The sequence below is a fragment of the Zootoca vivipara genome, chromosome 3 (genome assembly GCF_965207765.1).
Source record: "Zootoca vivipara chromosome 3, rZooViv2.hap1.1, whole genome shotgun sequence".
Lineage (NCBI taxonomy): Eukaryota > Metazoa > Chordata > Lepidosauria > Squamata > Lacertidae > Zootoca > Zootoca vivipara.
The window spans coordinates 9512915-9634810 of record NC_142586.1 but is presented as its reverse complement, the minus strand read 5'-3'; the positions used below and the strand labels follow the sequence as shown (position 1 = coordinate 9634810).

The 121896-nt window shown below is 44.0% G+C and overlaps 2 protein-coding genes, 2 non-coding genes and 1 pseudogene across 4 annotated transcripts; all 5 read right to left on the bottom strand.

Annotated features, from left to right (window-relative positions):
- Window positions 1-2394: 2394 nt before the first annotated feature.
- Window positions 2395-30809, bottom strand: ETF1 (eukaryotic translation termination factor 1). Its single transcript, XM_035110163.3, has 11 exons — window positions 30646-30809; window positions 30272-30399; window positions 13795-13970; window positions 13572-13711; window positions 11015-11153; window positions 10214-10404; window positions 9254-9383; window positions 7562-7717; window positions 7065-7129; window positions 6787-6934; window positions 2395-4255 (listed from the first exon to the last, which is right to left on the bottom strand). Exons 2-11 carry the CDS (start codon window positions 30355-30357, stop codon window positions 4173-4175), a joined length of 1314 nt encoding a protein of 437 aa, XP_034966054.1. The 5' UTR covers window positions 30358-30399; window positions 30646-30809; the 3' UTR covers window positions 2395-4172.
- Window positions 30810-36719: 5910 nt separating this feature from the next.
- HSPA9 (heat shock protein family A (Hsp70) member 9) lies at window positions 36720-53607 on the bottom strand. Its single transcript, XM_035110164.3, has 17 exons — window positions 53454-53607; window positions 51971-52029; window positions 50075-50162; window positions 49700-49881; window positions 49217-49341; window positions 48302-48375; window positions 47487-47593; window positions 46765-46927; window positions 44797-44889; window positions 43956-44165; window positions 42622-42849; window positions 41848-41952; window positions 40613-40730; window positions 39832-39926; window positions 39436-39528; window positions 37588-37728; window positions 36720-37086 (listed from the first exon to the last, which is right to left on the bottom strand). The coding sequence occupies exons 1-17, from the start codon at window positions 53514-53516 to the stop codon at window positions 37009-37011; spliced, it is 2022 nt and encodes a 673-aa protein (XP_034966055.3). The 5' UTR covers window positions 53517-53607; the 3' UTR covers window positions 36720-37008.
- LOC118083285 (small nucleolar RNA SNORD63) lies at window positions 38207-38272 on the bottom strand. The gene has a single exon (XR_004692361.3). It is a non-coding gene; the product is annotated as a small nucleolar RNA SNORD63 (small nucleolar RNA).
- Window positions 40271-40336, bottom strand: LOC118083286 (small nucleolar RNA SNORD63). The gene has a single exon (XR_004692362.3). It is a non-coding gene; the product is annotated as a small nucleolar RNA SNORD63 (small nucleolar RNA).
- A 63237-nt stretch (window positions 53608-116844) lies between the features above and the next one.
- Window positions 116845-117619, bottom strand: LOC148686157 (transmembrane protein 80-like; annotated as a pseudogene).
- Between the last annotated feature and the right edge of the window lie 4277 nt (window positions 117620-121896).

Sequence of the window (121896 nt, the reverse complement as noted above, 5' to 3'; positions counted from 1 at the left end):
TGCAAAATAAACAGGTTGTTATCAGCAATGATTTTTAAAATATATATATAGATCAGCTTTGAAAGGCCAAAGATTTGGCTCCCTTCCCATTCCCCCTGAAATTTCTATTCTGTGAAATTCAAAAGCTTGCATGCTCTTCCAATCAGCCTAAACCAGGGGTGCCCAAACTTTTTTTCAAAAAGGGCCAGATTTGATGAAGTGAACATGCGTGAGTTGTTGAGCTTTTTTAGGATTGAAGTTCTTGAGCTTTTTTAAGGATTCAAGCCCAAAGCTGTTGAGCTTTTTCTTTTATTTTTAGGATTGAATTTGCTGAGCTTTTTAAAAGGATTTTAACCTGGGTCATATACTGCCACGGGGAGCAGTATATACCAGGTCATATACTGCCACGGGGAGCGGATTAAATCGACCGGCGGGCTGGGTTAGACCCCGAAACGGACTTTGGACATGCCTGGCCTAAACTAAGGTGATGACAAAGGCAGAAGGAAAGAGAGCAACCTTATTTCAGTTACATGAATGGAGGACACCAGTTGCAGGATAACATGGTGGAGGTGTTCAGTCTTTCAGAAATGACTTGTTAAAAAGTGCCCCTGCGGCAAGAAGCTGCTCATCATGATGGCTATACCTCAGATCTGGTTGGTTTTCTGTTCAGGGAAAGAGAGGTGTTTTCTGCCAACATCCCCTTCTAGCTCAGATCATTCCAGAATCCCTCTCAAATCAGTTTGGGGAGAGGAAAGGTGCTGCAGAGCAATGGGGGACACGGGTAAACTAAAACCCAAACCAAAACTTTTGTTATCCTGTACTATGTGGCTTGGGTTTCCCTCATCTACTTGTGCCACCTAGTGGTTTTGTGACGTTTGAGCTTGCACATCGTTTCGGAGATCAGGGTTGGCTTCTGACTTTGCAAAGTCGTAGTCATAGAATTGTAAGACTCTGAGGATCATCTAGTCCAACCCCCTTGCAATGCAGGAATATACAGCTGTCCGGGGACCAACCCTGCAACTTTGGCATTATCAGCACCATGCTCTAACCAACTGAGCTATCCAGGGACTTGATTCCAACTGGCCTTGGGTCTTCCTCTGCCAGTAAACAGCTCTGCAAAGCTCAAGGAGGGCTCTTCTATACCAGGGGTAGCTACTCTGTGGCTCATTGGCACCCCAACATGCATGGTCAATGGCAAGGAGCAGTGGGAGTTGGCTAGCAATATCTAAAGATCAGCCATCCCTGTTCTATATTGAGACTTCTTTGCTGGGTTCTTGGCAGAGTTCATTCTATTTTAGGCCAAGACACACAAGATCCTGCGGGACTTGGGACTACTTATATCAGGGGTCAGCAAACTTTTTCAGCAGGGGGCTGGTCCACTGTCCCTCAGACCTTGTGTGTGGGTTGCGGACGGACTATATATATATTTTTGGGGGGGAGGGAAATGAACGAATTCCTATGCCCCACAAATAACCCAGAGATGCATTTTAAATAAAAGCACACATTCTACTCATGTTAAAAAACACTGATTCCCGGACTGTCCGCGGGCCAGATTTAAAAGGCGATTGGGCCGAATCCGGCCCCCAGGCCTTAGTTTGCCTACCTATGGCTTATATGATCAGTCAGGGTCCCCTAGCAATTACTGCTTGTCAAGTGTGTCTGGTAGGGACCTTACAGCCATAGAAAAATGTCAAGCCGGATTGTGTTTGTGTCTCAAGCTAAATTATGTCTTTTAATTCTCATGCTGCTGGACGAATACTGCGGCAATTCTGTACCAAACTGCTATCAAGCAGGGCATCCGAGAGGAATGTGTCAACATGACCTAGAGAACAGAATGGTATTGATTAAAAGAGCTTGTGCAAATCATTGCTGTGACAGCTACAGACACATCTGAGACCAATGAAAAAAGGAGTCGTTGTGTGCCAGCCAGTTGCTACAAAATCTTGCAAGTTGCTTATGGCACCTTAAAGGCTAACAAATGTATAGCTTTTCTGGGTCAGAGCCCATTTTGGCATCGATGTATTCTGAGGCAGTAGTTTGGTTTGGAAGACTAACCAGCCAATATATGTTTAAAATCCAGCTGGTAGTGGTGTCCACTTAGGTAGCAACAATATGTTGGTGTGTTAAAGCAGTGTTTCCCAAACTTGGGCCTACGGCAGTTTTGGGACTACAACTCCCATCATCCCTAGCTAGAAGGACCAGTGGTCGATGATGGGAATTGTCCAAAAAAACCAGCTTGAGACCCAAGTTTGGGAAACACTGTGCCAAAGGCACCACTGACCTATTACCAGATACGCTGGTGCAATTGTTTAGTATCAGGCACTAGCCCACCGTTAGAAAATCTTACTGTTTGGTTCATAGTAACTCAATATTGCAATCCTTCCCAGAGTCAAATAAAATCAGAAATCCAGGGTATATTCTTAAATATGGTTTAATACTCTTCTCCATTTCTGTACATCACAACACCAAGATATCACTGCTTGGGAGCTCTCTGAAGAGGCTATGTAGTATGCAAAAGGCTAGGATTCTCACCCTTTTAATGTGTTTGTGTAAGTGTAATACATATCGGTATATATTGATATACACATCAATATATAATGCAATATATATCACCAGATATAACACATTGATTAAAGAGATACAAAAATTTGGCATCATTTCCAAACTTAAATAGTAAAAATAAAACTACAAAAAAAGGAGCTGCATACCCTAAATGTGAAACAAGCAGTATATTCAAAAATGTAAATTTACACCCAATTTTTCTGCTCTTGTCATGTCACAGCAGACCCATTTACAATGGCAAAATCAAAGTGTACTGCTTCTGGAAGAGACTTCACCCTACGTAAACACTTCTTGTGGACAATCACACACACTGCCTGCTTGCGGAGTTATAAAAAGATACAAATTCTATTGCTCACATTGACAGAAAGTCATTTTGGACCTCTTTTTAAGTATACACTGTGAGGAGGTTTACGTTAAGACAAACCCTCCCTCCAGTTCAAGTGAGACAGGATTATCGGAACGATATGCAAAGTTTGCCAGCTGGGGAGTTTTACCAATACATGAATGACAAGAGGAAAATGTGAACACAGCTAGGCACTAAAATATCAGAGTATCCTTTAGAAAACCAGACAGTCCCAGGGGGATTCGGGAAAGTGAGCTAACTGCCTTGCGTGAGCAATCCCACAGTGTTTAAAGTGAACCTTTGGCGCCAAGCTTCTATAATGAGAGAGAACTTGCTAATTTCTACAGATGCTTCACAGCCCCCAGTGCCAAGGGTGACATCAGTCACATTTTGCTAGCTACTTGCATTTAAAGCAGTTTGTGAAATTTTGATGTTAACTCACACCAAGGCAGCTTATGCAGTCCCAAAGCAGAACTTAAAAAACACCTCCCAAACCCTAGTAAAGAATAGAACCAAGCATAAGAAGCATTAGCTTGCTTGTGGAAACTGTTTATTGACTGACAAGAGGGAAGAGTGAAGGCCACAAGACTCATAATCCCAATCAAGCCTGCCGAGACCCTGGCATTTCGATTGCCACAAATGAAACATACTTCTTGATTGTTACAAGCAGTGCTTTTGCAGTCTAAGTTTAAAAGGGGTGGAGCTCCCAGACTGTCTGAATTTACAAATCGCACCTTTAAAGCTGGCATGCCATAAGGGTTCAATTCCTGTTACTTCCACCACTGTAGACCAAGAGCAACGGGTGCACCTCCTAAGGTTCTTCTTCCGCAGTCTAAACCAAGAACGCCATGTAAATGGGTCATCTCACTGCAAAACGCAGCGACTTAATTGCCTCCAATCAATTTAAGAAACAAACCAGTATAATCCATTAATTTTTCAAACGAAGGTTTTACAGCAGTTAATGTAGCATGAAGGTTAAAAAAATCATTTTCATAAAATACAAGAGCAACCAATTTCACCATTAAGTAAAAGTAAAAACTGGGATTTTTTTTTTTAAATTAGTCCAAAATGGCATTATAGAAACTTAGTAGATTGCTGCTGTACTGACACCATGACAAATCAGTAGGGTTTGCTTCTTTCTTCTTCTTTTAAACCCGGTGTTCTGGATAAAGTTCTGGAAAAACTCCAATTCTAAGGCAGGGATCTGTTTTGTATTCCATCGCAAGCTTTCTCCTTGGGTTGGATGCTGGAGGGGTGAGGCACGTTTTGCCAGACCCAGGTCGACTACCTAGTAGTCATCAAGGTCAAAAAATTCATCGTCTCCTCCTTGGTATTCCATTCCCTGGAAGTCCACTCGGTACCGCAAGATACCTTTGGAAATAAACGTTAGAAGGAAGATGTTACAAGCACTTTGTACCCCGGAGTCGAAAGAAGACTACACGTTTCCTTCCCACCTCTATTGATTCCATTTCTGGGAAAGACTGTGTTATAAGAATTTTGAGGTCACATATATATATATATATATATATATATACACACACACACTTGTTCATAAAAACATGTACATGAATGTACAGAAACATGTCTGAAGCAGCACAGGAAGACAGGCCTGACTGACACCATTTTGACTCTCTCTCTCTGACCAGGTGTTCCTCTGCAAGGAAGAAGGGGGGTGGGGGGAACCTTCTCATTGTCTCAGGAATTAAAGTGATAATCCCTGGCATCCTGATACCTGGGTGCCAGACAAAAGGGTGTGATTAACTTGGCTGGGAAACCGGGAAATGTAAATCTCTCTCTTTTTTGTTGATTAGGTTTTGGGGGCAGGGGGCAGGGTCCAGACTGCTCAGATTACTGCCACCAGACCTCCCCTTTCATGATGTACCTATGATGAATCTAGGGAGGGGGGTCTTGGGCTACACCCCTTCTGTGACATATGGATGATGCTTCTGGGGGGTGGGCTGAAACCAATTTCAAATTTCTTTTTAAGGGCAAGACACCTTTGTTTGGGGTTCCTTCCTTGTTCTCCTGCGTGAGAGGAAGGACCCTGTTGCAACAGCGAAATAAAGGCTTTGCTTCTCAAACTTCTCTGGTTGGCCTCTGTTATATTCTCCAACCGATTGAGAACCCAATAAGGGAATAAGGGCAGATTTTTGCCTATATCAACTGCAAGGTGGGAAGAGACCAGTGCATAAGCTGTCAGGAGAATTCTTCAAGTGAGGCATTTAACTGACAAGACAAATCTAAAGTCAGAGAAGGTGGTAAAGACTTATTCCAGCCTGAACAAGCAAGCACTCACAGGCTGACCCAACTGAAGTTGGGGTTCAATTCTGAGAAGTAAAAAGCTTGTTATCTGTAGTGAGAGAAGCCAACATTGAACAAGCCTATACTGTATGTGCAAACGAAGCAGCCCCCGTTTTTTCTTTTTTGTATAAGCTTTATTAATCTTTTTTCTTTTCTTTTTTCACATTTGAAATTTTTGATTCGTACATACCTGCAATGTAACTTAAAAAACCCGAAAAACAAACCCAGCCTTTAAATCTTGACCAGCAGCCAACAAGAGTGCTGGGAAATTACCACATTAAGTTATTCTCCACCAATTATAAAATATTGACAGAGATAATTAACAAGGAACCCAGAGTGGGGGGAGTCGGGGAAGTCCAAATTGTTATGATAATGATATGAAGTAAGAAGTTTTTTGTTGTTGTTGTTCAGTATTTTCCTTTTCCTTTTTTTATTTTCTTTTTCGGCCATTTTTAGGTCTTTTTTTTGGCTTCTTTTTGTCTTTTTGTTTTATCGCTCTACGTATGAATGTAATTTGATTATGATGTACTTTCAGACATGAAGTTAATGGAAAATGAATAAAAATTATTTCTAAAAAATAAAAATAAAATATTGACAGAATGTGTCCGTGTATGCACTATTGGGAACTCTCTCTCTGTAAGATGAGTTACTTGTAAACTGATTCCCTCTGTGCTTCCCCAAGGAAAACCATACCCCTTTCCTGGTTATGACTTATGTCCCAGGGATTTTCACTTAAATGGAAGCAAAGGGTCTTCCCCCAAATGCTGCAATTCCTCCAAGATTATTCCGAAAAGCTGGTTAACAGTCTTGGGATAGGACCATGGGAAGCATCCACTACAGAAGGTGGATGTAAAGATACAGCAGATCTGTATTGAATCTGAATTGGTTTTTATACATATGCAATCTCATTATTCTATTATCACTTTGAGATATCACAAAGCAGCAGCATGAACTACAACTGCCTCAAACATAGATTGATTCTTATATGCGGCCTAGGACCCTCATACCTATGGGACCGTCTCTCCTGGTATGCCCCGCGGAGGACCTTAAGGTCCATAAATAACAACACTGGAGGTCCCGAGCCTCCAGGTTAGATTGGTCTCAACTAGGGCCAGGGCCTTTTCAGCACTGGGCCCAACTTTGTGGAACGCTCTGTCACAAGAGACCAGGGCCCTGCGGGATTTGACATCTTTCTGCAGGGCCTGCAAGACGGAGTTGTTCTGCCTGGCCTTCAGCTCAGACTCACTATACCATACATGATTTGGTATATAAATTTTCCCTAGGTGTTTTTTTTTTTGCTGGCCCATGTAGAACTAGCATGGATAGTTGGCTCAGGTGAATATCTGATGTTTCCTCCATTTATGGTTTTGATTTATGGGCTACTACTAAAATGAGGCTGCATTTTTAAGCTGTATTTTAATTAACTTCCCTCCATTACGTTTTATTGTAATATATATTTGGTGTTAGCCCGGTCGGGGAATAATTATAATCATCATCATCATCATGTTTAACAGTTGTAAGAATTCACTAAAGTAATGTAGGATGCTGCAATTGTGGGTTACAAGAAACACACCACTCTGCCATTTCCCCTTTCCAATTACCTCCAATTCCTCCAAATCCTTTCACAAACTGGGATCCTTCCTGTGACTTATCTGTCACGATCTCCAGCGTGGCTCCAAACTTCTTGTAGTTGTTAGCAAACCACTCAAGCAGAGGCATGCTTTCTATCAGCTCGTGTTCCTGTCCAGTCTAAAGATGAAAATGGAAGAGAATCGCTAAGCAAGTCTATTTCCTGTACTTCAATCAATAGCTAATATGCCAACTGTCTTAGGTTGCTTTGTAGCTAACGTACGAAAAAGATGCCGTTTTGCATAAATACCTCTTTATCTGTGAAGTGAGATTTGTCTTTTTCTTGTTCTGGTGTCAGATAGAGAGTCTTTTCCTCTGTAGTGAGCGGGGAAAGAGAGAGAGAAAGCAGATTAAGAGGCATATTAGTAAAAATTCCCAAAGACAATCAGATTGCACACGCACCTGAGAAATGAAAAGCCAAATATTAAGCTCAGGGAACTAGAACATCAATTTTTGTGGAGAGGCATTTTTAGCCCAGTTACCATACTCAGAACATTATGGAGAAAAGGTGCAACTAGAATGCAAGCAGGGCCAAAAAATATTGGGGGATGTGTAAGAAAGCTACAGGCTAGAAGTCTGGACCACCGATCTTCTTTAAGGAGAGAATGTATATGTTCGCTGTGTCCATAAATGCCATCAGTGTGAGCACATCTAAGAGCCAAACTGCTTTACAGTGTGATTCACCCATATTAACATACAATTCCTATTCCCTTAGATCCCAATATTTGTGTAGGGAGAGCTACATACCTTCTGTGCCTTGGCAATGGAGAACATATCTCATTATATCCAGGTTCTCATAAACTATCAGGATCTCTACTGCTCCCATTTCTAAGGCTTTTAGAGTGTCTTCAACACCAAAACAGTATTTTCCTGTGTCCTGACTGATCTCATCAAAGTATCGGCCTACATTGAAAGAAAACAAGAGAGATGGAAATGAACATGTCATACATATTTTTAATCAGTGCAGTCTGGAACACAAGAGCAACTAAATTTCATGAAGATCACCGTGCTGCTGTGACATCAGGGAGACAATGTTGATTATGTTCAGAAAGGTGGAAGATAATTACTTTGGCAGTACATGGACAGTTGACTGACACTTTCATAGTTATCAGGTTATGTACCCTGTGACCTGGTTCAGATGTCACGCTAAACCATAGCTTAGTGTTTCTCCGAAAATAAGACACCGTCTTATATTTATTTTTCCTCAAAAAAAAAAAAACCAACCACGGTGGCTTATTTTCAGGGGATGTCTTATTTTTAATTACATGTCCAGCCTAGCCTCTTCCTTGGCGCCCTCCAGAACCGCGCCTATCACTATGTCTTATTTTCGGGGTATAGCTTATATTGCACAAATGCTTAGAAATCCTACTACAGCTTATTTTATGGGTATGTCTTATTTTCGGAGAAACAGGGTAGCATGACAAGAATGGGTCTCAGTAAGCATCAATCTCACTTGCTCCCTGCCCCTTTCAGCAATGCTACAAGGAGGAATTCAGAAGTGTTCCATTTTAACACACCTTGTCGGGTCGTTCAAACCTGAATGACTGTGGTGAGTCTTAACTGTGGTTTATTTGAAACATGCCAATTTCAAACAGTGGTTTATGAAGCTGGCTTGTTTAGATTAACAATAGTTATACGCTGAGGAATTGACACTAGACATCACTATCTGTCAATATAATTAGGACTATATATCATATAGATAAGGACTTGTCCCTCACTTCATTATTTAATGAGAACTAGGCATCAGATGTGTTATACATCAGAGGACTTGACAGCTGGCCTGAGGAGGAACCAACTAAGGGTCACGTAGTTGGCCCAGCCATGGAACTGCCCTGAGACCTCCGGGTATAGGGCAGTATATAAATTCAAACAAAAACAACAACAGACAATTAATTTTGATTCATCACTGGGAACAGAGGAAGGATGGACACTGTGCCAACTGCAACAGATAAGACAGGACCTGCTATGGTTGCAAGCCTCTATTTAAGCGCCTGACTTCAGAGGCTTGGCGAGCCTTTGCACTGAGTTCTTCCAGTGAATGGTCAGTGAACTGAGGGAAGGATCTGCTGCTTCTGGGGGGCTCCGCAGCAAATGACATGAACCACAAACCTCACCTTTGCAGTTATTTCTCCCAATATATTTTTGTTCTTGCATGTCTGGCTTGGTATCTTAAGTGCAACTGGTTAGTATGATATATAACTGCTAGACAACTTCTTTTGTTTATTAGGTGCTGTCTTGTAGTATTGTAATACTTGCTAATCAATAAACCACTTTCTTTTTTATCTAACAGTCTGCCAGCCTTCCATCCGCTGGGATCCTAAAGAACCTATTGCCTGCCACTTGCTCTACCCACTAGGCAATACACCCTTGCCAAAATTGTGCTTTACAAACATCTTGAGTGTCAGCTTATGATAACAGATTATAGTATTTTGTTCATACCTATTAGTTTCTTTTCTTGAATGAATTTCACATTGGATAGGACCTCAGTTGACAATTCAATTGCTTGATTGAATCCATTTTCACCACCATATGAGATGTCAACTAGCTTTAGTACTTTGGACTGCAATCGCTATAAATAAAAAGATGTGGTGTTAGAAGACACATTGCATCAGGCATGAGAAACCATTATGTCTGTTGAATGAAGGCAGCATTCGCTTGGGTGTGATATGTTGGGGGCCAGAAGCCAGCAGCTGTTGGGGTCAAAACCAGTAGCTGTGGTTTTCCCATTCTCTTTTTACTTCTAGCCCAATGGACTGCTGGGGGAGAGGCAAGAGCAGAAATTGAACTAATAGCTTGCAAAGGGCTTTTGAAATCAGGCCAATGCTTGAAAGTTGTTCACCAAAGTAAGTTAGACGCCTATAAAGTTTTACACTGTGGAGTTAACAGAACCTTTGGTTACAAATGAGGTTGCCTCATACTTTATCAATACTAAAATCAGGAGAATCTGGGTAACTAATATCAGGCTTTCACCTTGAAGGCAGTGAAATCCCACTCTCAAAAAAGGGGTAGCAAATAACTCTGTTATCATTTCAAGAGTAAATTTGCAAACCCCCTTGATTTTGCAAAGAATGCAAATACATGGGTAGCATTTGGTGAACACCCAGGTCTAGACAGAACTATCTGAATGATTCCAATGGTCACATGATAGAACATTAGCGCCTGCACATCTCTTTCAAGCTTCTTCTCAGAGTTATTTTACGTATTCACTGAATAAATCTCTATACTATTCTTTGTCAATAACCTCAGAGAAGTTTTCATATATAATTATAATTATCATCATTAAAACTGTAAAGCCCAATATCACATTAGAACCAGTATTAAAATCTGTATCAAGTCAACAGCAGAAAGCAGTCCCTCATTACAAATGGGCAATTCTCATCATCCAAAATCCCCATTTACCTGATCAAACATGTCTGACTGACTGAGTTCAGTTTTGAAGTCAGCTGACCCAGCTAAAACGAGACCAGCCACGTTCACCTTGTCGCCAGAAATGAACAGCTGTACAGCCGTTTCTGCTACTTTCCTTACATAGTTGTGCCGCTTCTCCATTCTCAAACGAGCAAAACGCAAGGCAGACTGACCTCCTCTTCCTTTGAGAGACAAGAGGTAAAAGCACAGCAATAATGAAAGTTGTTTTCATCCCCGCGTTTTCCCCCCCACCCCCATTTTTTTTAAGCCAATGTTTTAGAATTCTTTCATGTACTTTGAAGTGCTTGGACCACATGTTTGTCAAAGCATATAACCAAGTTCACACAAAATACATGTCTATATTAATGTTCACAGACACTTGTTTCAAGGCACATTATTATAAATTATGACTCAACTGCAATTACCACAACAGCATTATTGTGTGAGGACATCGTGGATAGTGCTCATCCCATGAAACCAAGCCTATTTAGTGATCATATTTGCTGCACAAAGCACTATTACTGGCTGTGTCAATTGACTGCTTTATTAGTGCAATGGCAGCTTTCTGCAAAATCACAAAGCCTTTAAGCAATGGGATGCTGGTCTGTATCTATCTGCAGTATTACTACATTCAAGTTACCCAAATAGCATAGAAAACAGTAATTTAGGTATCCCTCCTTCCAAATGACATGACAGAGCTCCCTACAAATGTTCCCAACCATCTCTTTCCTTGATAAGCCATGATTTGTCTTATCTACTATTAATAATTCTTGAGCTATTTTTACACATTACCATGCTTCTTTGGGAGATCGACTGTGAACTTGTGCAGCACCTCTCTGGTGTTTCCTTGAAGAGTTCCGAAGAGTGCACCACTACCATCTATTACAATAAAACCAAACTTGCTGTCGTCTGACAGTAGTGCTGTAAGGGCCTGAAAATCAACGCAGCAGATGCCAGTGTTATACTTACGATATTCAATAGTTATGGAAAGTCTGCATCAGTACAATCAATCGAGGAGGAGGAATGTTCTCCTGAAGGAATGCCTTTATCCCTTTTAGACTCTGAGAATCTATCTCAACTCGCTTCAAACTCATGTAAAAAACAGTTAATTATGTTCATCTAGGGCCTTTTTGAATTTGGTAATGTCACTGTTCACTGTGCAGCATCCATTTAAGCTTGCTAGAGAGAGAACTGTGAGCAAGTTATTTCTGATTATGATGATGTGCAAGCTAAGCAAAGGGAAATAATCAGAAGTCAGCTTCAGTAAGTAGCAAATGGGCAACCCAATAAAAACACTTCTACACAAAAAAGCATGCATTATTTTGTGGAAGGGAAAAGAAAAGCAAGCATCAAAAGAGAAAAAGCTCAAACTGGTGCTTGATGGAGAATGTATTAGTTATACACAATAAAAGTCTGAAGCTTGCATTTTGTGCCATCCCTGCAATTAATTGCTCACCTAAGGCAATCAGCAATTGTTTGAGTAAGTGAGCATCAAACAGGAACATCAAAGCTCAAGAACCATGACAGCAACAAACACAGGTGCAATATGACTGGGCTGGAATGGCCAGCCCAAGGTGGCCAGCTTAGCATTTCTGACTAGAAACAGTGTTAGGGGTGTGCAACAATTTAAGCTATTAAAAGCCTTTCACAACTCCATTGACTGGCACACTATATGAAAGAACTGGTCATTACAAATATGTTCTGAGATGCAGGTGGCTGTAACACTGGCAAAATCCTTCCAGAAATGTATATTAAAAAGGAACCATAAGCATAGTTACTGTTTTATTTAGATCAATACAGAAAAAGCAAGTTCAAGTCTTTCAATCCTTCAGCACAAGTCAAAATGCTTGTGCTGAAGGAATGATCAGAAAAATGTTGAATTTCTCCCAATATATACAGTGAGAGTGGGAACTGTTTTTGCATCTTCCCCACAACACTAATGCAGTGTTTCTCCCAGGAAAGTAGGAGCATAACCAGTGTTTGTAACTCCCATTGTTCTAGGCGCATTTTGCAACAGGGAATTTCATTAGCGAGGGTAGTTTCTGAGCTCCGGGCACAGTACTGAGCCTAAGATTTAAGATTAAAATTGCAGTGTGGAAGGAAAGGAGGACCCTTTTCTGCCTCCCCACTTCCACGTATTCTCTGAAGACTGGAGAAGAGACCCTCTCAAGAATATTAAGGGGGTGGGCAGGGGAAGGACATGTGAAAAATGAACATAATATTTTAGCTGCAGTTCATTCATTTTCCGCTTTGTATTATTTTTATACAAAAAGTGCACCTAGATATCCCATTGTTGCGCCCATAACCTAGGTTTAAGGTGCCATTTAGCTCCTAGCTTTCATTATCTCAGTTTTTAACACTGAGCATAACACAGTACACCAATATTAATTGATCTGGGCATCACTGACATGGCAAGCTCATGGTTACCTGGAAAAATTAGCCAATAAATCAGAATTGTTTCTGGGCTAAGAAATAACACAATAGCTATCACACATTTTATCTATAATTATGTGTTTGAAGTGGAAGGTAAGGCCTAGTAAATCACAGTGGTCAACTCCAGGTTTTTTTGGGGGGGGGGGCAGTCCACTGGAACAGTCCACTGAAATCACTCGTGTGGTCTGGCATTTTATGCTCCGTAAAAGTCTGCAATTTGCTCAGTTCACAATCACATTTACAACCTTCCAGACAAAAATGAACCTTTGGATCCCACCATTTGTGATGGCTATCAGCCTTTGTTTCTGGAAAGGTCTGTACGCTTGGTGTATAAGTAAACAACCTTGCTTAGTATCTTTGTATGTGGACAGAAACAGGAAATCATGTTTGAAGTAAAATACTTCAAAACCCACGCGGGTGGCGCTCTGGGTTAAACCACAGAGCCTAGGGCTTGCCGATCAGAAGGTCGGCGGTTTGAATCCCTGTGACGGGGTGAGCTCCCGTTGCTCGGTCCCAGCTCCTGCCAACCTAGCAGTTCGGAAGCACGTCAAAGTACAAGTAGATAAATAGGTACCGTTCCGGTGGGAAGGTAAACGGCATTTCCATGTGCTGCTCTGGTTTGCCAGAAGCGGCTTTGTCATGCTGGCCACATGACCTGGAAGCTGTGCGCCGACTCCCTCAGCCAATAATGTGAGATGAGCGCCGCAATCCCAGAGTCGGTCACGACTGGACCTAATGGTCAGGGGTCCCTTTACCTTTACACAAGTTTATGTTGAATTCAGAAATAAGTTGTTATGATTAACATCTAGTTAGCAACACATTATATACAATAACTATTCATGAGTGTACTGCAAACTGAGCAAAGTTATCATGAGCCAAATTTACTTTCTGGCTAGAAATGCAAAATGAAACTTACCTCTGTATGGAATTTATTATCACACAAATACAACGATGTATTTATTGGTTTGAAAGGTTCAAAATCAATGTTCACTTTCTTCTCCTTTCCTTCTTCTGTCACAATTGTTCCACAGTATACAACAAGACCATTTGGAGGTACTGTAAAAAGCACAGGGTGCAACCTTAGATGATGCCAAGGCAAGCACAAAGTTATTCATAAAGTAAGCAGAATAAATTTTTACCTTTGTTATAAAGTTTTAGCCGTTGCTGTACAGATGTAATGGCGCCGAGGACTGAAAGGCGATTCACGCGAGATTTAATGTTTGATGCTGTACCAAACTCATCCGCTAACATCTTTGCTACTCGTGAAATCTGGTCTTTGGGGGGAATGATCAATGATATCATGCTGGTGCCATTGCTAGGGAAGAAGGAAATGAAACTATGTTAACACAAGTTGTGTGACTTCAGGCCTGGAAGAAAACATGCCCAAAACTAATCTCAGAAGTTCAAGACTAATTCTCTTTCCATTATTTGCAACATCCTTTTGGAAATAAGGCCTTCCATGCAGGCCTCTTGCTTATAGTACCACAGGACTACTACGAGCCTATGTACACACCAAATTGGTAATGTTCTATACAGTGAATAGCAGCCATGCCTTCTGGGTCAAACTCACCTGATCTGCAGTCCCAGAATCAAGCTGTGGACTGAAGCTGGCTGCCCCTCAATTTAAAACAGGGGGAGTAAAAGGCTACCTCTTAGAGCAGGCTTCCTCAACCTCGGCCCTCTAGATGTTTTCGGCCTACAACTCCCATGATCCCTAGCTAGCAGGACCAGTGGTCAGGGATGATGGGAATTGTAGTCTCAAAACATCTGGAGGACCGAGGTTGAGGAAGCCTGTCTTAGAACATACTACCATAGTATAGCTGTTATAAAGACTCGATGACAAAGTTAGCTCCCACAACTTTATTTGTCGTTCTCGTCTTTGTCTAAAGGAATTTCCACCAGTTATTAAGGAGTTCCTAATATTTATGGTAAGAATATTTAAAGGTTTCATCACAAATTCTGAATGTTTATGAAGAGAAGCACATTTTTATTCTGATTTGTTTTGAGCCAAACAGAAATAGTCCCTATACCTTTAACGTTGCCTTATCTGAACTGAAAGGACCAACCCAGAAGGCAAAGGAAATTTTGAGGCTACTGCATCTTGAGAAACACCAAATCTTTCTTCAGGTATTTTCATCCCTGAAGTCTATATGCTTTATGAGGCATTAATGCCTTAACTTCCTAGCCGGTTCCTTCCAATGTAAGGGGCAAAAGAGAATGGGCAACTCAAATAGCCTTTGGAGGCTGCATACTTCTATTAGTGTTATTTTCTAAAAATTATTATCTCTTAGGTAGTAGCAAGCTTCCAAATGCACGCAGAGGGGAGTTTTATGTGTTTTAAGACATTTCTATACCTCCCTTCACTGGACCACATGTCACAGCAGTGAGCCATATCATTCACAATACAATAAAATGTAGTCCCAAGAGACAACAGATAAAACCACAAAACATGCCTGGGTATGGAATTTTTTAAAAAATGCTTTAGTAAATAAAAAAAGTCTTAACCTGACATCTAAAAGTCTGACAAAAGATTTGTACTGCAACTTATTCTGTTTGCTTTAAGTGCTAGGGCTAGCAAGATTGCTAGGAAAGCTGTACAATAAAGTCAAAATAAGATGTGTAATTCAAGCACCCCAAATATTAGATCAAATTGAATATACAGTATTTACTTCTCCTCACCCTGAATTTAGGACAAGAAGTCTGACTCATAACAAGTACCTTGTACTCAATGAGAGAGCAAGCCTACACAGGTAGGATAGAATGTCCTGGCATATGGGAGTTCTATAGTGACATATTTTTATGAGAAAGACTCATAACAGCAGCCAGGAATGCAAATCTAACAATGGGACAAGCCCACCACATGCTTCAGTAATTTTCATTTTTTTAGTTTACTGAATTGTTTAAACAAGCACAACCCCCAAAATCTCCACCTTTCTCCTTGTCAACTAACCCACACAGATATTGGGGAGAGAAAATTTCTAGTACATTAAAAATTTAACTATGCTTACAAAATGCAAGCTCTTAATATGTCAGTCACTAGCAGTAAGATAACACTCTTGTCTTTTCTGTCTTTGCTCTCCCAACCATCATAGCTACAATTAGGGTTCAAAACTAGCAGGGCACCAGGCACATTTTGCACCTAAAGATTCTCAATCTTAAAAGGTATCAGTGCCAATTTTTGTGCCTGGCTGACACTCAAGGAATACTGAAATGTATGTGCTTTGAAGCTTCACGGTATATGTTAAGGATAGACAATATGTTAAGGAGTATAACAATAAAGAGTAGAGTGTTTCGGAAACTGAAGTATGCTACCAATATTTTTTTATTGTAAACACCAAATTAAACATTTATTAACAATTTCTGTTAAAATTGTGATCTTAAAAATGTGTCACTTATGTGAATTGTGTATTAGTTCATGCTTATAAAAATAGTAAATAAAAAGTGTTGCTGCCCCCCACCCACCAAATGACTATACCTTCTGTTTAAGTGCCCACAACCCAGGTCCCATTGGGCACCTAGCTTTTTTATCCCATTTTCTAACATTGGCTATGATGGACAGAGGAAGTCGCCAGACCTACTCCTTTTGATTCAGATACAGTGGTACCTCTACTTACGAATTTAATGCGTTCTGAACGCACATTTGTAAGTCGAAAAAATTTGTAAGTCGAATCCTATAGGAATGCATTGGGAGAAAAAATTCGTAAGTAGAAGCAACCCTAACTAAAAATTCGTAAGTAGAAACATTCGTAAGTAGAGTTATTCGTAAGTAGAGGTACCACTGTATGTGGATTTTCACTGTAGTGCACTTTACAGCACCTATACCATGAGACTAGTACAATAAATGATTCAGCTGCGTCAGGTGATTTTTTTATTTTTTAAGGCAAGACCATTTATGACACTTTATCTATATAAATTTACATCTTATATAAAACTAGCTGGCCCGGCCACGCATTGCTGTGGGTCATCCCTGTGATTCCCCCCACCCTGTCCAGATCCATGACGTATCCCGCCCCTCCTCCCTCCAACCCCCTGGCTCATCCCTGTGTTTTGGTAGGATACCCTTCCCTCTGTTTCCCCCGGGGAGTGTTGTCTCCTCCCCCCTGTATCCCCACACACTGGCCCCTGCACACACATCGTGAACATTTTTATATATTTAGATTATTATTATTTTAAATAAGAACATGAGAAGCAGAATTTATTATCGTTTAATTGTATTTTTGGGGTTGCCATTTATTTTGGTGGATATTGTATGATTTGGGCGTTGTTGTGTGTTTGGGGGGGTTGTGTGTGTGTGTGTGTGTGTTTGTTATTTGGATTTTCTAATTTTGGAGTAGGTGACCCAGAGAACCCAGAGAACTACTTTAATAATCCTGACCGGGGGGGGGGAATCAAATAGCGAAGACCCACAGCCCCATAGCAACAAAAGGCAAGTTCCGAAGCGCCCGAGCTGTTCGGTTCCATAAAAAACCCAGGAGGTGGCAAGGGGAAGATAGGAGATTGTAAATCGGGGGGGGGGGGGAGAGATTGGCCACTGCAAATATCTGAGAACTTAAACTGGGGAAAGAAAGTGCATAGTTGTTGTTTTTAAACAGGGTGGATTTGATTTAAATCAAACTGATTTAAATCACGATTTAAATCACAATTTAAATCACTAGTCAGTAAGGCTTGATTTAAATCATAGTTTTCTACATAAAGACTAATTCTTGCTGGTATAACTTTAATATGCAAGTAGATGAAGATTTTTAGAATAGCAACTTTTCATATTAGTTTTTTATCCCCAGTTTAATAGGTTAATCATTCATATTTGGACAACTTTACTGTTGTACTTAGGAAGGAGAAAAATAATCATTACCTTAATAATAACAATTTAAATAGATTTATTCAACTGAAACAATAACATTACAGCATATGTTATTTGCTTAAACAAACATCCATGTTTGTTAACTAATTTGGCTAAACAAAAACAAAATATATATATTTTAAGAAACTTAGACTGTCAGCCCAGCCTACACATGAAAAACTTAAATACTGTCCACTCCAAACAATCAGAAACATATTGTTTCTATTCTATTCACTGAACTTCTTGAAACTTAGCACTGAAGGGGTTGTTTCTGTATTCATAGGTTTGTAGAACAATAGGATTAAGGTCTTTTTCTCAACTCTGTTCATGTTATAACATTTTTGCTGGGAAGAAGAGGCATGTGATCTCTGTTGAGTCAAATTCAGTTTTGAGAACTGCAAAAGTAAACCAAGCACCTGTGATAATATCTTGTAGGCAGAGAAACTGCCCAATAATCTTACAAAAACCTCTGAAAGAGCATGACATTGTGGATGGATTAATGGAATTTATTTACCCCAAAAATTAAACATATACAACCTTATTCTAATAATTAAAAAAACTAATCTTTATTTCATGATGGAATAACCTTTGGGTGGTAATATATTTTCCTCAAAAAGCATTTTATTTAAAAAAAATCCAATTTAAATCAAAAAAATCGATTTAAATCAAAAAAATCCGATTTAAATCAAAAAAATCCGATTTTTTTGATTTTTTTAAAAAAATCATTGATTTTTATCCACCCTGTTTTTAAAGATGCATAGGCTTGCAATCAGCCATAGTATAAAGCCTAGGTTAAAAGGGGCACGACTGCCCTTACTTAAAAATGGCCACCGGAGCCTCACATGTGACACAACACCCCGCTAAATTTTAAAGTAAAAACCCCTTGCCGTGCCCCAACATGTGTTGCTGTGGGTTATCCCCCCCTTGGGGCCTAGTGGGGCCTGGCAGGGGCCTACATAAAACAAAGGCCGTGCTGCGTCCTGTGATCCGGGCGCTCGCCCTCTCTCCCCCCCCCCGCGTCTAGTGGGGGCCTAGCAGCCTGGCAGCGGCTTAGAGGTCTGGTAATGACCGCCTTGGTGGTTTCAGTTGCTTGGTTGATGATGTCATTATTTGGCGCCGCCCTTCAGAGCTTTTGCTGGTGATGTCTAATTTGTGCGCCACCTTTTTTTGTGTTTAATCACTCTTTAAGATTTGAAAGCTGTGCTTTTTTGGAAAAAAAAATTAGGCCAGATCCCTCACTGATGGGCGATACGCTTTGTCCTAATTTGATGCAATTTGGTTCAGCGGTTACAGAGAAAGGCTGTGACCTCTGCGTGCGCAATGCCTACATTTTTATATATATAGAAGTTGTATGAAACCATCCACATATTGAACCTATTACTGCAGGGTGCTAAAATGTGTTTTGTAGTTCAGACAAGGTGCAGACAGTATGAAAACTACATGGCAGTCTTACTGCTATAGCAAATTAGATTAGAAACTCCATGAAAGCACTTTCAGTGACTTCAAGATACTAATTGTTAGAATAGCCATTTAAAAAGTTTGTACTGTACCATATTATTCTACAGTTGGGTCGAGTTTCTTGTAACTTTTCAAAAAATTCCAAATCTATCGGTATATACTTCAGTTGGGGGGGGGGGGACACACAACCTGTTATCTTATCTTAAATTTCCACTTAGATACAGTATCCCTTAGCAGCTACATCACATTACAGCCACTTCACACAAGCCAATTTCTACATCTAACTACTCAAGGATGCAATGAAAAATCACTTCAATGACAGAATAGTTTTTTCACTTCCTTATGTCATTTTTTGATGGGATGCGGGTGCTGTGGGTTAAACCCAGAGCCTAGGGCTCGCTGATCAGAAGGTCAGCGGTTTGAATCACAGTGACGGGGTGAGCTCCCGTTGCTCTGTCCCAGCTCCTGCCAACCTAGCAGTTCGAAAGCACGTCAAAGTGCAAGTAGATAAATAGGTACTGCTCCAGCGGGAAGGTAAACGGCGTTTCCGTGTGCTGCTCTGGTTCGCCAGAAGCGGCTTTGTCATGCTGGCCACATGACCTGGAAGCTGTACGCCGGCTCCCTCGGCCAATAATGCGAGATGAGCGCTGCAACCCCAGAGTCGGTCATGACTGGACCTAATGGTCAGGGGTACCTTTACCTTTACCTTATGTCATTTTAAAAAAGGATACCAATTGCCATCTCGTGGAATACACTGCTGCCATCTGCTGGTTAAATATCTTATCAGAACAAACTGTGATCAAGATCACTGATAACAGATCTGTGCTGTCTTAATCAAGTTTCAGATTAACTTTCAGCATTCCGTAGTTTCAGTGCTCTAGAAACGGATCCCTGAATACTGTCAATTATTCAGACAACTTGGAATCCTCAGTTGGCTTCAGTAATCAAACACTGTATGTTGATTAACTAGAACTCAGGCTATCTAACATGTACAATTACAACACAGGCTAATGGTAAAATATCTTTAGAAACTACCAAAAATAATGTTCAGCCTTTCTAGGATCAAAATTGTTAGCGCTCTCTCTCTCTCGTGTGTTACAAGTGAAAAACCAGGAGAAACATACATCAGTTAAGGAAGAGCCTCTCCAGAGAAATGTGCCCAGCATCATTCTTGTGGTCTTTTTTAGTCACTCAGCTCTTTTAAACAACATATGCTCAATGATCTGGGCGCCTCCATTTATAATTTGTGTTATATTGTGTATTTGTTTTATCTGTTCTACTTTCTCCACTAGAATTCATTTATGCTTTTTCAATACTGCATTTCTTTAAAAAAATCAAAAAATCATGAGCCAACAAGAGAACATTTGCTATTGGGCAGTCATACAATTGCAATTAGCACTGCTTATTATTTAATAATTAAATTATGAAACAAATGACTAAATAAGAGCTCATGAGGTCATTCTATGGATTGCCAAAAGGTGTCTTCAAAACACTTTATAGTACAAAACCACACTTCTTACTGTTCCACAACTGAGGGGTTCCCCACAACCACCCAAGGAGCTTCACAAATAGCAATTTAAACCTATGTCGGATTTTTTTGATTTAAATCGGATTTTTTTGATTTAAATCGATTTTTTTGATTTAAATTGGATTTTTTTAAATAAAATGCTTTTTGAGGAAAACATATTACCATCCAAAGGCTATTCCATCATGAAATAAAGATTAGTTTTTTTAATTATGTAGTATAAGGTTGTATATGTTTAATTTTTGGGGTAAACAAATTCCATTAATCCATTCACCTCTTCCAGAGGTTTTTGTAAGATTATTGGGCAGTTTCTCTGCCTACAAGATATTATCACAGGTGCTTGGTTTACTTTTGCAGTTCTCAAAACTGAATTTGACTCAACAGAGATCACATGCCTCTTCTTCACAGCAAAAATGTTATAACATGAACAGAGTTGAGAAAAAGACCTTAATCCTATTGTTCTACAAACCTATGAATACAGAAGCAACCCCTTCAGTGCTAAGTTTCAAGAAGTTCAGTGAATAGAGTAGAAACAATATTTTTCTCATTGTTTGGACAGTATTTAAGTTTTTCATGTGTAGGCTGGGCTGACAGTCTAAGTTTCTTAAAATATATATATTTTGTTTTTGTTTAGCCAAATTAGTTAACAAACATGGATGTTTGTTTAAGCAAATAACATTTGCTGAAATGTTATTGTTTCAGTTGAATAAATCTATTTAAATTGTTATTATTAAGGTAATGATTATTTTTCTCCTTCCTAAGTACAACAGTAAAGTTGTCCAAATATGAATGATTAACCTATTAAACTGGGGATAAAAAAACTAATATGAAAAGTTGTTATTCTAAAAATCTTCATCTACTTGCATAATAAAGTTATACCAGCAAGAATTAGTCTTTATGATTTAAATCAACTATGATTTAAATCAAGCCTTACTGACTAGTGATTTAAATCGTGATTTAAATCAGTTTGATTTAAATCAAATCCACCCTGCTTTGTTGGATACCCTCAGATATGATATAAACAGAAGGCACTGGCAAAATAATTCTGGGAAACATAGACCAAGGTAGAACATTTTATTTATAAAACTGCTCATGCACAAATGGAAATTACTAAAGACAAAAACACATGATCTGTCTCTGATATAACTTTCTCATTAAGCTCCCCACAAAAACGAGGCCTACTTTCCAACACCCCAAAATGTGCAAGTTAAGCACGCTAATACCAAAACATAAGTTTCTGTGTTTTCTAGCCAACCTATTGCTTGTGTAAAATAAAACGTTTTTTTAAAAGCACATTGAAGAATGGAGGTGAGTATATACTCACTTAGAGATATATAATTACAGGTGATTCATAAATATTTAAATAAATATGAAGGAATGGGTAGGCAATTGGTTGAGAAGGGTCACTTTGGAAGTTGCATTCCAAAAGAGTTGCTAACATCATTCCTGCCATCAGCACTAAACAGGAAAAAACATTAGGTAATGCAGCTCCTCTATGAAAGAGTAAGGAAGCAACTACATCAGCCAGTGAGACCAGACTCTCCGAAGGCAGACAAAAGAGCAGTCAGTATTTGTACTAAAAATAAGTGGCACTTCAAGTGAACAGAACACACGTCTTCTCCAAATGAGGCTTCGTGTGACATCACAGCCATGCTGGGGATGATACAAGTTGGGCACTAGGTTGGCCAAGGCTGTTATGGATAAACAGATTATCAACATGCCTCCCCATCTTACGTTTATGGCTTTCTCTTCTAAATATCTGAATTTCAACTTCCCGTCTCCAAACCTTATAAGAGTCCAAAGCTCTGATCTGCTAGGAGGCTATCAGCATGCACCTTAATGTGGTTCCTGTTCAGAGAAGCACAACCAGAATGGCACAACCATCCTGCAAGCTTCCAATCAAAGCAGTCACATGGGGGGGGGGGGAAGCCTACTGCTGGGCAACTCAAGAGTACAGTGGTATCTCTACTTATGAATAACTCTACTTACAGATGTTTCTACTTCCGAACGGAGCTCCGTCCGCCATCTTGGATGCGGTTTAGATAGGATTTTTCCTACTTACGATTTTTTAGATAGGGTTGCTTCGACTTACGGATTTTTTCTCCCAATGCATTCCTATGGGATTCAACTTACAAATTTTTTCGACTCACGAATGTGCGTTCGGAACGCATTAAATTCGTAAGTAGAGGTACCACTGTACAGGCAACAACCATTTTAGGCGCATCCAATATGCGGTGAAACTGGAAATGACCGAAAAATGTCACAAAAAGCAGCAGCACAGGGTGTTTGCAGGCTTTTACAATGGTGTTTCAAATAAACACAATTTCACTGAAATGCACAGTGCCTTGGAACATAACCCCAGAGTTGCGTGGACCAAAGAAAAGCTTTGAAAAAATGTAGGACACTTTTTCCCTCACCACTTAAAAGCCATGCTGGGTTGCATCCTTTAGTGAATTTGCAACATGTGGAGCTTCCTCAGCAAAGTTGTGGGCCCTCCATAAGTAATCTTAGTTAAAAACTCAGTACCCACTTCCGTATTCAATATATCTTCCAAACAGTTTTTGGAATCAATTCCATGTCAAGTGTCAATATGCTAATTTATTTCAACTATTTATAAATTATATGCCACTTAATTCCAACCATCTCAAATCAAGAAGAGTATATTAAACTTCCTAGATCTTGCTTCTCTAGGTGTGAGCATAGTTGATACAGCAATTTAATCTGCAAAAAAGATAGTACCTGGTGCTTCAAGTAGAATGCAGCTCCATTCAAAAGAATGTGTGTTTGTCTGGATTCAAGTTTATCTAGTCTCATCAGACATACTACTATTGCTTCTGGGTCACAGGAGAGTAATAGAGCTGGATGTCTTTAGTACATCAACGACACCACACTCCAAACCTCCAGAAAGTCCTTCTCAGTAGCTTTATATAGATACTGAACATAGGAGCCAATTTGAAACTGTGCAATTCCCCATAGGTTAACTCCCAAGTCCAACCACTATCCTCTGAAGACATCTTGGAAATAAAGAGTGCAACCTGGCAATCAGGCAGTTCCCAACAAGAGGCTATGCATTTTACTTTTGTTCTGGATATCGATATCTGTGTTCCATAAACTTTAAGACATTCCCTGTACTTCAGATATATGAATATGTGTGGAAAGACTATATATGATACCTCTATATGAATATGTGTGGAGTCAGGACTACAGTGGTACCTCGGTTTAAGTACACAATTGGTTCTTAAACCGAGGTACTTAACCTGAAGCGAACTTTCCCATTGAAAGTAATGGAAAGTGGATTAATCCGTTCCAGACAGTCCGCGGAGTACTTAAACTGAAGCGTACTTAACCTGAAGTATGAGTGTAATTGGTTCTGGAAGTCCGTACTTAACCTGAAGCGAACTTTCCCACTGAAAGTAATGGAAAGTGGATTAATCCGTTCCAGATGGGCCCACGGAGTAAACTGAAAGTACTCAAACCGAAGCGTACTTAAACCGAGGTATGACTGTACAGTGCTTTGTATGGCTTCCTATCCTTCTACATTTACCACAGTCCCACTCCAAATTCAGCAGGACAGCTAATAAAATTTCCATGTGATTTCTTCAAACTGTTCAATTAAAAAAATCCAGTATTTGTACTCCTGAAAAAGGCTATTGTTTATTGGACCACTTAATGGAACAGAGGATTGTATAAGATTTGAAACAATTGTACCATTAAATCCAAGCAGTAAATATTATTTGTTGTGGTTTTATAGCTCCTTTGGCAATATTCTCAATGATGAATGTAATGATTAAAGTAAGCAGGATGTAATATACTGCCTATCTAGCAGTAGTGTGCAGTAAAAGAAATTGAGTATAGGATTACTGTTTGATCTTAATTGTTGGGGCATGGACTTTGCTTGTCTTGCCAGGTTTGCTCCACACCACCCACCACACAGGAGAAACAAGTCAAGACCCCTGATTTAGCTTTATGACTGAATCAATTATTGTGGTTTATTTGGAGTGAAACAAACTACAATTTCTGGATTGAATGCAACACTAAACCGGGGATTACAGATTGTTTCTACCATACGACATGCGTATGCTGGCTGTTTGGCAGTAATAATAATTCATTCTACCACAGGCAAGAGGGGAGAAGCAAAGCAGGCAAGATTATGGTATGGTATACTATCAACAATGGTTTATTATTATTTATTTATTACTTATTATATCTCTATACCACCCTTCATCTGAAGATCACAGGGCAATTTACAATATAAAAACACAACATAGATACTAGAACAAGCAAAAATAATGACCTCCATAGTATTATTCTTTATTAAATCAATAATTCTGTCATGTGAACTGGGCCACTGTTGCATTTGGAACTGGAAATTGGTGGTCTGAAATAAGAATCTAGCCTATGAAAGTTTGTCAACTGACTTAATAAACAGTGTTTCCCCCTTCTGCCACTATTTTAAATTAAGGGTTAACTGATACTTTCCATCTAATATCACTCCACCTGGGCTTTAAAGTGGCTGGATTCAACAGAAAGCAGCAGCAAGCAAAATTAGGCATGTGATGCTTGGCAGCTACAAAACCATCATCCGTTTTCTTAGCAATAGGGGCCCTAAAGCCAAGGCTTGAGTAATATACCGATGAGCTCTACCTCAATTTTCTGGTTCCTAAAACCTGAGGCAATGATGAGTGTTTTAAAGTTTTCCATAAAGGGATTTATTTCATTTCAAAAAATGACACTGAGTAGTTTCAAAGATGCAATTTGCTTCCCCCCCCCCACCGGCCATGGGGAAGGCAGGAAACAGAGCTGTATCCAACTAAGTCAGAGCTAACTTAAATCCTGCAATTTCAATATCTCTACTCTGAGAATGCAAGGAATTATATACTGTATATATAATGTGTGTTGGTGTCTCACACATTATTTATTTGTAAATAGTGGAGAAAGGGCAGGAGGGGGTGAGGTAACTGAAACTCAGTACAAACATATTCAGATTCCAATTGAATTAGGATTATCAGATAGTTTTCCAATTTTTTTAACAAGCAGAAAATCTGCTACCACTGTCAATACTGTATAGAGACATACTTTCATTATGTCTATCATCACAGTAACTTATATGTTCTAATAAGTGTACCTAAAACTGTCATCCTGTACTGGTATATTAACAGTTAACAAACATGGGGTGCCTCCTAAGGATCACCAGTAGAGTACTGCTTGTAAAATTGGGACTGCCATTTCCTTCCTCTTGCAGCCCTGTGTGCTCCGCTTCCAGGTGATCCCAAGGGTTCAGGGACCCTCAGAAATGGAACAGGATGTGGTGTAGGGGGTCACACTTAGAGGAGAGTAGTGATGGTTGACTAAAATCAGGGACACCTACCTCCATGTATGAGCAGAACTGCCTTTTCTGATCACACAAGGAGCCGCTCACACAAGTATTTTATCTTCTGCAAAGCAGTACAATAGCCAATCACCTTCACATTCAAAACCCATTCTCTCTATTTTTTCTACACTTGCCTCCCCCCCCCCGGTACTTGTATTTTTGTCAGAATACAAAAATTTCAAAGAAAACCTGCAATGTTCTTCCGCAGAGCCAACAGCCTGAGCTGATAGAAGTCAAAATCATCAGCATAGTATGTTAATTAACCGATGCTGCACACAAAGCCCAGAGATGCTTTGGGCTGCGTGACTTCATAAAGCACAAGACTCTCCACTTGTCAAAAAAAGTTGTAAGTTTCCTATTTAATCTAAACCTCCACATTTTGGAATGCAGTAAACTGAGAGACCATTTTGCTCCTGCAGTAATCTGTACCCTAACACCAGTTGCTAGGCATTAGAAAATTGTAAAGTAAAGAGACATGAGAAAGACTTTTCCCACAAGACACAGCACATTCAAAAATGATCTTAATCCTAACATGCACTTAACTGGGTACAAGTTCAGCAAGTTCACCACAAACAATAAGCCCAGTTCCTCCAAGCAGGACTCACAGCAGCATGCAAAGGTTATGCAATTATCCTCAGCTATATATACACATCTTCTAAAAAGCCAGAGTTTGAAAAATTAACATTAGGATCTGTCTCGAGTCTTCTTCGGGTCATGGCCTTTTCTTTTTATAAACATACCAAGTGTAAAACAGTTTCTGAACTCTCGGCACAGTACTGTGCTTAAGATTTCAGATTAAAACTGCAGAGTGGAAGGAAAAGAGGACCTTTCTCTGCCTTCCAGCTACTCTCTGAAGACTGGAGAAGAGACCCTCTCAAAAATATTTTAGCTGCAGTTTGTTCACTTTCAGCTTTCTATTCTTGTTACAAAAAAAGTGTGCCTAGACATTCCGTTGTTGCGCCCATAACCTAGGTTTAAGGTGCCATTCAGCTCCTAGTTTTCATATCTCAGTTTCTAACACTGGTTATGATTTCTGATACTATTCTTTTTAATTTGGCCAAAAATTTGGGCAAGTTCATCTATACTTGAAGGTGAGGGCAGAGCTGTAAGGACTGTGTAACCTTTTGCTACATAATATTCAAAACTCAGAGCCTCAACCTCAAAAATTTTCTTCCAGCCTTTTCCCCAAATTAGCAGCGAAATCTAATCAGGCATGTTACTGGAATGTAATGTTTATTAAAATTTTGATACATGGCAACAAGGCCATATGGAGTATGCAATGCCACACACACACAAAAAAAACACATGGGATTCATAGACAGAATATCCTACATGTGGTGTTTTGGAAGCTGCTCCTACTTCAGATACAGTGGTACCTCGACTTACGAATTTAATCCGTTCCGAAGGCACCTTCGTAGGTCGAAAAATTTCTAAGTCAAAAAACGCCATTGGAAACGCAATTTCCCATAGGAATGCATTGGAAATGGAAAAATTTGTAAGTCGAAGCAACCCTATCTAAAAATTCGTAAGTCAAAAAATCCCTATCTAAAACCGGATGTCGAGACATTCATAAGCACGCAGCCATTACCCCCATTCGTAAGTCGAAAAATTCGGTTGTTGAGTCGTTTGTAAGTCGAGGTACCACTGTACACACAATCACTTTAAAAGTCCCAGTGCTGTGTGGCACATTCCACACAATGAAAGACACCATCCTGGATCGTTCCTTCTTGACTTTTCAGTTTTCACAGTTACCTTTTTATTTTGAAAAAACACAAGACATTCCTATTGCCCTTATTATTTGCTTGTGAGACTGTTAACACCATATTCCAGAAATGTCAACCTGAAGCCTCGGCAACCTAAAATTCAGTACAACAAGCATTAGCAACAATAAGCAGACCTTCTCATGTTGCTTTTTGACTGCTATCAAAGTTTACTATCTGGAAAGAGTATCCAATCAACTACCAACACAGAAATTCTCATTATCAACAATTAACCAGTGGGTGGGATCCAGGCAACCCAGTACACATTCACAGAGCACTTCAACCTTCGGAAAGGCTTTTTAGATGTCTGTCACCAGAAGGAGGGAGTTTCTTTGTGCAAGACACTGTGGCACTTTGTATCCTGATGTTGGCCACTACAATCTAAGAGAATTTCCACCTCACTTCCCAGGCTGCTACAAACACTTGGAGCTTGTAAACAATTTGCATTCCTTGTCTCCCTGACACATGTTCAATACAGACTTCTTTTCAGTGGCAGCACATTAAGTGCCAGCAGAAATCAGTAGCATGTCTCTCTGGCATGTGGATTCCAATTTCACATAATCCTCCAACATGGAAAATGTATGGTTGCCTATAAAATTAATGTTTGCACTCTCTGTATGAGGAATAATTGCTAATATACTGAAGAGCCAGTAATTTCTCATTAGACATAAGCAGTTGCCATTGAATCAGACTACTAGATCTGCTATACCACTGGGATTTAACTATAGACTCCAAACAAGGTACAATAAATCCATAATGAAGAGCTAAAGTGTCCAGCTCCTTTATTAAATATTCTACTTGTATTCGGAGCCATGAGGCTGGGCATACACAAAGTAAGGTAACAAGAAAAATGTTTCTGAGAATGCTATCAATGATATAAAGGCATAATCTGCACAAGTTTCCAACTAACTTCATTTAATTCTAAAATGAGAGCAAGAGTTTAATGAACAGAGCACTCATGTGTGGGTACCATGTGTCTTTTCCCAAAACCAGACTGTCTGTCATATTACATGCTTTCAGCTCAATACATAAAAACCTACAAGGGCAAAAAAAAATGGGGGCGGGGGATTGATTTAACTTCATTACAAAACACACAGCAAAGCGGCAAATGTAAAGTTCCCATGTGAATCTAGGAGGGTAATTGGTCTGGTCTATGCTTTTCTTTGGCAGCTGAAGAATCACAGGATCATACAATTATAGAGTTGAAAGGGATCTGAAGGCTCATCTAGTCCAACCCCCTGTAATTCAGGAATATGCAGGTGGTATGCATAGAATTTATAGCTAAGTAGTCTCCCTCCTGAAGGGCCAACCAATTCCGGCTGGCTTTTATAGTGAGCCACTATGTGTGATCCCCACTAAATTCACACCACTTCCAAGTCCTCTGGCACACAGATAATTCAGAAGGCAGGCATCACTCTCACTTCATGATAGGCTTGAGAGACAATCCAGTATCACCAAAGCACAGCACCTCCCCTCTATCAAGTCATCCATGTATGTAGGGAGGAAGAAATAGGCATACCCTGTTCTTCCCAACCAGTATAAAGTGAGACTCCCACTCTCTTCAGTGCATGGAGAACTTCAGAGCTCTGAAATAAAAGCAACTGCCACAAAGGCTACTATTACCTGGTGACCCCCTGATAATCTCATTTGCAGGCCTTCATAAAAATACTACAGTTCTTTATTAGGAAAAACTAAGCACAAAAAATAGTCATCCAAATTTGTACAATACAGTGAGAAGGGAAGGAAAACTGCATAAGGAAACATAGCTTTATAATCATGAGGCTGAATTTTTGGCCCAAAATCAATCTCTTTATAAACTAAGACGCTAGTGTGGGTTTTTTTAAAAGCCACTCCTCCTTCACAGGTGAGTGTGACTACCAAGCAAGCCATAGCATGTAATTCAGTGAAAGTGGAACAATGTAGCCAGAGACAACACAGGGCAGAGAACTGCACCTCACCTATAAACACCTCTCTACTAAGAATGGAAAAATTTAAAGAAACCCAGGATAGTGGAATGTCTCCACTCCAGATGATGAAATGCAGGGGATGGGGTGGGGTGTAGGGGTAAGATGACTCTTGATACCAAGAGACAAAGCTAAATACGGCCTTTGAAGCAGGGCCCAAGTCACGCGAACCCACATGCTTCACATTCTTTGTTTAGGGAGGAAAGGTTGGGAACTGGGCACTCAAAACATTCACCTTTCTCTTCTTAGGTGCCCAACCGGGACAAACCCACAACCCTTCCCCTTGCCTTCTATGCACCTGTAGCTCCATATGGATCTCGGCCTCTCAAAAACAGAGGCAACAGGAAGAAAGGCCTAACTCGTTGGGAGGGGGGCACCCATATGTCTGAACTGAATCGCTTTATAGCTGTCTGAAAAGGGGGGGGGGGGTTGAAGGTTTCCACACAGGTGACGACTGAATAGTTCTCCATACAGGAGCGAACCAACCCAGTTTTGAAAGGGGGGAGGGAGAGAATACTTCAACCTGGCTTTCTCCCTGAAATTTTAAGTTTTCTATACAGAGGTGATTATTATTATTTTTGGTGGGGGAGGGGAGGTGAAGCGACTCGTTCCATCCCCTCCCCCTTTATAATCCGAAACTGAAGGTTTCTTCCACCCCCACCCCCGGCGAGAGAGCCCAGGCCCTTCCCCGCCCTTACCCGCGCGCCGCCTCGAGGCTCTTGATGAGCTTCTTGATCTTCCAGATCTCCACGTTCCTGTCGGCAGCGCTGGGATCGTCCGCCATCTTCTCCCTCCTCCTCCTCCTCCTCCACCGCCCCCCCTGCGGCTGTTCAAGTCAACCGCCAAGGCCGCCGCCGCCACACGGAGAGAGAGAGAGAGAGAGAGGGAAAAAGAGACAGAAATGAGAACGGAGCCTCGGCTGAGGAAAAAGTAAAAGCCGTCCCTCCCAGCGCAGGCTAGGCTAGGCCCGCCCCGGTCTCTCGTCACCCCGGGAGTGCGGCCACCACAAGCCCAGCCAAGCGCTCCTCTGAGGCGAAAGAACGGGCGGGTGAGTGCGCGCGCGCGTTTTTACCTCAGGCCTCGCCGCCGCCTCCCTTCCCTTCCTTCTCCGGACGGCAGCAAAGGGCTCCTCGCGACGGCGCCTGTGACGTCGCTGACCGGCTTCTTCCTTCCTTTCCTTTCCGCCTCCCTCGCTCGCTCGCGCCCCCTCCCTCCTCTCCTCTCCTCCTCTCCTCCGCGCTGCATGTGTTGCAATCGCCTCACATGGGGCTCCTGACGTCAGTTCCGGTCCCCGCACGCACGCAGTGGAAGAGGGAAGGAGGGGGAGGGGGAGGGAACGGATGGAAACGCGCGTGCGCGAGGCGGAGGAGCGAGCTTTCCGCCACTTCTCCTCCTTTCATTGGTTGGCGTTTCCTGCCTAGCTTCCTCTCCGTTGGGTGGCTCCGCGGAGGCGCCCCCCTCCCGCTCCGTCACACCTTCCGCAGCGCACGGCATGCCGGGAGGCGTAGTTTGCTGCCACGGGAGAGGTCACGCAGGAAGGATGCGGGGCTCTCGCGTTGTCCGTGTCATTGACGTTTTTCGCGTCAGGGTGCGTTTCCTTTAAAGGAGACGCGCACGCCTTTTTGGCGGAACGTGTGTAGCCGCGTCCAAGAGTTCCGCAGGGCGGGGTGGACCGATAGCATTTGCTACGTCGACGTGTGGAAGAAGCTGGAATGAGGCGCTCCCCAAAGTTTCTGTTGCTAAACCAGGGAGCCCAATTAATATTACAGTAATTGCTTTCATTGATTAAGCAGTAGTATACTTAAGACTACCGTAGATCACATGGAATTCAAAGGAGCCATGGGTAGCGATGCATAGGGGGTCCTCTACCTTTGAAATTTTTCCTAGACGTGCAATACAGGAATCTTTTCCTCAATGTGGGACTCGAACCCATGACCTTGCGATTAAGAGTCTACCAGAGAGCTATCCAATTTGGGCTAGCTGGTCATGACCATGCTCCCCTCACTTTTAATGTGGTTCGGTCATAAAAGAACCACACTTTGTGAGATCCATTTCGAGATCCTGTTTCCAGTCATTTGCTTCTAGGAAACCTGCATGCAGGACAACACAGTAGTAGTAAACCCCATTGATTGTCTGCAGCGCCTGTACTGCCATAAGAATGACATCAGGCCAAGTCCCCATCTAGTACAGCCATGACTTCTTAGAAGCCCATAAACAGGGTAACATGGTCATCCCTTGACTTCATCTGCTACTCAGATGTGCAGTCTCTGTCCATGAAGGGTGAGTTTTCATTTGTTAAAATAAAATATTTTCATCCTACAGCCTTATATTTTTCAAGGCAGCTTATGTTACAATTTACAAATAATGCAGAAGGACATATCGGGGCACATTAAAGCAATTTACACACACACACAAAGACATCCCCAAACAACCTCGCCCAGCTGTTTCATGTAGATGGAATGGACTGTCCTGTGATCCTTGGATGAAGGGCAGTATAGAAATTTAGTAAGTAAATAATAAATTAAAGCATGTTGAACAAAATAAGAGCCTGGCGGTACTCCATAATGTGTCAATTGTGCCATGGAGCAGAGCAAATGTGGAGCATTAACTCCCATTTCCACTTTAGAAGCTTATCACACCATTTGGTATCCAAAGCTGCTAAGTCTGTTGTTACTTTAATTTTATTTGTCTCAAGAGAAGCAACAGTATTGCATTCCTTCTATTTTCTCCGCCTGTGTATGTCCTCTACTAGAATCAACAGTTGTGTTTCAGTCCCCAAACCAGGCTAAAAGCCAGACTGAAATGGGTACAGACAATCCGTGTAATCCCAGAATGCTTGGAGTTGAGCCAACATAGAAACTGGATAGACTATCTTGCTCCAAAGGCTAATTCATGTGCCATGAATCTATATAAGCCTTAAAAAAACAACCCATGAACAGTCCTGCTGGGTCGGACTAAAAAGGTAAAGGTAAAGGGACCCCTGACCATTAGGTCCAGTCGTGACCGACTCTGGGGTTACGCGCTCATCTCACATTATTGGCCGAGGGATCCGGCATATAGCTTCCAGGTCATGTGGCCAGCATGACAAAGCCGCTTCTGGCAAACCAGAGCAGCACATGGAAACGCCGTTTACCTTCCCGCTGTAGCGGTTCCTATTTATCTACTTGCATTTTGACGTGCTTTCGAACTGCTAGGTTGGCAGGAGCTGGGACCGAGCAACGGGAGCTCACCCCGTCACAGGGATTCGAACCGCTGACCTTCTGATCAGCAAGCCCTAGGCTCAGTGGTTTAACCACAGCGCCACCTGGGTCCCTAAAAAAAATGGTCAAATTAGTACAGCATTCTGTTTTGAATGCTGGTAAACTGGTATTTCCAAAAAAAGTCGACAAGTGGGGCATGAAAATAGCCTTCATTTTTTGGCCCCTGGTTAACCTATTAGAAAGTATATGTGGAAGTTCCATCTAGTTCTTATAAGTAGCAGGTGCAGAAAGTAACGGCTGCCAACTTCTATGCCTTGGAGAAAGTGGTATATAAATGCAATACAATAAATAAATTTAATACAGACACCATTAAACTGGGGACTAGACCAGGCCTCCCCAAACTGCAGCCCTACAGATGTTTTGGCCTACAACTCCCATGATCCCTAGCTAACAGGACCAGTGGTCAGGGAAGATGGGAATTGTAGTCCAAAACATCTGGAGGGCCGAAGTTTGGGGATGCCTGGACTAGACTAATTCATGGAAGACAAGTCTCAATGTCTAGCATTCCTTATGGCTGCATACTACGTAGTTGCAGTATCTGAGGCAATATGTGCCTCTAAGGACTAAGGAACGCTAGCAGAGAGTGCTATAGTGTTCATATCCTAACCTGTGGGCTTCCCAAGGGCATTTATTGCGAGAACAGGCTGCTGATCTAGCTGAGACTTTGGCCTCATCTTTCTTTCATCCACGAATTTGCCTAACCCACTACTTGATTCGTCATATTTCACCATTTAGAAAGGCATTCTAAACTGACTCGGGTCGCCTAGTGGGGTATTTTTCTCCGAGCTCATCCTACAGCTCTCCTGCAATATTTTCAAAGGCCAACACACAAATGCTGGTGACCGCATGGAAGTTCCCCAGAGAAGTCAAAACAAGCAAACAAAAATCCTTCCAGTAGCACCTTAGAGACCAACTAAGCTTGTCATTGGTATGAGCTTTCGTGTGCATGTACACTTCTTCAGTGGCAACTCCCAGAACCTGCATTGCTACTGATAAAAGCACTTAACTGATGTTTTAAAAAAGGTCACAAGAGCCCCATGGGAATATAGTGTGCACTACCTCTTACCTGGATGCCAAATCTCTACATTACTTTCCATTTGTCTTCAACCGTGTGAGAGTGCTGTTGTCCACCCCTGGTTCATACATAGCAAGTTTCTGCTTATGAACCAGCAAGTAGAGCGTTGGGAAGGGATGCAGGAAACTCCCAACTAGCTTCCAGCAACAAACACAACCTGGTTCCTCTTGGTCAAACCATCTCCCATCTTTGTTTTCCACTCAGAAATATTGTGAAGCTGAAATGGTGCTTTAAGCTCCTTGGAAGCAGTAGAGAAGTTGCCAACCACACTGCACTACGGTATTTAGTGGAACCAGTGGCTACACAAAATAGTAAGCGTTAATTGTAGAGTGGTACCTTGGTTTGCATACGTTTTGGATTGCAAACACATCAAACCTGGAAGTGCGTGTCCCGGTTTGCAACCTTTTTTTTGGGATCACAACCCATTTTTTTGGGAGGCCCCATTGGCGAAAGCGTGCCTTGGGTTACAACCTGTTTTGGTTTACAAACGGACCTCTGGAACCGATTATGGTTGTAAACCAAGGTTCCGCTGTAAGGCAAAATTGTCTTATGCATTTGCTTTTGCAACTGGAACCAGCATGACTTTTTGCCTTTAGCCTATTAAAATGCTTCCAGTGGTTTCTGCGCCATTTGAATTTTCTCCAGCCATTTCAGTCACCTGTTTTGCTTATTTCCAAAGCAGACAAAGCTGAGGCATGCTACTTATAAACCAGCAGAGGCAGGCATAGGATTGCCCCCACAGCAGCTTTAAATTCCAGTGACCTCAGTAAAGCATACATGGGATCAGGCTGAATAACTACAGGGCCACTGTAACCAGGTGCCACGAGTATTTGTAACTATACCTCCTTATGCTCGTCTTTTACTGTTGAGATGTAGCATTAGGATTGCAGTAAAAGGGAAAGTAGGAAGGTGCAACTGCTCAAAAGCCAGGGAAATTTATTTCTAAAGTGGGGCAATAAATCCCCTGCATCTAACAGCATCTTCTTTTGCCCCGTGCTATGTTTGATGAATGTTAGGGTATCACAGAATTAAAACTCTCTGCCTGCTAATCAAACGAGTTTGTTTCAGTTGCCCGCACCTATGTACATCAATGAATAAGACGACCCCTATTATTCTGAACAAAAAATTAAGTAAACCAATCCATCCATCCTTCAGTCAAAAAGATTTCCGGTTTTGTACTGCTTGAAAACTCTTCAATGAAGTTAAGGGAGGCAGATTCCATCGTCTTGGAAACAAACCAGAATCATACTGTTACCTCCTGCTGCCGCACTGCTGAGGTGGGGGCCTCTCTCTTTCACCCGCCTCAGCATCTCTTTCCCAGCCGCCCTAAGCAAGTGAGCGATCAGGTGACTGACAGACCGACCCCTTTGTCAACACCAAGTATATTGAGCTTTTTTTGGGGGGGGGGAGGAGATCGGATCACCAACAGTTGCTAAGCTTTTTGTGGGAGATGGGCAGTTCCAGCAGCTTCTTTGAGGCAGCCATGGGAAGATAATTACTGTGTTTTTCGCTCCATAAGACACACTTTTTCCCTCCCAAAAAGGAAGGGAAAAAGTCAGTGTGTCCTATGGAGCGAATGCAAGAGCCAGAGCCCTGCCAAAAGCCAGAGTCCACCCAGAGCCAGATTAAAGAAAGCAAAAAAAAAAATTTCTTCTTGTTTTCCTCCTCTAAAAACTAGGTGTGTCCTATGGTCAGGTGCTTCCTATGGAGCGAAAAATACGGTAGCTTGTTTTTTTAACCCCAGTGCAATGAATATAAGATGACCCCCAATTTCAGACTAAAAATTAAGCAAAATTGTCCTATACACAGAAAAATTACAGTAGTTGGCGAAGGCTTAATTGTGTATTGCAGTGTGGGAAGTTACTTCAAACTTGAAGGTGAGCTATGGATGGCCCTCATGGCCGAAATAAAGGTTCTCTTATGGTCAATACTTAACAACCCTTTAATCATCATTGCTTTATTTGGCTCAGTGAATACATTACAGTGGTACCTCTACTTACGAATAACTCTACTTACGAATGGAGCTCCGTCCGCCATCTTGGATGCGGTTTAGATAGGGTTGCTTCTACTTACAATTTTTTTCTCCCAATGAGTTCCTATGGGATTCGAATTACAAATTTTTTCGACTTACAAATGTGTGTTCTGAACGCATTAAATTCCTAAGTAGAGGTACCACTGTACTTGCAATTGTATGTAGGGTCAGATGCCCACAGCACACTTAATTCTATGAAATGCCAGTGCACACTAATACTGGTTAATGGCTTCTGGATTCCTCAGGAGCAAACCTATATTAAGTGATGCTCTCAAGAGAGAAGAAAAAAGGTACACGTGAATTTTACTCCTGTGAAGGGATGTTTCAAAACATCTGTTTAAAATCTCTAGTATGTCTGACATCTTATATCGGTAGTAGCAGGTAGCAAGACCAAGCTGGTGTGTGTGTGCGTGTGTGTGCTTGAAACAGAAGCAAGCTGCAATTTTTAAAAACACACAGGATTGATCAAATCAAGCAGTGCATGGAACTTCAGAGTAGCCTTATTTATATAGTAACAGCTACGTTAAAAACAACCCATTTCCTTTCAGACAAGGATACTACGCCAAGGTGCAGTTCTGTGTTTTCTCTGCCAAAGTAGGCAAGCCCTGCCTCTGCTTAACCCAGGCCCTATTGAAATCCCTTCACGCTAAAGCAGAAATCTGTTCCCAAAAGGAGGATCCATAATTAAGGGTGGAATATACACAGTTCAGGCACCCCATGGGCCTCATCGTGCCACCCTCAAGTTGCGAGACATGGTTTCTAAACCTTCAGAAATTACTGCTGTGCTTATTCCCCCCCCCCATTCAATAAGAGCTCCATGAATCCTCAGGATGCACTTGGAAATGTCACTGACCCCGGGGAGCTGTTCTGAAATAAATTTTTGATCAGGTGATAATTTCACTAGTAGGATGCCATCACTAAATTTATACATTCAGGAAATTATGTATAGTATACTGCAAAAACACAGTAAGACATATATCTGCCCACAGCTGCTCAGGAAGGTCCATTGGCTCCCAAGCTTCAGAACATTGTCCTCTTCCTGCTCCAGTCCATGCGAGACAAGAGGAATTATTGCTTTTCTTCCTTCTGATCCCCAGAGCTTGCAGAGCTTCCTGAACCCTCAGAACTCTCCCGCTCGGATGCCATCTGAAGAGGGGAAAAAAAGCAGTGTTAGCTCTACAGGGCACCGACTAATAGGGGAATGTAAGAACAGGGCTCCCTCTTACTTATTTCTTGCTGGCAAGTTGAACCACAAGGAAGAGTGTTGACTGGACCAAAAAAAATAAATACTTTTGCCAAGTGCTCAAATAAATTATGGAAATTTGACATCTCTATCTGCTACTCCAATCAACTGAGCTGAGGAGCCTGCAATCTTCTCCTTTAATCACCAGATCTCAAGATGCAAGCATTCAAAACTTGTGCCACATTTTTTTCTTCTAATCACCTCTCATTCCTAAGGTCAGCTATGAACAGTTAGTACTGGCAGTGTCCAGCAATGTCTCTCTTACGGTTTGACCGAGTGGCTTTGCTTACTTTCCCTTTACCCAGCTGCTCTTTTACTTGCTAAGACCAGGAGCACACATACAACTGGAAATTCCAAACCAGCTGCTCTTGCCCACCCTAATCTCCGGCACACGGCCCTCCTACCTTTTTATAGGCCATTTCAAAGAGTTTCAGGGATGCTTGCTGTAAGGTGGTTGCTGCCTGCCTGATGTTCTCGCCGGTTTCGCTGTCTTTACGAGCTAGCAGTTCTCGCATTTTTGCAATTTCTTCTCTCAGTTTGTTGCACTGTAAAGCAATTGCAGAGAAACACATGTCCATAACCCTTTCAGCATTTATCAAAGAGGATCATGACATCAATAAAGCCACATTGTTGTTGTTGTTGTTTAGTCGTGTCCGACTCTTCATGATCCCATGGACCATAGCACACCAGGCACTCCTGTCTTGCACTGCCTCCCGCAGTTTGGTCAAACTCATGTTCGTAGCTTCGAGAACACTGTTCAACCATCTCGTCCTCTGTCATCACATAGTCTACAGTAATTAAATGGTGCCATCAGCTCCCAGGGTGGAAGGTATTTTATTGATACCTTCAGCAAGGGAGAGGCCATGGAAACCAATCTGCCTGCCTTTACCCCAGGTAGTTAAAAAATAAAAATAAAGCACTTGCCTAATAAGTTTTTACTATCTGATGTAGTACTGTCATTTTTAAGAAGAGTGCTTATGTAACAGATCTCAAAGCCAGGAGAGACAAGCTTCTCAGTTGTGGTGTGCTCAGTTAGAAATCTTCCACATGTGTTTTCAGAATGATGTGTTGGTAATAGCATCACTGCACACACTTGATTGGTTCTGGCCATGAGCAAAGCTCAGAGATCTTATCAAAAGCTTCCAGAAAAAAAAATTAAGCTCAGTTGGGAACTGCAAACTAAACGAGGGCCACGTTTTATAGCTTGACAGTAGTTACATACTAGTTAGTCTCCTTTCTTCTCGATTTTTCCTTCCTTCCCATGCTTTCACAATAGTCCTTTACTGCGCCTGACTACCACAACAATTTCATCTGTTCAGATTCCACCCCCCTCCCGCCCCTTCAAAGAAGCAACTATCTAGCACACTCACTCTGTTGCTCCCGTCCTGTGCCTTTATCTTTTGCAGAAACATGAACAATTCCATTGGCATCAATGTCCCCACAAATGCCTCATAGGGGCAAGATCTATGAGGACAAGTTGCTGTGCTCACTATACCTGGCTTCCTGAGTTTGATCTAGTTTGCCTGAATAAAGAGTTTAAGTTCATGGATGCCATGTGATTTTTTTTGCCAATTCACTCCCAACAGCCTGAAATGTTGTTATGCAGGATTACAGCGTAAACCATGAATATTAATTCATAGCTGCCTCACCTTCACTGGAAGAGCAGCAGAAAAATTAGTATGTGGGAGAAGCAATCAGAGATTGTAATGTTTGCTTTGTGTAAGACCAACCACACAAAATCACCAAATTTTGTTACTCTAATGGAGGGATCATGAATTTAGCAACATCACTAGTTATTAAGAGAACAGAACGGCATTGGATTCTCATAATTGTTCCTTTCCCCAAAGTTGACTTGCCCCCTTCGTGGCTTTTCCAGCAACCTTTCTACCGTAACACAGGGGATACTATCCCAATATAACAAAGCTTACAAAATTTTCTCTTTTTAATTTCTTGGAAGAAGCCTGCATTTATTATCCCTGCCAAAGGCTTTCTGGAATTAAAATTAAAGATCATGAATTGTTTAAAAGCCTTTTCTCATTATCATAGGCTGCTTAGTTTCTCCGGTGATGAATTAGCACAACCAGGAAATTGCTGTATGAAGGATTATACAATTTAGAGAGCATTAATTTTGCACATTCTGACAAAAAGAGGAAACAAATTCAGTACGTGCCCAGGCAGCGTGTCAAATCCATACACAATTAATTTTAGACTGAGACAAAGGAAAACAATTCGTTTCAAGGCAGAACACCTACCTCATCAGCAGGTAGCTGATCTTTGAACTCTTCCATTTTGGATTCTGTATCATGGATTATTCCTTCTGCCATGTTTACAGCTTCAACACGTTCCTGAATAAAACAACAACTTTGGTAAAATACCCCATTTGTGCCCATAACACTCCCATATAAACGAGGATCATGAAACTAACACAGAATTAGGGATCTAAAGACATTTCACCTGACTGTAACTCTTTGGATGCTCATTCATACATTGCTCTGTAAGCAAAAAAAAATGTTCCAATTCTATCAACTCAAGGATTTTGAAAAGTGAGTGTAGCATCTATTTTAGCTTGAGGACCTAGACATGCGACTCAAAAGTTCTCCAAAGACACAACTGCATTGGGAATCAATATTTCATCACTGCCAAATTACCTTTCTTCGTCTGTCTTCTTCTGCGTATTTTTCTGCATTTTTCACCATATTCTCAATATCGTCTTTGCTAAGACCACCAGAAGACTGGATCACAACTACAGAAATATGAAAAGGTAGATTGTTTACAGAATGCTATCTGAAACCAAAACAACACATGCCTAGTAGGGATACAAAATAAACCCTTAGACCACAAAAATTATGTCTGCCTGACCTTCACTGTAACATTATGATGTCTAGCATTTACACCCATTTGTATAAAAATTGCCAAAATTGACTTTCTGCAATCTGTATCTTCAATTGGTTTGTTCTCTTGCTTTTTAAAGAGCTATAGGCCTCCTATATTGACATTTTTTACTATCTGATGTAGTACTGTCATTTTTAAGAAGAGTGCTTATGTAACAGATCTCAAAGCCAGGAGAGACAAGCTTCTCAGTTGTGGTGTGCTCAGTTAGAAATCTTCCACATGTGTTTTCAGAATGATGTGTTGGTAATAGCATCACTGCACACACTTGATTGGTTCTGGCCATGAGCAAAGCTCAGAGATCTTATCAAAAGCTTCCAGAAAAAAAATTAAGCTCAGTTGGGAACTGCAAACTAAATGAGGGCCACGTTTTATAGCTTGACAGTAGTTACATACTAGTTAGTCTCCTTTCTTCTAGATTTTTCCTTCCTTCCCATGCTTTCACAATAGTCCTTTACTGCGCCGGACTGCCACAACAATTCCATCTGTTCAGATTCCACCCCCCGCCCCTTCAAAGAAGCAACTATCTAGCACACTCACTCTGTTGCTCCCGTCCTGTGCCTTTATCTTTTGCAGAGACATGAACAATTCCATTGGCATCAATGTCAAAAGTGACCTCAATCTGGGGGACTCCCCGCGGAGCTGGTGGAATCCCAACCTAAAATCACAAGGTGCATTGTTGACAACCAAGAGGGTACAATTACTAATAAGCTTTGCGCCTCCTTATTATTTATGCAATAAATAGTAAGCATGATGCTGATTCTACTTGCTATTCAGTGAAGCAATCTAACACTTAAGTAGTACTGTACTATCTAATATTGATCCCTGATCAGATGTCAAACAGAGGAACAACTATTTGACTTTTAGAAGACATCTGAAGGCAGCCCTGTTCAGGGAAGTTTTTAATGGTTGATGTTTTATTGTGTTTTTAATATTTTGTTGGGAGCTGCCCAGAATGGCTGGGGCAACCCAGTCGGAGGGGTGGCTAATAAATAACAAGATGATAATTTCCACAACTCCTTGTAGTTGGCATCCATCTGACTTGGAAGACAATGCCAGAGTGCACCTTTGGTAGTAAAGTAAAAACACTGGAGCATTACAGCGCCTGCTGTGGCTGTAGAGACTAATATGGGGAAGACATATTTTATTTATTGCAGGTGGGGGGTAGATGAAGGCATCTGGTTTTCCTGAAAACCCACTTGCAGGTTAATGCTTATTTGAAGGATGATTTTCACTCAGAGAGCACATGCTTCACAGGCAAAAGGTTCAAGGTTCAATCTCTGGCATCTGTATGCAGGGTGGAAAGACGTCTAAGAGCTGCAGCCAGTGTAAACAGTACTTAGCTAGATGAACAAACACAGTTCCCTGTGTTCTTATGCTACTTTTCTATGCTATGACTACACACTTACACCCATTCATAGAAATGTAGGGAAATACCCAATGTCAATCAAACTCCAAGTACAGCCACTTATTTCAATGGGTCTACCCTGGCTATGACTTAGTACAGCAGTTCCTGTACAGAAAATCTGCACTTGACAATGGCAAAATTAACGCTACAGTTCGTTTTTTCCAAGTATTGTTAAAAGGAGGTGCTAATAACTTAGCTAGACTGAAAAAACAATGAATTCTTCTAACATGTTCTGGTTTTTTTGGGGGGGGGTTGCTGCAGGAAAGGTTTGTTTCTGTGCAGCAATGTCTTTCAACCCTGGCGCGCAGAATGAAATTACTTCCTATAATTTTCATACTATTACTATAGATGAAAGCATCCAACTTACCAAAGTAAACTGGCCAAGCAGCTTGTTGTCACCAGCCATTTCTCTCTCACCCTGGTGCACTTTGATCTCAACCTGAGTCTGACCATCAGCAGCTGTAGAGAACACCTGTCAAAATGAAACACATTTGTTATCAGCAGCATCATACAGCAGTTTTTTAGAACTAAAAATAGCAGCTATGGGAAAAGCCAAAAGAAGAGAAGGTAGCCAAACTAATAAGAGACAATGTAATTTCTTCCAAGTAGTACTACAACTATCACAACAAATGCTCCCAATGGATCTCCTACTCCCCCCACCCTTCCCAGCAACCTGTCTCCATAGCTATTGTTAGGTTCTCTGGGATAGCTCAGTTGGTAGAGCAGGAGACCTGTAATCTCAGGGTTGTGGGTTCGAGCCCCTCATTGGGCAAAAGGTTCCTGCATTTCAGGGGGTTGGACTAGATGGTCCCTACCAACTCTACAATTCTATGATTCTTACATAACTGGGCAGCATACAACAGTAACATCCTTAAGATTCATAGCCATTGCCATAGTGGAGGAACAGTCCTACACGGGCTGCAAATTACGAAAATCTTCAGTTTTTTCTATACTGTTTAAACCTTCGAGCACAAACAGCAAGAGAATGATGACCTCGCAACAGACCATGAGGAATACCAAGGAATGCTTATGGGGAAGGGACATAGCATAAACCATAGAAGGGTACAAAGAACACACAGTACCATTTCACATAAAGCAATACTCAGAACACCGTCTCCCATCCACACACACACTCTCCTACCTGGCTCTTCTTGGTTGGAATAGTCGTGTTCCTGTTGATGAGCTTAGTGAAAACTCCTCCTAGCGTCTCAATACCAAGGGAAAGAGGAGTCACATCCAGCAGCAGCACATCAGTAACATCACCAGCCAGCACACCTCCCTGGATGGCAGCGCCAATAGCAACAGCTTCATCGGGATTAACTGCTTTGCTAGGAGCGCGGCCAAACAAGTCCTGGACAGTCTGCTGTACCTGAACGGATACGTAAGACATGCATGCCTGTTAGTTTTTTGAGGGGGGACAGGGGGTTAGAAATGGCAAAAAATCCCACTGAATCTGCAGTTCAGTCCACAGTAGACACATTCCCAGTGTCTCTCTAATTCTAGTAACAACATGCAGCCCAGTCTGAATAAGGAAGAGAAGCTTTGAGATTTATATACATCATTGCACGTATCTGCAGAAAACCAACACTTACAAGAGACAAATACAGCCTTCTCATATACCAAGAGAAATAAAATCATAAAATGCTTGCCTTTTGGACCCACTGCATTCTTTTATATAATGATCAGTCCTATACAGTTATCCCCCTCTTCCTCCAGATGATGGACTTGCCCCAGCCTCCTGGCCACCCTCCCTAAGTTGGAGGGCTATCGTATCTTGTATGGAACCTACAAGAACAGAGCAGGCTCCCCACTGCACACAGTCGCCCTCCAACATGTGAAGGATGAACTGGGAATATGATAGGAGAGGCGGGCCGAGTGCGTTCATCCACACGCTATGTGATTAACATGGGACAGAACACAGACTTGGATAGGGTCAAGTGCTGTGCCTTCACACGACAGATATATGGCATTCATCCACAAACAAAAGGCACAGCAGCAAACCAACAGAATAATATGAAAACAGGAGGACAGAGGCTTGGAAGGAGGCCCCCCCCATGCAATGACACCACTGTTCTTCTCCTGACCCTCCAGTGCCTCAGTGCTAAGTGAGTGCTTTTTGGAGCCTTCAAAAAGCATGCATAAGCCTGGGCACACACTGCCTCATTTATAACTTAAGAGATACGCTGGTGAGCTGGGAAGGAAGCCCAAAAGCCAAGACCCCACCCCCCCAAAAAAAACTCCCCCTGCAAAACAGACTTTAAATTCAAGCTGCCAAGGTTTTTAGCCACGGTTAAACTTTAACAGGCAAAGTCACGAGTGGCATAGGGAGCAGAAAGTTAATTTCATGCCAACACCATCTGCTGAGTTGCTACTCACTCCAGTCACTCTGCTGTCTTAAGAGTTAAGCAAGGTCCAAAGGGCACAACTGATGATATGGGGGTCCAAGTATATTAAGTCACAGGAAATCTATTGTACCTTAGGCATCCTGGTCATGCCACCAACTAATATAACTTCACCAATGTCGCTCTTGCTGACTTCAGCGTCCTGCATGGCTTTCTGGCAAGGTGCTATTGTCCTTCTGATCAGATCGGCCACAATCCCCTCAAACTGAGAACGAGTCAGCTTCATATTCAAATGCTTTGGTCCTGAAGCATCCATTGTAAGATATGGCAAGTTAATGTCTGTCTGCAATGCAAAGAATGATCAGCCATCAGAGATAAATAAAAAGCAAACAGCACCCTTTCTGATCTGACTCGTTCCTCAAGTATGTAAAGGTAACCAAATTGCTGTTCGTATTTATTCCGTCCAGATGAAGAATCAAGGACTTCCTTCAAACAAAATTTTGTAACACACCAACTCAAAATGTACGGTAATTGTTTAGTTAAAACAAATCCTCCTTTGTTGTTACAGAGAAGATTTCTAGCCAAACAGCAATGCTTGACTGCAAAGCTTGAATAAAAAATGTACTTGTCACACAGTTAAAATCACTAGAATAAGCTACAGCTATAGGATATGGCACTTATCAATTATTCTGGCCAGAAACAAAAGCTATTTATTTTTTCTCCGTAATAACTAATTCCCCTAGAGCACTGAAAAAGGCAAACCCATCAGTCACCAACATTTGGGGCTTCTCCAGTCATTGTATTGTACATGATTAGTAGTTTACACATCTGGCTAGGCTCTAGGAATTTCCCCCCAAACACTTCCATTAGAGTATTATCACATTTATCCAGGACTGCAATACTTCCACTACTGGGAAATACTTCCCACCCCTTGGTAGTGCTTTCGCTTGGAGTGAAATAATTCATTTATTCACCTGGACTGAAGAAGAGAGTTCACACTTTGCTTTTTCTGCGGCTTCCCTCACCCTCTGTAGAGCCATGTTATCTTTAGTTAGATCAACACCTGTCTGGAGAAGAACAAACAACATGTTCATACGGTAGTATTTTACTGTGACGTAGCACAGCATTACAAACCCCATTCTCTTACATGTTCAATATTTAAAATGGCTCTTCAAAATCACATGTGCTTCATAGCACTGACAATACTAGTTGCACATGTAACAACATAAACAGAACAGTACAGTCGTACCTTTGAAGTCTAACGGAATACGTTCCAGAAGCCCATTCAATTTCCAAAACGTCCAGAAACCAAAGCATGGCTTCTGACTGGCTACAGGAAGCTCCTGCAGCCAATCAAAAGCCCCATTAGACATTTGGGTTCCTAAGAACGTTCGCAAACAGGAAAACTCACTTCCGGGTTTGCGGCATTCAGGAGCCAAAACGTCTGAGAATCAAGGCATTTGGGATCCAAGGTACGACTGTACTACCAACAACTTACTGTATATACTTGAGTATAAGCCTACTTTTTCAACACAAAAAATGTGCTGAAAAAGCCGCCCTCAGCTTATACTCGAGTGAGGCGGGTGGCGGCGGAGAAAGGCACAGGACTGGGGGTTCGGAGAAGCGCTGCGCTGCCACTCTCCGAACCCCCGCCCTATGCCTGCTCTGTGCGAGGTGGCAGGGAGGGAGAAGCATTGAGGAAGGGATCCTTCCTCGCCGCTTCTCCCCTACCCCACCGCCAACAGCTGGGAAAGGCATAGGGCGGTATTTATTTTTATTTTTGAAATTTACCAGTAGCTGTTGCATTTCCCACCCTCGGCTTATACTTGAGTCAATAAGTTTTCCCAGTTCTTTGAGGTAAAATTAGGTGCTTTGGCACCTAATTTTCATTGTGTTAATGGATCTTTAAACAGCGAGGCTGGGAATTCTCTTTCCTTCATTCTTTTTAATTAACATTAGAACTAATGTGTCTTTTCTTCACTCCAACTACTAATACTAGGCTAGCTACATCTTGGTACACAAATGCCCTCTCTGTTGCCAAGCGATCAGTTCTGCTTCTCAAGTACGTATCAGTCCTGCTCGAGCTACGTTTAAGGGAGAAAAGGTAAACCTTCCACTGCCACAAAATGCATGCCAAACAGTACTGGATGCTAACTAAATCTGGCAGTGCTGAATTGCCTATTAATGTCAACATTATGTAATCCACTCATTACAACATCCAGCAAGCACCCAAACCTTTTCCACATAGCACCATCAATTTACTTCAATGAATTTGGATTGGCTAAACACTAAACTTTATCTGACACGAGTAACAAAATGAGACTGGCAGTTAACCAAATTTTAGTTGCGTCTGTGAAGGAAGGCACTGCATTGAAACTGTGTGCTCTGGAAGAGGCTTTTTTTTCTACATCCACTCCAGCCTCAAACAGCTGTGCAAGGATGGAAAGTATAGCTGCCATCATATGGCATGAAGATCCATAGCTCATGACCATGCAGGCAACATGTGTCAGGGAGCCATAGCCAAACACAGCACTACAGCACACACAGACCTTGTGCCCCCCTCCCTGCAAGTATTCAGACACACATCTCCCCCAGCGTCATACTTTTTTGTGAGGGAAATGCAGCAAACATGCCCACCACTGCAAAATGTGTGCCGGCCTTCAGAGAGCTAAATTGTATTAAACACACAACCAAGTGCCTTCCCCCCTGCTTACGTTCAAGAGGTGAAGACATGTTTAAAAGAAAACTACAAGAGGATTTCAATAAGGCCAGTGGCAATGGAGCAGAGAGTGTACAGCTTTATTGTCCTGGAAACCAGTGCGACTCTTCTAATAAAGGTAGTCAGATCCATGTGGGCCTCCCTTTTTTAAGGTTCGACGAACACTCGAAAGAGCTCTCTGGTGGTTGCTCCATCTCCAGACCATGAAATACAAGCCACTTACCTCTCTTTTGAAGTCTTTCACAATATGCTGCAACAAGGCCTGGTCAAAATCTTCACCGCCCAAGAAAGTGTCACCATTGGTGGATTTGACCTCAAAGACTCCCTTCTGAATTTCCAAGACAGAAATATCGAATGTGCCACCACCCAAGTCGTAGACTGCAATACTAAAGGGGGCGGGGGGGGGGGGGCACACACACATGCATTAACACCTTCAGTCATGGAGGGATATCAGTTTCCTCTTTTTAATCAAAGACTAACATATTAAAGGAGTAGGATTGTTGCAAGTTGCTTCATTTAATTACTTGGAATCTTAAGATTTCAGAGGATGTCCAATTTTTGCAACATTATCTATTTAATTTTAATCCGACAAGCAACATGTTGAAACAGAAGTAGCTGCTTATGAAGGTAGGTATCAGGAATTGTTGGGTTTATTTCCTTCTTGGCATGAAGGTCACTGTACCCTGCATAGTTGCATGGAAGAGAGAATGCCACCAATTTCAGAGGTTGCCCTGCGTCTCTGCTTACAGGAATATAATATTTTGCTATACTGTACACAGAGGACTACATACGAAAGTATGCTCCAAAGTCTTTCAGTTCCATTGTTTGCCTAAAAACTGGAGGAAGCCACCCAGAAGCTGGCAATTCATTTATCTGACCTAAGAAACATGAAAGCAATGGAGCTCAAGTTTTCAGAAGACAGGAAGCAGGGTTTTATATACTTACACTTTGTCTTCAGACTTATCCAAGCCATAAGCTAGTGCTGCAGCTGTTGGCTCGTTTATCACCCTCAAAACGTTCAATCCCGCAATCTGCCCGGCATCTTTAGTAGCCTTGGAAGAAAATAATGGCATGTTAAAACATTGCTTGATTACAAAAAAGGCCAATGTTTCCTCTGCAAAACAGCTTTTGAGAGAACTCCTGTAACGCAACTATAATGGGCAAGTGCTATAATTCAGTGGCTAGAGCATCTCCTTTGCACACAGATTCCATATCCAGCCCCAAGCTTCACTAAGTAGGACTGAGACTGCCCCTTTTCTGAAATCCTAGAAGCTGCTGCCAGTCAGTGTACAATACTTAGCTAGATGGCCCAATGGTCTGATTCAGTATAAAGCAGCTTCCTAGGTTCTTAATGGAGTCACATGCATTTTGAACTTCAGGCATTAACATATCCATGGAGAAATATATACAGTCATACCTCGGGTTGCAAACGTGATCCCTGCGGGAGGCACGTTTGCAATCCTCAGCATTCGCAGCCTGAAGCACCACGTCTGTGCAAGCGCGTGACAAAATTCAGCACTTCTGCACATGACATCATTTTGTGCTCCTGCGCATGCACGAGTGCCAAAACCTGGAAGTAACCCGTTCTGGTACTTCTGGGTTTGGCGCGGTCTGCAACCTGAAAATATGCAACCCACAGCGTTCATAACCAGAGATATGACTGTATATGGAAAAGTATTCCATGTATACTACTGCAGCAGAAGACAAGACATTGGAAACAGCCACACAGATGAAGCAAATTCAGATTTCAGCAACCTTACCTGCCTCTGAGAATCATTGAAATAAGCAGGGACCGTGATGACAGCATTTTTTGCCGGATGCCCCAGGTAATTTTCTAGTAAGTAAAAAGCATCATGTAAAATAGGTTCATATATAGACATGTCAAAGCAGAGATTCCAATCTGGATGGCTTCCAGCTAGTGAAATGATTATTTCGACTATGAAAGATTGGGAGTGGGTTTGCTTTTTAAAATATTTGTATTTTGACCTTCCTCCAATGAGTTCAGGGTGGCATACAAAAAACAGTCCCATTTCCTCCTTACAACCACCCTCTGGATAGGTAACACAGAGCTTGTGACCGGGCTGAAGTCACTATCAACGCTCCTAATATTTGGATGAAATTTGAACCTGGGTCCCCTTTGGTTACAATCTGACACACTAGCAAATCACCTACACTAGTTCTGTTCAGTAAAGATAAAACATGGAATATTTTCCTGATCAAGAGGTTTTGGATGCTTGATGTTTTACTATGTTTTAGATATGCTGTAAGCCACCCAAAGTGGCTGGGGAAGACTATGCATGACTGCCAAGTACAGGTTTATGAAGTGCATACTATTCCCCCCCCCTTGTGTATACACTCATTGTCTTTCTCCTCTCTCCTTTATAATCCTTAATACACTTAATTCATTTGAACCCGGGTCTTGATAGGATTCTCTACCACCAAAGGGAGAGAGCTCCTTCCATGCTGCTCACAGTGCTTAAGTCACTGCTTCAAATTAACAGAAAGTAAGAGGGCAAAATGAGCTGGTGCTGGACCAGTGTACACTGTGGAAATTTAGCTGGGAAACCCCCTACAACCTGGTAAATAATCCATGGGTCATGGACACCTCGTTGGTGTGGGGATGCTGAGTCCCTCTACTTCCCACACTCCCAGCTCAGATGCTCTACTGCACGAACCTGCTGTCTCCTTCATCTTCATCAATATGAAGGCACCAATCTGGCTTGGGGAATACAGCTTTCCATTAGCTTCTAGCCAGGCATCACCATTAGAGGCACGGACAATTTTAAAGGGAACGTTTTTGCTGGAAGTAGAAGTATTTTTAAAAGGTTACAGAGCCTGTGTCAACAAATCAACCATGCATTATCACTATCACTCCACTGGCATTGTTCTTTAATGAAGCAACAAAGCAGGCAAAATGACAATTTTAAAAGAACAAATGTTGCATTTCTATAAAACCATCTCTAAACTATTATATGATAGAGACTCTCTAGTCCAAAGTCCAATCTTGGTCTGGAAAATTGGCCGGTGAAGGCCACTTTCTTTCCATTGTTTTATTCAGATAATCCACAACTACATTTGGAGCTTGCAAAGCTCCACACTTGCAAATATGTTTAGGTTTGCAGCACAGTTTGCTTTAATAGAAAAGAAAACTTTCTTACATATCCTTCTGCACTTCCGAATCATCATATCGCCGCCCAATTAGTCGTTTTGTTGCATAGAATGTATTGGGGGGATTCGTGACAGCCTGTCTTTTAGCTGGCATGCCAACCAATCTCTCACCATCGCTTGTAAAGGCTACAACAGAAGGGGTCGTCCTGGCACCTTCTGCGTTTTCCAGCACCTATGCAAGATAAAAGAATATCCAACAGTGACTGTAGTTGAAGCAACAGAAACTGGGTTTTTCTATTTTATTGTCAGGAAGGGTTGGTTTTTATTTAAGACTATAAGCTCCTTTGTGGAAGAGGTTCCTCAAAAAACGGGGTGTACATTTTAAAATAAACAATGAAGTGGATAAGCAATTATTTCTAACTCACTTTCGCTTGCTTCCCTTCCATGACTGCCACACAAGAGTTGGTCGTGCCGAGATCAATGCCAATGACAGCACCTTTGATTGCTTCAGATCTGAAAGATAAATTTAAATGTATTTTAAGCAAGAAAATGTCTGCCTTCCATCATGCCATAAAAGCAGCAAGCCTACTACTGTTCTTCCAACTGTGTCATAGTTAGAATAGTGAATGCATTATAAGCAGTACAACAAAAAGATCAAGGCCATACTTTATTTTGTCCCTAATCTATGCCAAGCATATTTAGCAAACACACAAGAGTAAATATGTTAACTACACTTTAACTGATTCCAGCTTTTCAAAGGCAAAGTTATGGTTTTGGCAATCGCTACTCAGAAAAACAGAGCTTTACAATGGGGGCCTCACACTAGATCCTATGACCCTTTCTACTACTGCTGTTTCACATAGCAGTATGGTGAGAGAGAACTGGAAAGGCAACTGTTCTCCCTCATCACTAGCCAGAGAAAATTCAGGATTGACCCAGGTTGCTTACAGCAGTGGCCTGCACCCTAACAGCACAAGGCTAGCACCTACTGTGAATTCTAGAGGGAAGATACACTCTTCAAAGATGTACATAGAAATTCTGACTTTAAACCTCTCTGGGACAATACTGCCTGAAGGGCTTTTAGAACCAAGGTAGATGAACCATAGAAGTTGGGTCTATCAATTGCCATTAACCTGACAGCTAAATGGAGCCTCAATGTTCAAATGCTGCATGGTGACACCTCTTTCTTTGTATAAATCCCTTCTTAAAGCCAACCTTTGCACTGAAGCTTTTGGCATAATCTCCTACTTTCCTTGCCCTGTAATAATTACACTATTTCCTGTTCATTTCTCCCTTGAAATTCCTTGGGGCTGGGATCCATCCTCCTGTGTTTTGTAGATGATGATATATGTAAGAAGGAATTACAGAAGACACTAGGATTTAAGTTGTTTTTCTAACCAGAATCCATACCCAAGTAAACCGCTAAATTTTCATGTCAGTATTAACAGATTTCAGAAAACTGATGATCTACACAAATTGAAATTCTCGGATTTTCATTTTTTCTTGAGAGCGAGACTGAATTTCCCAACAATTACTCTTTTTTAACCAAAAAGCAAATACCGTAGTATGAAGGTTAATACTTGTTTGGCATACGTGCCCCCAATGTATGAGCCAGTCTCACTAGAAATTTCCAGTTCTGTCATCCACCATTTCTTTTTAGTTATTGTCTTTCTTCCCTCTACTTCCAGGGGAAAGAGCTCTCAAGAAATGTTTGCACAATTCAAAGTGTTGGTGCTGACCTTTAAAGCCCTAAATGGCCTCGGTCCAGTATACCTGAAGGAGCGTCTCCATCCCCATCGTTCTGCCCAGACACTGAGGTCCAGCGCCGGGGGCCTTCTGGCAGTTCCCTCGCTACAAGAAGCCAAGTTACAAGGAAAACCAGGCAGAGGGCCTTCTCGGTAGTGGCACCCACCCTGTGGAATGCCCACCCACCAGAGGTCAAAGAGAACAACAATTACCAGACCTTTAGAAGGCATCTTAAGGCAGCCCTGTTTAGGGAAGCTTTTAAAGTTTGATGGATTTCTGTATTTTAATGTTTTGTTGGAAGCCGCCCAGAGTGGCTGGGGGAACCCGGCCAGATGGGCGGGGTATAAATAATAAATTATTATTATTATTTGGTTTTCACACCACCCATGGGTTCTTGATATGGCTATAGCTTTTCCAAAACCAAAAGGTTTGAATGCCTACCATCTGAGGAATGAATTGCCATCTTTGTGATGCTCCTTTTAATAGTTAAGTAAAAAAATTGCTTTTGCACTTTCAGTTCACATTGCCATTTCAACAAGACAAATAATGCTAGCTTGTTCAGCTATATTACTCACGCATATTGCCTGCTTGTTACAGATCTGAGGATATCTTGACTTAAGCCGTTCCAGAAAACCTATAAAACAAATGAAGCTAATGAGATGTATTCATAAACAGCTACTATATGTCAATGAAAATGAGCCACCTTCTGCCACCACTCTTAATGCTCTTAAAGCTCAAAAACATGTCTTCCTACGAGAAGACTGTACCAGTTAAAAGCTTGATGAAGGCTTCAGCTTGGCAAACCTCCTGACTTCTGTAGTTTTTATTGCCCTACCTGCTACAGCTAGTTTACATTCTGATCCTATGCATGTTAACTAAGAAGTCCCACTGAGCTAGATGGAACTTACTCCTAAACAAGCCCACACAGAAATTCAGTTTGAGCTATATCAAAGACCCCTGAGCAAGCTTCTTTTCCAGGGGCAATTCCTTACTAAAATGTAATCTCAAGCATACTGCTTTTCAGTTCCCAAGCACCTCCCACCTTACAAATTACTACTTCAATAGAAGCCAGTTTGATATAGGCAGGTCCCAATCATTCTAATCCATCAAGGCTAATTTTGCTGCTCCCCACGTTCTGAAATACTTGATTTTTAACATACCCTTCCAGATTCTTATCTAGTGGCACCCACCTTGTGGAACGCCCTCCCACCAGATGTCAAAGAGGGCAACAACTACCAGACTTTTAGAAGACATTTGATGGATTACTGTATTTTAGTATTTTGTTGGAAGCTGCCCAGAGTGGCTGGGGAAGCCCAGCCAGATGGGCGGGGTATAAATAAATTATTATTATTATTATTATTATTATTATTATTATTATTATTATTATTATTATCATCATCATTATTATTATCTACCATGCTAAATAATCGCTGTACCTACTAACTAAAGGGCAGTTGCAGCTCAGAATAGCTGTGCTATTCTCTTAAAAATAAAAAGTTCCAAAATCCAGCCTTGCGGCAATACTTTTTATAAGGCCAACCCAAAATAATCAGGAAACGGTGCATAACCATTACATAAATTATTCGGCACGTTACATAAATTATTTAATGGAGATTCTCCACGCCCCCACTCCCACCCGCTTTAACCACGTGCTCTCCTCACTGGATGCTTGAATCCTTAGGCCCTCGAGCCAGGCAAGGATCTGACACCCAGCGGCAAAAAAAAACCCCTCGTTTTCTTTACCCATCCCCCGAATCTCCCCTCACACGCAAAAAATTTAAAAAATCAGCAAACGCCGGTCAGATTTTACGAAGCACATTCACGCACGTGTCTGCACTGACACACGTGTCCTGTGCGACACACGTGAACCGTGGGAATGTCGTGGGAACTAGCCGGCTTTGAGGCACCGCGCTTCCGAGCTCCACCACCCCCCACCGCCTGAAGGGCACGGAACGGGAGTCCTTCTTTCCCGACGGGGGCTCCCGACGCCCTTGCCCTCCTCCCCTTTTCGCTCGTCCGTCCGTCGTGCCTTTCCCTTCTCCGCCCAGGGTGCCTCACCTGAGCAGTCCCTGCGGCGGCCCCTCCGCGGCGCAGAACCATCAAGCGGGAGGCTGTCAACATGGTGGCGGCGGCGGCGACACAGTCGGAGGAGGCCTCAGGATGAGCGGAGAGAGCTGCGCACGGCCGCTGCGGGTGCTTTCTGGAAGCCTCTGGCCCACGTGAGGGAGGCGAGGGGGCGTGGTCCAAGCGCGCGCGCGTCTCGCGGGGGGCCTCCGCCTTCCCGCGGACATCCTAGCAAAGCGCCGGGGGAGAAACGCCAGTGTCAGAAAAACACACACACACACACGTACCCCAGTACCGCTTTGAAACGCACCAGTTTCTTTCTGTAAGGATTTTTTTGTTTTTTGTTTTTAATTATCCCTCAAGAAACACATCAAGAAAAGTGGCCGAATCAGGCACTTTCTTCAGACAGCTTTGAATGGGCCTTGTGGTGCAGCAGCCGCGCACGCCTCAAGGTCAAAGATTGATTGACGCACGACGGGGGAAGGCGGGACCGGAAGCCGGCTTTTTCGCAGGCGCAGGCTCGTTGTTGCGAGCGGCGGGGTGGGGGTGGGGAGTTTGCTCAGGACTTTTAGGCGCGCGTGCGTAGTTCGCAAGCGCCTGACGAAACGAGCTGCAATGCTACGCGCGCGGCTGGACGCAGTGGGATGTACGTACTAAATGTGCAGTTAGGACTGGATTGCAAGAGTTCGCCTCTGTGAGGTCGAGAGCAGAGGAAGTGATGAAATTCTCCATAGAGTGGCCGTGGCTTTTTAAAATTTGTATCCCCCAAAAGTCCTTTCCAAACGTATATTTGACCAACCAGTGCCCCCCCCCAATATACTTGTATTTCACTATTAGTATACTTTTTCTTAATTGTATTTCAGTTCAACAATTACTTTGATAAAATACATATTTTGTTTCTTGCAAATGGCTTTAGATACCTATTGTTGTTTAGTCGTGTCTGACTCTTCGTGACCCCATGGACCAGAGCACGCCAGGCATTCCTGTCTTCAGATACCTATTAGGTCCATAAATTATCATATAGCATATATTCAACAAAACAGTGACAATTCGTTGTTGACAAAGGACAGTTGGGCATATTTGTTGTTGTTGTTTAGTCGTTTAGTCGTGTCCGACTCTTCGTGACCCCATGGACCATAGCACGCCAGGCACTCCTGTCTTGCACTGCCTCCCGCAATTTGGTCAAACTCATGTTCGTAGCTTCGAGAACACTGTCCAACCATCTCGTCCTCTGTCGTCCCCTTCTCCTAGTGCCCTCAATCTTTCCCAACATCAGGGTCTTTTCCAAGGATTCTTCTCTTCTCATGAGGTGGCCAAAGTATTGGAGCCTCAGCTTCACGATCTGTCCTTCCAGGGAGCACTCAGGGCTGATTTCCTTAAGAATGGATAGGTTTGATCTTCTTGCAGTCCATGGGACTCTCAAGAGTCTCCTCCAGCACCATAATTCAAAAGCATCAATTCTTCGGCGATCAGCCTTCTTTATGGTCCAGCTCTCACTTCCATACATCACTACTGGGAAAACCATAGCTTTAACTAGACGGACCTTTGTCGGCAAGGTGATGTCTCTGCTTTTTAAGATGCTGTCTAGGTTTGTCATTGCTTTTCTCCCAAGAAGCAGGCGTCTTTTAATTTCGTGACTGCTGTCACCATCTGCAGTGATCAAGGAGCCCAAGAAAGTAAAATCTCTCACTGCCTCCATTTCTTCCCCTTCTATTTGCCAGGAGGTGATGGGACCAGTGGCCATGGTCTTGGTTTTTTTGATGTTGAGCTTCAGACCATATTTTGCGCTCTCCTCTTTCACCCTCATTAAAAGGTTCTTTAATTCCTCCTCGCTTTCTGCCATCAAGGTTGTGTCATCTGCATATCTGAGGTTGTTGATATTTCTTCCGGCAATCTTAATTCCGGCTTGGGATTCATGTAGTCCAGCCTTTCGCATGATGAATTCTGCATATAAGTTAAATAAGCAGGGAGACAATATACAACCTGGTCGTACTCCTTTCCCAATTTTGAACCAATCAGTTGTTCCATATCCAGTTCTAACTGTAGCTTCTTGTCCCACATAGAGATTTCTCAGGAGACAGATGAGGTGATCAGGCACTCCCATTTCTTTAAGAACTTGCCATAGTTTGCTGTGGTCGACACAGTCAAAGGCTTTTGCATAGTCAATGAAGCAGAAGTAGACGTTTTTCTGGAACTCTCTAGCTTTCTCCATAATCCAGCGCATGTTTGCTATTTGGTCTCTGGTTCCTCTGCCCTTTCGAAATCCAGCTTGCACTTCTGGGAGTTCTCGGTCCACATACTGCCTAAGCCTGCCTTGTAGAATTTTAAGCATAACCTTGCTAGCGTGTGAAATGAGCGCAATTGTGCGGTAGTTGGAGCATTCTTTGGCACTGCCCTTCTTTGGAATTGGGATGTAGACTGATCTTCTCCAATCCTCTGGCCATTGCTGAGTTTTCCAACTTGCTGGCATATTGGGTGTAGCACCTTAACAGCATCATCTTTTAAAATTTTAAATAGTTCAGCTGGAATATCATCACTTCCACTGGCCTTGTTATTAGCAGTGCTTTCTAAGGCCCATTTGACTTCACTCTCCAAGATGTCTGGCTCAAGGTCAGCAACCACACTACCTGGGGTGTACGAGACCTCCATATCTTTCTGGTATAATTCCTCTGTGTATTCTTGCCACCTCTTCTTGATGTCTTCTGCTTCTGTTAGGTCCTTACCACTTTTGTCCTTGATTATGGTAATCTTTGTACGAAATGTTCCTCTCATATCTCCAATTTTCTTGAACAGATCTCTGGTTTTCCCCATTCTATTGTTTTCCTCTATTTCTTTGCATTGCTCATTTAAGAAGACCCTCTTGTCTCTCCTTGCTGTTTTTTGGAAATCTGCATTCAGTTTCCTGTATCTTTCCCTATCTCCCTTGCATTTTGCTTGCCTCCTCTCCTCCGCTATTTGTAAGGCCTCGTTGGACAGCCATTTTGCTTTCTTGCATTTCCTTTTCCTTGGGATGGTTTTCGTTGCTGCCTCCTGTATAATGTTACGAGCCTCCATCCATAGTTCTTCAGGCACTCTGTCCACCAAATCTAAATCCTTAAACCTGTTCCTCACTTCCACTGTGTATTCATAAGGGATTTGATTCAGATTGTATCTTACTGGCCCAGTGGTTTTTCCTACTTTCTTCAGTTTAAGCTGGAATTTTGCTATAAGAAGCTGATGATCTGAGTTACAGTCAGCTCCAGGTCTTGTTTTTGCTGACTGTATAGAGCTTCTCCATCTTTGGCTGCAGAGAATATAATCAATCTGATTTCGATGCTGCCCATTTGGTGATATCCATGTGTAGAGTCGTCTCTTGTGTTGTTGGAAGAGAGTGTTTGTGATGACCAGCTTGTTCTCTTGACAGAACTCTATTAGCCTTTGCCCTGCTTCATTTTGAACTCCCAGGCCAAACTTGCCAGTTGTTCCTTTTATCTCTTGATTCCCTACTTTAGCATTCCAATCCCCTGTAATGAGAAGAACATCCTTCTTTGGTGTCATTTCTAGAAGGTGTTGTAGGTCTTCATAGAATTGGTCAATTTCACTTTCTTCAGCACCGGTAGTTGGTGCATAAACTTGGATTACTGTGATGTTAAAAGGTCTGCCTTGGATTCGTATCGAGATCATTCTGTCATTTTTGAGATTGCATCCCATTACAGCTTTTGCCACTCTTTTGTTGACTATGAGGGCCACTCCATTTCTACTACGGGATTCTTGCCCACAGTAGTAGATATGATAGTCATCCGAACTGAATTCGCCCATTCCCTTCCATTTTAGTTCACTGATGCCCAGGATGTCGATATTTATTCTTGTCATCTCATTTTTGACCACATCCAGCTTACCTCCATTCATGGTTCTTACATTCCAGGTTCCTATGCAATATTTTTCTTTACAGCATCGGACTTTCCTTTCGCTTCCAGGCATATCCGCAACTGAGCGTCCTTTCGGCTTTGGCCCAGCCGCTTCATCAGCTCTGAATCTACTTGTACTTGTCCTCCGCTCTTCCTCAGTAGCATGTTGGACGCCTTCCGACCTGAGGGGCTCATCTTCCAGCGTCATAACTTTTATATGCCTGTTGTCTTTGTCCATGGAGTTTTCTTGGCAGGGTTACTGGAGTGGCTTGCCAGTTCCTTCTCCAGGTGGATCACGTTTAGTCAAAACTCTCCACTATGACCTGTCCATCTTGGGTGGCCCTGCATGGCATAGCTCATAGCTTCTCTGAGTTATTCAAACCCCTTCGCCACGACAAGGCATTGATCCATGAAGGGGGCATATAAAGGGCCCCATTACCTTCAATAGTTTAGGGCCTCATCAAACCTAAATCCGGCCCTGGACCAAACCCAATGGTATGATTGATGCAGGATGGCTGGCAAAACCCAAAATGGCAAAAATGTTACAACCAGTGTTAGAACCTGAGATACAAAAGCTAAGAGCTGAATGCCACCACAAACCTAGGTCATGGGTGCAACAATGGAATGTATAGGTGCACTTTTTATATATAACAAGAATACAAAACTGAAAGTGAATGAACTGCAGCTAAAATATGTTCATTTTTCACATGGTCTAGAGTCCTTCCCCTGCCCACCCCCCAAATATTCTTGAGAGGGTCTCTTCTCCAGTCTTCAGAGAGTAGCTGGAAGTGAGGAGGCAGAAAAAGGCCCTCCTTTCCTTTTACCATGCAGTTTTAAGTGAAACGCTCCTTCAGGTAGTTGAATCTCAAGCCGGGCAGGGCTTCTTACATCAGGATTAACACCTTAAATTGGACCCTGCTGCAGAAGCTTTAAGGCTGGTGTTTCATATGCATGGGCCACAGTCACAACATCACCTTTATACTAGCTGACATTATTATGTGGTTCCCTTGAGGAATTAATTTCTGTTTGTTTTAACTACAGTAATCCCGTCTTTTAGTTTACCGTGTTTTTCTTGCAGGGGATTTTCCTCTGCATTTTGTAAGTGGTATTAATTTTTAGATGACAAATCAGCGTATAAATAATGCATACATATCTTTTTCTCAAGTTATCTCATTCCCTGCCCTCCCCTTCCTTGGTAAATAATGAGCCTATGACGTTGCTTCCCTACATTGCATCAGTGATCTACTCTGATTGGCAGCTGCTCTCCGAGATCTTAAGTAGAAGGACCTTCCTAGCCTATTTTAACTAGAAACGTCAAGGACTAACTTCTGACCTTCTACGCACAAAGCATGTTCTCTGCCAAGGAGCAAAACAAATAAACCGGCCGACTTGTCACGTCACACATCCACTCAATTGAACTGAACTGTGCAAGGAGGAATTCATATACACTTTGTATGGCTGTCCTGGAGGAGTGGTACCCCCACCCCACTGAATGTCCATGGGTTCTGGGCTGGGGTACACTCAGACATGACACCAACTGAGGCCCAGACAGGTAATACGCAGCAAATCCAAATTCATTTAAGCTTTGGCCCTTGGTCCAGGCCCAGGTCTCCAATCGCACACTCTCTTCCCCTCAAAGCTGTTAGAGCAATAGCAACTCCTCAGCATGTTCTGGCTTGTCTCTCAGTGCCCAGGTCCTCTCCAAGAGCATCTGCCATAGGCACCAGAAGTTCAGTTCAGCACCGCTAAGCTTGGGCCAGCTTGTGGAGCCTATGCCCCCCCCCAATAGCCTCTTCACAGAGACGGGTGGTGAGGCAGGAGGCCAATGGAAGGTGCGGTCAAAACAAACCAATCCCATTTTTGTCTTTGTCTCCCTGCCTGCTGTGTTTACAAGGACCAAAATGAGATTAAGAAGGAGGAAACTGGGCTGGTTTGTGTAAAAGCAGGCGGATGATGGAGGCTGGCTGAGGGAGACTGAGGTTGGTGGGGCAGTGCCCCATTTGCCCAAATGGACTAGCCTCCACTGCCCACTTCTGAGAGCTATGGGCCTGGGGGTGAGGTATAGGTCTAGCAGTCCTCTTGCTGTTTCCTTTTTAGGATAGCCTAGGACCCCACCCAGTGGCCAAGTTCCTAAACTCTCCAAGTGTCCCTGTTTTCCAAGAACAGTTCTGGATTTACAGAAGCTGTCCTGGTTTCTGCTTTGATCCAGAATGTCCTGCTTTTCCTTAGGATGTCCCTATTTTCACTGGAGAAATGTTGGAGGCTATGGTAGGACGTCCCTCTTTTCATTGAAGGGTATGGACTTATGCAGTCCCTGAGCCAAGGAGATAAGTAACTGAAGGCCGCCCTGTATAGGGAAGTTTTTTGAAATATACTCGGAGTCAAGAGTGAATTTCATGCTCTTTATTCAGCTCATAGTCATCAAGGAGAAGAATGGCTCTTTTCCCAAAACCATCTGCTTATATATATTATTTACACAATGGGCCTTGCGTGATTGGCTACTTCAGGGCTACACCTGTGGGCCAATCAGGTTGTGGATTGACTTCTGCCTGCAGCCTGATTGGCTGCTCCTACAGGCCAATCAGGTTGCAGATTCACTTCTGCCAGCCGCCTGATTGGCTGCTCCTGCAGGCCAATCAGGTTGCGGATTCACTTCCACCTGGAGTTGGAAGTGAATCAGACTGCGGACCAATCAGACTGCTGATTCTGAATCCTATTGTTCTAGGATTCAGCTCAGTACATAACATTTTTTAAAAAATATATTTAATGTTTATGTTTTTATGCATGGTTTGCAACAGCACTGGCTTGCACCATTTTTAAAGATGGCGGCAGTTACTCTGCTCTGCAGACCTCCACACATGCTCAATAACTGTTTGTGAACAGGTTTCCTTATTCATGGGGTGTTGCTTGCTTCAGTTTCTTCCTCGCCTGTTAAGTCCCTCAGAAGAAAATGCTCTTTTAGGAGCCATTACTTGCATAAATACAATTAAATTAGGGATGGGGAACCAGGGATGATGGGGATCTGAGTCCCCAAAACACCTGCGTGACCACAGGCATACACCCCCCCTAAAAAAACCCCAATCCCTCAAAAGCAATTTGTGGTGCAGGAATCTGTCCTCCTGAGATGGATGCTTCTCACACATCCTGACATGAAAACTGAAATGCTCTTGCACCAGAGAGGGGCAGCAACGAGCTGTTCCACTTTTATTTCCTTCCTTTGCTTCAGACTGCTCTTGTGAATAATGAGCAGGGCAAGAAAGACAGCTCAATTCAAATATCTGACAAATGGCATGCATATATTTGGCAGACTGTAATTAAAGCAAAAGCATGCTCAAGGGGGAAGCGATCCCAAAGCTTTGTTTATAACAACTCCCCTTTGTTGTCACTCCACTTACAGAGTCAATGGTAGAAAAGAATGGATGTCAAATCTTTCAGAAAACGAGGCTTTAATTCTTGGCTCAGTCACACTAACAGCAAAGATTGCTATCAACAGAGCAGCAGGGGGAAATCCATTTCCATGCTCCTAAGAGGGGCTAAGACAAGAAGAAGAAGAAGATGAAGGCATGGTTCATCCTCCCCTTCTGCAAATAGCTGGACTCAGCCAAGGCTGAATTCCAAATACCAAGCTGTCCTTCTGATCATGGTGCTTAATATCTTGCATCCTAGGATACAATCTCGAAGAGTAGCCATGATAACCTTTGCTGCAAAAACTCTGGGTGCCCCCAGATCATTTTTGGGGACAGATTCAAGAGCACACTGGGAAATTTAGGTTTGTGCATTTAACATGGATTAAAGTCCTCTGCCAGCCTAGCACAACAAATCCACTTTAAACTAGAAGCAGACTTTTAAAGTTAGGAAGCAATGCTGAAATGCACTGAAAGGGTGGGGTGAATGCGTGTTTCTCACAAAGCCGTATGAACACCTTGCAAACAAATCAGGGCGAACGCAGGACAAATGCCCACTGTAGTTTATAACCTTCCCACAACCAAATAAGAATGAATGTTCAATAAAGACTGGATATAGTCTGACCTCTGTGTGAGCTTTGTGCAGGCAAATCAGGATGAATGCTCTATAAACAGGTTGCCCGGAGGAGCCCAATGTTGTCTTTTTGGGGTGCGGTGAACAGACCCTCCAAGTGGCCATATTTTCCAGGGACAGTCCCAGATTTACAGAAGCCACCCTGGTTTCTGATTTGATCCTGGAGTGTCCCACTTTTCCTTAGGATGTCCCAATTTTTCTTGGAGAAATGTTAGAGAGTATGGTTGGACATCCCAAGTTTTCATCGGAGGGCATGAGTCAATTAACTGAGCACTGGCCCCAAAGTACAGCCCAGCCTAGAGCAAGCACTTAATTTGTGCTTCTCCTTGTCCTCCGCTATGAATACCAACTGCACTGGACAGAACCAACAGCTCCCCCCTTTACATTTACCCATAGCTGCCAAGTACCCTGTTTTGCCCGGGAAACCCCCATTTTTACTTACCCTTTCCCGGTGGTTCCCCGTATCACTTCGTCTCCCGTTTTTCTCCGTTATTTTCTCCTGCCGGGGCCATTTTTTTCTTTCTGATTTGCCCTTCTATGGGCACCAAAAATGGCCACCGCCGGCTTCAGAAGTCGCATCTACGCATGTCTGGAAGTGCATAGACGCGACTTCCAGTGTCGGCGGTGGCCATTTTGGGTGCCCATAGATGGGCAGAGCGACACCGGAAGTTGCGTCGACGCACTTCCTGACATGCGTTGATGCGACTTTCGAAGCCGGTGGCGGCCATTTTTAGTGCCCATAGAAGGGCAAAACGACACCGGAAGTTATGTCGACGCAACTTCTGGTGTCACACGGCTGCTGGTCTCGGATTCTGCAGTCCGGGACTTGGAAGGTAAGCATTTACCTGAGGTGAGACTAAACTGTATGGGCATTTCTATGATCTAAACAAGACGTGAGGAACGGCACTGTGAATGGCAGATGGAAACCTTCCCCATAAGGAGAACTGGAAGACTCCAGGGAAAGGCTCATTGGGAGTCAAAGTCTCCTTGTGAGGAAGGCCTTCCTTGTGAGGAAACCACTTTTTGACAACAGATGGTGGAATTCAGCAGAGCCCCAATGTGGTTCCTGCAGCGCCAGCTCAAAAGCCTCAGTAAGAGAACAGAGCAGATGCTGGATGGTGTCTTTCTACCAGTATTATGTCTGAGCTGTCATGCCTGCATAGAATCAGGCCTTGGATTGAAGTTCCCCTGTGACCTATCTAGGTCAGGACAATATAGCGCTTCCATATCTTGGTTTGCGAGCATCAAAAGCAGGGCTTGCTTTTGATGGCGCTCCCCATTCAATGTGCAGATGCAATGAACTGGCTGTTGAATGAGCATGGGATAGCGTCCTCCAAGTGCCCTGGAGGGTTGTAGGCTGATTTAGAGGGTACATGGCAGGTCTGTGGTGCACACAACTCTGGTTTTTAACAGAGGAGAATGCCCGGGGGGCTCAGGTGAGACAGCTGGGACACTGTTGCTGCTTCCCTCCATCAGCTGCCACCTGAGGCAGTTACCTCATTCTGCCTAATGGTAGGGCTGGCCTTGACCAGGGACGTTATTCACGCTCCAAACTTCAGCACTTCATTGAGGAGATTGTTTAAACGTCCTCTTTAGCCCAGCCACATGTTCTATGACCTCTGATACCAATAGAGGGGAACCAAACCTAAGTGGGTAATGAGAAATTTAGACCGACACGGTTCTTATTGTTTTTCAGAAGTCACTTAGAATGCTGTCAGTTCAGAGAGCTTGCAAACAGGGACTGACTCTAGCGTCCTTCTATTTGTTGTGTTAACCTTGGCAGGTTCATTTGCTGTGTTAACCTTGGCAGTCTTTTCCCATTTGCCTGTTCTGTTCTTTTAGTTTTTCCGGTGTTTCATCCTGCCTTGCAGAAGGCAAAGCTTACAGGTGGCCAGAGATCCAGGAGGTTTGTTGCTTGAATCAGAATTAAGGGGGCAGGAAATCCATTATTATTATTATTATTATTATTATTATTATTATTATTATTATTATTACTACTACTACTACTACCCACCTTTCTTCCAAGGATCCCAAGGCAGCATGTGTACAGTGGTGCCTCACAAGATGAAAATAATTCGTTCCGCGGGTCGTGCTGTCTTACGAAAATTTTCGTCTTGCAGAAACAAACGGCAGATGGCAAAAAAGCGGGGGGGAAATTGTCTTGCGAGACGCAGCCATAGAAAGCTTTGTCTTGCAAGGCAACAAAGAATCTCTAGACGCTATTGCCTAGCGAGTTTTTCATTGCGCGAGGCATTCGTCTTGCGAGGTACCACTGTAGTTTTCTCTCTCTCTTATTCTCACAACAACCCTTTGAGGTAGGCTGAGAGACTGTGACCGGCGCAAGGTAACCCAGTGAGCTTCATTGCTGAGTGGGGATTCGAACCCTGGTTCTCCCAGGTCCAACACTAACAACTACAGCATACTTTCTTCCACATATGGAGTGGAAGAAATAGGTCATTTATCACAAAAAGTTAGTTGTATTTATCAGGGATAGTCAACACAGTGACCACCAGATTCTGTCAGAACAGTGTTTCCCAAATCTCTTTTTGGACTGCAATTCCCACCATCCCTGACTACTGGTCTTTCTAGCTAGGAAAGATAGGAGTTGTACTAGAGAGCCAAGTTTGGGAAAAACTGTTTAGAACACAACTCCCACCAACAATTATGGTGTGTGTGTGTGTGTGTGTGTGTGTGTGTGTACCCCCCCCCCAAATAAATCTCCACTTAATATTCAGGTGGTGTTGAATGCTAGCTTCTGGAGAGAGAAAACCTGATGTAGTTGCCAGTTTCATGAGCGCCATAAATCATTCATGCTAAAGTAGACTACAAACGCTTGGATCTCTAAGGCAGATCAATTTCAAGGTGCTTCCTTAACACACAAACATGATCCTTGATGATTGCTTATACAAATATGCATTTTCATTAAGAGTTCCCACATCTCTCTCTCCTCTCCTGAGCGACTCCTCTGACCCAGAGAAGTTATCTGTAACTAATGAATTCACTGCTCCCCACTTTCTAGGCTCCATCGGAAAAATACATTACCAAACACACATAAAGTCTGTAAATTTGTGATAAAACGAACCTTGTAATTCTCTGCTAATGTGATTTGGGTATCTCAATAAATCTTGAGGCAGGTGATGTGAAGGACTTTTTTTTTTTGGACATACTTTATATATCACTGACATTAATTAAAGGTTTCATGGCTCCAAGAGGATTTTGCTGCCTGCTTGAACGGCCATTGTTCTAAGGCAAGGGCAGCCAATGTGCCATTCAGATGTACCTGGACTGCAGCTCCCATCTGCACCAGCCAGGGTGGTCAGTAGTAAAGGATGATGGGAGCTGTAGTCCAACATTATCAGGAGGATAACGTGTTGTCTACCCTGTTGGTCATGACAGCACCCTGGTAGGCTGAACTGTGCACTATGTGTGGAGGGTGCAACAAATACGCATTCAGTTGGAGGTCTCTGAAGTTAGTTGGTTGGGTGGTGAAGGAAATCCATACTCCCTTTGTGCCTCTAGGGCAGGCATCCCCAAACTGCGGCCCTCCAGATGTTTTGGCCTACAACTCCCATGATCCCTAGCTAACAGGACCAGTGGTTGGGGAAGATGGGAATTGTAGGCCAAAACATCTGGAGGGCCGAAGTTTGGGGATGCCTGCTCTAGGGTCTGCTCTACAGCAAAGTATGGCCATGGACCATAGCTGATACTACTGGTAGCAAAAGACTTTTCTGTTGTTCACTCACTAATAATAATAATAATAAATTATTTATACCCCACCCACTCTGGGAGGATCCCAACAGAATATTAAAAACACAATAAAACATCAAACATTAAAAACTTTCCTAAACATGGTTGTCTTCAGATGTCTTCTAAAAGTCAGATAGCTGTTCATTTCCTTGACCTCTGGTGGGAGGGTGTTCCACAGGGTGGGTGCCACTACCAAGAAGGCCCTCTGCCTGGTTTCCTGTAACCTCACTTCTCGCAGTGAGGGAACCACCAGAAGGCCCTTGGCGCTGGACCTCAGTTTCTGGGCTGAACGATGGGGGTAGAGATGCTCCTTTAGGTCTACAGTCGTACCTTGGATCTTGCAAGTCGACCTTGCAAGTTGAACGTTTTGGCTCCCGAACACCGCAAACCCGGAAGTGAGTGTTCTGGTTTGCAAACGTTCTTTGGAAACCGAACGTCCGGCAGAGCTTCCGCGGCTTCCAGTTGGCTGCAGGAGCTTCCTGGAGCCAATCGGAAGCTGTGCTTTGGTTTTTGAACATTTTGGAAGTCGAACGGACGTCCGGAATGGATTCTGTTTGACTTCCAAGGTATGACTGTACTGGGTCGAGGTCGTTTATGGCTTTAAAGTTCAACACCAACACTTTGAATTGTGCTCGGAAACGTACTGGGAGGTCTTTCAGGACCGGTGTTATGTGGTCTCGGTGGCCACTCCCAGTCCCCAGTCTAGCTGCCGCATTCTGGATTAGTTGTAGTTTCCAGGTCACCTTCAAAGGAAGCCCCACATAGTATGCATTGCAGTAGTCCAAGCGGGAGATAAACAGAGCATGCACCACAAATGGCACTGGAGCTTCTAAGCTGCTCTAGGAATGTGGGAAGCTCTGTTTTGAGTGATCATAAAGTCATGGAGCTGGTACGCCCTTTCCTGGCCTGCAGATGTCTTTCCATGGTGTGGTAGAGTGGGTGCGCATCCTGCCCAACACCTGTAACTTGATACCTAAGTGTCCCATGCAGAACTGCTCATTCACACAAGCCTGATCACAAGCCTTCATCCTGATTTGCTTGAACAAACCTTACGCAGTGGACAGACTATGTCTGGTATTTATTGAACATGCGTTCTGATTTGTTTATGGGGCAGTTATACAGGAGTGATTTGCTTGCGGGGTGTTTGCATGTCTTCCTGTTAATCAGTTGTTCATCACCACACAACTATCAGTGTGTTTCCTCATCACTCTCCTACCTTCAAACAGCCAATTTCTTATCTAAAGTGGATTCGTTGTGCTAGGGCTCCAATCCACTTCAACTGTGCAAACCATAATTTACAGTATACACAAAACCCCTCCTGCAAAATAGTGACAGTTTGGAGGCACCATCTTATTTTTTTGCTGGGATGTGTGAAACTAATTTTCTAGGTTAAATTCGGTCTGGCTTTGAGGCCTGGTTTTGGGAAAGAAACTCTTGTTCAATTTATAGAATGACCTTCACACACACACACACACGAGTGTGACCCTGCTGATGCTATTGGACTGCTTAATGGTTTTCAGTAGGATTGTGCCGGCAAATATCCAGACCCCAAACTGAATTGTGCCAATTTGGGGCAAACAGGGGCAAACTCAGTTTAAGACTGGAGAAATGAGAAACTTGTCTGTCCCTACTAATGACTGGGGAGGGGCCTATAGCTGAGACCCTATCTAGGGCAGGAGGATCAAACTCAGTTCTTGGCCAACATGAGAGGCAGGGCTGGCATAAAAAATGGGTAGTACCTTGGACAGCAGCCAAGTCTCCAGAGACCTAGCAAGGCCCACTGGTTGCCTGACCTGCATTCCTCATGCCAGGTGGCTATCAGTCACAATTTAAATTTCCCACAATGCCAGAGCTCCTGATGTTGTGCTGCTCTTGGGCACTGTGGGGAATTTAGAAAGCTGGTCACCCGAGGAGCACCACAGAGGGGTAAGCCTCCTGGGGAGGGGCAGTGAGGCAGAAATAAGTTTTCCATCCAGGCTTCCTCAATCCTAAAGCTGGGCCTGACCATAGGTGCTACTCCAGGCACCCCCAAACTTTGGCCCTCCAGATGTTTTGGACTACAGTTCCCATCATCCCTGACCACTGGTCCTGTTAGCTAGGGATCATGGGAGCTGTAGGCCAAAACATCTGGAGGGCTGCAGTTTGGGGATGCCTGTGCTAATCTGTAAGGTTAAGGTAAAGGACCCCTGTATGGTTAAGTCCAGTCAAAGGTGACTATGAGGTTCTGGCACTCATCAAGCTTTCAAGCCAAGGGAGCCGGTGTTTGTCCGCAGACGGCTTTCCGGGTCATGTGGTCAGCATGACTAAACCTCTTCTAGCACAACAGAACACCGTGATGGAAACCGGAGTGCACAGAAATGCCGTTTCCCTTACCACCGCAGCAGTACATATTTATCTACTTGCACTGGTGTGCTTTCAAACTGCTAGGTTGGCAGGAGCTGGGACAGAGCAACAGGAGCTCACCCCGTCACGGGGATTCGAACCACCGACCTTCTGATTGGCAAGACCAAGAGGCTCAGTGGTTTAGACCACAGCGCCACCTGCGTCCCTAGTTGCATGGCAGTGCAAGTAGATAAATTGGTACCGCTGCGGCGGGAAGGTAAATGGCATTTCCTAGTTTCAGTCATGGTGTTCCGTTGCGTCAGAAGTGGTTTAGTCCTGCTGGCCACATGACCTGGAAAGCTGTCTGTGGACAATTGCCGGCTCCCTCGGCCTGAAAACGAGATGAGCGCTGTAACCCTAGCCTTTGCCTGGACTTAACTGTCCAGGGACCTTTACCTTTACCTTAATGTGTAAGATTTGAGCCATTGGGCTGATGGTGATGATTCTATTATTTATTGAGTTTATATACCACTCTATACCTGCAGTTCTCAGGGTGGTTCACAGGATAAAATCTGAAAATAAAACTACAAAATAAAAACAACAACCCCACCCACCCACCCACATTTTCAAAGGGCATAGGATGTCATTCAAATCAACCAAAGGCCTGGCTAGAGAGGAACATTTTTGCTTGGCGCCTAAAGGTGTACAACAGGCACCCCCAAACTGCAGGCCTCCAGATGTTTTGGCCTACAACTCCCATGATCCCTAGCTAAGAGGACCAGTGGTCAGGGATGATGGGAATTGTAGTCCAAAACATCTGGAGGGCTGAAGTTTGGGGGTGCCTGGTGTATAATAAAGGTGCCAGGCAAACCTCCCTGGAGAGAGCATTCCACAAACGGGGAGCCACTGCAGAAAAGACCGTTCTCCTGACCTTTTGTTAAAATGCACAGAAAACCTTCCTCCCCCCAATGCCTTCACCTCTGCAGCGCCAGGGCAATGAAAACACCCCGCAGGAATAATGAAAATGAATGAGATGCACAATCTAATGAAAGTTAAACACTTTTAATCATGTACAGTACTGAACCCTCCTGTTGGTCTCACACTCAGCATAATGAAAACTGCCTACCTTCCTGTGCATCTCTATCTACCTTCTGGTTCAAACAATTAGTCATGCATAAATACCTTTAAAAAGCATGTTTAGGGTGACAAGCAGTCATAGCTGCCAAGTTTTCCCTTTTCTCGCGAGGAAGCCTATTCAGCATAAGGGGAAATCCCTTTTAAAAAAGGAATAACTTGGCAGCTATGCAAGCAGTATTGATGACAAAGAAGCTTTGTTTAGTGTTATTACTATTATTTTAATTGGGAGAGGGGGAGGAGTACTTGAACCGCCAAGGAATATGTTCCAAGAGCAAACTGCGAAAATATGTACAGGCAATGGCCTCTGGATGCATAGCTGAGTATATTAGTGCCAGTAAAGGTAAAGGTAAAGGGGCCCCTGACCATCAGGTCCAGTCGTGTCCGACTCTGCGGTTGCGGCGCTCATCTCGCTCTATAGGCCGAGGGAGCCGGCGTTTGTCCGCAGACAGCTTCTGGGTCATGTGGCCAGCATGACAAAGCTGTTTCTGGCGAACCAGAGCAGCGCACGGAAACGCCGTTTACCTTCCCGTCGGAGCGGTCCCTATTTATCTACTTGCACTTTGGTGTGCTTTCGAACTGCTAGGTTGGCAGGAGCTGGGACCGAGCAACAGGAGCTCACCCCGTTGCAGGTATTCGAACCGCCGACCTTCTGATCAGCAAGCCCTAGACTCTGTGGTTTAACCCACAGCGCCACCTGGGTCCCTTATTAGTGCCAGTAGCATCATTCAGAAAACAGAAATAGCAATCGAAAAAAGCTGGGAATGTCCAATATTGAATAGCAAACGCTTGCAAGAAGCTGCTAGAAAATGTTTCTGACTCAGGATATTTTTGAATGGGCAAATACAAGGAAATCACACGTTGTGAATGGAAAATATGAAAGTAATTGAACAAATTATTCTACCTGAAGCTGAAAATGCCTGGATCATACTTAACAAATTCATAATGTTTCTCATCCTAAATGTGGGGGAAGCTCCAGATTTGCTCTTCCAGCTGATAAACTCTAAAGCAGCGCCACGAGGGGGAAAGAACCAGGCATTTCAGAAAAATAGGGTTAAAGTTGTTGACCCTTTGGGATGGAATACAAAGCTTTCATGGCATTTCTCTTAAGCTGCATAATAGACATGCACTCATGTTTCAGTTCAGAAGGAATGGCTTCAGTTCAAAGGTAAGCAGTGATAAAAGGAATCAATAAATCATTGTTTGCATTTCAGTGTTTCACTCAGCCGAAATAAAAATGGTTTCCCAGAAAACACATTTATTTTTGCAGGAAGGGGAGGAAACACTGGTGTAGAAGAAAAGAAACCAAGATAACGAGTAGTGGATCAGTCATTTTAGATCTTGGACATAATTGCCTTATGGGCCACCCCCCCCTTAAGAAAATAATGTGTTACATTACATAGACCATGGGGAGGCAAACTAAGGCCCGGGGGGCAGATTTGGCCCAATCACCTTCTAAATCCGGCCCACGAACAGTCCAGGAAGCAGCGTGTTTTTACATGAGTAGAATGTGTGCTTTTATTTAAAATGCATCTCTGGGTTATTTGTGGGGCATAGGAATTCATTCACATGTTCCCCCCCCCCAAAAAAAATATAGTCCGGTCCCCCACAAGATCTGAGGGACAGTGCTGAAAAAAAATTGCTGACCCCTGATGTAGACTGCCAGCTTTTTACTAGTGTTTATTGGATCAAGTGTTTACTGGAACTTCAGATTTGTGCATTTAAAGAGGAGTATAGTGCTCTGAGCTCTAGCATAACAAAACCACATTTTAATTGGTTCTTTTGGAGTTTGGAAAGTAACAGGCCATTGAAATGTGTGACGTGAGCATGTGGTAAATATCCTGCAAACCGATAGGATCTATGCTCACTGGTTTATAACCAGCCTGTAAGGAAACCAGAATGAATGCTTCATAATAAAAAAACCCAGGTCCAGTCTAACTCCTGTGTAAGCTTTGAGTAAGCAAATCAGGACAAATGCTGAATAACTGGGTCATCTGGAGGAGCTCTTATTTTAAAATAAGCCAGTTCTGTTAGGTTCCGGGCCCCTCTTCATTCTGCTGAGTGGAGCCTTGAGTATAACAGACGTAGCTTACGCCAAGTCAAACAATACAGCTTTAGGGGTAAGCAGCAAAATTGGAGCCAGAATGACCCAGGAAGAATTTGTGAGGCTGCTGGATCAAAACAAAGACGAAGCATATATTGTATATTCTTGCTCAGCACGGCCCTGATCTAGGCAGCCTGAAAATCAGGGCATACAATGCTTGGTTATTGTAGATGCTGTGCATTCCATTTATTCTCCTACAATGCTTAGTTCTGTAGGAACAAAGCAAGACAGCCTCTGGCTCAGATATGCAGCATGCTAACCTTAAATTGCAGGAATCCAGCTTTTATGTAAAATGATTATTTGAGAAGGATAATCTCATTCGGTTCATGTGATTTTGGAGCAACAGTCTTCTCAAGCAGGCACAAGGGAACTGACAGCACCAGCCTACTCATGTTTACTTAGGAGTAAGTTCCGCTGAGCTCAGTGGGACTTACTACTGCATTCATCGAAATGAGCTGTAACGTTAACTATTTAGGTGATATAATATATGAAGGCATAGGAAATATATCTCTCCCAGCCTTCAGCTGTCTCAAAACTTATATTTTTTAAAAAGCAGAAGACTTCTCTTCCTTCTTTCTTTAATTTCATATCACCAATAATTCATTTTGTTCTTCCTTTTGTCTGAGCTTATATTTGCCCATCTGTAACACTTTGATAAGGCTTTTAACAATCCTTCTGTTCTGGTTCCCTTCTCCCCTCTCTCACCGAAGCTCCCCATTTATTACTCTTATAAGAAGATTGGTTTCCACAAATGAACAATTTTTAAAGACATCTGAGTTGGTAACATCTGAAACTTTCAGACTACTCTAATCCGGGAAATAAAATAGACACCTGAAGTCACAGAAGTAATTTTAATGTGGCATTTAGGGCAGAAAGCTGGTGTTTCAGAGGCGGCAAGGAATGCTTAAGCAGTTGGAAGTTAAGAGGCTCACTGGGTTTTGAGAAACTGAAATAAACCATTCTGGAAAGCTGCCGATGAATCTATACTTTAGGGAAAGGTTCCTACCTGTCCTTTTGGAAGAACTTCAAGGTTGTACACACACACACACACACACACACACACACACCAACCAATGAAATCTACCTGGACATTCTACATACCAAGGCTGGATCTAGACACATCAGAGAAGTGTTTCAGTTAAATGCATTGTAAAAGATACCTATTTATCTACTGTACTTGCAATGGTGTGCTTTCAAACTGCTAGGTTGGCAGGAGCTGGGACAGAGCAACAGGCGCTCACCCCGCGTTGCGGGGATTCGAACTGCCGACCTTCTGATCAGCAAGCCCAAGAGGCTCAGTGGTTTAGACCACAGCGCCACCCGCGTCCCATGAAACACATTGTAAACTTTGTGTGAGAAATCGAGTTGGGAAAAACAGAACTCCACAGTGCCATCTGCCAGCACAGTGCTATAATGCAGATACAACGCATATAAAGCGCTTTGCTTTGCTAGTGTAGCTGAACCCCAAGTAAACAATGGCGTGGTCAGCTGCATTTTGCTCTTGCTTTTACGATACACTATAGATAGTTGAGTTACTCTGTTTTGGGGGTGCTGATGAGTGGAGGATTCTCTCTTGATGTATGCAAGGGTTGAGCTTAATGAACTTCAGATGGGGGGGGGGGGAGGAACCTGCTGGGCCCCTGTGTCGTGACAGATCAGACAATAGTAACATGGTACAGACCAAGCCTTCTGCAAGAGATCAGAGGCTCATCATGCCTACCAAGACATTGCTTATGAAAGGCCCATTTGGCCAAAGGTGCTACCGAGCTACAGCCTTTTCTACCGGAGCCTGGGAACTGTCATTCATAGCTTTAGTAACCTCAGGGCTAGGGGATGCCCTTGAGGTCAGTGTGGATGCTGCAGATGGTACAAAAAAGCCATGGACCACGTCATCTCAAGGGTGGGTCATAAAACTTGCATTGCACCAAGGGTTTTGAACTTGCTCTTTATTTCATTTCTGATGGCAAGGCCAGGGAGAGTTGGATGGATGGACTGTGAACATGGGAGGGAAGCTACAGAATTGTGTGTTGCTCCACACCAGGCCACAAATGCATAACTTTAAAGAGCTTCCCAGGAGCTTCCCTGCTGATTATGATCGGTAGGACAGTCTCAATGCAAGGACAGTCTCCTGCCACTTCAGAAGAGAGGATAGGCGTCTAATTTTGAAATCCAGCAAAAAGCAAGCATGTTCAAAGGAACATGTTCAATCCAGGGGAGGACAAGTCAATGGAAACTGGAACTGAGCAGGAAAAGGAAACAGTCCATAACCTCCAACATTCCTCCGATGAAAATAGGGACGTTCTATTCAATAGTAATAATTATAATAATTTTACTATTTATACCCTGCCCATCTGACTCAGTTGCCCCAGCCACTCTGGGCAGATTCCAACATTAAACATTAAAAAACCCTTCCCTATACAGGGCTGCCTCCAGGTGGTTCAGAGGTCACATAACTCCATACCCACCAACATTTCTCCAGTGAAAAAAGGGACACCCTACGATGCCCTCCAATATGTCTCTGATCAAAATAGGGACATCCCTAAGGAAAATTCCAGGATCATATCAGAACCTGGGATGGCTTCTGTAAATCTGGGACTGTCCCTGTAAAATAGGGACACCCGGCGGGTCTGACGGTCCCTTGGGCACTGTGAATTTTTGAGGGGATCTTTACTGAGACATTTCATGAGCACCATAGAACGTATGACGGTCTTGCCTCAGCAATGGACTGCTCCCCACAGGGATGTTGCTGGGGCCCTTGTCTCAGCTCTGAGACAAGCAACTGGCTTTCAGGGGCGTTTTCTGAACCTGAGGTATAAAGACAGAAAGTCAGACGAAGTGAAACGTTCTCAAGATCACCTTGGGAACCCTGCAGGGTGGGGGACGAATCCCCAGGGGAACTTCCACAACCTAAACGCTTGTGCTATGTACTTTGCTGAGCAAGCTTGGAGGTTAATCATGGGAGCAGATTACCAGGGCCGTCCCTAGGCCTGGGCCTGGTGGTGCAAGGCGCCAGGGCGCCTGGCCATAAGAGGCGCCGAACGCTGGTGTCTGCCTCCGCGCGCCTCTGCTGTTGAGCGGCTTCAGGCCGCTATCTGGAGGTGCGCGGGGAGCGCTGGCCTGGGGCCACCTGAACAGCTGAGAGGCACAGCGCGTCGGCCCCAGGCTCATGCTCCCCACGCGCCTCTGGAGCTTTGCACGGGGAGCGGGAGCCTGGGGCCGCCTCTTCCGCGCCGGTCAGTTTTTGAGCAGCTTCAGGCCGTTCTCCGGAGGCGCGCAGGGAACGCGAGCCTGGGACTGCCTCCTCCGCGCCTCTCAGCTCCCTGTGCGCCCCTCCTGCCCGCCTCACTCACGGGGGGCGCCGGAGGGATCTTGGCACCAGGGCGCCAGATATGGTTAAGACGCCCCTGCAGATTACAGATTTATAGGGTAAACCGTAACTTTGACAAACCTATAAAAGGGGAGGGGGAGCCAGAGAGCTGGATGGGAGTAATCAGCTAAGCCATCCCTGACAGGAACAAACAACCAGTGCTCCTTTGCATGGCTTCTTTAGAATCATTATGGAAATGAGCTGTAAGGAAGAGCCAGCGTTGTTAGTTCTCCTCCTCCTCCTCCTCCTCCTCCTCCTCCTCCTCCTCCTCCTCCTCCTCCTCCTCCTCCTCCACAACCTCCAACCCCCCACACTGAGATGTCATAGACGGAGGACCAGCCTTTAATGTTGCTACAGAAGACACTGACAAATGAGGTTTACAGCTTACCCTTTACAGATCATTTAAATGTTCTGATGCGGTGCCTTCAAAATAGGAACGCCGTACTTGAGATATTGCTGGGTTCGAAAGCCCGACTTCCAACCAGTAGATTAGGTTTGGGGGTTCCTTGTTTGCTCTTTAATCATTATCTGTTGATCTTGGGCCACTGAGAGCGTCTGCGGAGAATTTATTTCATTTTTCTCCAAATCAAACGCGATGCTTTTATTGTACTTTCATGCAAATGTGCATTTATTCTTTCTTTTCTTTCGAATTATGCCAAGTGACAAGCACTAGTCATGGCTGAATGGAGAATAAATCACACCCGTCTTTCTCCTCTGCTCACTTCTTCTCTCTCATTTCCTACACCTAGTTCTTGTCCCAGAAAGTGACTCACTAACTTTGGCTGCCTATCAGGGAGGTTGCTGAAGTCCCATAGGGTGGCAACTTTACGTATCATCAGAAATGAGTTGCATGTGCCGATTCATGTGCATCGAGGCAAATTGAGAAAGAATGAATCTGGTGTAATTTGAAACACAACACATCTTGCCCTGGTTAGGAAGACTACAACCAGGTGACTTCCCAGTCTGCTGCCAAGGTCCAACTATTGATAGGCATCTTCAAGGCCTCCCTTTGCCATGGCAGAAATAGATGTTGTTGTTGTTTAGTCGTTTGGTTGTGTTCGACTATTCGTGACCCCATGGACTAGAGCACACAAGGCACTCCTGTCTTCCACTGCCTCCTGCAGTTTGGTCAGACTCATGCTAGTAGTTTCGAGAACACTGGCCAACCATCTCATCCTCTGTCGTCCCCTTCTCCTTGTGTCCTCAATCTTTCCCAACACCAGGGTCTTTTCCAGGGAGTCTTCTCTTCTCATGAGGTGGCCAAAGTATTGGAGCCTCAGCTTCAGGATCTGTCCTTCCAGTGAGCACTCAGGGTTGATTTCCTTCAGAATGGATAGGTTTGATCTTCATGGGAGTCTCCTCCAGCAGCAGGAATAGATAGCTGCACACATATGAGATGGGAGAAACTTGGATTGACAGTAGTGCATGGGAAAAGGATTTAGGGGTCTTAGTGGATCACAAGCTTAAAATGAGTCAACAGTGCGATGCAACAGCAAAAAAGGCTAATGCTATTCTAGGTTGCATCAACAGAAGTCTACTGTCCAGGTCAAAGGCAGTATCACTCTATTCTGCCTGGGTCAGACCTGGTGTACTGCCTCCAGTTCTGGGCGCTATAATTTAAGGATATTGACAAGCTGGAACATGTGCAGAAGAGGGTGACCAAGATGATGAAGAGTCTGGAAACGAAGCCTGATGAGGAATGGTTAAAGGAACTGGGTATGTTTAGCCTGGAGAAGAGAAAACTGAGAGGAGATACAATAGCTATCTTGAAATATCTCATGGGTGTCACATGTTTTCTCCTACTCCAGAGGGTGGGATCTGAACCAATGGCTTCAAGTTACGAGAGAGCAAATTCTGACTAAACAATAGGAAGCACTTTCTGACTTACGTGCTGTTCAATGGTGGAACAGGCTTCCTTCATTGGAAGTGTTTAAGCAGAGGTTAGATGACCATCTGTCGTGGATGCTTTAGTTCAGGCATCCCCAAACTGTGGCTCTCCAGATGTTTTGGCCTACAACTCCCATGATCCCTAGCTAACAGGACCAGTGGTCAGGGATGATGGGAATTGCAGTCCAAAACATCTGGAGGGCCAAAGTTTGGGGATGCCTGCTTTAGTTGAAATTCCTGCATTGCAATCTTTTGTTTTTTATTTCTTTGCTCCATCTTTTAACGCGGCAGTGTTTTATTCTCTTGCTCTGATTTGTCTTGTCTTGATGTTACAGTTTTTGCTGCCTATTGGACTTGCAATTGAGATTATTATTATTATAATTGTGATTATTATTATTTTACTATGTCAAGGTTTTCCCTTGTGTGCTGTCTAGGCAACTATTGTTACAGGGCAGCTTATACACTGAACAATGGGTGTGTGGGTGTGTTATGCAGACTCATCTCAAATCCTTTGCTATATGTAACTGCATCTCTACAATTTATTTTCTATATTGAATATGCCCTGAGTATGGTTCTGTTATGGTTGACATGGCAATATGTTAGCATGTACATATATTTATGACAAATAATAAAAAGAAGGTGTGTGGGAGATAAACAATGTATATAAATAAACTTAGACAGTAAAAGATACGTTTCTTTAATCATGTCATGCTGGCCACATGACCTGGAAGCTATACGCCGGCTCCCTCGGCCAATAATGCGAGATGAGCACGCAACCCCAGAGTCGGTCACGACTGGACCTAATGGTCAGGGGTCCCTTTACCTTTACCTTTATAATACCACAGACGTGGGTGGCGCTGTGGTCTAAACCACAGAGCCTAGGGCTTGCCGATCAGAAGGTTGGCGATTTGAATCACTGCAACGGGGTGAGCTCCCATTGCTCGGTCCCTGTTCCTGCCAACCTAGCAGTTCAAAAGCACGTCAAAGTGCACATAGATAAACAGATGCTATGGTTCGCCAGAAGCGGCTTAGTCATGCTGGCCACATGACCCCCCAAAACTGTCTGCGGACCACCTCCGGCTCCCTTGGCCAGTAAAGCGAGATGAGCGCCGCAACCCCGGAGTTGTCCGCGACTGGACTTAACAGTCAGGGGTCCCTTTACCTTTACCAACTTGTGTTTGACACTCTCTCTCTCTCTCTCTCTCTCTCTCTCTGTTACATTGAACAAAGTTTATCCATTTCATCTTGTTGATTATCGTTTCTGAGTTATTTTTTGCCATTATAGTCAATTCCCAAACCTTCTCATACCATTCCTTGATATTAGGGATGCCCACCTGCCTCCCATATTTTGCATATATCATTCTAGCAGCTATTAGGATACCAGTTCTCTGTGCTCTCTCTTACCGACCCATTTAATAGTTAAGGAAGACAAAAACGGGATGCATCAATGTAGCATACCCAAAGAACCCACAGAAATATATTGTTACAAAGGTTGCACACCACCTTGATCTCGGCCGAGGGGCACGAATAGGCTTGTGAGAATGCTGCAGGCATCTGTGTTGGCTTTTGTCGACGATGTTATTTGCCTTGAAAGAAAAGTATATGCATTTTAAAGAAATCATGGAAATAGTGATAGAGATCAAGCTCCCCTCTATGGCTGCACCACTTTCTGATCATGTATGCTGCATGGAGCCAGAGACCTGTGTCAGTTATATTGATGCTAATAATAATAATAATAACAATAACAATAATAAGGAGGAGGAGGAGGAGGTTTGGGTTTATTTGTTGGCTGTTTCCTCTCCCAGCTGCATGGTTGCTGTTCAGGGATGCCTGGGGCCACACACATCCCTCTCCCCTCTTCTTCTTCTTCTTTTTTTTAAAAAAATATTTTTTATTAGAGTTTTCCAAATTAGAAAAAGAACAAAAATACATTACAAAAAAGAAATGATAAAACAAAAAGCAAGAAGAAAAAAAAATACAGAAAAAGAAAAACAGAACATTAAAAACAATTGATTCTTTGATTATTTACATTGTATATAAGGACCCCCTCGGGATCCCTTCCCCTGTGGTTCTTTATCACATTTATATTTTAGCAAATTCTAACCCATTTTAATCACCTTATATAATCTTATTTTAGTCCTTTCAATTAACATATTCATATTTTCCACAGTTTATTTACAACCTAATTCTAATCTTAATATATCACTTTGCATATTTTTTAAAATATAACTTAAAATCTTTCCACTCTTCTTCCATCGCTTCCTCTCCCCGGTTGCGGATTCTGCCGGTCATCTCAGCCCGTTCCATGAACTCCATCATCTTCATCTGCCAGTCGTCAATCGTTGGTAGTGTTGGTAGTTTCCAGTTCTTAGCAATTAAAATTCTTGCCGCCGTCGTAGCATACATAAGAAAAGACACATTTTTCTTAGGTATCTCATTTCCAATAATGCCCACTAGAAATGCTTCTGGTTTTTTTAACAAATGTGTTTTTCAACACTTTCTTGAGTTCATTATAAATCTTATTCCAGAAGTCACTTACTAGTGGACATGTCCACCAGATGTGGTAAAAGGAACCTTCTTCTTTCTTACATCTCCAGCATTAATAAAGAAAAGAGCAGCTTCACTGCCCAGAAGTGTCAGTCTGTTCCCCATCTGCTATGTGCAGAAGGGACGTTGTCACTAACAAGCCACCAGCAAGGATATTGCACAATGACTCAAATGATATCATAGCACACTTTTCAGGGACTGTTCAGGAAGGCCCTAAGAAATGAAGGAAGCAGAAGGAGTTTTAACTTTAAAAGGGACTGACAGCTTACGGACTTTTATCTTCCACTGAAAGTCAACATATTCCCCGGGGCTGCTTTAAAAGTGCCTGCCTTGTACAAGGTGCCTGCAGAGGGAAATTTATGCGTGCCAGCGATTAATTCCCCAACTTGCATCTCTAGTCCAAACCCAGTGGCCTGACAACCTCTCCTTTATTACAACGAGCACTTTATTGTTCAGGTTTTTGTAACGGCAAGGGACAAATGGTACGGAAGGCCTTGGGAACATTGTAGTGCGATATCAGCACAATTATCCATGTTCCCTCCAGGGGGACAACAGAATTTGGAAAGATGTTGACTAGCGATGGAAAAGTACCAGATGGTCTTTCTCAAGGAGAATGAAGAGGGGTTGCCACCAGGCTGTTAACACTTTACAAGGAGGGATGCATTCACCTGCTGGAAATTTAGGTTTGCTCAGCTGAAGTGGATTGAAGTGATCTGGTGCAACAAACCCACTTAAAGCAACAAGAACATCAGCCTTTTTGTGGTTGGGAAGTGATGGGGAGGCACGGTGTTATGTACTGAGCTGAATCATAGAACAATAGGATCCAGAATCAGCAGTCTGATAGGTCCGCAGGAGCCACCCAATCCAACTCCAGGTGGAAGTGAATCCGCAACCTGATTGGCCTGCAGGAGCAGCCAATCAGGCGGCCGGCAGAAGTGAATCGGCAAGCTGATTGGCCTGCAGGAGCAGCCAATCAGGCAGCTGGCAGAAGTCAATCCACAAACTGATTGGCCCACAGGTGTAGCCCTGAAGTAGCCAATCACGCAAAGCCCATTGTGTAAATAATGTATATAAGCAGATGGTTTGGGGGAAAGGGCATTCTTCTCTTCTTCTCCTTGATGACTACGAGCTGAATAAAGAGCATGAAATTCACTCTCGACTCCGAGTATATTTCACACACTAAAAATTGTGGGGAGAAATGGTTGATTGACAGGAAGACATAGCATAGAACCTTAATGCAAGCAAATCTGGAATCCTGGGATGGCAATGATAGGAGACAAAAGAAAATTATTGGCACCCTTCCTGCACACACACAAACACATATAGTACGGAAAGTAATAACTTCTTTGTGCAACATAAAAGTTAAGTCTGCATTTTTTTCATACACCACCGTAGAGCATTGACCACAGAGCAGAATGCTTGGAAAGTTAATTTATAAAAGGAACTAGTTCTAGTTCAGGTTAATCTTGTCCAAAAATGGAACTAGATCAAGTTCATTGTTTTATAAAACATGTGCTATCCAAGTTCATCCGAATGAACTGTTAACTTCACCGTCGGCATTCTGCCCCCCCCCCACTCAGAAAGTTACAAGTTGTGCTGAAGTATAGAGTTCAAAAGTATATCAGAGGCCGCATACATGCAATAACAGACAGAATGTCAACAGGTGAAGTTTTCCCCGTAATTGTATTTCCATTCTAGAAAATGCTTAAAGGTAAAGGGACCCCTGACCATTAAGTCCAGTCGTGACCGACTCTGGGGTTGTGCGCTCATCTCGCATTATTGGCCGAGGGAGCCGGCCTATAGCTTCCAGGTCATGTGGCCAGCATGACAAAGCCGCTTCTGGCAAACCAGAGCAGCACATGGAAACGCCGTTTACCTTCCCACTGTAGCGGTTCCTATTTATCTACTTGCATTTTGATGTGCTTTCGAACTGCTAGGTTGGCAGAAAATGCTTACCTTATTTAATTTTTGCCAACCACACAGCTTCTAAAGACACAATGAATAATTTGCTTTGTTTCTGCTCCTGTACTTCTCATTGCAAGCTGCTCCTGTTGGAAGAGAGTGAATTTCTTCAGCAGGGAAACATACAGGAAATGCCTCACTTTCCTTCCTTCTGAAGGAACAGTGACTAAGTGCATTTATCAAAAGCAGCACCTCTGTATCTGTGTCATAATAAGCCTTAGAATGGTGCTGCCACACTTTGTTTTCTAACTCGTTGCGAGAAGCCAAGTTGCAGGGAACCAGGCAGAGGGCCTTCTCGGTAGTGGCGCCCACCCTTTGGAACGCCCTCCCACCAGATGTCAAAGAGAAAAACAGCTACCAGATTTTTAGAAGACATCTGAAGGCAGCCCTGTTTAGGGAGGCTTTTAGGGACCGCCTCTCCTGGTATGCCCCGCGGAGAACCTTAAGGTCCACAAACAACAATATTCTGGAGATCCCGAGCCATAAGGTGGCTAGATTGGCCTCAACTATGGCCAGGGCCTTTTCAGTATCGGCCCCAACTTGGTGGAACGCTCTTTCACAGGAGACCAGGGCCCTGCAGGATTTGTCATCTTTCCGCAGGGCCTGCAAGACAGAGCTGTTCCGCCTGGCCCTTGGGTTGGATTCAGTCTGACCCCTGTGGTTTCCTCCCTCATGGTTTGGATTTATGGACTACTTAAAATGAGGCTGAATTTTAAATTTTAATATGGTATTTTAATCTGTATTTAATTAATTGTTTTCTTTTCTTTTATGTCTTATTGTAATTTTATTGGTGTTAGCCGCCCTGAGCCCGGTTTTGACTGGAGAGGGCGGGGTATAAATAAAAAATTATTATTATTATTATTATTATTATTATTATTATTATTAATGTTTAATTGATTATTTTATTTTTTTGTTGGAAGCTGCTCAGAGTGGCTGGGGAAACCTAGCCAGATGGGTGGGGTATAAATACTAAATTATTATTATTATTATAATTATTATTATAACTTTCTTTACAGATATCTGATGGATTTTTTTTAATATAGAAAAAAATGAGTGCAAGACATCCAGGCCTCCCTGTAGGGGTGGAGGAGGAAATGAATGTGAAGATTAATTCATTCAAAGTTCTACCCCAAAATGAACTTCATTTACCTTTAGTCCACCTGACAATTCTAGGAACGAAATAGTTCCGTGAACTTTGTTCAACTGAGCTAATTCATTCCAAGCACATTGTTTTGGTGGGAGCCAGGGTCTCTCCAACAAAAAGTCTATAGGATGCAGCTACTTACTTTTGAGTTTATTGACACCCCCACCCCACCCCAGTAGTGTTTGAATGTGTGTAGGTCACCTCAGAAATAACAGATTTCACATTTCGGCAATTCTGGAGATAACCTCTGTCTATCTCCCAACTTTGAGTTCTGATCCCCCTTCCTAGAGCAATACATCCAATCCTGTAGACTTAATAGCAAACACATCCTGCAGGTATGGATCTTTACATAGCCAAAACAGCACTACTCACACATAAGAAGGGGTTGAGGTATCCGCAGGCTCCAGAGACCCTCAAGATTTGTGGACACACAAAAATACTTGACAGTGGTGGTGGTGGGGCCCAGCCCCCAACAGCCTAAAGAAGATTGAGCATGCTCAGTGGGTGCAGAGTGACTCAAGGAGGAAATGGAAAACTTGTGGTGGGAGGTGAATGAAATAGAGTATCCTGCGAAAGGGCAAGGATGACTGCAGAGGAGCACTCCACAATGCAAAGTTTTGCTAGAGGTCCCATTTGCTTCTCTATTTGTTGTTGTTTAGTTGTTTAGTCGTGTCCGACTCTTCGTGACCCCATGGACCAGAGCACGCCAGACACTCCTGTCTTGCACTGCCTCCCGCAGTTTGGTCAAACTCATGTTCGTAGCTTCAAGAACACTGTCCAACCATCTCGTCCTCTGTCGTCCCCTTCTCCTAGTGCCCTCAATCTTTCCCAACATCAGGGTCTTTTCCAGGGAGTCTTCTCTTCTCCAGGGAGTCTTCTCTATATCCTCAGCCATTAGCTCCTGTTAAGGAAACGTTATTGAAATATACTCAGAGTCGAGAGTGAATTTCATGCTCTTTATTCAGCTCGTAATCATCAAGGAGAAGAAGATAAGAATGCCCTTTCCCCAAAACCATCTGCTTATATACATTATTTACACAATGGGCTTTGTGTGATTGGCTACTTCAGGGCTACACCTGTGGGCCAATCAGTTTGTGGATTGACTTCTGCCAGCAGCCTGATTGGCTGCTCCTGCAGGCCAATCTGGTTGCAGATTCACTTCTGCCAGCTGCCTGATTGGCTGCTCCTGCAGGCCAATCAAGTTGTGGATTCACTTCCACCTGGAGTTGGATTGGGTGGCTCCTGCGGACCAATCAGACTGCTGATTCTGGATCCTATTGTTCTATGATTCAGCTCAGTACATAACAGTTATCCAGCCATCCTGGACTATTGCAGTCTCCCTAGCAACAGGAAGAGTCTTTGAATTTCTAACAATGCCTCTTTCTTGCCTGGATGGTGATAAATGGTGTGTGTGTGTGTAGCAACCTTGAACTTTTGCACATGACCTACCAAATGAAGGTAGCAAGACAAATCAATTGCCGTTGCCCCTGGTACTACCCACCACTGCCATTTGGCCCCCAGTATGTTGCCTGCAATTAATGCGACCCTCTGGCTGAACAAGGTTCCCTCTACCTTTGCCACACACCTGTGGGAAAAGTGGCTCTGAATAATCCCATGGTGAAATGCAGGAAGGGGCTCCTATTCCTACAGGAAGTGAAGAATAAGTAGGAGGGCCTTTGAAGGATAGTTGGCAGTTGTCAAAGAGCGAGCCGGCAGTAAATCACACCTTTCCAAGTTGGAGTTAACTCTTCATTAGCAAAAACACACTCTCCACAGACTTGGCTGTGTGTCAGGCCCAATGAGCACACACTGTCAGGATGCTGTCAGCGGCTCCCAGCTGGTTGCCCAGGAAAGTATAAAGACAAGGAAAAGTGTCTTACCGTCCTTTTTTATTTAAATCTTCACAGAGAGAGGCTATAGAACCCAGCCTCTTGGATAATGACGTTGTCCCAAGTGAATCTCCACCCCTCGTCTCTCCCATGTCCTCATTTGTCTTTCTCGTCGTCTCCTCTACGGGTGCTGCTACATGCCCTCTGTCTTTGAGCTCTTTGTTCTCCTACTTTTAAGGCTCGCTGGGGTCTGCAAACAACAAGACTCTGAAGATCCCAGGCCCCAGGGAAATTAGACTGGCCTCGACCAGAGCCAGGGCCTTTTTGGCCGTGGCCCCAGCCTGGTGGAATGCTCTCCCACAAGAGACTAGGGCCATGCAGGATTTGACATCTTTCCACAGGGCCTGCAAGACTGAGCTGTTCTGCCAGGCCTTTGGCCAGGGGGCAGTCTGACCTATTTTCCTTTGTATAAGAACAAGCATGAAGGAGGCGTCCCAAGCCTGTTCACAGGTCCTTATATGGTCAGTGAAAACAGCTGGTCCTGGCAAGTATTGACCGCTCTCAATCTTAATAGATAACTGCCATTTGTCCAGATTTTAATTTGTCTGAATTAATTTTAAGATGTATTTTAATTAATTTATGCCTGTTTATATGTATACTGTGTTATTTGTATGGTGTTAGCCACTCTGAGCCTGGCTTTGGCTGGGGAGGGTGAGGTACAAATAAAATTTATTATTATTATTATTATTATTATTATTATTATTATTATTATTACTACTATTATTATTATGGAAGATGCAGGGCCTGGAATGCTTTCTAATGACAACGTGTCAGCTGGGCGTTGTCCTGGCCCTCCCATAATTTCCCAGCTTTCCCCCTCATCTGCCTCTGAGCTACTACCTCCATCAAACCCCTGTTGTACAAATCTATACTGTCTTCCTCCTCCCCCTCCCTGGAAGGGTCAGGATGGGGAAGCGGTCTCCACCATTCCTCCTCTGCCCAGTCCCTGACACAGACGCTCATCCCCAGTAGTTCATACCCCATGAATCAGTTGCCTCATAGATATTTAAGTCCCCTCCTCTCCAGGGCTTTCCCCAAGAAATCAGAGACTGAGCCTGCCTACATCCAACCTCTCCTCCTCCCTTTTCACCCTTCTTCTGGTTCTGGGAGACAAAGCGGAGGGGAGAACTTATCTCAGAGGCAGGAGGAGACACCTGTGACTTTTCACCAGCTTGACTCATCTCTCTCTTGGCCGCCTTCCCTCCTCCCATTCTCCTGCTTCAGCTTCTGCCTCCGATTCTGGACTTCTCTCTGCCACAGACTCTCCCAGCTCACTAAGCCCTGTTACCTCATCAGCTTCTGGCACCTCCCAGTCTTCTCCCTCTGTCTACTCATCGTTGTCCCACCACCATTCCCCAGGCTCTGAACCTTCTTCCCTTGGTGGTTCCCCAGCTGGTTCCTCCCACCCCTCCTCCGCTCCCAACCAGTCCATGACAGCAGTTGGGTATGGTTCGTTTTGTGCTAATTGCCTGGTATTTAAAAAAGAGTGCCTTGGTGATCCGCGTGTAAAGGGGATCTCCAATCTGGCAGAACTATAGCAGCTTTACAAGTCAGAGGAAAGCCTTCAAGGATAAATTAGCTGCCCTTGAAGACGGAGTTAAACAGCTGGAGCTGGTCGCATAAGAGACGGCAACCCCATCTGTTTCCAACAAATGATTTGACAAAAATGGCAAATGAATTAATTGAAACGTATCTGGAGGACCTAAGTGGGTTTTGCGGAGCAAGCAGTTTCCACCACGGACGCAGCTGAAAGGGCAGGGAAACCGAATCATTTCCTTGGAAATTATGAAGACCGTGATAACTATGTTTTATTAATTTCTACCTATAAAAGATTATACGCAATTATAGTTTTAAATTATATGGAAAATGGATACAACACACATTACAGTGCCCCATTATAATGTTTTAAAGCGGTATTTATTTCTTTATTGATACAGATGTTTCTATGCCGCTCAGTTGGGGTCTAAAATATATACATTCTCAAAGCAGTGCACATAAAATCAAAGATAAGCACATAAAAAGACAAAGATGCAGAGAACATAAAACTGGGTCCCGTAGCAGGGGAAACTTGTGTACACAGAAACCTTTTAAGCTGGCACCTAGAAACCAAACACAGATTATTTATTTATACATACATTTCTATACCACTAGAGCAAGAAGAAGAATCTTCTCAAAGCAGGGTACACAAGATGACAATAAACACAAAGGTTAAATAAATAGGGGGGGATTGTGAAAGATGTTGCTGTTGTTGTTTAGTCATTTAGTCATGTCCGACTCTTTGTGACCCCATGGACCATAGCACGCCAGGCACTCCTGTCTTGCACTGCCTCCCACAGTTTGGTCAAACTCATGTTCGTAGCTTCGAGAACACTGTCCAACCATCTCGTCCTCTGACGTCCCCTTCTCCTAGTGCCCTCAATCTTTCCCAACATCAGAATCTTTTCCAGGGAGTCTTCTCTTCTCATGAGGTGGCCAAAGTATTGGAGCCTCAGCTTCAGGATCTGTCCTTCCAGGGAGCACTCAGGGCTGATTTCCTTAAGAATGGATAGGTTTGATCTTCTTGCAGTCCATGGGACTCTCAAGAGTCTCCTCCAGCACCACAATTCAAAAGCATCAATTCTTCGGCGATCAGCCTTCTTTATGGTCCAGCTCTCACTTCCATACATCACTACTGGGAAAACCATAGCTTTAACTATACGGACCTTTGTCGGCAAGGTGATGTCTCTGCTTTTTAAGATGCTGTCTAGGTTTGTCATTGCTTTTCTCCCAAGAAGCAGGCGTCTTTTAATTTCGTGACTGCTGTCACCATCTGCAGTGATCAAGGAGCCCAAGAAAGTAAAATCTCTCACTGCCTCCATTTCTTCCCCTTCTATTTGCCAGGAGGTGATGGGACCAGTGGCCATGATCTTGGTTTTTTTGATGTTGAGCTTCAGACCATATTTTGCGCTCTCCTCTTTCACCCTCATTAAAAGGTTCTTTAATTCCTCCTCGCTTTCTGCCATCAAGGTTGTGTCATCTGCATATCTGAGGTTGTTGATATTTCTTCCGGCAATCTTAATTCCGGCTTGGGATTCATCTAGTCCAGCCTTTCGCATGATGAATTCTGCATATAAGTTAAATAAGCAGGGAGACAATATACAACCTTGTCGTATGCTTAGTCCTAATTCTTTCAGCACCATGGGGGGTGTCACCCAACCTTGTTGAAGATTCGTAGGAGCCGCAAGTCCAAGAGCCCCCCAGGAAGCACACAGAAGAGAACAACTTAGACCCTGGATCTTAGGGGTGGGACACTGAGGAGCTATCCCAGGGATACGGTTAGAATTAAAGACTGAGCCTAGGGATTTGTTTTCAGTACTAGAAGCGAACTGAGCTCACAGTCCTTTCGCACAGAAGCCCACTCCTAGTTAGTTTCCTTCATTTCAGCAGACTAACCAAAGAGGAAAACCAAACTTATTTTGACTCTGCTGTTTGGGAATCAGAGACCTTCGCCAATCTACTGCAAATCACCCAGCGATTTTCCAGTTGATCCCAATTTACTTTCTGCCTGATAGGGCGAATGGGAAGGGATTGACTTTGCGCTTCCTCTGAAGTTCAGCTCGTTTATGAGCTCCGGCGATGCTGTACTTAACAATCTAAACAAGAGGAACTTTTAATGGGCTTTCCTAGTAAAACAAATGCAATTTTCACCTCCAGGTCTATCATATTGTTAATTAAAGATAAATAACATGAAAAGAAAATTTGATTTCCCCCTGATTGACCAGCACCTCCCCACTCTCCCCGAATAATCTTGTCTGCAGAGCATAATTCCAGCAGCATCAAATGGAATGAGCCTAGTGTAGCTCGTAAAAGACCAACATTTCTCACAATGTATATACAACCAACCAACTTGCTTTATTCCCTAGTTTTACTTTATGGTCCAGGCTCTGGATAACGCAAGCAAGATCAATAAACTCTCACGCATTGGCCATGTCACTGTTTTATGATGTGAATAAATTCTCCTCCTTTCCCCCTTGTCTTTCCTGCTTTCCTCTGGTATAAATTTTGGCAAGCCTGGGTATACATGAGAGACATCTGCAGAACCTAACCTTTAGGAACAGCCCAGCAGAGGGAGCAGCGTCAACATGGAGCGTCTTTCGCAGACTTCGGTTTTTCTGACTCATGTAAGAAAGACAAAAAACGCTCGCTAGGTTTCCCACAGAATCATAGAATTGTAGAATTTGCCTGGTCAGTGGTCCTACCGGTACTATTTGTGTTCTTGCAGCTTTCGGCCAATCTACTCAATTGGCCCGATTCTTACTGTAAAATAATCCCTGCGCCCGTGAAATGAATGATGGCGCTCTCTTTTGTAAGAAATAATGTACTTCGGCCCCTTTCTCAGCATGCTTCAGAGCTCTGTGTGGAGAATACTGCAGACCAGACTCTACTTTTTGCAGAATCAAGTGATGAAGCTTTTCTTGCACAGCACTGTTCTGCAGTGGGAGGGTGGCGGGGCTGAATGTTCCCTATCTTAGCAATTTGGTGCATTATTTAATGACCGGGGGGGGGGGAGGCGGAAGCCTATGGCAGCCTCCAGCTCGTGTAGCAATTGGGTCCAGATTGCAGTATTAGCCAGGATGCAGCTGGCGCTGTGGTCTATACCACTAAGCCTCTTGGGCTTGCCGATCAGAAGGTTGGCGGTTCGAATCCCTGCGACGGGGTGAGCTCCTGTTGCTCTGTCTCAGTTCCTGCCAACCTAGCAGTTCAAAAACATACCAGTGCAAGTAGATAAACAGCTTTCTCTGCGGCGGGAAGGTAAGCGTTTTCCCCCATGCACTCTGGTTTCCGGCACGGTGTCCCGTTGCACCAGAAGCGGTTTAGTCATGCTGGCCACATGACCCAGAAAGCTGTCTGTGGACAAACGCTGGCTCCCTTGGCCTGAAAGCTTGATGAGCGCTGGAACCCCCATAGTCACCTTTGACTGGACTCAACCATCCAGGGGACCTTTACCTTTACCTATTAGCCAGGGCTAGGTGAAAAGCTCATCTGATATTTACTGATTCTTATTGGTTCTCCAAACTCTAAAGGACAGGAGCACCAAACATGCTTCAGTGTTTCCCTTTCACCAACACATTCCATCTCACCTCCACATACCTTTCAACATTTCTCCGATGAAAATTAGGGATATCCCAGGTGGCGCTGTGGGTTAAACCACAGAGTCTAGGGCTTTGCTGATCAGAAGGTCGGCGGTTCGAATCCCTGCAACGGGACCGTTGCTCGGTCCCAGCTCCTGCACACCTAGCAGTTCAAAAGCACATCAAAGTGCAAGTAGATAAATAGGGACTGCTCCGGCGGGAAGGTAAACAGCGTTCCCGTGTGCTGCTCTGGTTCGCCAGAAGCAGCTTTCTCATGCTGGCCACATGACATGGAAGCTGTCTGCGGACAAACGCCGGCTCCCTCGGCCTATAGAGCGAGATGAGTGCCGCAACCCCAGAGTCGGACACGACTGGACCTGATGGTCAGGAGTCCCTATTTCATACTACTGTGCATTGTAAACATGCAACACCAGGTGGTGCTGGAGAGTAAAAAAGTAAAAAAAAAACTAAGACATCTTCCATAGTTTTGTTGTTTTTATAATGAATTAATTTCTGACTTATTTATAGCATCCCCCCCCCCGGGTGTAGATCCACCCTGGGTGGCATCCAACATATATAAAAATATAATAAAACATGTTGTTGCTTATTCATTTAGTCATGTCCAACTCTTCGTTACCCCATGGACCAGAGCATGCCATGTCTTGCACTGCCTCCCACAGTTTGGTCAAACTCATGTTGGTAGCTTTGAGAACACTGTCCAAACATCTCGTCTTCTGTCGTCCCCTTCTCCTTGTGCCCTCAATCTTTCCCAACATCAGGGTCTTTTCCAGGGAGTCTTCTCTTCTCATGAGGTGGCCAAAGTATTGGAGCCTCAGCTTCAGGATCTGTCCTTTCAGTGAGCACTCAGGGCTGATTTCCTTCAGAATGGATAGGTGATCTTCTTGCAGTCCATAGGACTCTCAAGAGTCTCCTCCAGCACCATAATTCAAAAGCATCAATTCTTTGGATCACTGCCTTGTCGTGGAGAAGGGGCTTGAATAACTCAGAGAAGCTATGAGCTATGCCATGCAGGACCACCCAAGACGGACAGGTCATAATGGAGGGTTTTGACTAAACGTGATCCACCTGGAGTAGGAACTGGCAAGCTACTCCAGTATCCCTGCCAAGAAAACACCATGGACAAAAACAACAGGCATAACTCCATACCCACCAACATTTCTCCAGTGAAAATAGAGACATCTTAAGGGAAAGTGGGGCATTGCAGGATCAAATCAGAAACCAGGAGGGCTTCTGTAAATCTGGGACTGCCCCCAGGAAATAGGGGCACTTGGAGGGTCTGGATCCACATATCCTCTCATTGTATGAAGGCGCCAGTCCAGCCACTTGCAATTCTGCAGGCATCTTCTCCGAACAAGGCACAGAGTAATAAACAATCTTTTGGAAAACATCTCCCCTGTTCTCCACCCTCTTATATCTTGCTGAATTAGCTGGGCCTTTGACCTGATCCAACCAAACCATTCTAATGCTCTTACTTACATCTTTCTCCAATGACTTGCCCACTGCCTTGATGATCTCAGTAAGAGACATTTGTACATTTCAGATGTTCAGTCATTCCAGCCAATTCCATCAGGTCTCAGTTGGATATTTAATTCTGTAGGATGTCTCTGATCTCTGTAGAAAGCCCCCCCCCCCTAAATAAGTCACAATTATGAGGAAATAGAAGGGAAGGGTCTTTCTCCATCTTGATTTTAGGTAGCAACTTTTCATGGTTGTTAAATGACATTCTTAAACTTACCAATTTTGTGTTTTAAACACCAAAATGAAACACTTTCTCTTCTTTTCCAGGAGCCAATTACAGGTGTGAGATAAAAGAGGAAAGTGGAGCGATGCCAGGCATTAATAATGTCATCACTTTCCCAAACTCCTGCTGTGCTGGACTGCAGTAGATTTTCTAGGTGGGTACATACTTAGGATAACTTGCTTCCTTCAAGAGAGATGCAAGAGGACTCTTTTTTTATATTTTTTTAAAAATAAAACAGATGTTTCTTCCCAGGATGGTGGAATTTGCCTCCTCCATTAAACAAGATAGCCAGCCAAGGAGTTAATTGCTCTCTAAAAGATTTATAAAAATACAGCCAGCATGCCATCAGCTCTGGGAGATTTGCCATTTTAAAGCTGTTAAATAATAACATCACCTAACTTCTTATATCTAGGGTTGGAGCATTAATCCTTGCTGTGTCTTCTCTGGACAGTTCAGGAAAGTTAATCGAGTCCAAATAAGCCTTAATTATGCTCTTGCCCAAATTCTTCCCAGCATAAAAAACCGTGATGAATTCTGTTAAGCTGGCGATGACTAACCTTTTCTGGCCTGAATTGCCAGCGTTGGATGTAGCCAGACCCTTACAACAACCCTCCCCTCTGTACCCATTCAATGACTGATCTGTTGCGTGTTTAGACCTTTAAACCTCCCCCCTTAAATAAATTCAGACAAGACTCAAATTTTGGTTTGGTTTTTGGCAGAATTTAGGCCAGAACTTTATGGATTACATCAGGGGAGTGGTTGCATAGGCTCTGGTTCGACTAGCTCCCTGCACCGTTGCAGGTAGCACTGACCCAGGGCACCAGCATAGGGTGAACACCTGGAATGGCAGAAAGCCGGGGACATGCTATGTCCACCACCCAGATGTCCCCCTGGACTCAGGCATGGGCGCAACCCCTCGCAGGGTTGACCAAACCATTGAGTCCCTGGATTCCTTTAACGGAATACCCTTCACATAGGGATGGCGAGAGCGTTCCCCCATCCCTATTACCTGAACCAGTGCCTATCCGCAACCTTACAAGTAGTGACGATTTGCTATGCGGCAGGCGAAACCCAAGTGGTACCAGCCAATCAGCCAAGTGGGGGAAATTCCTGCCGTGCCCCTGTCCCAACGACAGACGAAAGACGATGGCATAGCAAGGTCAAGTGTGCAAGCCCTAAAAGTAGGGAGAGGTGGGCGGGTGTTCCGATGCACTGACCAAAAGAGGAAGCTCTGAGTCACGTGCAGGGGCATATATAGGTCCCTTGATCGGTTTGGCTAGCATCCCATTGGCCTGATTCAAGCCAGCATCAAGGGACCTACCAATAGGGTGTTGTGGCTATCCAATCGTACCACACAGGGTTCAGTTGCCAGGTCGCACCGCAACATGTGCCCTCTTTGAGGGAGGACACGATAAAAGGTGTGATTTGCACCCTCATCAGGGCCTCAGGCTGGGTTGAGAGTTGAGAGTTTTAAACCTCCCTGTCCAACACTGACGGAGCAATTCAAACGATACAAAGCCAGAATCTCTTAGGCCAGCAGAATTGATGCCAGTTTGTCAACCCAATCCAAACTCCATTCGGAAGGGACTACTGCTCTTTGGGCTGGTAGGTGAGTGCGGGCCCAAGTTATGAGGACTGGACCTTCGGTCACATGACCACGGTGAAAAGTGGTTGGAATACGTGTGTTTCACCCCCTTTTGGAGGGCTTAAAGGTAAAGGGGTAAAGGGGCCCCTGACCATCAGATCCAGTCGTGTCCGACTCTGGGGTTGCGGCGCTCATCTCGCTCTATAGGCCGAGGGAGCCGGCGTTTGTCCACAGACAGCTTCCGGGTCATGTGGCCAGCATGACAAAGCTGCTCCTGGCGAACCAGAGCAGCGCACGGAAACGCCGTTTACCTTCCCGCCGGAGCGGTCCCTATTTATCTACTTGCACTTTGATGTGCTTTCGAACTGCTAGGTGGGCAGGAGCTGGGACCGAGCAACAGGAGCTCACCCCGTTGCAGGGATTCGAACCGCCGACCTTCTGATCAGCAAGCCCTAGGCTCTGTGGTTTAACCCACAGTGTTTGGAGGGCTTACGCCAACATAAATCCTGCCAATTTAAGTTCTACTGGCTGCGCTGGACTAGGCACTTGCTACAGCATCGAACCAGCTGAGTGCTGGCTGAGCCAGGATAGCCACCAGCTCAAAACTCATTCTGTTCTGCTGTAAGTCTTGCTTTAACTCTTTTTTGTGACTGCTGACAAATTAGTGTGGAGGGCCGGAAACATTTTCTTTGAGGGCTGGATAAGGCTGGGGGATAACACTGCTGCCATAGGGGTCTATCCATAAGAACAGACCATGACTTAACTCGTAGATGTAGAAACTTTCACTCCGGTTGCCAAAAGTTCAGCCTTCTTGCTGACATGTGGTTCATCCCATCCTGTTCCCAAACTCACAATTGTGCCTGACACAGAGCAGCATGTTCGAATCTTGTTAATTTCCAGCAATTTATTTATTTATGAATGACTGCATGCGTTTGCCTTTTAAATCTGGAGCCTGCTTTCCCTTTTTGCGACGGACCCGTGACCTCTCCCATCCTTGTTTGCCCCGTTTCTTCAAACTTCAATTGAAAAGCAGACAGACTGAAGGCCTCCCGTATAATCCCTGTGTTTGTTTGTTAGTCTATTAATATTGATAGGATGCTTCTCTGAGTACAACCCTTTAAAGGCTGCTTACATAACAGGAATTCAAAACACAACCTTATTTATTTATTTACCCCATTTCATGCCCTTCCTCCTTAAAGGAGCCCAGGGTGACGAAGAACAAAGCAGCAAAAGGATACAATTTGAAATAAAAATAAAAATGTATGCAACATTCAAAAACATTGAGAACACCAGAAAACAATGAAAGGCAGTCACGTATCTCCCCAGCTAGTAATTTCAAGAGCCATCAAATGCCAGGAATGCTTAACAATTCCTTCTGAATGTTAATAATGAGAGAGATGGATGCACTTCTCCTAGAAAGGCATACCGCAAACAGGAAGCCACCGCCGAGAAGGCCCCGTCACAGGTTAGCATCAATACCAGGGCAGCAACACCACCAGTATGAAGCATAAAACACCATATAACTTCTGCAAGCTAATGCAAGAGTAATACGCCAGCTACATAATATAACACAGTATTTCCATAAGGCCATCAGTTAAACACAAGCCAGTCAAGAAAGACGTTCCTCGTGTAAGCCGCTTGACAATATTTGGTCCTCCAGGCCTTTCAAAAGGGTTGGAATGCAGTAGCAATCTAGAGGCTACCAAGTTAAAGAGCCATCTCACATCTCCTCCTGTGTTCTCCTTTAAAAAATGTGAGTTCATCTTCTCTTATGTTGCTTCAAAAACAGCTTACCCTTAAGCATGTCATGCTAAGATCATGTTACTAGAAACATGTCTGTAGCCAAAGAAACATCTGCTGGACCCAGGGATGCAAAATGCAATCTCACCTTGAATAATGAATGCTATGGAAGGAAATTCTATGTCAATCTTTTGCTGAGAGATAAAATTCAGCGGGTGTCATGGATAGCATCAAAATTTCTGTTGGTGGCAGTGAGGATGGGAAGGCAATGAACCTCCTGAAGTTGTAAGGTGACCTAAATTGTTCATGGTTTTTTTATATAATTGAGCTGGTGCACCTATGCAAACTCTTTTGTATTTGTCCTGTATATAAGGTAGTGGACTACTGCATGGCTTATTTCTGCTCCGTTGACCACAATAAACACCATACTGATGAATAGAAAACATTGAGCAATGAGATGAAACACCCTGTCAAAAATGAGCTTCAGCAACTGCTTTCGAGAGAGCCTTACCTGCCTTTGCAATCTGGGTTTTTCTGGCAGCTGATCTTTCCTCATAAAGGTCAATTACGGCATTGAAATCCTTCGCTAAGGGACGCGGATGGTGCTGTGGGTAAAAGCCTAGGGCTTGCCGATCAGAAGGTTGGCGGTTCGAATCCCTCCGCCGGAGTGAGCTCCCGTTGCTCGGTCCCAGCTCCTGCCAACCTAGCAGTTCGAAAGCACATCAAAGTGCAAGTAGATAAATAGGTACCGCTCCGGCGGGAAGGTAAACGGCATTTCTGTGTGCTGCTCTGGTTCGCCAGAAGCGGCTTTGTCATGCTGGCCACATGACCTGGAAGCTATACGCCGGCTCCCTCGGCCAATAACGCGAGATGAGCTCCGCAACCCCAATATCCCCACAATATCCCCAGAGAGGTGACACCCTCCTTATTTTTCTTTCTGCACCAGGCAAATGCCTTTTGTATTTTCCTAAGATTTTTAGATGCAATTTTATTCTTCCTGAACTATTTTATGCAGCTTTTTGTTGTTGTTGTTTGCTTTTAGCTTAGTTTTATTCTTTTATATCTACACGTTACATCGTTTTGTTCTTTGTTGTAAAATGCCCTGGGGAGAATATGACTGAAAGGCAGCATATGAAAAATTGTAAGTAGATAAACTTCTTCTGCTTTCCATTGTTACAATCGAGAAAACATGTCAGCAGAAAACGCTTGATTGAGTGGTGGAAAACAGGGAGAATAGCTTTTAGGTTCTGTTCAGTGATGGTCCTGGAGGTTCTTCCTGGTTAGGGAAGTGGCGGTGGGGTGTACATATGAATATTCATCAGAATTGCATTACATCACAGCATCTCGGCCAATTGGTACAGATGGTCCACAAGGGACTGCCAGTTTTTACCTTATTTTGTTGTTGTTTTATTTATTAAAGGTTTTATTGAGTTACAAAAGTACACACAGCCTCTCTGCTTTCGGCTCATAGAGTTCTTTCTACGGATCAGTTATATTCGACGTGAGACACTAATGTTATAGACAGCATAATGGGGGAGAAGAAAGGTGGGGAGGGAGAGCAAAGAGGGAGAGGAGGGGGTTAGTAAACGTTCATTCTTTTACATAGTGTGTGTGCAAGGTTTTTGTGCCAGCACCATGTGAGTAGGCCTTTTTGTACTTTCCTTTTTCTATTCATTTATTAGTTTCCATTGGCGGTAAGAGACATGGGAGCGGGCAGGGCATGGCCTTCAGTTGACTGCTGTGACTTTAGTTTGCATGTGTGAGGAGGAGAGGTTGTTGGGTCAAGTTAGCCATATCGATTTGTATGCTGTCTGTGGGTCTTTGTTGTTGCCTTCTTGGGCTTTGTATGTAATAAAGGGGGGCCACACTGGAGCGAAGGCATCCTCTTTTGTTTGTCCCTGTGCTATAGTTTCAGTTTGTTGGTTTGCTTTTCTAGTAGGGCTATTTCCCATACAGTTTGGTACCAGTACCTGGTACCTGGTACAGTTTGGTACCAGGTCTATGTTCACTCCAGATAGGTCCCTCCAGTGTAGGACTGATGTCCAAAAGGGTTGAATTTGGAGGCAACCCCACCACATGTGGAGGTATGTGCCTGTAGAGGTGCAATCTCTCCAGCATTTTGGTGAAGTTCCTGTTTTTACCCTATTGTAGATGTTCAACAGAAGGAACAGGCTGAAGTAAAGAAGTCTAGCGGTCCTCTCCTTTCCTCCAGCTGCACTTTTCTACAGGAAGTTTAGTCTGCAGTCATCCTCCATTGAGACACCTGCAGGGGAAACCAAGGACTGCTGTTGCTTGTCTGCTCATTTGGAGAACTCCTGAGGCTGAGCAGCCCTGCCTAGGTAACTGGTACATTCCTCTATAACAGCGATGGGGAATCTATGGTCCGCCATACATTGCTGGACCCCCATACTGTCAATTATATAAACAGGGCGTAACCGGCTGCTGTAACAAAGTCATTCAAGAATTTATAAAGGCAATGTAAAATAACATAAATAGCACAACCACGTGTTGCAAAGTATCAAAAAGGACTTAGTCGAACATAAATGCAATGTCCACAGTCATAAGTCGGAGTTCATATATCATAGCTCATATAGGGTATCCATATGGAGATAAATCAAAATAGATGTACCGTATATCCCGGCGTCTCCTGCCAACCTAGCAGTTCGAAAGCATGTCAAAATGCAAGTAGATAAATAGAAACCGCTATAGCGGGAAGGTAAACGGCGTTTCCATGTGCTGCTCTGGTTTGCCAGAAGCGGCTTTGTCATGCTGGCCACATGACCTGGAAGCTATACACCGGCTCCCTCGGCCAATAATGCGAGATGAGCACGCAACCCCAGAGTCGGTCACGACTGGACCTAATGGTCAGGGGTCCCTTTACCTTTTATATCCTGGCGTATAAGGCGACTGGGCGTATAAGACGACCCCCTAATTTTCAAGTTAAAATATAGAATTTGGGATATACTCTAGCCCTTTTTTGGCAGAGAGGGGAGGGGAGGCTGTCTTCTCCAGCACTCAAGTCTGCAGCTGGGGAAATGGTGGTTTGTTTGTTTGTTTGTTTGTTTAGTTATTGAGAGGAGAGGGGGGGCAGAGACATCGAGGCTGGCTGAGCGAGCGAAAGAAAGGGGAATAGAAGCCATAGAGAGGAGAGAGATAGAGAGGCAGAGACATCGGGGCTTGCACGGCCAGCGAAAGACGCTGAGCAGAGCAGTGAAAGAGAGAGCAGAGAGAGAGAGAGAGACGGAGAGATCCCTTTGCTATGCGCTGACAAAGAGAGAAGAGGCGGCAGCTTGACACCAATGAAATACACAAAACTGTATCTTTATGCTGATCCGGGTCGCGAAGCCATGAGGGAGCCGTTTTCCCTGGTGGGGAGCAGCCCTCTCCTGAGCACTTCTTCACGTTCATACGGTCACTGCATACGGCGGGGATGCAGCCGCGGCCGTTTTTGAGCTCCCCCCACCATATGCGGCGACTGCAGATTCTTGTACCCGGTGTATAAGACGGCCCCCCAACTTTTGAAAAGATTTTCCTGGGTTCAGAAGCCGTCTTATACGCCAGAATAGATGGTAAATACTTGAGTTCCACAGAATAAGGTGTTCACCAACGTCTAGGTAGGTGGCAACAATGCGTCCGAATGAAGGTCGGGCGTGGCATAGGAATATCCACAGGTGAAGACAAGTTTCCTAGGTTATATACCTTGTTTCGACACAGTTGGCTTCTTCAGTAAGCTTGTAGCTATGTATCATAAAGGAATATTGAGGCAGGTATCAGAGGGACTCAGTTGGAGCAGCCATCGCAAGCCATAGATCAAGCGGTTTTCTGGAAAGGGCTTGATTGTTTAAAAAGGAAGGGTTTGCCAAACACTGGTGATTTGTTTGGGTCATTGGTGGTGAACTATCAGAGTCTGCTGATACTTGTTGAGAGGCCAGATTTGGCCAGGGACCTCTAGTTGCTGGTCCTTATGCCAGGGTGCCTAGCCTGAATCCTAGGTGGCCTGAACTCTGCTATGTACATGAAAAAGCTAAGGATGCCACCAGCTAGGACCAGGCAATATGTAAATATATCGCCCAAAACTAGTTTGAAGACCAGCACATAGTTAGGTCAGTGTTTGAGCATGTGCACAGCATGGCTGTGCAATCTTACGACTATGAATTTGATACAACCACAAGGCGTTACAGCTTCTTCTCTCTTTTTTGACACGGATATGTCGAGCTTTGGAAATCTGGAACAGCCAAGTATTTCAGTTTCGTTTTAGCCACAGTAACCACCCCAATTCTGCATAATACTACTACAGTGGTACCTCGACTTACGAAAGACTCGACAACCGAATTTTTCGACTTACGCATGGGGGCAATGGCCGCGCTTGCGAATGTCTCAACATCCGGGAAAAAACCGCGGCAGTTTTAGATAGGGATTTTTCGACTTACGATTTTTTCCGTTTTCAATGCATTGCTATGGGAAATCGTGTTTCCAATGGCGTTTTTTGGCTTACGAATTTTTCTACTTACGAAGGTGCCCACGGAATGGATTAAATTCATAAGTCGAGGCACCACTGTACTTTCTATTAAAACAGGCTGGTATCCATCAATATTCATATATGCATGTATTCATGCATGCATGAAATAAGACTAGATATGGATGCTGTGGGTGCTATAGCATTTCATCTCTCTTTTACCAGAAAGCTGTTCTAAAAGCAATGGCGTATTACAGCCTTCCCGGAACCTGTGCCCTCCAGGTTTTTTGGTCTCCAACTCCTCTTAGCCCCAGCCAGTATGGCCAATGATGAGGGATGATGGGAGTTGTAGTCCTAGAGGTTAGAGAAAGCTGCCCTATATCTTTCACCAATGGATAGTTGACTGTGGCCTAAAGGTATTTTCTTTTTGTTTGGTTCTAGAGGGCCTGATCACTATGACTCTTCAGCATCTCCTGTGATTCTGAAGCCTCTGGTTTTATAAAGGGGGGGGGGTGTTTTATGAAGAGTTGAGAAAAGCAAAAATACCATATTCACATTAACTTTTAATATGGCACTTCAATAGCTTTTGAAATTTCTCCCACGTTATTTAATTCTTCATTCATTATTCTCAATGTGGAGCTTCAAGGAAAACATATTGGATCCACAAGACAGATTTTTGGATTTGGGTGTAGGAAACAGTTCAGACTTCACCAGGAATCACAGGCTCTTCGATGGTTAGCAACAAAACAAAACAAAGCAAACGAAACACTAACAGTCTCAGTTTCCCATATTGCTAAAATATAGCTGCTAGTTTATAACCTCCACTCCTATATATCTGGGGTCCTCAATATGGTACCTTCTGCCCCTCCCCTTCTGCCTGGGTGTGTGTTGTGTTTGTTTTGGAGGGGTTGCTATGGGAGCCATCAGTTTTTCTCTTGTGAAGTAGGTATTTTGGGTGGCCCCAATAGTTTCTTATATTTCCAAATGTGCCCCTGCCCCTAAAATATTGGGCTGGAGGACGTAAAATCCAGAGACATTCTAACTCTGAAGGGTGGCTGTGTAAATTAGGTAGGTTCACTATTAAATATGAACTGGGTCAAATACCTCCCTCATCCGTGGCGAGGAGGCCTTCTTAGCAGTAGCACCACACTTGCAAGCCAGTTGGGGTCCACATGGCCCCATGATTACAAGCCTTCAAACCGGCATTAAAGATCTGTTTCTTCCAAGTTTCCCAGCACCCCCAAAGTATATTCGGCTGCTGTTTTATCTAGTGCTGCATTAATTCATCTGTTTTAATGATATTACATTGGAATGAATGCTATAATTTATTGTTATTGCTGATCTACTGTCATTTTCATTGCTGCTGAGTCCCACCGCTGGTTTTAAAAAATGTTTTATGGCGATTCAGTCTTTTATTAAATGTTGTGAACTTTTATTTTATGTTTATATGATGCAGGGTGCTTTGTCCAGAAAATACCTCAAATAAATAAATAAATAGACCATGTGATAACATTAAACATTCTTATATGTTCGGTCCATTTTTGCCCAATCATCTGCTTTACTCCTTCATCTGTTTTAGTTGCTCAGTTGTTTAGTTTTGTTATGAAGAAAGAGAAGAGGCTTTATATCTGGATTCTGGCTCTTCCAAACCATAATAACACATAATAACGCCAGGTCCTACTTCTCTGTCAGAGCCAGTGTAGTGATAAGAGGCCCCTCTGTAATCACCACCTTCCCCACTTCCAGCAGACTTAGAGAACACAGAGGGACCAACTATCTGTTGGCAAAACAGGAACCCAAGGAGGCTGCCACCACTCCCGCTCCGTATAACCCAGTAGAAGTGTTGGGAGACTAACTTCTACCCTTACTCAAGTTACACACTGTAGGCTCACTCTGACGTGCTCCCTTTATCACCCAAAATGTTCCTTGTAGGGACCGAATTGGTTAGACACTGGGGTGTGGGGTAAAAATGTATTTTTTGTGAAGTTTTATTTAAAGGACGGCTTATGAAGTTTAAGAATTGGAAAGGATTAAGGTTCAAGGTCTAAGGATTACGGATCTGGGGGTGGTTCTGAGGGAACTGCTACCCAGGAGAGGAAGGGGGAAGAATTAAGAATTGTAAAAATTTATAAAGAGGGAGGATTTGGGAATACGATATATTTCTTAGAGAGAAACTAGAGGCTAAAGGATGTAATTAGAAGAAGTTAAGAGGGTTACCAAAGTTTGCACAAATAATAGTAGTGATGTAAGATTAAGAATTGTAATTGTTTAATTATTCGTGAGTATTGCGAAAGCTGTATAAGAGAGAGAGAAAAAAAAAAGAGTCGGGCAGGGGGGACGGGGAAGTCGATGATAAGATGTTAACAAGATTATGTGATGTTTTTATATTTTCTTTTTTCTTTTTGTTTTTTACATTTTTTATCGTTTTTGTATCTTTTTTCTTATTTTTCTTTCTTTATGTATCTTTTATAAAATCAATAAAAACACTGAACTCAGCTTCACTTTCCAAGAGCAATTAACCACACAGAAATATAAACCAAAATTTTATTGGATAAAAGTACCACTTAAAAGAGGTGCACGATTCTTTAAATAGTCACAAACAAGAAAATAAAAACATGGTTTAACATATCTAAACTAATACTCACAACAGAAAGAATTTGTTGTTGTTGTTGTTATTTAGTCGTTTAGTCGTGTCCGACTCTTGGTGACCCCATGGACAAGAGCACGCCAGGCACTCCCGTCTTCCACTGCCTCCCGCAGTTTGGTCAAACTCATGTTCGTAGCTTCGAGAACACTGTCCAACCATCTCGTCCTCTGTCGTCCCCTTCTCCTAGTGCCCTCAATTTTACCCAACATCAGGGTCTTTTCCAGGGAGTCTTCTCTTCTCATGAGGTGGTCAAAGTATTGGAGCCTCAGCTTCAGGATCTGTCCTTCCAGTGAGCACTCAGGGCTGATTTCCTACAGAATGGATAGATTTGATCTTCTTGCAGTCCATGGGACTCTCAAGAGTCTCCTCCCTTGTCGTGGCGAAGGGGCTTGAATAACTCAGAGAAGCTATGAGCTATGCCATGCAGGGCCACCCAAGATGGACAGGTCATAGTGGAGAGTTTTGACTAAACGTGATCCACCTGGAGAAGGAACTGGCAAGCCACTCCAGTATCCCTGCCAAGAAAACTCTATGGACAAAGACAACAGGCATATAAAAGAAAGAATTTAACTCCATATAAATCAAAGCACTTCATCTCAAATCCTGGCCCTCCCGCAAGGCATAACTGAATCCTTGGCAGACCACCAATGGATTTCCCAACGACAGCAAGGTGTTCCCCTGGTCCACCAACAGACTTTAATCAACATCTTAGACGCCAACTAGTTATACTAATCCCCCCTCATGGGATTCTGGTAATGATCCAATCAGGATTTCCTTAACCCTCCCAGGGGACCAATGATTAAAGACCAAAACCATAAATCACTTGTCAACTATTCACTGCAGCTGGGCAACAGCTGATTAACATCCATCCAAGGAGTTTGGGTCACTCCCTACCTTCCCAGATCCAAGGCAATTAAGGGAAGAGGAGAAAAGCTTATCTTAAAGGAGCGTCAGACACGAAAGCCAGGCACCTTCCCAAAATACCAACCTTGGCTTCTCTCCCCAAGCTGAACAGAACAGGGACCCAAAGTTAAGCTTTTCCCAGAATCTCTCTTGCACTACAGCCAGTCCTACCATTAGGCAAAGTAAGAAGACCACCTCAGATGGCAGATGCTGGGTGATGGGGTGGCTGGCTTTTTCTCCTAAGCCTCTTGGCCATTTCCCTTCATTGGAGGACAGAGTTGTGCTTGCTGCTAAAGGTAAAGGACCCCTGACAGTCATGATGAACGACTCTGGGGTTGCGGCGCTCATCTCGCTTTACTGGCGCCATTGTTATGGGGAAGGGAAACTCCACACCAATTTCATGAAACAGGCAGCTCTGCTATGTTTTTACGGGACATAAATAGCAGCTCTTGATAGGCTCAAGAAGGAAGCTGCTACAAAGCCTTCTGGAAGGTTGCTTAGTGACACGGTCATTGGGAGGCGAAACAATGGAATGTCGTGTTGCTCTCTTTCATGGTGAGAACGTATGATTGATTTCCTCAAAAACAAATCGCTTGCCAAAGCGGACTGCTGTGAGACTCTAAGCAGAGCTCGTAGGGCTTAATTGCTAATTCCCTTTCGATGTTCTTTTTCTTATTTTGCTAAATGGACCTAATTATACATATGCAAATGGGCATCCTTTGGAAGGAAAGGGATGCATACCATTTGGTAAACTGCATCACACTAGCCGTTTCAGATGCAAGCCTGCTGAGATACTGACAAACCACCCACCATGCCTGAAATGGCCGCAAGAAGAAGAAGAAGAAGAATGGCAGGTCTTTGATTCTATCTCCAATGGAAACAGGTTGACATCTAATGTTGGTATCCATCAAGCTCTCTGTCATTTCTTTTGTTGCAGTTGGAACAGATGGCGTGAAAGTACAATGCTACCTTGGTTCTCAAACTTAATCCATTCTCGAGTCTGTTCCAAAACCAAAGTGTTCCAAAACCAAGGTGCGCTTTCCCATAGAACGTAATGCAAAATGAATTAATCCGTTCCAGGCTTTTAAAAACAACCCTTAAGCTGTCAGTGGATGAGGGCAACTAGACTAGTACCCTGGTGCCTCCTTTGCCCAGTTTCAGGAGTGTCGGGGCTACGGGAAAGCTATTCCTCCCACAGTTGCAGCAGGAGCAGAGAAAACAAGGCAGAGTTCTTTTTAATGAGTTATTCATTCATAATAGTGAGAGGCAAAAGAAAGTGGAGTGGTGGTGTTCCAACTCGGCTCCTCCTCCCTCCTCCCTAGCAACAGCCTCTTCCTTTACGGTGGCTGCTTGTGGCCAAATGTCTCCGATTCCTTCGTTCCTGCACCCTTGACCAACGCAAAGTTCTGGGAGAAGGGGGATCAGAAATACTGTCCAGTGATAACGTGTCAGTTGGCTGCCCTGCCTCTGTCTCTCCCTCTTCTTCTAACACTTCCCAACTCTTCTGTTAATCTGTCTCTGAGCTGTGACCTTCCTCAGACCCCTTAAACTCCTGCTGTGAATCAAAGCTGCATTCCTCTTCTCCCACAGCGTCAGGGTGTGTGCTCTCCACCATTCCTCCTTCATCGCGTCCTCCTGAGTCCAATCCCTGACAGGGAGGGAGGCGTGATGCTCTGACAGAATCTGAGAATTCCCAGCTTTGGGAATTGGGGGGGGGGAGGAGGGCTCCAGCATCGTCACAGGCCTGACACCTCCTTCCCAAAACTCGGGAAGCTTCTGCCCGGTCTGGGGAGGGAGGCGCAATGCTTACGTGCGAGATGTCCGGACCTCACGACCCAATTGCCATTTGATCCAACTCTGCTCTGGACCGCAGGTTTCTCCAGGGGAAAGCAGTGGGCAAGCAGACGTATGGATGAGCCCCCAGAAGCACATTCAAAGCACGCTCTTTCCCTCAAAGAATTCTGGGTAACCGAGTTACCCTATCCAGCAACCTTTCACAAACTACAGTTGCAACCAAAAGGACCAATCGCAGGATTGTTATGGGGAACACGACACTGTAATCAGCAGGTAATCAGGGAAGCTGGGCTGCCCGATATTTTGTGCCACAAAACATCTGGTCAAAATTCAGCAATATTTGTGAGGCTGAAAGAAAAGCGTCAACTGCCCTGGGGATCAAAATGAGCCCGTTGCTGATCTTGTTAAATAAAATTGCCACGGCCAACCAAGGCTAGAGGCCAAAGATTGATCAAACTGTGGCAACCATTCCAGGTTTTTCTGAGCCCACTAGAACTCCCACCTTCTCCTGCTGGGGGACTTGGCGGTCCCAGTCGCAGTGCTCCACCCACCCACCCCAGCTCTAATTCTAAGGTGAAGAATTAAAAATGGCCACAACTTTATTGATTACACGTGTAGGTGGAACTTTGGTTCGGGTACTGGCTGCATAGCCATTCTTTTTTTAAAAAAAGTTTTTATTTATACTTTCCTAATTTATACATTTCATTTATTTTACTATCATTTTAACATTTCAAGGTTTGACTTCCTTCCCTCTCTTTCTGCGGTACCTTAAATTTATTTTTTAATATCTTCTGCATATCCAAATTCATTTAATTTGCTCATTTAATTATCTACTTTAAATATAAACTCTTAAAAAACTGCAGGTTATTACAATAATCCTGCCAATGTTTTTATCGGTTTGCAATTCATTTGTAAATATTCAATAAACCATTTCCATTCTTTTATTAAAAAAAAAGTTTGTTACCTTGATTTATTCTTCCGGTGAGTTTCACCATTTCTGCATATTCCATAAGTTTTTGTATCCATTCTTCCTTTACTGGAACTTCTGCTTCTTTCCACTTTGGGGCAAGTAGCATTCTTGCTGATCTAGTAGCATACATAAATTTCTATACAATTTAGGTACAGTAGTTCTGTCCCTATAATTCCCCAAAGAAAAGCTTCTGGTTTTTTTTTTCAACAAAGGTTATTTTTAACATCCTTTTCAATTCGTTATATATCATTTCCCCGTAAGCTTTAACCTTATACAAGACCACCACATATGATAAAAAAGAACCTTCTTTCTCATTCCATTTCCAACACTTGTTTGGTTTAGATTTATACATTTATGCCAGTTTACTTAGTGTTAGATACCAACAATATATCATTTTCTCTTAAACTATAACATACTATAAATTGTATATCCATATGGATATAAAATTTACAGCAGCCATACAGTCCTGCTTCTGCCTGCCTTCATGAGTAGGGCAATGTGTCCCCTATTACCTGCTCCGATGAAGGTTGACCAATGTACATGATGATACCACTAGCCTCAAAGACAGAAACTGGCCAATGCGACCTCATGTTGATGCTGCTTGCTTGAAAAAGGCCCCAGCCATTGTGACTTCATGCTGCTCACCTGAAGGAGAGTGACTGGCCACTGTGACCACATGCTGATGTCACCTGCTTAAAGGAGATTGGCCATTGTGACCACATGCTGGTGCCAGGATACTGACTAATCCATGTGTCCCCATTCGGATGTCCTTCCCAGGGAGAGAGAAACTGGCCAATGTACCAACCCACCTGAAGGAGAGAGAGAGGCCATGATGATACTGCCTGCCTGAGGGAGAGACACTGGTGACTGTGGCCTCATGAAAATGATGCCTACTTGAAGGAGAGAGAGGGGCCAGCCTCTGTGCCCATGCCTTGCCAACAACTTTCACGATAAAGGTGCCCAAACCCTTTGCACCCCATAAAAGTAGAAGCTGAGGTTTCTCAACTTCCTTTCTTACTCTGCCATTCTCTCAAAGGCAAGAGTCATCTCCCCTCCAGCTTTTCATCCAAGAGGTGGGAGGGCTGCCACTTCAGGGTTGTGCTGAGGATTATGGCCTCCCCAAGATGTTAATCTACTGAGGTGGCCATCCTAAAGCCACCTATGGCCACCTATGGCCCACCTGCCGCATGTGTCAGGAGTCCAGGTTCTCGGCTTGATAACACAGGAAGCATAGGTAATTAAAAGGGAGGATTTATTGCAAAAACAAACAGATAGCTCTGAATGGCTCTAATGCAGCCGCTGGCATTATCACTCAAGATGACCCTTCTGAAGACCCTTTCCGGTGTCTACAGAATATATTGAACTGACGCCCCTTAAATTTCTTGTTTTGCTTCCTGTCTAGCAGCCCTCCCATTCACCGACTCCTGGGTCTTATTGGATCATCTCCAGCCTCTTCCTTTTCCGAGAGGCTCTCTCTGTGTCTGTATGGGCTTCCTGAGAGCTTTGGCTGTGTTCCAGCCTGCTCCCAGTTGTGTCACGGTCCGGTCGACGGGCGGTTGAAACCCTGGCTGAGGACGTCAGGACCAGAGGCAAGATGGTGGTGTAGAAGCAGGAACAGGTGCAGGGTTGAGGGTCCAGAAGCAGGTAGTCGCAGGGTCAAGGAGCAAGGCAGAGGCGAAGGTCTGGGAGTCAAGCAGCAAGGCGTCGGCAAGGCAAAGGTCCAAGGGTCGAGGATCAAGGTGTTGGCAAAGGCGAGGGTCCAAGGAGCAAGACGTCGGCAAGGCAAGGGTCCAAGGAGCAAGGCGTCGGCAAGGCAAGGGTCCAAGGAGCAAGAGGCCAGAAGCAACCAGGCAGGGATAGCGTTGCTGTGGCAAAGAGCTGAAGGGAAATGCTGAGCTTTTATCCCTCTCAGCTCCTGCCACCAGGTGCAGTGAGATATCAAGTGGTCTCACCTGAGTGGTCACTCCTTGCCTCTCCAGCACAAGTTGAGGCCTCACCTGAGTGGCCACTCCCTGCTTCTCCAGCACAAGCTGAGGCAGGCCCCAGTCCTGCAAAGTAGTACAGGCCCCAGAGCCTGACTCCTGCCCATACTCCTGACCAGTTGTTCCCTTGGCAACCAGCATTCCAAGGGGCAGGCAAGCCTCCTTTGACCACTGTTCAGCCTGCGTCAGATCTAACCCTCTCTTTTCTGTAGCTGGCTGCAAAGTTCCACTAGGAGCTGGCTCATTCCTGACACCATGTTGGCTTCTGGACAGGGACATCCACTGAGACCCCTTTAATGTCACACACACACCTCCCGCACCATGCGTTCATTTTGCATGCCATGCTACGGGGTGCGCACAAGTAACATGGACATGCCACATGGGCTGCATGATTAAGGTGAGCATGTTGTACGGTGTGTGCACATGGTTGCTGATTTTTTTGTGTGTGTGTGGCCTACCCCCCTGCTTGAAATTTTTTTGGGGGGGCCTTGGTCACCCCGGCTCCCCCAGATGGCACCTATGGAATGCACTCCCACAATAAATGACAGTGCCTTTTTCTGGGGGGTACGCAGGGGTACACATACCCCTAAATATTTTGTGAATCTAATGGGATAAGAAACACACAAAAATAGGTTCTTCTCTAGCACGGTGAATCGTCAGTTCCGTTGCTACTCCTGTTGGCGGCCTCATTTCCTGTCACGGTGTTTCCTGAGTCTCAGATGGAAGCGAGCGTTTAATGTGTGAAGTAGGAGTTGGAATCTAGCATGGTGACTGGTCCGTTTCATTGTATTTACTGTATTTGTTTTCTCTGATTTGAACTACAAAATGGTGATTTTCATGAGTCATAATGAGAGTACCCCTAAACATTTTTTTAGAAAAAGAAAAAAAGCAGCGAATAATGATGTCCACCAACTTGGAGGGCTGTAAAAGACAAATTGAGACAAATTTGTGGATGCTAAGGCTGCTGGCAGCCACAACCCACAATGGATGAGTTCTATCTCCCCTGACGGAGGCAGTCTGTCTCTGAATGCCAGTTTCTGGGAATCACAAGAGGGCAGAGAGACCTGTTTTGCTCAGCTCCTGTTTGTGGGAGTCCCATAGGCACCTGCTTGGCCACTGTGAGAACAGGACGCTGGGCTACATTGGCTCCTCTTAAGGCAAAGTGAGGTGGAATGGGGCCAACTGCTCCTCTAAACAGCCCCTCAGGTGGGGGGCAGGCAGAGACTGTGCAACCCTGCGGCGGAGGAGGCAATAAAACGGGTGAACTCCAGCAGAGCAATTCCACAGAGACTGGAACCGCTGCTCTTTCCCCTTCCGCCATTGCTATATTTCATTCCTGATGCTTTGCATCTCGCATCTTTGAGATGGTTTTATTCATGGTCTCATTAGTGTTGAGTTTCTCTTCAAAGAGAACCATGTTTATCATTTCATTCCCCCCGCCCTCCGCGATTATTTCCTGCATTATGACTTTCACCACAGGGTTTGAAGCCCATTTACCTCTGACAACTGACAACCGCTTGCTTTTGCTTGAGGCATCTTATTATTCTATTTGCTCTTTTCCTCCTCTGTGTTTGCTTCCGTGTGGATATCTAATGATCTGTTTTGCTGTATTCTTCCTGGCAACAATTCTTGGGGGATTTTTGTTGCTGTTGTTCTCGTAGGCTTTAATGGAACCGTGCTGGAATCGGGGCTGGCATCTCTGGGTTCTCGCCCCCATCTTGCCTGAGTTTGTGTGTTTTAAATATTTTCGGTGACATGCCTTGCTTCATTCAGCAAAGTCGCTCTTAGCCTTTGAAACGTGTCATTATCGGATTAATGGATTTAACTTGCAGTCCCGCGCACACGTACCTGGAAGCAAGCAAGTCCCATTGAAGCTTACTTCTGAGTAGACCTGCATGGGATTGCACCGTGATGGAAACATTAGCATTTTCACGTTCAGTGCCAGTTCATTGGTTATCCAGTCAATCATATTCTGCCCTTCTGTTCACAGAGCACAACATAAAATTGCAAAAAAGTACACATCAGCGGGGGTGGGGGGTGGGGAGAGCAGGATTTTTTTTAAAAAAAAACAGATTGTCAATCAGCAATAGTGTTAAGCATCCAATGCTTCTCAAAATGTATTAAATGTTCTTGTTGAAAGTTTTCAACATAGAATACAATAAAAGCCAAATTAATCTAAAGAAAAGAAAAATAAAGAAAAGCAGGAGAAAAAGTGAAAAGTAAAAATGAATAAAAAAGCCCACTATCAGAAGCGCTGTGGGTTAAACCACAGAGTCTAGGGCTTGCTGATCAGAAGGTCAGCGGTTCGAATCCCTGCAACGGGGTGAGCTCCCGTTGCTCGGTCCCAGCTCCTGCCCACCTAGCAGTTCGAAAGCACACCAAAGCGCTGCTCTGGTTCGCCAGAAGCAGCTTTGTCATGCTGGCCACATGACCCGGAAGCTGTCTGCGGACAAACGCCGGCTCCCTCAGCCTATAGAGCGAGATGAGCGCCGCAACCCCAGAGTCGGACACGACTCGACCTGATGTTCAGGGGCCCCTTTACCTTTTCCATACACAGAACAGTAGACCTTCCCAGCTGTCACCTGGGCTCCAGCCTCCTACCTTGGGAGATGTTTTCTGCCCTGCCTCTCAGACAGATCCCCTCACCTTCGATCTCTCACCTTCCTGTGTATATTTTCATCAATCCAAAATAGAGCCTAGGGCTTGCCAATCGGAAGGTTGGCAGTTCGAATCCCTGTGACGGGGTGAGTTCCCGTTGCTTGGTCGCTGCTCCTGCCAACCTAGCAGTTCGAAAGCATGTCAAAGTGCAAGTAGATAAATAGGTACCGCTCTGGCGGGAAGGTAAACGGCGTTTCCGTGCACTGCTCCCTCGCCCAATAAAGCAAGATGAGTGCTGCAACCCCAGAGTCGTCCGCGACTGGACCTGATGGTCAGGGGTCCCTTTACCTTTACCTAAGAGCTAAAAATGAAAGCAGCTAGACTAAACAAGAGAGAGAGAAAATGAAAGAAAATGAAAGGGGCTTCTGATTCTCTGTCGATTACATATGTAATATTTCAAAATATTCAAAGCATGCACTACAGCATAACATAAATCAGTTGCCTTATCTTTATAGTCACTATTCACCTCTCACTATTTCAGGACAAAGAAACAGAACCCACCCTCGTGCCCCAACCCTCGCCCACCGTGTTTCTCGCACAAAGAAGGGTTACCCTTGCTCTTGACCCAGCCCAAAAGGGTCTCCACAAAAACACCGCCATTCCTGGATATTTGTGTTCTCTCAGGCTGGGCCTTGGCATAGGAGCCAACTCCTAGGGGCCAGGGGAGCTTCGGACCCCACCATAAAACATCTGAGGGGGCTGGGCCCCCACAAAGTTGATGGGCATTCCCATTCAAATGGTGTGTGTGTGCACTGCATCATGTGATCGATTATGCAGGGCAGGGCTTACCTAGGCCCCCCACAATATTTTCTTCAAGTTGGCACCCCTGGGCCTTTGGCGTTCTTGGGATTGCTGATTTCCCCCATTGGCTCTTGCCGGTCTTCCATGGCTACACATTGACCTGAGGTTGATTGATGGAAAATGCCACCCCCAGGCAACTGCTCCATGACTCATAAAATAAATTCGCTGCTCCTCTGTTCTCTTGGCTGTTGCATCTCTGGAGTGGAAGGATTTACTAGCTGAGTAATCTGGGGGCAGCAGGTCAGAGTGTCCCTTCCTCTTTGTTCTCTAGTGCATCACCTTCATTTGTTGGGCTCCTTGATCACTGCAGATGGTGACAGCAGTCACGAAATTAAAAGACTCCTGCTTCTTGGGAGAAAAGCAATGACAAACCTAGACAGCATCTTAAAAAGCAGAGACATCACCTTGCCTACAAAGGTCCATATAGTTAAAGCTATGGTTTTCCCAGGTGTGATGTATGGAAGTGAGAGCTGGACCATAAAGAAGGCTGATCGCCGAAGAATGGATGCTTTTGAATTATGGTGCTGGAGGAGACTCTTGAGAGTCCCATGGACTGCAAGAAGATCAAACCTATCCATTCTTAAGGAAATCAGCCCTGAGTGCTCACTGGAAGGACAGATCCTGAAGCTGAGGCTCCAATACTTTGGCCACCTCATGAGAAGAGAAGAATCCTTGGAAAAGACCCTGATGTTGGGAAAGATGGAGGGCACTAGGAGAAGGGGACGACAGAGGACGAGATGGTTGGACAGTGTTCTCGAAGCTACAAACATGAGTTTGACTAAACTGCGGGAGGCAGTGGAAGACAGGTGTGCCTGGCGTGCTATGGTCCATGGGGTCACGAAGAGTCGGACACGACTAAATGACTAAACAACAACAACAGCATCACCTTCATAAATAAATACATGCACATGTGTGCATAAGACATCTCCCATACAGTGGTACCTCTACTTACGAATAGCTCTACTTATGAATTTTTCTACTTACGAATAGAGCTCCGTCCACCATCTTTGATGCGGTTTGATAGGATTTTTTCGACTTACGAATTTTTTCTCCCAATGCATTCCTATGGGATTCAACTTACAATTTTTGACTTACGAATGTGCATTCAGAACGCATTAAATTCCTAAGTAGAGGTACCACTGTATGCGCTTTTGGTTAGGCATCCCCTCAATCACCCAACCAGCTCTCCTGTTTTAATGCTATTGTTCAATTGCAAATTTTAGTGGTGGATATTTATATTTTAATATTAGTGTAACTGGTATCTATTAGGGCTGCACGCACAGATCCCCTAGTTGAGGGATGGGGCTAAGGTTTAATCAGGGTTTTAAAAATCCTATTTGAACGTGTGGTCAGGAGGGGGAGGGGGAAGGAGACACTGCCTCTCCACCCGCCCCGACTGCACTGCAAGAGCAGCTGGGTCAATCCTGTTGGGTGCTGTTACCTGGTGAAGCAGACCCCTGCAGCCAGCAGGATTGAAACTCCCACTGGTACCAGCTTACCGTGCTGGGGTCTGCTTCCACATGCCCCTTTGAATCAGCCAAATTTTGGTTCGGGATCTGAGCATGGGCTAAATCCAGTGCACAACACTTAGGTTTTATATTTGTAAACCACTTAGAAGCCTACATTGGCATTAAGCAGCATATAAATTAATAATTCTAGAAACACACATTGGCTAGTTCTGAACAAAAAAGTCTGGTCTGTTGTACTGAGGTCTTGCTTGTGGGCCTCCCATTGTGTCAGGCTTCAAGGAAACGGATCCGTCCCCTGGTGGCAGTGATTAAGAAGATCAAACAAAAGGAGCATTCTTACAAAAGTTTCTTTAATAGTCACAGTGAGAAACAAAGGCATGCACAACCCTCTAAAAATGACGTTGCTCCCAGTTAAGGTTCACCCCCTCCGTCCCCCTTATTCTACACCACTCCTACGTCGGGAAATCTGAGCTTGTTGTCTATGTGCTTTCTGTTCCATCACCCTCAGAGCCCATCTATTTCTAGGCGAGGAGGAGTCAGGAATGGTGTCCAAGGACACTGAATCTGCCAACTGTCTCTCTCCTGGTCTGCCCTTCTTCTAGCTGTTCCTCACCCAGTATTTCCCAGCTTCTCCTCTCTGGACGATGCCCCTCTGCAAACCACTGTTGTAAATCAATACTGTCCTCCTGCCTTTGGGAAGGTTCTGGAGAAGGGGGGGGTGGCGGCTCCCACCATTCCTCCTCAGTCCAGCCTCTGACACATTGGCATGTGGATGGTGAGACTGGTTGCCAGATTAGGTGGGCTTATGGTCAGATCCAGAAGGACTCTTCTGACATTCTTCACTATCATTATTATGATTGCCACCCTTTCTTAACAAGGAGCTCATTCGTGGTTCCTCCATCAAAACCACCACATGAGGGAATTTACACTGAGAGATGGTGACCATGACTGAGTGGGAACTTCAGTTCAGGTGTCCCAGATTCTAGTCTGGTGCCTTAACCACTTAAACCACAATATCTCCTTCTTCTAGGAACTTTTTCCTCCTGAATTAGCTCTGACCAGCTCCATACTGACTGGGCCACCAGTTCATTCTCCAGGTATTTCCATATGGGGGCCACTTGCCTTTGTAAGCAGCATGCCTTCTGTTCCTGTTTCAGGTGTATCATGGTAGTTGCAGGTGCATCCATCCCCAGATGATCCATAGCATCAGGAAATGAGCCTTCAAATAACCAAGGCAAGGCCATGATTGTTGAGAAATTTGTTTTTCAAGCTGCCAAGACGCATTGTTTGCAGTCAGCTCCATCACTCTGGGCTGGGCTGCTCAGCACTTGCAGTCGCATCACTCAAGCTCCACACCCTCCAGCATTTCACTGATGAATATCCCATATAATACCCCAATTCTTATGCCAAGGATTACTGTCCAAGCCCCCAACCCGCCCATTTCTTGATGCTGACAGATGTGTTCTCTCTGCTCTTTGCTGCAGCAGTGTTTCATATACTGGCAAGAGGTGCTTGTTCTTTACATTAAATGCATATTAGAAAAAATACAATTGTCCTCCAACCTGTCATCAGGTTGGAGCAGAAGCATATGAAGTGGCAGGTTGAGTATAGGATGGCATAATTCATCTCTTGCTAACACTTTATTGTATGTTTTTTCTCTTTCTATCAATGTATTTTTTGTATTAGTTTTACAATTCAAATTTACATTCAAACATAAAATAAAATCATAAATTGTAGAATTCTCTGAATTCACGGACTTCCACCCTCCCCTCCTCTAAATTTTCCACAATAATAATCTATTTAAATCCATAGTTCTTTTCACATTGCAAGTGTAATTTCAATCCTGCTAATGTTTTTAATTGTTTACAGCAGGCATCCCCAAACTTCGCCCCTCCAGATGTTTTGGACTACAATTCCCATCTTCCCTGACCACTGGTCCTGTTAGCTAGGGATCATGGGAGTTGTAGGCCAAAACATCTGGAGGACCACAGTTTGGGGATGCCTGGTTTACAGTGTTCTCTCAAGTATATTACACACTTTCCCTAGTCTTTATTGAAGTTTTTTTTTTTATCATCCTGGTTCCTTCCTCCTTACCTTGAGCTCTTTCATCAGGTTCAGTGTACTGATGCCATCAATTTTATGAAGCAAAGTTTCATGCATTAGTCTTGGCACTCTGAGTTTGGGTTTCCTACCAGCTACTGGCTATGGAGATTGGACCATTAGACACCATGGATACCATGATACCATTATGCTAGAGGAGGAAAAGGAGATTGCAAAGAAGCTGAATGAAATCCTTGTGGCTGCCCGCACTGTAGACTGAACTGACTGTCACAAGAAGGGAGTCTGAAAACTGAGCATGCTCAGTAGCCACAGAATGCTAGCTGACTATTGGAGGAGGTGATGGGAATGGAAAGCCAAGAAGGTAGCAGGATGGGAGAGAATATCTTGAAAGATGATATGGTTCACTAGTTGGAATCCTGAGCAGAAGCACTCCATACTGCAATGTTTGTTGCAGATCCCTCTTGTACACATATATTTTAAAGAAATGTAGAAAGAGAACAAATGGGAAAGAAGCAAACAGAAATAGATATGAATGTCTCAGTCCATTACTGGTTTGTATTTTTCATGTGTTGAGTTTGTTCCATCCCATTTCATAATTTTTTTAATAAAAAAATTGGCAAGAAAAATTCACATCTAAACTCATATTTAAGCATGTATTTTGAAAGACTTTTGAGTGGGGCACACATTTCTCATTTTAAAATACATTTTACCTGGAAATCCACATTTGTGAGCACATTTTGGTATTTAATTTTTTTTATATATAAAAAAGCCGATTACTCCACTGCAAAATTCAAAGAAAGGCAAAATCCTCTAGAGCAGGCATGGGCAAACTCGGCTCTCCAGATGTTTTGGGACTACAGCTCCCATCATCCCTAGTTAACAGGACCAGTGGTCAGGGATGATGGGAATTGTAGTCCCAAAACATCTGGAGGGCCGAGTTTGCCTATGGGTGCTCTAGACCAGGCATCCCCAACCTTTGGCTCTCCAGATGTTTTGGCCTACAACTCCCATGATCCCTAGCTAACAGGACCAGTGGTCAGGGATGATGGGAATTGTAGTCCAAAACATCTGGAGGGCCCAAAGGTTGGGGATGCCTGCTCTAGACAGCCCTGGAGCTGTGATCAGGTCAGTTCATCTTGGAATTCACAAAGAACAAATGCCTTAAGCAGCTCTAAACAGACTGCACACCTTCCACTGTCAATGACTAGCAACAGCTCTGTGCATTAGCCTCCCCAAAGCTTTGAAGAAGCCCCTTTGCCTGCAGAAACTCCCCTGGCTTTGCATGAAGCGGCTCGACCGAATGCTCTCCACATTTCCGAGCAAACACAAGACAGCGCAACTTGAGTTTCCTGCTAAGATGGCCTGGTCTGTTAAAACAACACATTAAAATCCCACCAGTGCCTGCCACTGAAGGAGGGACTCTTTTTTAAAAAAGAAGAACCCAGCTTTTATCTCATCTCTCGCCTGGATTGATTTCCCCATTACAGGCACCGGCTCTTCCCGAAGGACTATAAAGAACAGGGGGATTTTGGAGGGGCTGGCAGGTGTGACAATGAGGGAAGCATTTTTTGACACCCAAAGCAATTAATTGATCTCTGAGTGACGATGTGTCCACGGAGCGTGTTGCCTGCCAGAGAGCTGAGGACTGTGCGTGTGCTGAGCGGTGGGCTTGACATGCTTTTGATTCAAGGTACTGAAGGGAGATGACAGAGGAAATCTAAGGCGTTTGTGTTGACAATAGCTGGTGGATTTCATTGGTTGATGCTTTGGTACAGGACAGGGCAGCAGTTCCCATACGGTCTGTGCTGTGTCGAGCCATACAAGGTTGCAGCTCCTTGTAGCAGCATGCCGCACACCCAGAGATGCGAGTGTCAAGTAAACCCACCCCTTGTAATGAAACCTGCCTGCCTGTCAATGACCCTCAGCCTGAATTGGAATCTAGGTCATAAAATCATAGACTTGCAGAGTTGGAAGGGACCATGACGGTCGTCTATTAGTCCAACTGCCTGCAATGCAGGAATCTTTTGCCCAATGTGGATCTTGAACCCACAGCCCTGAGATTAAGCATCTCATGCTCTACTGACTAAGCAATAATAATAATGTTGTTGTTTAGTCGTTTAGTCGTGTCCGACTCTACATGACCCCATGGACCATAGCACGCCAGGCACTCCTGTCTTGCACTGCCTCCCGCAGTTTGGTCAAACTCATGTTTGTAGCTTCGAGAACACTGTAATAATAATAATAATAATAATAATAATAATAATAATAATAATAATTATATTTATACCCTGCCCATCTGGCTGGGTTTCCCCAGCCCCTCTGGGAGGCTCTCAACAGAATACAGTGGTACGTCAGGTTACTGACTCCACTAACCCAGAAATAGTACCTCAGTTTAAGAACTTTGCTTCAGGATGAGAACAGAAATCACGTAGCGGTGGCACAGCGGCACTGGGAGGCCCCATTAGCTAAAGTGGTACCTCAGGTTAAGAACAGTTTCAGGTTAAGAATGGGCCTCCAGAATGAATTAAGTTCTTAACCCGAGGTACCAATGTATTAAAAAACGCTATAAAACATCAAACATTAAAAACATCCCTAAACAAGGCTGCCTTCAATGTCTTCTAAAAGTCAGATAGTTATTTAGTTCCTTGACATCTGATGGGAGAGCGTTCCACAGGGCGGGCGCCACTACAGAGAAGGTCCTCTGCCCGGTTCCTCAGTAACCTCACTTGCTCAACAACTTTGGAGTGTCCATCAGAATAGCCATACCCACCAGCTCAATTAGCACCTGTTAAATATGTTCGACTTGCAGTCTGTTTATTCTTCAACATGTTGATAGAGAAATAGAAATATATACTGTCTATAAATACAAATTCAAAAATATTATAATATTTAACACACTACCGAATGCCATCTTGTTAAAAACACAATTCTAAGATACATTGCAGAAGATAGATCTGGTGAGGGGGAAACCACATGGGATGTTTATACACAAAGGGGCTATGCTAAATAAAAAGATCTTTTCTTAGATTTGAAAGAAGGTTCTGATGGTAAGTTCCCACATGCCGAGCTCTGCTAACAGGCGGTTCCTGATAGTGGGAGGAAGGACAGCACCAATCTCCTTTCTCCATCTGCAGCCCCTTGAAAGTCCACTCAGGAGGGTCAGCGCAGCAAGAGAAGCAGTACAAAGAGAAGGGGCAATTGATCAAAAATGCTGTTGGCCACAAATGGAAGGAGCTCTTCCATTTGCAGAGGCTGCTAATTGGAACTCAAGCCATTAAATATTGTAGTTCCCAGAAGTTCAACTTGGTATTCACCTTCCCAATGATCATATGAATTTGTCTTGAAGTCACTGGATTTGGTCTTTAAAAGATCTTTCTCCTATCACACATCTTTTAGATATTTCAGTTAGCACCATGAGTTAACTGGCAAATCCAGCAATGGCTATGATTTACAGGATTCCTTCAAGTCCACCTGTCACAAGCACTACAACATTAATAAGGACATTCTGCTCACAGGATGTGAATTTGCCCTACAAGGAAGTGGACGGACAGGATTATGCTGCCTGCAGTGGTCACAAGTCTGAGCCTCTTCTTCAGTTAGATTCCCTTTTGTGCCAAGGTCTAGCCTGATTGCTTCTAAGCCATACCCCGAAAATAAGCCATACCCCGAAAATAAGCCATACCCCGAAAATAAGCCATAGTGATAGGCAGTTTAACCGTGTAGGTTAAACTGTAGCATACTTAATAAAAAAAATAAGACATCCCCTGAAAATAAGCCACCGTGTGTTTTTTTGAGGAAAAATAAATATAAGACGGTGTCTTATTTTTGGAGAAACACGGTATGATAATGAACAGTACCGTATAAGACGGTGTATAAGACGACCCCCAACTTTTCCAGTTAAAATATAGAGTTTGGGATATACTCGCCGTATAAGAAATACGACCCGACGTATAAGACGACCCCAACTTTTGAGAAGATTTTCCTGGGTTAAAAAGTTGTCTTATATGCAGGAATATACAGTAATATGAGATCAATAGTGAAGGAATCATCTAGATAAGTGAAAACTTGAATTTTGTAAAGAATCATCAGCAGGGTTGCGAAAAAATAAAATATATAACAATCTCCATTTAAACAGAAAAGAATCTGTTAGAAGACAGAACAGATGATGGTCTTCCCAGCCTGATGGTCACCATTTTTTCACTCTCACCCATGGTGTATAGCACACACAACTCTGTCTTCCCGCAGAGGGGAATGGCCTGTGGTCCTTTAGAGCAGTGCTCCCCAACCTTTTTATCGCCGCGGACCAGTCAACGTTTGATAATTTTACCGCGGCCCGCTGAGGGGGGGACGTTGATTGTTTATATTTTATTTAGATTGTTTTGATTTAATAATTTTAATTTAATTGTATTTAAATGTTCCTTGGGCGGCCCAGTACCAATTGATCCACGGACCGGTACCGGTCCATGGCCCGGGGGTTGAGGACCACTGCTTTAGAGCAACAGCCAGAGTGCTTCTGCCGCCACTGCCCAGTATCTGCCACCTGAGGCAGTTGCTTCGCCTTGCCTAATGGTAGGTCTGGCCTTGTTTCTGTCTACGATGAACAACCGGAAATGAAGGAGAAGGGGTCAGTGTTACAAAACCTGCCAGCTACTTTCAGAGAACAAAGAACTTTGCTGCAGATGATTTACCACATTGGCCTTGGACCGGGAAAGGAAAATGAGCTCCGTTCTCCTGCAGCCCCCATTTGGCACACTGAATTTGAAAAGGACGGATGTTTTGCGTCCAAGGGAGAACAGGCCTGGGTGTTGTTGTTCGCTCGCAAGTTGCTGCAGATGGATTCCTGTGTAACGAAGCATGTCACCCGAAGTTGGCTCTGTTTGCAAACAGGAGGATCTTCTGGCAGGATCAACGCTGTCCCTCTATGTCGTACAGTTTGTTCCCCTCCCGCATAGCCTAGGTGCTTCCATTTGTTGGCACCTAGGCGATGTTAGAAGCTGGCGTTGTACCCCAGTGGGCATGGTGCCACCTGAACAGATGGGCACAAGGACAGGCATATTCAAGAGAAGCTGTACACATCAGTTGCATGCCTGCCTCTTTTGTTTTGTTTTTAATGAGAGATGTGGATGTCGGCACAGGAGGCATAGTGTAACAGCAGCTCGGGTGCTGCTTCAGCAAACATCGCAGTGAATTGTTGATTCAAAATATATGGAACTGAAGTCCCTTGCAATTTGAAAAATAATTATAATGTCACTACTATGGAAGGAAACCACTTCCTGTTTGAAGAAAGTGAGGGGCATCAAATTAAAGGAAGGGGGCTATTGTCACCCAGTTCTGTCTTCTCTGAAACTCCATCACTGACCATGAAGAGCCACCAGATTCCTTCCTTCTGGGCCTCCACATTTCCCCCCAGCCATGATCAATTCCTGCCGGATTTCCTTGCCTTACTCACAACTAGGACCTCACTCTGGATGAAGGGTTGGGCCAATCCAGCAGGGCTTGGCACTGGGAGATGTGAGGGATTCCCCGTTTCCCACCCCTCACTGCTTCAGCAACAGAGGCTCTCCCTGTGCTTCCATACAAATGGGAATAAACCTCCAGTGTCCAGGGTACCTCAGGGCAGGGCCGTCTTAAGCATACCTGGTGCCCTGGTGCGACGGATCCCTCCGGCGCCAACCCGGCCGTTTCCCAGCGCGGTGGGCGGGCTCAGCGCAGCTGCCGCCTGGAGGGCTGGCACCCTGCATCATCCAGCCTGGCCGTAGGGCCGGCCCTGGGCCAGGGGGCGCTGCCTGCCCCCTGTTGCGACGCCCCTGCACGCGGCAGAGGCGGCCCCAGGCCCGTGCGCCTCCGGAGAGTGGCCTGAAGCCACTGAACAGATGAGAGGTGCGCCTAGGGCGGCCTCCGCCGCACCTCTCAGCGGGCGCAGCGGCGCCCCTGGTGGCCTGGTGCCCCGTGCCACCGGGCCCGGGCCTAGAGACGGCCCTGCCTCAGGGCTCTGTGTTCGAAACCTATTGCCACCAGTGGGGTCTCCCTCCTGTGGATCCCTACTGCTACAATTTGCCACTCCCTTAGGCAACTATGTGGCTCTCCTGGCTTCGCTAACCAGCCCTTTATATGACAGGAGAAAAAGCAAAGAGTTTCCTCTTTCACAGGATAGCTTTGTTCTCGCCTCTTAGTCACACCTCTGAAGGTACTGAGACACTGCCCGAGTCCACAAACGTTTAGGCACATTTAACTTTATTTAACTTGAAAGCATGGATTTCTCTGGTTCTTAAAAGTGCATATCTTCTTTTCATATAATACAGACTTGTTAACACATCTCCTGCATCTTGATAATAATGGTTATAACATTTCTTTCCATCCAGCCACCCTGAGTGGCGGGGGAAACCCAGCCAGATGGGCGGGGTATAAATAATAAATAATAATAAATAAATAATAATCCACCCAACCCTAACCTCCTGCTCCCTCTCTAACCCTCCGCTCCCCAACTGCCAACCCCCATCTGCCTTTCAACGGTTGTTCCCCCTCCATTTAGAACACCGACTAGCTCCGCCTCCCAGGGAACACCTGCCTATCATGGGAGTGATAGGTTAACCCATGATGAACCGGAATCATCATCAGGCACTATTCCGCCACAGGAGGCTTGCCGCTTCACCTAGTACCCCCTACTTTCCTTTCCGAGAGGTGGCTGGTATCCATTAGGGCCAATAGGATTTAAAGCTGGAGGCCAACAGTAGATGGAGCCAGAGCCAAAGACAGGCAGAGATAACTAATTCCAGTTTTGTCCCCCATTCTCCTCCCTGCTAAGTTTTAAAAGGGGCCAGACTAAGGAGGAGGAAGCTGACGGCCAAGGCTGCCTCCAGGACTTGTTGTAAGGAAGAAAGCAAGCAGGTGGGGGCTGGCAGAGAGCAAAACGAGATTGGTGGGGAAGGGTCCCATTTGCCCTAATGGAAAGGAACGAGTGTCTTTTCCATTTGTCATGGACCCTCTTCCTGCATCTGGGGCACAGGAGTCAACTCCTAGGGGCCAAGGTCCCTTTGGCCTCCCCAATAAAATATTTGCGGAGACCCCCCCTCCAGCTGATGAGCATTGCCATTCAAATGGTGTGTTTGTGCCATGCCATGTGATTATGTGGGGCAGCCAATATTTTATGCAAGCTGGCACCCCTGATCCTGGGGCTTTGGCATGGATGAGAGTGCCCACACACACCTTGAAGCTCACCGCTGTCTTCTCTCATGAGCACAGAGTGAGTTGTACGTACATCCAGAATGCAGAGGTTGCCCCCCACCAAAAGCCGCCGAACCCATTTTTCACAGTGTGCGAAGGCACTTGCAGACGGTCAACGACAAGCACATAATTGATCAGTGAACTTGGAGCCAAGGTGGCTATTTGTTTGGAAACATTTCTATCTCATTTCCCCCCCTGAGGCTCAAGGCAGCTAGGATAAAACACACTAAGGCTGCCATCTTAACTTCTCACAGTCACTGCTGCATCTGTAGCCCAGACACAGAAGGTGTTGTCTAGTGCCGCCCGTGAGATGGGGCTTAGGATCTAGCGGATGCTGCTCAGCTCCACCCCCTCCTCGCCCTTGGAAGGTTCTATTTGGGGGCTTTCAGCTGGCAGAGATGCCACAAGAAGCCCTCCGGCTTACCTGCAAGTTTGGCATCTGTTTGACCAAACTGGCAGGAGAGAGCGGAGGGATGCCCCTATTCACTCCAGCTCCCAACCACCCCAACATAAAGGGCAGTGAAGGAGTGAAGTCCAAGCCTGGATCCATTTACCTGAGTGTAAGCCCAACTTAACTCAGTGGGACTTAGGAATCAGCTACATTAGTAAAAACAACAACAGCGTTTTGAATGCGTTATAAACATGCAACGCCAGATGGCATTGGAGAGCATTTTTTGTTGTTGCAATTTTCCATAGTGTTTTTCCTTTTGTTATAACGACTTAATTTCAGACTTATCTATAGCGTCGTCCCCCCACCCTGTGTGCAGATCCACTCTTAGTTTCCAGTAGACAAGCACAGAACTGCATATTAAGCAACACTAATAGAACAGTTTAAAAACAACAACAACTGTTCAGCTATAATAGAAACAACCAGCCATTGTTAAGTTAGTATTAGCTCAAATAGCCAAACCACACTGGTTTGGGCTAATATAATGACTCCCAAGGGAGGGAATCCATATTTCCACGTTCTTCTGACTGTCTCCTGGTTTGTTGTACTGTACTGTCATACCTTGGTTTAAGTACACCTCAGTTTGAGTATTTTCAGTTTAAGTACTCCACAGACCCGTCTGGAACGGATTAATCCACTTTCCATTACTTTCAATGGGAAAGTTTGCTTCAGGTTAAGTACGCTTCAGGTTAAGTATGGACTTCCGGAACCAATTACACTCATACCTCGGGTTAAGTACGCTTCAGGTTGAGTACTCCGCGGACCCGTCTGGAACAGATTAATCCACTTTCCATTACT

Excerpts from the sequence above, each read along its gene's own strand:
- HSPA9 (XM_035110164.3), bottom strand. The coding sequence starts at position 53,516 with ATGTTGACAGCCTCCCGCTTGATGGTTCTGCGCCGCGGAGGGGCCGCC. Across the intron at positions 44,890-46,764 it reads TGAAAGACTTCAAAAGAGAG|ACAGGTGTTGATCTAACTAA; the intron begins GTAAGTGGCTTG and ends GTTCTTCTCCAG. Across the intron at positions 39,927-40,612 it reads CACAGGACGGGAGCAACAGA|TTGTGATCCAGTCTTCTGGT; the intron begins GTGAGTGTGCTA and ends ATATTTCTGTAG.
- ETF1 (XM_035110163.3), bottom strand. The coding sequence starts at position 30,357 with ATGGCGGACGATCCCAGCGCTGCCGACAGGAACGTGGAGATCTGGAAG. Across the intron at positions 6,935-7,064 it reads CTCACTTCACAGATAAAGAG|ACTGGACAGGAACACGAGCT; the intron begins GTATTTATGCAA and ends TTTCATCTTTAG. Across the intron at positions 4,256-6,786 it reads AGGATTTGGAGGAATTGGAG|GTATCTTGCGGTACCGAGTG; the intron begins GTAATTGGAAAG and ends TTATTTCCAAAG.